This window comes from Lotus japonicus, chromosome 4 (genome assembly GCF_012489685.1).
Source record: "Lotus japonicus ecotype B-129 chromosome 4, LjGifu_v1.2".
Taxonomy (NCBI): domain Eukaryota; kingdom Viridiplantae; phylum Streptophyta; class Magnoliopsida; order Fabales; family Fabaceae; genus Lotus; species Lotus japonicus.
In genome coordinates this window covers 42,957,528-43,101,391 of record NC_080044.1, presented here as the reverse complement: position 1 = coordinate 43,101,391, position 143,864 = coordinate 42,957,528, and the positions used below count along the sequence as shown (strand labels likewise).

General features: G+C 37.9%; 10 protein-coding genes and 1 long non-coding RNA gene across 12 annotated transcripts; 5 read left to right on the top strand and 6 right to left on the bottom strand.

The window, feature by feature from the left end:
* Positions 1–50,061: 50,061 nt before the first annotated feature.
* LOC130711281 (uncharacterized) lies at positions 50,062–53,834 on the top strand. Of its 2 annotated transcripts, XM_057560831.1 has the most exons (8): positions 50,062–50,506; positions 50,729–50,861; positions 51,006–51,082; positions 51,171–51,249; positions 51,508–51,617; positions 52,129–52,193; positions 53,341–53,421; positions 53,513–53,834. In XM_057560831.1, exons 1-8 carry the CDS (start codon positions 50,399–50,401, stop codon positions 53,604–53,606), a joined length of 747 nt encoding a protein of 248 aa, XP_057416814.1. In that variant the 5' UTR covers positions 50,062–50,398; the 3' UTR covers positions 53,607–53,834. The 2 variants fall into 2 exon arrangements, with proteins under 2 accessions (XP_057416814.1, XP_057416815.1); XM_057560832.1 differs by lacking the exon at positions 53,341–53,421 and having other exon boundaries at positions 50,328–50,506.
* Positions 53,835–59,304: 5,470 nt separating this feature from the next.
* LOC130714706 (uncharacterized) lies at positions 59,305–60,685 on the top strand. Its single transcript, XR_009011384.1, has 3 exons — positions 59,305–59,745; positions 59,871–59,983; positions 60,463–60,685. It is a non-coding gene; the product is annotated as an uncharacterized LOC130714706 (long non-coding RNA).
* A 17,042-nt stretch (positions 60,686–77,727) lies between these two features.
* LOC130711890 (protein phosphatase 2C 29) lies at positions 77,728–84,205 on the top strand. Its single transcript, XM_057561663.1, has 4 exons — positions 77,728–79,861; positions 81,166–81,279; positions 82,165–82,429; positions 83,528–84,205. The coding sequence occupies exons 1-4, from the start codon at positions 78,059–78,061 to the stop codon at positions 83,650–83,652; spliced, it is 2,307 nt and encodes a 768-aa protein (XP_057417646.1). The 5' UTR covers positions 77,728–78,058; the 3' UTR covers positions 83,653–84,205.
* Positions 84,206–84,692: 487 nt separating this feature from the next.
* On the bottom strand, positions 84,693–87,215 carry LOC130711892 (pentatricopeptide repeat-containing protein At5g46580, chloroplastic). Its single transcript, XM_057561664.1, has one exon. It carries the CDS (start codon positions 87,157–87,159, stop codon positions 85,018–85,020), a length of 2,142 nt encoding a protein of 713 aa, XP_057417647.1. The 5' UTR covers positions 87,160–87,215; the 3' UTR covers positions 84,693–85,017.
* Positions 87,216–92,840: 5,625 nt separating this feature from the next.
* LOC130711893 (NAC domain-containing protein 71-like) lies at positions 92,841–96,035 on the top strand. The gene is made up of 4 exons (XM_057561665.1): positions 92,841–93,607; positions 94,150–94,442; positions 94,752–95,045; positions 95,281–96,035. Exons 1-4 carry the CDS (start codon positions 93,451–93,453, stop codon positions 95,566–95,568), a joined length of 1,032 nt encoding a protein of 343 aa, XP_057417648.1. The 5' UTR covers positions 92,841–93,450; the 3' UTR covers positions 95,569–96,035.
* Positions 96,036–97,425: 1,390 nt separating this feature from the next.
* Positions 97,426–98,459, bottom strand: LOC130716086 (uncharacterized). The gene is made up of 2 exons (XM_057566274.1): positions 98,165–98,459; positions 97,426–98,068 (listed from the first exon to the last, which is right to left on the bottom strand). Exons 1-2 carry the CDS (start codon positions 98,337–98,339, stop codon positions 97,551–97,553), a joined length of 693 nt encoding a protein of 230 aa, XP_057422257.1. The 5' UTR covers positions 98,340–98,459; the 3' UTR covers positions 97,426–97,550.
* A 3,336-nt stretch (positions 98,460–101,795) lies between these two features.
* LOC130709992 (aluminum-activated malate transporter 12-like) lies at positions 101,796–105,170 on the bottom strand. Its single transcript, XM_057559146.1, has 6 exons — positions 104,710–105,170; positions 104,343–104,483; positions 103,696–103,968; positions 103,413–103,534; positions 102,807–102,950; positions 101,796–102,508 (listed from the first exon to the last, which is right to left on the bottom strand). The coding sequence occupies exons 1-6, from the start codon at positions 105,017–105,019 to the stop codon at positions 101,885–101,887; spliced, it is 1,614 nt and encodes a 537-aa protein (XP_057415129.1). The 5' UTR covers positions 105,020–105,170; the 3' UTR covers positions 101,796–101,884.
* A 2,748-nt stretch (positions 105,171–107,918) lies between these two features.
* On the bottom strand, positions 107,919–114,101 carry LOC130715247 (MND1-interacting protein 1-like). The gene is made up of 3 exons (XM_057565325.1): positions 113,942–114,101; positions 112,184–113,848; positions 107,919–108,668 (listed from the first exon to the last, which is right to left on the bottom strand). The coding sequence occupies exons 2-3, from the start codon at positions 113,828–113,830 to the stop codon at positions 108,159–108,161; spliced, it is 2,157 nt and encodes a 718-aa protein (XP_057421308.1). The 5' UTR covers positions 113,831–113,848; positions 113,942–114,101; the 3' UTR covers positions 107,919–108,158.
* Positions 114,102–114,121: 20 nt separating this feature from the next.
* On the top strand, positions 114,122–117,330 carry LOC130715249 (protein MAIN-LIKE 2-like). Its single transcript, XM_057565326.1, has 4 exons — positions 114,122–114,403; positions 114,936–115,946; positions 116,032–116,792; positions 116,881–117,330. Exons 2-4 carry the CDS (start codon positions 114,941–114,943, stop codon positions 117,220–117,222), a joined length of 2,109 nt encoding a protein of 702 aa, XP_057421309.1. The 5' UTR covers positions 114,122–114,403; positions 114,936–114,940; the 3' UTR covers positions 117,223–117,330.
* A 976-nt stretch (positions 117,331–118,306) lies between these two features.
* Positions 118,307–119,345, bottom strand: LOC130709924 (uncharacterized). The gene is made up of 2 exons (XM_057559053.1): positions 118,984–119,345; positions 118,307–118,889 (listed from the first exon to the last, which is right to left on the bottom strand). Exons 1-2 carry the CDS (start codon positions 119,227–119,229, stop codon positions 118,695–118,697), a joined length of 441 nt encoding a protein of 146 aa, XP_057415036.1. The 5' UTR covers positions 119,230–119,345; the 3' UTR covers positions 118,307–118,694.
* A 510-nt stretch (positions 119,346–119,855) lies between these two features.
* On the bottom strand, positions 119,856–121,271 carry LOC130709923 (protein FAR-RED IMPAIRED RESPONSE 1-like). The gene is made up of 2 exons (XM_057559052.1): positions 120,319–121,271; positions 119,856–120,232 (listed from the first exon to the last, which is right to left on the bottom strand). Exons 1-2 carry the CDS (start codon positions 121,230–121,232, stop codon positions 119,878–119,880), a joined length of 1,269 nt encoding a protein of 422 aa, XP_057415035.1. The 5' UTR covers positions 121,233–121,271; the 3' UTR covers positions 119,856–119,877.
* Positions 121,272–143,864: the final 22,593 nt, after the last annotated feature.

The window sequence follows — 143,864 nt, the reverse complement described above, 5'->3', positions numbered from 1 at the left end:
TCTTGAATGTTGTTCCTTTGGTCATGATTGTCTACATTTTAGCTAAGGTGGGTTTTCTGTAACATGATGTGGGACCAGATGTTCGAGCATCTTGGATGCAACATTTGTCCTTGTGAGCCTGTTGTGTGTTAATTGATTTATTATGGAAGCTTTGGATTGTTTGCGTGGTCAACAAGCTAGGGTTGTTGAAGAAGCTTTTCTGTGCTAATAAGAGAATATATCAAGTGTGATCAAATCAGTTATAAAGGATTTGATTTGGGTTTAATGTGTGGAAGTTTTATCTTTTATTGAAATCTTACTCATGAAGATTTGTTGCTGATTTTAGAAGATTCACTTCTTGGTTTTGCTGTTGACTCTTTGTTCGTTCAAGCTCATGGAAGACAAGGCCTGAAGAACTGCTATTTATGAAGATCTAAACCTAGTTGCTAGGTGTGCGTTTTGTTGAGAGATTAGGGTTTTATTATTCTGAGTTCACAATGTGTTTTGTAACTCTCTTAGTCGTTCCATTTGTAATCCTTTGGCTGAGAGTTGTTTGATCGTTTGTGTTTGATTGTGAGATCTATCTCTGTTCTTGTTGTAAGGGATCAATCACTATGACAATGATTGTGAGAGGGACTCTCATACTTAGGGGGGTGACTAAGTACAAAACATTGGGTAATATTAGGTGACATGGGTATTAAGCAAGGTTTGATTCTGTAAAACCATCGAACCAATACACTAATAGTGGATTTGCTTTCTCGGGTGAAAACTGTAACATCCCGACTTTCGGGTAGTCACAATAATAACCGATTCTAAACTATGTGCGAAAAATGCAAGTATTTTTTTTCATTTTAAAACAAGACGTGTTCAAACGAGGACTCAATAAATATAAATATATATATATATAGAACCTATGATTATAATTACATAATTATATATATAATTAGATATATACCTTTCCTGAACCTATGATTATAATTAGATATGTATCTAATTTAAGCCCCTGCAAGGTGGCCTCCTACTTCTATTAATCCTCTTCTTTTCCCTTCCGTTCTGCTTCCGAACCCCTCTTGGTATCAGAGCCTGATGGGGAAGTAGGAACATGTTAATTAAGTTAGATATAAGTTGTTTATCTGCTTTGTTCTTACATAATTAAGCAATATGGAAACGGATCTAGATTGGTAGTACACAACCCAACTAAACTAAAATGAAAACCTTTATGAAGATCTTATAGGATTAATATTATTCGGACTTATGATCATATCTGCAGCGGAGGCATAAGGCAGTAAGTCCCTGAGTGGCAGTAAGTCTATATTTTGGGCCATACTACAGATATGGTAGGTTATTTCTGAATAATTTTAATGTCCTTGTTTAGTTCCTCTTTTGTGGTGGCTTAAGTCTGATCCAGATCTACACTGCTCAACTATTAAGAACAACCCAGAACATAACTTATATTTCTAATTTATTTATCTGTTTCTATAGAACCAGGTGATGGCGATGATGCTTACGGGTAAGGAAGGTTTGTTATTCCGGATGCTTCGCTATTTTTCCTCCAAGCTTTCTTTCAAATCTTCCCAACCCTCTTCTTCTTCAATCGATCATCATCATCATCAATCCAATCAATTAAAATCAAAAAATGTTTTCAAAGAAGAAATTCATTTTGAAGACATCAATCAAGATCTCGATAATTGGGAAATTCCTAAAATTTCTCATACTGAGATCTATAAACCAAATGGATCTTTCTTCAAAAGATCCGATTTCATAATCAAAACGGTTGAACAAACTTATAAACTCAGAACAGATGATGAAGAAATTCACTTTCTTTCTAAAAAATCCATCAGAGATCATATCAATAAGAATTTCAACTACCTACATATTGGTAGTGTTCAAGTAGGTCTGAAACCCATGACTAGGAAGTCTCTTGATATTGCTGTACTTCTTTGTCTTAGGGATGTTAGACATAATCGTTTCCATGACTCCCTCTTAGGCACGGTTGAAACCAGCCTGAGCAATGGACCAATCTTTTTCAATTGTTTCCCTGACCTAACGGTTAGTTTGGATGATAAAAACATCCTTGACGTTCTCTTCCTAAATATCAAGCTTCACGGCCTTGATATGAAGGATGACTCTGTCCCTATCTCTTTAATCTATAGAGTCCAATACAAAGTAATGAACTCTATCAAATCTTATTTCTTGCGAAGAAATTGCGAGAAATCTGGAGAAACCACTCTTTTCCTTACAGATTATGATAAGGCCAATGTTATTGTTCCTAAAACTATCCAATGGAGCGATATCACCCTTCCTGAAAAATGGTCTTTGGAAAAGGTTAATCCTGCCCAACCTGTTGAAACCCCTGAGTTTCGACAAATCATCCAACACCAATCTGGCCAAGTTGATCTTATCTTTGATAGAAGAAATTCTTTCTCTATCCCTAGATCTGTTAGGACATCTTCTAATGATTTCCAATCAGCCATGTCTAGAAGATCCTTGTCTATGTCTAGAACTACTTCAATCAGAAGAGACCAACCCGAGTCTAGTGCTCGACCTTCACTCTCGCATGATGGATCAACTATTCATCTTGCAGAATATGTTAATTCTACTCCTGTCAAGACTACCTATGACAAGGATGAAGAACATCAATCCACTTTATCTCCAACGTATTCTTCTCTAGAAACTACTGGAGAAACTTCTGATTTCATCGGAGCAATTACTGCTGAATTTGTCATTGACAAAGAAGGCATCCGAGCTGACTTCTACTCTGATCGTTGGACCCAGCAAAGAGAATGGTTCTTTGCAAATTACCAAGGTAAGAGGAGAAAGAAAATCCAAGATAAATTTTATGGGTTCCTTGAACTCGCCCAACAAAACATCTTCTTCTTTGACTGGTTTCATGCGTATACCATTAAGAAGAAAATCCCTTACCCTTACCAAGTCGACGTTCTTAGTTGGCAGCTTAAGGATGGCAAAGAAACCCTCTCAAATCTTCCTCCTAAAACTCCTTTCTTCCTTAAAGGAGCTCAATCTGCACCTGTTTTGGCTTCTCCCTTCAAAACCAGAGAAGGAGAAGGTGATGTCACCAGCAAAGACATCAAAGACCTCATGGAACAAGCCAATTATACCAACAAGTATCTTCAGACTCTTGGAGAATCTCAAACGAAAGATTCTTCTAGGAAAGAAAAAGGAAAGGTCAAGATTGAACCGTCCTCTCCTCCTAATATCCCTAAAGGATGTCAACTGGAAAATCCTCTATTCAAGCCTTTCCAAATCAGTAGCCGTTCTAGGCACTCGGCTCAATCTCTTCGTGCCAAAAATGAATCTGACAATGAACTTCTCCAAAAGGTTGTAGAGCAACTTAAGCTTCTCAATCAAGTGGTTCCTGAATCTCCTGCTACTACCCCAGTAGCAGTCTCTGCTCCTGCTCCTCCAACAGCAGCTCCTGAACCTGTAATCCGTAGAAGTTCTACGCGTAATGCCTCTGCTTCTTCGTTGAACAACATCGAAGAAGGAGAATCCGATGATCGATCTGTCAGGAGTATTCCTGTAGTCAACCCAGTCATTCACAATTCTAGGAATCAGTGGAGGAAGGAAACCAAACTCTATTACCCTAGAGCCACCGCTCCTGATCTCCTATTAGAAGAAAAGGATTCTTCTAATTTCAAAAGCTTTAGCGCCAACAATGTTTATGAATGGAACATTGATGGTGAAAACGAGTATGGCATCACCAAAATCCTCCAAAACATGACAATGGTTGCCACTGCTTATGAAACCTCCAACAATTGTCCTGAATCCCTTATTGTCGAAATCTTGGTTGCTGGTTTCTATGGCCAACTCAAAGGATGGTGGGATAATTATCTCACTGAAGATGAAAAGAATCAAATCTTGACTGCAGTCAAGACTGATGAAGAAGGAAATCCCATCATTGAAGATGGCAAGTTCATCTCTGATGTAGGGGTGAGCAAAAAAACCGGCCCGACCCAAAACCGACGAAACCGAACAAAAAAACATGCTATCGATCGGGTCGGGTTGGTCGTTCGGGTAAGGAAAAGCACTGAAACAGTTTGGGACGGGTGAATTCGGTCGGGTGCGGGTTGGGAATTTAAAACCCATCGGTACCCGACCCCACCCGACATTATCTTTCTGCCCAAAATTTCCTCGATTTGTGCACTTTCAAACTTTTAATATATATTTAATTATACTTTTGTCATGTAACTCTGTCACCTAATACTAGTAGCACTGCAGGAACACAGCTAGTCAGCTACTATTTCCAATCCATCACGCAATGTCACATTATGTCTACTTTTTTTTATCTTTTTTAATTAATGTAAAACTTTAAACTTTAAAGGGAAAGGAGAACAACTAAAGTTACTGAAGCATAAATTGGTGGTCAGGAACATCCATACTTGAAACTTCCAAAGAAATATCCTAAACTTGCAGGTCTAAGCATCACCTTTGCTGCACCACGGTGGCTCATAATCTCCATCAAATCCTAAACTTGCAGGAACATTTAGCTATGTTATTTTGCATGCTCATAATCTCCATCAGATCATTTCCAGAAAGGGTAAAAGTATCCCACGGTGGCTTCCTTCCATCTTCATCTACTGCACCTTCAACCTTCCATTACACTAGCTTCTTCCTTCATATCAACAACTCTTCCCCTCCACACTCTCGTTTCTCTCATTCTCTCAAGCCTCCCTTTTACATTTCTTCTCCTGCATGTTACAACTTACAAGTCGCCTCACCATTTCTCTCTTGAATTGAAGGTTGTCTCCATCGCCGCTCCTCTGTTTTTTTTTTTCTGGTTAACCACCCGCCCCAACCCACCCGAACCGCCCGCTAACCCGTGCCACCCGAACCCGACGTAACCGATCAATCCCACGGTCGGAATCGGTTCTGAAAAATTGAGATTTTCACCCGCTCAAACCCGCCACTGTTCACCCGAACCCGAACCGACCCACCCGATGCTCACCCCTACTCTGATGCTGTCAATTCTCTAATCTTTACCATAGCCCAACATTTCGTTGGTGATCCTTCCCTCATCAAAGATAGATCTGGTGATCTTCTGTCTAACCTCAAGTGCAAATCTCTAGGTGATTTCAGATGGTATAAAGATACCTTCTTGACCAGAGTCTACACCCGAGAAGACAGTCAACAAGCCTTCTGGAAAGAGAAATTCCTGGCAGGTCTTCCTAAATCTTTTGGCGACAAAGTTCGTGAAAAACTTAGAAGCCAAAATCCTGGGGGAGAAATCCCTTATCAAACTCTTAGTTATGGCCAGCTCATAGCTATCATTCAAAGAGTTGCTCTCAAAATCTGTCAAGATGACAAAATCCAACAGCAACTCACAAAGGAGAAATCTCAGAATCGCAGGGATTTGGGTACCTTCTGCGAACAGTTTGGTATTCAGGGTTGCCCTAAGAAACCCAAACCTAAAAGGCAAGATCCTCCTAAACAACAGTGGAGAAGGAGATCTAGCAAAAATCATGATCATAGGAAACCCAAACCTAGATCTAAAACCCATCCTACGCAAGCTACAAAAATCCCTCCTGAGAATAGACCCTCTCAAGGAAAAGATGTCACCTGCTATAACTGTGGCAAGCCAGGCCATATTAGCAGGTATTGCAGACTCAAAAGAAGAATCTCTGAGCTTCATCTTGAACCTGAGATTGAAGACAAGATCAATAATCTTCTCATTCAAACTTATGATGAAGAAGAATCTGTCCCCTCGGACTCTGAGGTCTCTGAAGACCTAAATCAAATCCAGAATGATGATGATCAATCATCATCTTCTATCAATGTCTTGACCAATGAGCAAAACTTACTCTTCAGGGCCATCAATTCTATCCCTGATCCTGATGAGAAGAAAATCTACTTGGAACGTCTCAAGTTTACTCTTGAAGATAGACCTCCCAAAAGTCCCATTACTACCAATAAATTCAACCTCAAGGATACCTTCAAACGTCTTGAAAAATCTACTGTCAAACCTGTTACTATTCAAGACCTTCAATCTGAAGTCCATACCCTTAAGGCTGAGGTTAAAAGCTTTAAACAAATCCAAACCAGTCAGCAACTTATCTTAGAAAAACTGACTGAAGAAAATTCTGATGGAGACAGTTCTTCAAGTTCTTCATCAAATTCCAATCGTGATTCTAACAACAATGTTGGAGATTTTCTAGAAATCATTAACTATGTTACCATCCAGAAATTCTATATCAACATCACAATCATTATAGGAGATTTTATTTTAGAAACTCCAGCACTTTTTGATACTGGTGCTGATTCCAGTTGTATTTCTGAAGGACTCATTCCTAACAGACATTTTGAAAAAACAACTGAGAAACTCAGTGCTGCTGAAGGTTCTAAACTAATAATCAAATATAAGATCCCCTCAGCTATTATCAAAAATAATAGTCTTGAAATTGAAACTCCCTTTCTGTTAGTCAGAAATTTAACCCATAAGGTTATTATTGGGATGCCTTTCATAAAAAAGCTCTTCCCTTACAACACTGATGAGAAAGGCATCACTGTCCAACATCTGGGAAAGCCTATTCTTTTTAAATTCTCTAAGCCTCCCTTTAGTAAGACTCTGAATATTATATCTTACAAAGAGAAGCAAATCAATTTCCTCAAGGAAGAAATCTCTTACAAGAATATTGATGTTCAATTACAACAATCCTCTATCAAATCAAGGATTGATAATATTCTTGAAAACATTCAATCCAGCATCTGTTCTGATCTACCTAATGCTTTTTGGGAAAGGAAGAGCCATATGGTGGAACTTCCTTATGAAAAGGATTTCTCTGATAAACAAATCCCAACTAAAGCTAGGCCAATCCAGATGAATGAAGATCTTCTTCAATTTTGCCAAAAAGAAATCAATGATCTTCTGCAGAAAGGATTGATTCGCAGAAGTAAGAGTCCCTGGTCTTGTGCAGCCTTTTATGTCAACAAACAGGCTGAGATAGAACGAGGAACCCCCAGGCTTGTCATCAACTACAGGCCTCTCAATCAAGCTCTTTGTTGGATTAGGTATCCTATCCCCAACAAAAAAGATCTCCTAGCCAGATTACATGACGCTAAGATTTTTTCAAAATTTGACATGAAATCTGGATTCTGGCAAATCCAATTACAGGAAAAGGATAGGTATAAAACTGCTTTTACTGTCCCCTTCGGACAATATGAGTGGAATGTTATGCCATTCGGTTTAAAAAATGCCCCTTCTGAATTTCAAAGAATCATGAATGAAATCTTCAATCCGTACTCTAAATTCACAATTGTTTATATTGATGATGTTCTGATCTTTTCTCAATCCATTGATCAACATTTCAAACACCTCAAAACATTCATTTCCATCATCAAGAAAAATGGACTGGCAGTGTCCAAAACAAAAGTCAGTCTGTTTCAAACCAAAATCTGATTCCTTGGTCACAATATCCATCAAGGAACAATTACCCCCATCCATAGAGCTATTGAGTTCACTGATAAATTTCCAGATCAAATCATAGACAAAACCCAATTACAAAGGTTCTTGGGATGTCTCAAGTATGTTGCTGATTTCTGTCCGCAACTCAGTACTATAATCAAACCCCTTCATGATAGACTCAAGAAGGATCCCCCACCTTGGTCTGATATTCATACCAATGTGGTCAAGCAGATCAAACTACGAATCAAAAATCTTTGTCTTTATCTCCCAAATCCTCAAGCTTTTAAAATTGTTGAAACTGATGCCTCAGATATTGGTTTCGGCGGTGTTTTAAAAAACAGAATCTCTGACAAAGAACAAATCATAGCTTTTACTTCAAAACATTGGAACCCTGCTCAGCAGAATTATTCTACTGTTAAAAAAGAAGTTTTAGCAATTGTTTTATCTATTTCAAAATTTCAATCAGATTTGATCAATCAAAAATTCCTAGTTCGTGTGGACTGCAAATCTGCTAAAGATATTTTACAAAAGGATGTCAAAAACCTAGCTTCAAAACATATCTTTGCCAGATGGCAAGCTATTTTAAGCGTTTTTGACTTTGAAATTGAATATATAAAAGGATCTTCAAATTCACTTCCTGATTTCCTTACTCGTGAGTATTTGCAGGGAAGATCTTAGAATGGCCTCCAGAGGCTCTTCCTCATCACGGGGAAGAGGCAAGAGTTCAAGCAAAAACAAAGGTATCGTAATTTCTGATTCCTTAATCTTATCTGGGCCCACTGCCCATCAATCTGGACCCACTGTCCAAAAATCTGAGCCTACTGCTCAAATCCAATCTCCTCACCCAAAACAAACCAAAGCAGATTATGCTTTACCCATCCAAACACTTCTTGCCCTCAAACAATCAGGCTTAGATGAAATACCTCAAGGCCTTATCAAACTTCCAAATAAAACCTGGGCCAGCATCGCAGATGAAGATGATGACCAAGATCTCCAATCTCTCCAAACTATCATTGATAAAACCAAAAACTTAGCAACTCATTGCGGGACAAAACCTGTTGTTGCTACTCAATCCAGTCAGCCTAACCAGAGTACCGGTTACCTGACCAAATCAATTTCCAAATTCCAAACTCTCATTGAACCAGAATGGTGGGACAACTCCGGAGGAATTAACCTTACCATCTTGACCCCATTCACCCAAACAAAACCCAAAGATTCTACGAGTTCATCCTTGTAGACACAAACAGCGTAGAAATCAAGCATTTTAGGGATAATTCTGATGACTCCCTAATTACTCATTCTACACTCCAAATTCTTCGTGTCCTTCGTCCCACTGACTTTGGACCTAATCCAAACAGTTACAAAAAATTCTCCCAAAACTTCGACCCAGTAGGTTTTAACTATTGGGATTATATTAAAGCTTGGGATAATACAATCCTAGGTTTGCAGAACAAAAATTCCAAACATTCTTGGCTCATTTATTTCAAATGGACCAACAAATACTCTTTTCCAAATTGGTTTCATTCTTGGTGGAATTTCTTTGGACCTACAATTGATATCTTTCCCTCTGAAGTTCTTGAGGGTTACAATCACTTCCTAAAACATTGGAATAAAGAATTAAACAATTATCCTGATTGTTTAAATTTTTATACAATCTTTTCCCTCTCATGGGTATTTTCCTGGCGTTATGGTCTCAAGACTAGAACCCAACCAATTCTCTTTAAACAAGCCCTTATCAAATGGTGGAAGATCTTTGATGCTTCCAAGGCTCACAAAGAGAATGTAAATCAGTGGTTCAAGTCCAACCAAAAGTGCCTCAAGCATGCCAGTTCGCTCCTGAACCTGTAAAGGGCGTATCTAATTATAATCATAGGTTCAAGAAAATATATATCTAATTATATATATATATAATTATGTAAGAACAAAGCAGATAAACAACTTATATCTAACTTAACTAACATGTTCCTACTTCCCAAGAAATCAGCAACATAATTTAGACATCCCAAGAACCTTTGTAATTGGGTTTTGTCTATGATTTGATCTGGAAATTTGTGTGTGAATTCAATAGCACGATTAATGGGGATAATTGTTCCTTGATGAATATTGTGGCTAAGGAACCTGATTTTGGTCTGAAACAAACTTACTTTTGTTTTGGATACAGCCAGTCCATTCTTCTTGATGACAGAAATGAAAGTATTGAGGTGTTTGAAATGTTGATCTATAGATTGAGAAAAGATCAGAACATCATCAATATAAACAATTGTGAATTTAGAATAAGGATTGAATATTTCATTCATGATTCTCTGAAATTCAGAAGGGGCATTTTTTAAGCCAAAAGGCATAGCATTCCACTCATACTGTCCGAAAGGGACAGTAAAAGCAGTTTTATACCTATCCTTTTCCTGCAATTGGATTTGCCAGAATCTAGATTTCATGTCAAATTTTGAGAAGACCTTAGCGTCATGTAATCTGGCTAAGAGATCTTTCTTGTTGGAGATAGGATACCTAATCCAACAAAGAGCTTGATTGAGAGGTTTGTAGTTGATGACAAGCCTGGGGGTTCCTCGTTCTATCTCAGCCTGTTTGTTGACATAAAAGGCTGCACAGGACCAGGGACTCTTACTTCTGTGAATCAATCCTTTCTGCAGAAGATCGTTGATTTCTTTTTGGCAAAACTGAAGAAGTTCTTCATTCATCTGGATTGGCCTAGCTTTAGTTGGGATTTGTTTATCAGAAAAATCCTTTTCATAAGGAAGTTCCACCATATGGCTCTTCCTTTCCCAAAAAGCATTAGGTAGATCTGAACAAATGCTGGATTGAATGTTTTCAAGAATATTGTCAATCCTTGATTTGACAGAGGATTGTTGTAATTGAACATCAATATTCTTGTAAGAGATTTCTTCCTTGAGGAAATTGATTTGCTTCTCTTTGTAAGATATAATATTCAGAGTCTTACTAAAGGGATGTTTAGAGAATTTGAAAAGAATAGGCTTTCCCAGATGTTGGACAGTGATGCCTTTCTCATCAGTGTTGTAAGGGAAGAGCTTTTTTATGAAAGGCGTCCCTATAATGACTTTGTGGGTTAAATTCCTGACTAACAGGAAGAGAGTTTCTATCTCAAGACTACCATTTTTAATAATAGCCGAGGGGATCTTATATTTGATTATAAGTTTAGAACCTTCAGCAGCACTGAGTTTCTCAGTTGTTTTTTCAAAATATCTGGTGGGAATAAGTCCCTCAGAAATACAACTGGAATCAGCACCAGTGTCAAAAAGAGCTGGGGTTTCTAGGATAAAATCACCTATAATGATTTTGATATTGATATAGAATTTCTGGATGATAACATTGTTAATAATTTCTAGGAAATCACCAACATTGTTGTTAGAAGCGGAATTCGGAGTTGATGAAGAACTTGAGGAACTATTTCCATCAGAATTTTCTTCAGTCAGTTTTTCTAAGATAAGTTGCTGACTGGTTTGGATTTGTTTAAGGCTTTTAACCTCAGCCTTAAGGGTATGGACTTCAGATTGAAGGTCTTGAATAGTAACAGGTTTGACAGTAGATTTTTCAAGACGTTTGAAGGTATCTTTGAGGTTGAATTTATTGGTAGTGATGGGACTTTTGGGAGGTCTATCTTCAAGAGTAAACTTGAGACGTTCCAAATAGATTTTCTTTTCGTCAGGAATAGGGATAAAATTGATGGCCCTGAAAAGTAAGTCTTGCTCATTGGTCAAGACATTGATAGAAGATGATGATTGATCATCATCATTATGGATTTGATTTAGGTCCTCTGAGACCTCAGAGTCCGAGGGGACGGATTCTTCTTCATCAGAAGTTTGAATGAGAAGATTATTGATCTTGTCTTCAATCTCAGGTTCAAGATGAAGCTCAGAGATTCTTCTTTTGAGTCTGCAATACCTGCTAATATGGCCTAGCTTGCCACAGTTATAGCAGGTGACATCTTTTCCTTGAGAGGGTCTATTCTCAGGAGGGATTTTTGTAGCTTGTGTAGGATGGGTTTTAGATCTAGGTTTGGGTTTCCTATGATCATGATTTTTGCTAGATCTCCTTCTCCACTGTTGTTTAGGAGGATCTTGCCTTTTAGGTTTGGGTTTCTTAGGGAAACCCTGAATACCAAACTGTTCGCAGAAGGTACCCAAATCCCTGCGATTCTGAGATTTCTCCTTTGTGAGTTGCTGTTGGATTTTGTCATCTTGACAGATTTTGAGAGCAACTCTTTGAATGATAGCTATGAGCTGGCCATAACTAAGAGTTTGATAAGGGATTTCTCCCCCAGGATTTTGGCTTCTAAGTTTTTCACGAACTTTGTCGCCAAAAGATTTAGGAAGACCTGCCAGGAATTTCTCTTTCCAGAAGGCTTGTTGACTGTCTTCTCGGGTGTAGACTCTGGTCAAGAAGGTATCTTTATACCATCTGAAATCACCTAGAGATTTGCACTTGAGGTTAGACAGAAGATCACCAGATCTATCTTTGATGAGGGAAGGATCACCAACGAAATGCTGGGCTATGGCAAAGATTAGAGAATTGACAGCATCAGAGATGAACTTGCCATCTTCAATGATGGGATTTCCTTCTTCATCAGTCTTGACTGCAGTCAAGATTTGATTCTTTTCATCTTCAGTGAGATAATTATCCCACCACCCTTTGAGTTGGCCACAGAAACCAGCAACCAAGATTTCGACAATAAGCAATTCAGGACAATTGTTGGAGGTTTCATAAGCAGTGGCAACCATGGTCATGTTTTGGAGGATTTTGGTGATGCCATACTCGTTTTCACCATCAATGTTCCATTCATAAACATTGTTGGCGCTAAAGCTTTTGAAATTAGAAGAATCCTTTTCTTCTAATAGGAGATCAGGAGCGGTGGCTCTAGGGTAATAGAGTTTGGTTTCCTTCCTCCACTGATTCCTAGAATTGTGAATGACTAGGTTGACTAGAGGAATACTCCTGACAGATCGATCATCGGATTCTCCTTCTTCGATGTTGTTCAACAAAGAAGCAGAGGCATTACGCGTAGAACTTCTACGGATTACAGGTTCAGGAGCTGCTGTTGGAGGAGCAGGAGCAGAGACTGCTACTGGGGTAGTAGCAGGAGATTCAGGAACCACTTGATTGTAAGAGGATTAAGAGCGAAGGTACTTTTTTTCTTTCCTGACCTGCAAGATGAATAGTTGATCTATCATGCGAGAGTGAAGGTCGAGCACTAGACTCGGGTTGGTCTCTTCTGATTGAAGTGGTTCTAGACATAGACAAGGATCTTCTCGACATGGCTGATTGGAAATCATTAGAAGATGTCCTAATAGATCTAGGGATAGAGAAAGAATTTCTTCTATCAAAGATAAGATCAACTTGGCCAGATTGGTGTTGGATGATTTCTCGAAACTCAGGGGTTTCAACAGGTTGGGCAGGAGCAGCCTTTTCCAAAGACCATTTTTCAGGAAGGGTGATATCGCTCCATTGGATAGTTTTAGGAACAATAACATTGGCCTTATCATAATCTGTAAGGAAAATGGTGGTTTCTCCAGATTTATCGCAATTTGTTCGCAAGAAATAAGATTTGATAGAGTTCATTACTTTGTATTGGACTCTATAGATTAAAGAGATAGGGACAGAGTCATCCTTCATATCAAGGCCGTGAAGCTTGATATTTAGGAAGAGAACGTCAAGGATGTTTTTATCATCCAAACTAACCGTTAGGTCAGGGAAACAATTGAAAAAGATTGGTCCATTGCTCAGGCTGGTTTCAACCGTGCCTAAGAGGGAGTCATGGAAACGATTATGTCTAACATCCCTAAGACAAAGAAGTACAGCAATATCAAGAGACTTCCTAGTCATGGGTTTCAGACCTACTTGAACACTACCAATATGTAGGTAGTTGAAATTCTTATTGATATGATCTCTGATGGATTTTTCAGAAAGAAGGTGAATTTCTTCATCATCTGTTCTGAGTTTATAAGTTTGTTCAACCGTTTTGATTATGAAATCGGATCTTTTGAAGAAAGATCCATTTGGTTTATAGATCTCAGTATGAGAAATTTTAGGAATTTCCCAATTATCGAGATCTTGATTGATGTCTTCAAAATGAATTTCTTCTTTGAAAACATTTTTTGATTTTAATTGATTGGATTGATGATGATGGTGATGATCGATTGAAGAAGAAGAGGGTTGGGAAGAGTTGAAAGAAAGCTTGGAGGAAAAAGAGCGAAGCATCCGGAATAACAAACCTTCCTTACCCGTAAGCATCATCGCCATCACCTGGTTCTATAGAAACAGATAAATAAATTAGAAATATAAGTTATGTTCTGGGTTGTTCTTAATAGTTGAGCAGTGTAGATCTGGATCAGACTTAAGCCACCACAAAAGAGGAACTAAACAAGGACATTAAAATTATTCAGAAATAACCTACCATATCTAAAGTATGGCCCAAAATATAGACTTACTGCCACTCAGGGACTTACTGCCTTATGCCTCCGTTGCAGATATGATCATAAGTCCGAATAATATTAATCCTGTAAGATCTTCATAAAGGTTTTCATTTTAGTTTAGTTGGGTTGTGTACTACCAGTCTAGATCCGTTTCCATATTGCTTAATTATGTAAGAACAAAGCAGATAAACAACTTATTTCTAACTTAATTAACATGTTCCTACTTCCCCATCAGGCTCTGATACCAAGAGGGGTTCGGAAGCAGAACGGAAGGGAAAAGAAGAGGATTAAGAGAAGTAGGAGGCCACCTTGCAGGGGCTTAACAGAAAATAAAAGTGCAGAACGATAAATAAGTAAATAGGAGGCTCAGCCTTCCATGAACAGAAAAATAAAAACTTTGAATTATATAAATAATATAAAAGATTATAGAAGGAAAGCTTTTAAAGAAAGATTGAAAGAAAGAAAAACAGAGAAAGAAGAAGCTTACAGACGCTCAGCTCTCTCAGTGTTTCTCTATCTTGGTGTATCTAAACTCTCTATCTAAACTCTGCCTTACAAAGATCAGAGCAAGCCTATTTAAAGGAAAAATTGAGCACTGTTTAAATAGTTCCGGTTCAATAGTTCCGGTGGCCGGTACTATTTGACGGGTACTATTTGCTACAGTAAAAAGTATACTGTTGCTACAGTGAATTACAATGATTGAGATTGAATTATTACAAAACCAAATGATTATAAGACGACAAAACTTCAGCAGAGGTCATCATCACTTGATTCTGGAGTCTCCAGAACAAAATCTGACCCGAAGGAAGATTGTGAAGAGATTTTTTGTGGGGGGCCTTTGAGGATGAGGCCTGCTCCTTTGGCTCTTTCTCTTTTAATAATTGAAGGTGAGTTAAATATTACAAAGATTTTTAATAATTGAAGGTGCGTCCCTATAATGACTTTGTGGGTTAAATTCCTGACTAACAGGAAGGGAGTTTCTATCTCAAGACTACCATTTTTAATAATAGCCGAGGGGATCTTATATTTGATTATAAGTTTAGAACCTTCAGCAGCACTGAGTTTCTCAGTTGTTTTTTCAAAATATCTAGTAGGAATAAGTCCCTCAGAAATACAACTGGAATCAGCACCAGTGTCAAAAAGAGCTGGGGTTTCTAGGATAAAATCACCTATAATGATTTTGATATTGATATAGAATTTCTGGATGATAACATTGTTAATAATTTCTTGGAAATCACCAACATTGTTGTTAGAAACGGAATTCGGAGTTGATGAAGAACTTGAGGAACTATCTCCATCAGAATTTTCTTCAGGCAGTTTTTCTAAGATAAGTTGCTGACTGGTTTGGATTTGTTTAAGGCTATTAACCTCAGCCTTAAGGGTATGGACTTCAGATTGAAGGTCTTGAATAGTAACAGGTTTGACAGTAGATTTTTCAAGACGTTTGAAGGTATCTTTGAGGTTGAATTTATTGGTAGTGATGGGACTTTTGGGAGGTCTATCTTCAAGAGTAAACTTGAGACGTTCCAAATAGATTTTCTTTTCGTCAGGATCAGGGATAGAATTGATAGCCCTGAAAAGTAAGTCTTGCTCATTGGTCAAGACATTGATAGAAGATGATGATTGATCATCATCATTCTGGATTTGATTTAGGTCCTCTGAGACCTCAGAGTCCGAGGGGACGGATTCTTCTTCATCAGAAGTTTGAATGAGAAGATTATTGATCTTGTCTTCAATCTCAGGTTCAAGATTAAGCTCAGAGATTCTTCTTTTGAGTCTGCAATACCTGCTAATATGGCCTAGCTTGCCACAGTTATAGCAGGTGACATCTTTTCCTTGAGAGGGTCTATTCTCAGGAGGGATTTTTGTAGCTTGCGTAGGATGGGTTTTAGATCTAGGTTTGGGTTTCCTATGATCATGATTTTTGCTAGATCTCCTTCTCCACTGTTGTTTAGGAGGATCTTGCCTTTTAGGTTTGGGTTTCTTAGGGCAACCCTGAATACCAAACTGTTCGCAGAAAGTACCCAAATCCCTACGATTCTGAGATTTCTCCTTTGTGAGTTGCTGTTGGATTTTGTCATCTTGACAGAATTTGAGAGCAACTCTTTGAATGATAGCTATGAGCTAGCCATAACTAAGAGTTTGATAAGGGATTTCTCCCCCAGGATTTTGGCTTCTAAGTTTTTCACGAACTTTGTCGCCAAAAGATTTAGGAAGACCTGCCAGGAATTTCTCTTTCCAGAAGGCTTGTTGACTGTCTTCTCGGGTGTAGACTCTGGTCAAGAAGGTATCTTTATACCATCTGAAATCACCTAGAGATTTGCACTTGAGGTTAGACAGAAGATCACCAGATCTATCTTTGATGAGGGAAGGATCACCAACGAAATGCTGGGCTATGGCAAAGATTAGAGAATTGACAGCATCAGAGATGAACTTGCCATCTTCAATGATGGGATTTCCTTCTTCATCAGTCTTGACTGCAGTCAAGATTTGATTCTTTTCATCTTCAGTGAGATAATTATCCCACCACCCTTTGAGTTGGCCACAGAAACCAGCAACCAAGATTTCGACAATAAGGGATTCAGGACAATTGTTGGAGGTTTCATAAGCAGTGGCAACCATGGTCATGTTTTGGAGGATTTTGGTGATGCCATACTCGTTTTCACCATCAATGTTCCATTCATAAACATTGTTGGCGCTAAAGCTTTTGAAATTAGAAGAATCCTTTTCTTCTAATAGGAGATCAGGAGCGGTGGCTCTAGGGTAATAGAGTTTGGTTTCCTTCCTCCACTGATTCCTAGAATTGTGAATGACTAGGTTGACTACAGGAATACTCCTGACAGATCGATCATCGGATTCTCCTTCTTCGATGTTGTTCAACGAAGAAGCAGAGGCATTACGCGTAGAACTTCTACGGATTACAGGTTCAGGAGCTGCTGTTGGAGGAGCAGGAGCAGAGACTGCTACTGGGGTAGTCGCAGGAGATTCAGGAACCACTTGATTGTAAGAGGATTAAGAGCGAAGGTACTTTTTTTCTTTCCTGACCTGCAAGATGAATAGTTGATCCATCATGCGAGAGTGAAGGTCGAGCACTAGACTCGGGTTGGTCTCTTCTGATTGAAGTAGTTCTAAACATAGACAAGGATCTTCTAGACATGGCTGATTGGAAATCATTAGAAGATGTCCTAACAGATCTAGGGATAGAGAAAGAATTTCTTCTATCAAAGATAAGATCAACTTGGTCTGATTGGTGTTGGATGATTTCTAAAAACTCAGGGGTTTCAACAGGTTGGGCAGGAGCAGCCTTTTCCAAAGACCATTTTTCAGGAAGGGTGATATCGCTCCATTGGATAGTTTTAGGAACAATAACATTGGCCTTATCATAATCTGTAAGGAAAATGGTGGTTTCTCCAGATTTCTCGCAATTTGTTCGCAAGAAATAAGATTTGATAGAGTTCATTACTTTGTATTGGACTCTATAGATTAAAGAGATAGGGACAGAGTCATCCTTCATATCAAGGCCGTGAAGCTTGATATTTAGGAAGAGAACGTCAAGGATGTTTTTATCATCCAAACTAACCGTTAGGTCAGGGAAACAATTGAAAAAGATTGGTCCATTGCTCAGGCTGGTTTCAACCGTGCCTAAGAGGGAGTCATGGAAACGATTATGTCTAACATCCCTAAGACAAAGAAGTACAGCAATATCAAGAGACTTCCTAGTCATGGGTTTCAGACCTACTTGAACACTACCAATATGTAGGTAGTTGAAATTCTTATTGATATGATCTCTGATGGATTTTTCAGAAAGAAGGTGAATTTCTTCATCATCTGTTCTGAGTTTATAAGTTTGTTCAACCGTTTTGATTATGAAATCGGATCTTTTGAAGAAAGATCCATTTGGTTTATAGATCTCAGTATGAGAAATTTTAGGAATTTCCCAATTATCGAGATCTTGATTGATGTCTTCAAAATGAATTTCTTCTTTGAAAACATTTTTTGATTTTAATTGATTGGATTGATGATGATGATGATGATCGATTGAAGAAGAAGAGGGTTGGGAAGATTTGAAAGAAAGCTTGGAGGAAAAAGAGCGAAGCATCCGGAATAACAAACCTTCCTTACCCGTAAGCATCATCGTCATCACCTGGTTCTATAGAAACAGATAAATAAATTAGAAATATAAGTTATGTTCTGGGTTGTTCTTAATAGTTGAGCAGTGTAGATCTGGATCAGACTTAAGCCACCACAAAAGAGGAACTAAACAAGGACATTAAAATTATTCAGAAATAACCTACCATATCTGTAGTATGGCCCAAATTATAGACTTACTGCCACTCAGGGACTTACTGCCTTATGCCTCCGCTGCAGATATGATCATAAGTCCGAATAATATTAATCCTGTAAGATCTTCATAAAGGTTTTCATTTTAGTTTAGTTGGGTTGTGTACTACCAGTCTAGATCCGTTTCCATATTGCTTAATTATGTAAGAACAAAGCAGATAAACAACTTATTTCTAACTTAATTAACATGTTCCTACTTCCCCATCAGGCTCTGATACCAAGAGGGGTTCGGAAGCAGAACGGAAGGGAAAAGAAGAGGATTAAGAGAAGTAGGAGGCCACCTTGCAGGGGCTTAACAGAAAATAAAAGTGCAGAACGATAAATAAGTAAATAGGAGGCTCAGCCTTCCATGAACAGAAAAATAAAAACTTTGAATTATATAAATAATATAAAAGATTACAGAAGGAAAGCTTTTAAAGAAAGATTGAAAGAAAGAAAAACAGAGAAAGAAGAAGCTTACAAACGCTCAGCTCTCTCAGTGTTTCTCTATCTTGGTGTATCTAAACTCTCTATCTAAACTCTGCCTTACAAAGATCAGAGCAAGCCTATTTAAAGGAAAAATTGAGCACTGTTTAAATAGTTCCGGTTCAATAGTTCCGGTGGCCGGTACTATTTGACGGGTACTATTTGCTACAGTAAAAAGTCTACTGTTGCTACAGTGAATTACAATGATTGAGATTGAATTATTACAAAACCAAATGATTATAAGATGACAAAACTTCAGCAGAGGTCATCATCACTTGATTCTGGATTCTCCAGGACAAAATCTGACCCGAAGGAAGATTGTGAAGAGATTTTTTGTTGGGGGGGCTTTGAGGATGAGGCCTGCTCCTTTGGCTCTTTCTCTTTTAATAATGGAAGGTGAGTTAAATATTACAAAGATTTTTAATAATTGAAGGTGCGTCCCTATAATGACTTTGTGGGTTAAATTTCTGACTAACAGGAAGGGAGTTTCTATCTCAAGACTACCATTTTTAATAATAGCCGAGGGGATCTTATATTTGATTATAAGTTTAGAACCTTCAGCAGCAATGAGTTTCTCAGTTGTTTTTTCAAAATATCTGGTGGGAATAAGTCCCTCAGAAATACAACTGGAATCAGCACCAGTGTCAAAAAGAGCTGGGGTTTCTAGGATAAAATCACCTATAATGATTTTGATATTGATATAGAATTTCTGGATGATAACATTGTTAATAATTTCTTGGAAATCACCAACATTGTTGTTAGAAGCGGAATTCGGAGTTGATGAAGAACTTGAGGAACTATCTCCATCAGAATTTTCTTCAGTCAGTTTTTCTAAGATAAGTTGCTGACTGGTTTGGATTTGTTTAAGGCTTTTAACCTCAGCCTTAAGGGTATGGACTTCAGATTGAAGGTCTTGAATAGTAACAGGTTTGACAGTAGATTTTTCAAGACGTTTGAAGGTATCTTTGAGGTTGAATTTATTGGTAGTGATGGGACTTTTGGGAGGTCTATCTTCAAGAGTAAACTTGAGACGTTCCAAATAGATTTTCTTTTCGTCAGGATCAGGGATAGAATTGATAGCCCTGAAAAGTAAGTCTTGCTCATTGGTCAAGACATTGATAGAAGATGATGATTGATCATCATCATTCTGGATTTGATTTAGGTCCTCTGAGACCTCAGAGTCCGAGGGGACGGATTCTTCTTCATCAGAAGTTTGAATGAGAAGATTATTGATCTTGTCTTCAATCTCAGGTTCAAGATTAAGCTCAGAGATTCTTCTTTTGAGTCTGCAATACCTGCTAATATGGCCTAGCTTGCCACAGTTATAGCAGGTGACATCTTTTCCTTGAGAGGGTCTATTCTCAGGAGGGATTTTTGTAGCTTGCGTAGGATGGGTTTTAGATCTAGGTTTGGGTTTCCTATGATCATGATTTTTGCTAGATCTCCTTCTCCACTGTTGTTTAGGAGGATCTTGCCTTTTAGGTTTGGGTTTCTTAGGGCAACCCTGAATACCAAACTGTTCGCAGAAAGTACCCAAATCCCTGCGATTCTGAGATTTCTCCTTTGTGAGTTGCTGTTGGATTTTGTCATCTTGACAGAATTTGAGAGCAACTCTTTGAATGATAGCTATGAGCTGGCCATAACTAAGAGTTTGATAAGGGATTTCTCCCCCAGGATTTTGGCTTCTAAGTTTTTCACGAACTTTGTCGCCAAAAGATTTAGGAAGACCTGCCAGGAATTTCTCTTTCCAGAAGGCTTGTTGACTGTCTTCTCGGGTGTAGACTCTGGTCAAGAAGGTATCTTTATACCATCTGAAATCACCTAGAGATTTGCACTTGAGGTTAGACAGAAGATCACCAGATCTATCTTTGATGAGGGAAGGATCACCAACGAAATGCTGGGCTATGGCAAAGATTAGAGAATTGACAGCATCAGAGATGAACTTGCCATCTTCAATGATGGGATTTCCTTCTTCATCAGTCTTGACTGCAGTCAAGATTTGATTCTTTTCATCTTCAGTGAGATAATTATCCCACCACCCTTTGAGTTGGCCACAGAAACCAGCAACCAAGATTTCGACAATAAGGGATTCAGGACAATTGTTGGAGGTTTCATAAGCAGTGGCAACCATGGTCATGTTTTGGAGGATTTTGGTGATGCCATACTCGTTTTCACCATCAATGTTCCATTCATAAACATTGTTGGCGCTAAAGCTTTTGAAATTAGAAGAATCCTTTTCTTCTAATAGGAGATCAGGAGCGGTGGCTCTAGGGTAATAGAGTTTGGTTTCCTTCCTCCACTGATTCCTAGAATTGTGAATGACTAGGTTGACTACAGGAATACTCCTGACAGATCGATCATCGGATTCTCCTTCTTCGATGTTGTTCAACGAAGAAGCAGAGGCATTACGCGTAGAACTTCTACGGATTACAGGTTCAGGAGCTGCTGTTGGAGGAGCAGGAGCAGAGACTGCTACTGGGGTAGTAGCAGGAGATTCAGGAACCACTTGATTGTAAGAGGATTAAGAGCGAAGGTACTTTTTTTCTTTCCTGACCTGCAAGATGAATAGTTGATCCATCATGCGAGAGTGAAGGTCGAGCACTAGACTCGGGTTGGTCTCTTCTGATTGAAGTAGTTCTAAACATAGACAAGGATCTTCTAGACATGGCTGATTGGAAATCATTAGAAGATGTCCTAACAGATCTAGGGATAGAGAAAGAATTTCTTCTATCAAAGATAAGATCAACTTGGTCTGATTGGTGTTGGATGATTTCTCAAAACTCAGGGGTTTCAACAGGTTGGGCAGGAGCAGCCTTTTCCAAAGACCATTTTTCAGGAAGGGTGATATCGCTCCATTGGATAGTTTTAGGAACAATAACATTGGCCTTATCATAATCTGTAAGGAAAATGGTGGTTTCTCCAGATTTCTCGCAATTTGTTCGCAAGAAATAAGATTTGATAGAGTTCATTACTTTGTATTGGACTCTATAGATTAAAGAGATAGGGACAGAGTCATCCTTCATATCAAGGCCGTGAAGCTTGATATTTAGGAAGAGAACGTCAAGGATGTTTTTATCATCCAAACTAACCGTTAGGTCAGGGAAACAATTGAAAAAGATTGGTCCATTGCTCAGGCTGGTTTCAACCGTGCCTAAGAGGGAGTCATGGAAACGATTATGTCTAACATCCCTAAGACAAAGAAGTACAGCAATATCAAGAGACTTCCTAGTCATGGGTTTCAGACCTACTTGAACACTACCAATATGTAGGTAGTTGAAATTCTTATTGATATGATCTCTGATGGATTTTTCAGAAAGAAGGTGAATTTCTTCATCATCTATTCTGAGTTTATAAGTTTGTTCAACCGTTTTGATTATGACATCGGATCTTTTGAAGAAAGATCCATTTGGTTTATAGATCTCAGTATGAGAAATTTTAGGAATTTCCCAATTATCGAGATCTTGATTGATGTCTTCAAAATGAATTTCTTCTTTGAAAACATTTTTTGATTTTAATTGATTGGATTGATGATGATGATGATGATGATGATCGATTGAAGAAGAAGAGGGTTGGGAAGATTTGAAAGAAAGCTTGGAGGAAAAAGAGCGAAGCATCCGGAATAACAAACCTTCCTTACCCGTAAGCATCATCGCCATCACCTGGTTCTATAGAAACAGATAAATAAATTAGAAATATAAGTTATGTTCTGGGTTGTTCTTAATAGTTGAGCAGTGTAGATCTGGATCAGACTTAAGCCACCACAAAAGAGGAACTAAACAAGGACATTAAAATTATTCAGAAATAACCTACCATATCTGTAGTATGGCCCAAATTATAGACTTACTGCCACTCAGGGACTTACTGCCTTATGCCTCCGCTGCAGATATGATCATAAGTCCGAATAATATTAATCGTGTAAGATCTTCATAAAGGTTTTAATTTATTTTAGTTGGGTTGTGTACTACCAGTCTAGATCCGTTTCCATATTGCTTAATTATGTAAGAACAAAGCAGATAAACAACTTATATCTAACTTAATTAACATGTTCCTACTTCCCCATCAGGCTCTGATACCAAGAGGGGTTCGGAAGCAGAACGGAAGGGAAAAGAAGAGGATTAAGAGAAGTAGGAGGCCACCTTGCAGGGGCTTAACAGAAAATAAAAGTGCAGAACGATAAATAAGTAAATAGGAGGCTCAGCCTTCCATGAACAGAAAAATAAAAACTTTGAATTATATAAATAATATAAAAGATTACAGAAGGAAAGCTTTTAAAGAAAGATTGAAAGAAAGAAAAACAGAGAAAGAAGAAGCTTACAGACGCTCAGCTCTCTCAGTGTTTCTCTATCTTGGTGTATCTAAACTCTCTATCTAAACTCTGCCTTACAAAGATCAGAGCAAGCCTATTTAAAGGAAAAATTGAGCACTGTTTAAATAGTTTCGGTTCAATAGTTCCGGTGGCCGGTACTATTTGACGGGTACTATTTGCTACAGTAAAAAGTCTACTGTTGCTACAGTGAATTACAATGATTGAGATTGAATTATTACAAAACCAAATGATTATAAGACGACAAAACTTCAGCAGAGGTCATCATCACTTGATTCTGGAGTCTCCAGGACAAAATCTGACCCGAAGGAAGATTGTGAAGAGATTTTTTGTTGGGGGGGCTTTGAGGATGAGGCCTGCTCCTTTGGCTCTTTCTCTTTTAATAATTGAAGGTGAGTTAAATATTACAAAGATTTTTAATAATTGAAGGTGCGTCCCTATAATGACTTTGTGGGTTAAATTCCTGACTAACAGGAAGGGAGTTTCTATCTCAAGACTACCATTTTTAATAATAGCCGAGGGGATCTTATATTTGATTATAAGTTTAGAACCTTCAGCAGCACTGAGTTTCTCAGTTGTTTTTTCAAAATATCTGGTGGGAATAAGTCCCTCAGAAATACAACTGGAATCAGCACCAGTGTCAAAAAGAGCTGGGGTTTCTAGGATAAAATCACCTATAATGATTTTGATATTGATATAGAATTTCTGGATGATAACATTGTTAATAATTTCTTGGAAATCACCAACATTGTTGTTAGAAGCGGAATTCGGAGTTGATGAAGAACTTGAGGAACTATCTCCATCAGAATTTTCTTCAGTCAGTTTTTCTAAGATAAGTTGCTGACTGGTTTGGATTTGTTTAAGGCTTTTAACCTCAGCCTTAAGGGTATGGACTTCAGATTGAAGGTCTTGAATAGTAACAGGTTTGACAGTAGATTTTTCAAGACGTTTGAAGGTATCTTTGAGGTTGAATTTATTGGTAGTGATGGGACTTTTGGGAGGTCTATCTTCAAGAGTATACTTGAGACGTTCCAAATAGATTTTCTTTTCGTCAGGATCAGGGATAGAATTGATGGCCCTGAAAAGTAAGTCTTGCTCATTGGTCAAGACATTGATAGAAGATGATGATTGATCATCATCATTCTGGATTTGATTTAGGTCCTATGAGACCTCAGAGTCCGAGGGGACAGATTCTTCTTCTTCTTCATCAGAAGTTTGGATGAGAAGGTTATTGATTTTGTCTTCAATCTCAGGTTCAAGATGAAGCTCAGAGATTCTTCTTTTGAGTCTGCAATACCTGCTAATATGGCCTGGCTTTCCACAGTTATAGCAGGTGACATCTTTTCCTTGAGAGGGCCTGCTCTCAGGGGGAGGTTTTGCAGCTTGTGCAGAATGGGTTTTAGATCTAGGTTTTGGTTTCCTATGATCATTTCTGCTAGATTTCCTTCTCCACTGTTGTTTAGGAGGAGGATCTTGCTTTCTGGGTGTAAGACCCAAGTTTTTAAACTTATGCCGAGTAAATAAAATCCTATTCACGATTAGGGTTGATGTATCGTGAAGAGAAACCTGAACAAGAGTTTACCAAATGAAATAAATTTATGAAGGAGAAAGTTCAGGAAAAGTCTAAGGATTGTACCAGAATCGATAAAAGGTATAGCACGATCGTTTTACGCTTAAACCTAGGTCAGAAACCCTAGTATATAGCTAGTTTACGCTTAAAGTCACGATGGAAACTAATTCCAAAATTCTTCAGAGAAATGTTAGAATTTCTCTTATTCCATATATAACAATCGTTTCAAGGCAAAACTCTAGGATCTACGAACGTCCGATTCCAATCGTCGGAAGTTTGCCGAAACCAAAACCCTGATAGTTCAAAAAACCCTAGAATCAACCGACAATGAAGACTTTCTCTATTCAGAGCTTCAAATGAAGATTCTACACGCGTACACCCATTTCTCTTGATGTTCTCAATCTTTCTTCAGAAGGAAGTTTTCTATTCCGACATTCGATGCAAAAAGCAACTTATCGGGTAAAATAGTTTTACACCGACTTTGCATTAGTCGCCAAAAATACAAGGAAACCTCTTTTTAGTTTTGGAATTCTTTCGCCAAAACATATCCTAGAATTCACGGAGAATGACGCCGGAAAAATCAGATTCGCGAAACTTTCATTTTACCGCGTTTTGCCAACCTCTATATATAGCAAGAAAAGGAGAAAAAATGGCAAAACTTCACCATTTTCTCTCCAAAACCCGCGAGCTCACCAAGAGGAAGAGGAAGAAGAGTTTTTGTTCATTTCTTGCTTGATCGTTGATCCAACAGTTGCTACTTCAAGGTACCGAGGTATAGTCGCTAATCCTTACCTCTGATCGTCTTTTCCATAGCTTTTCTCTAGACTTTTCTGAGTCCAAAGTTTTGAGGTTTTTGGAAAATTGTCCAAATAGCTTGATTTCTCTGTCTAAACATCTTCCCTACGTGCCCAAGAGCACTTCTGTCGGATTAGTTTTTCTGTAATGTCGCCGAAATTCCGCCGGAATCAATTTTTGCATCAAATACCCATTTTGGGGCAAAGCTTCGTCCTTTGGGCTGAAAACTATCGCCTTAGCTTAGTGCTAATAGGATTATTTGCCATAAACGTCGTTGGTGACGTCCCCATCCAATTTGCTTTTCGAAATTTCAGTTTTGAATTTCTGAGCTAAAAATAATGACCAAATTACCCCTGCGACAGTTTTTGATCCGATAATTTTTTCGAGTTTAGAATACCCTTAGTTACGGCTAATGATAGCATAGGAACCAAGTTTGATCGAAGAAAAATCGAGCCACCTAATTACCTAAAGTGGCCGAGCACCCTAGGGGGAGGGAGGAAAATTCCTTTTTCGAAAACTTGTCCTTTCGCGCTAGATTATCGTACCTCGGAGTATGTACTACTTCGTGTAACCTTAGTGAGTATTAATAGCTTAGTTTCCGATAGATTTTGATAGAATTCTGTGGTTTTACTTTAAAGGTTCATTTGAAGAGTTTCCCGAGGAACAAGGCTTTACTTGTGAAGAGGAGTTAGAAAATCACCCTAGAGAATCTTCAGGTGAGGGCTACTCACTGAATCTCTAGTTAATTCTTAGGGTCGATGCTTTCGACATTGATTTACTGTTTATGCACTTGTTTGTGTTTGATTGGAAAAATGTTTTCTGAGGCTTCGGCTGACAATGTAGATGATTCATCTACTGACTGTTTTTGAGATTGACTTACATGCTATGTGCTATGTGGGTAATCTAGGATGTGTGGTGCATGCTTTATATGCTAAGTGCTACGTGGTTATTTTAGAATATGTTGATATATGACATGTTGGTTGGTTGTGCTGGTTTAATTATGCCTTTTCAATGATATCTGTGATTCTGAGTAGTGAGGATAGCGGGCAGGTCATGCCGATTTTATTTTGAGAGTTTTGAGAAAGTTTGATAGGACGAATGAGATTCGGGCCTTGTTATGGTGTTTCATGGATCGAGACATTCTCTGGAGTCATTTGGGGATTTGGAGATCCCGAGAACTTATAAGTATTGCGATAAGATTAAAAGGATATTATTTTGTAAAGAAAATTCATAAGACATTAAACAACCTCTAAATCTTCAAATAATGATAATAAACTCGAAAGGGAGCTTTGGATGCAAATCTTAGTTTTGGAAAGCGAGAAGTGTCGTCGGATCCAAGTGTTGAGAAAATTGTGAGTTCTGAGTATGTTGATACTCCTTCGCTCTTTGAGCAGTTGTTTAGCCATCCAAGGGATGTGCCGAGAAGCTTCACTGAGGCGTGAGACCTTGTGAAAGCGTGAATCTTCACTGAGGCGTGAGACCCCGTGGAAAGCAGGGATCTTCACTGAGGCGTGAGACCTCGTGAACAGCATGAGACTTCACTGAAGCGTGAGACTTCGTGCAAGTGTGTAAATTCACTGGGGCGTGAGACGCCGTGAAAGCATAAAACTTCACTGAAGCGTGAGACTTTGTGAATGTGTGAGACTCCACTTAAGCGTGAGACTTCGTGAGAGCATTGATGACTCGAAGAGTTATCGTGAGTGGTTGCACTCATTTTACGATTAATTGTATTTTGTCGCAGAATCGACTTTTACCTTAGGGTATTCTTTATAGAGACATTAAGTTAGCTAGAACACGTGGCGACGTGTCTAGTGAGGTCGGAGACGTTGTTTGGCTAATCACATTGCATTCATGCACACATAGGAGGTTAATACACGGCGTGATTACCGGACCTCGGTGGATTCCAAAATGGTCATAAGACCCGGATTTCCGCGAAAGAGCGTTTGTAGACGACTCTTAGTAGCAGACCGAAATGGCAGACCTTCGGGTTTACTGCTGATCTGACTACCGTTGTTGTTGGAGTAAGAGGCACGCAGGCAGAAATGGTCCCACCGTTGTGTAACACCCCGATTTCGGTGGCGTCACTTTAGTAACTCAAGAATAAAATAAAGTGGAAAAGCAGGTATTTTTTTTTGTTTTGTTTAAATAAAAAGACTTGTCGATATAAAAACTCATCCCAATCGCGATTAACAGCGATTAATATACAATACAAGCACACCCTTGTTGTAACTAAAAACATCGTCACGAGTGTCCTCAAGTGACGGAAAGTAACATCAAGTAACTAAAAGTATTTCCCAACGGCAAACAACTGCGACTCATAAATAGAGTCATAAATTTTATAAATACAGTCCTCCGAAAAGTAAGTCAGCCCAAAACGGCTTCCAAAAAGACTTCTTACGTCCGACTACTCCATGCGATTCCCATCTACGGAGAACCACACCGAAAGCAACCTATCAGAAACTACCCTGTCCCAAAAGTACAAATGAAAATCAGAGCTACGACATTAACACCCAACCTTAGTAGGCTCTAAAACACCCATACTCTATACTTCCATCATCGACCCTCATCTCGTCGAAACTTCAGTAATGGTCATTACGCTCCTGGTCCTTCTCGAGTGACGAGTCATCACGAATCGACTGACGGACGCCTGGCAGCAGGCCGACCACCCAAACACAAACATACAAACAAAGCCAAGGCTCTAGGGTCAACTCACAGAATATAATAAATAGTACAAGCAACATGTGAAGAATAAAGGGGTATATATATATATGTTGTATATATACATGTAATTTATGTATTGCCTACCCTAAGGTATATACATAACATGTTATCAAGGCTCTAATAAACAATTCGATATCTGCTATCTCAACAGTTCAATAAACAATGGCTCAATAAATTAGTAGGGTTGCATGTATGCATGCAATGTCAACTCAGAAGATTATCCCAACAATTAGGCATGTCGAGTCGATCCAACCCATCGGGTTGAACATACGGACTCGCACACGCAACAAGTGACAACGCCAAGTCGGTTCACTCAAAAGAGTCAAATATACAGACGCTGCGCGTGTCCAAAGAGTATCGCCGAATCGATCCAATCCATCGGATTGAACATACGGATCCGCGCGAGTCGAAATATTATCGTTGAATCGATCCAATCCCTCGGATTGAACATACAGATTCACGCGAGTTAAAATGGCAATCGCTGAATCGATCCAATCCATCGGATTGAACATACGGATTCACGCGAGCCTGAGTGACTACCGCCGAATCGATCCAATCCATCGGATTGAGTATACGGATCCGCGTGTGTCAACAATTATTGCCGAATCGGCCCAACCCGTCGGGTGTGAACATACGGATTCGCGCCGCAAAGTCGAAGTTACACTCTTGGTGTTCTTCGTGAAGGCCCAGTCTTCTGACCGTCCCAAACCCCAAACATATGTATAATGCAATATGGTTAACAAAACATCGAATCGTCCTCACACGTACGAGTTTAACCACAAATCTCAATTTAAAAGGACCCGAAGATCAAAGTCGTCTTGCGACTAGGCTGTGAAAAGCCGGAGTACATATTGCACTCAGTGACATTTGCATGGTCACTATGGTTCATCCCCGTGACGACCATCAAATCATCTCAAGTTCAAGGCTTTTTGACTATTTCCCGTCTTTCACAATCATTTCCAACTCTTAAATTTTCCTAAAGGTCTCGTTAATTAATCAAAGCATTTCAAGTGGAGTTAATCAAGTTATGAGGTTTATTATCGAAATCCAAGTTCCATAAGTTCTCAAGTTCCAATTTCCAACTATTCAAAGCTTCCCAAATTCCCCAAATATAATCCCCGGGAAAAGTCTAAGTATTTCAAAAGGGCTAGATCTCAGACCTCAGGTCAGGACCTGTTCCTCTCAACCCGAAAGATCAACAAAATCAATTCAAATGACCTACGCTCCGCAATCGCGTCAACACGCACGATTCGATATCTATTTCACAATATTCAGCTATAAAGAGCGATGCAATAATAATATGGTGCGGAAATCATAAGACAGAAACCAGTAAACGGCCGAAGCCTCTCAGAAAACGGAGACACACGTCTCATATAAGTTCACTCGGTCGTAGCCTCCAGAAAACATTTTCCAATTTCAAACGATAAACAATACCCAAGCAATATTCAATAACAAGCAATATTCAATATCAAGCAATATTCAAGTCGAATTTATCGACGCCTATAAATCAGTAGCTAGTAAGTAAGTTGCCCTAACCTCGAGTTGTTCCAGTCTCGCGGTGTAGGTCTCGCTCACAAGCTTGTTCAATCAATCCCAAAGTTTCCACAATCGAACCTTTGAGCAAACAAGCAATAATGAATCAACACAAGTCAATACAGTCGAAACAATCCTAACTAATGTTCGACAAAGCTCAAAAAGCTTCACAGTACAACATCTAGGCACGAATGGAAGGGCTTCCCCCGAATGGATGAGTTTTGACTCGATTCAAGTTTTGTACAAAAACACTTTATTCGCTAAAACGTGCATAACTCGAGCTACAGAACTCGGAATGTCACGAAACCGGCGCCAAAATTTCGACAATTGAAAGAGCTACGCAATGGCTCAGGTCATAGAGACCCAAAAATTATATTTGGACATGGTACCCAAGCAAATAGGTTTCGGCCACTATGGAAAATAGGGTTTTCGAACTTTTTCTTCGATCTAAATCAATTCCTAGGTATTCTTAGGCGATATCTAGGCCAGGGAAACTCTCAGAAAAATTAGCGGGTCGAAAACTGTCGCAGGGGTATTTTGGTAAATATTTTTAGCTCGGAAACTCAAAATCAGAATTTCGAAAAACAAATTGGATGGGGTCGATCCTAACGACATTTATAACAACTAATCCTACTAAAACTAAGCTCAGTCGTGAATTTTCAGCTTAAAGAATGGAACTTTACCTAGAAATGGGTTTTTCCAACAGAAATTGATCCCGGCGGCATTTAGCAAAAAACAACCGGATATTCACGCTCTAGAGCATGTAGGCAATAAGTTTAGACACTGAAATCAACTTATTTGGACAGTTTTACAAAAAGCTCAAAACTTTGAGCACAGAAAGACATAGCAAAAAGCGACAGAATTTACGATCAGAGGTAGGGAAAAGCATCAGTACCTCGAGGTCTACGCGTAGCAACGAATGGAACGACGATCGGTCAAGAATTGGAAAAAAATCACTTTTCCTCCTTCCCCCTTGGAAGCCCTCGGCCGTGTGTGTGTGTTTTGTGATTTTTTTTTTCTTTCATATACTATATATAGGAAATGGAAAATGCGGAAAAATGAGAATTTCGCGATTCCGATTTTTCCTACTGATTCCAACGTATTTTAGACACGATATTCTTCCCGCTGAATCTTCTAATTCTCCAAAGAAATATCAGTATGATTTTTGGTTTTCGAGGCTTGTTTTTAATGTTTACCGGCTTAAAATGCACTTTATGCACTTTATGATTTTGACCTCGGATGCAGAAACTTCCTTCTGAAGAAAGATCTGGAACGTCGATTAGAGTGGGCGAACGCGGATGAAATCTTTATTTGATGCTCCGAATAGAAAAAGTCTTCATTGTCCGTTGATTTTAGGGTTTCTGAACTATCAGTGATTCGGTTTCGGCAAACTTCCGAGTATTGGAATTCGACGTTCTTACATTCTAGGGTTTCGTATCGAAACGCTTGTTATGGAAAGGAATAAGAGAAAGTCTTATATTCCTCTAGAAGTTTTTGGAATTTATTCCTATAGTGTTCCAAGGGCGGAACATAGTTTTCTTTCCTAAGGTTCTTGTCCTAGGTTTAATGCGAATACTAACCGTGCTATAACCTTTATCGACTTGGATACCATCCTTAGCTTTTTCCTGAACTTTCTCCTTCACAAATTTATTCCATTCAATAGACACTTGTTCAGGTTTTCCTTCACGTTACATCAAATTAATCGTGAAAAGGAATTTTACTAATTTATTCCAAGCTTAAAAACTTGGGTCTCACATTACTACCCTCCAAAAAGAAAGTTTCATCCTCGAAACTTAGGGTTCAGCAAAAACTCCGAATATTATTCCTTGGTCCCTTCATCTCACTCCCATATAGCATCATGAAATCAATCTTCTACTTAGTCACCCTTCAAATTAAACCTCGACTTGAGCCTTAATACCTAGTGCATCACTAGACTCATACCCTTTAACATCAACTTATCAACAACTTATAAGCTAATCTTCATCTTAATATCTAACAACCCATTATTGACATCTCTTTCTTCAAAACTTTCCTTACTCAAACCAATATACACTTATTGAAATCCCTAACACTTCACACAAATAAGGACTCATCCCCTAGAAAATCAACTTATAACTATACCCCAAGGGACTTAACTAGTCGTTTTATCATCCGATCCTTCAACCTTCCGAGTTTTAACCGTTTCCGTAACCGCTAACACCACTAAATTCCTTTCTGTAACTCGATCGCCATCTTGTCAATCAACTTCTTAATCACTCAATCAAATTCTGACAAACTTTGAGTCCTACGTACCTTAGACAGAGATTCATAGATTTAAAACCTAAACCTTCTCCAAGTTTAGACCTCTAATGGCCTTTAATTCTTCGATACTTCTTAAATGAATGTCCATTTCTTAAAACTATAACTCCTTTGCTTACATAAACGACCTGACCAGTGTCGTCATGCTTTCACATTCACATCTTGATCCTGATATTCACAATCATAACTTATTATGCTAACATCATTCGAATCTTATCACATGGCTCATCATGTCAGCAACCCCATAATCAACATCAATCGATCCCCAACTTATAACCAACCTTAACACTCTACACAACTCAGAATTCCTTTACTTCAAGATCTCTCTTATACTATACCTCAATGGTCTTTACCCGAAACTCATCTTCAGATCTTCAATTTTCTAAGATTCAACTCCTATTGTCACAACTACAACCATAAATCTCTTTCTCGTACGTGATTCTCAACTCACCAGGTCAATCTTAACCCTAAGATTTCAATCCATCTTAGTAAATCTCACTTAGTAACCTTAGCATGTTTCTCTGAAATCCATATCAACAATCTCAAGTATTCAACTTATACTAAAACTTTCTTTTTCTAACTTAATCATTAATTCAACACTTTTCAAGTGAAAATTCATCTCTTAAGACTATAATGTCTCCACATATTAATCAAACGCTTAGCAAAACTTATTCCTCGAACTCGACTATAACAATCTAGTTCAGAGTTAATTCTTCTCAATCTTGCTACCATCAAGCTATCATCTAAAACCTGATATTAAATCCAACCTATTTAGTCTCTAACAATTCCACCCATAAATCACATAACCTATGACTTCATAACTTCCGAGAAAATACTTAATATTTTTCCAACATCAAATCTCTTGACTTAGTCTACCTCTACTTGGAGTAATCACCCTAACTAAACAATTAATTTCTATACGACAATCATCAACTTCCAAAGATTTAAATCTTAATCTTTTACAATCAAGTGCTTAACACGAACTTTCCTCCCAAATCCGACTAAACCTCGATCAATTCAAATTCATCTTACACACCCTCCTATCAAAGTCCATTACCAGTTGTGATTTCGAATATCACCCCCTCAATATTTAGTTGATCAGGCCTAATACATCGAAGGTGGAAATTTAGAAAAAACCCACTGGAACAGTCAATGAGTTCCTATCATCCAGTAGTCACAATTATCCCGTCATCCAATCCTTAACGGTCCCGCTCCGGAACTACGCACCCTCAACATAACGCGTATACTACCCATAAGGAATCTCTCTAAGATTCGTTCCCCAGCTACTAGCTTCCTTATAATCGCATTGGTGGAAGACTACTTTCTAGACTTAGTGTGTTATTCTAAACCTCGTGTACTCCTATAGTTTAAAACACGAGCAACAGGAAAATAAAGTATTATTAGGCGTAATAACTATAAAGTCAAAGCTCGATAGTAAAGGCAAGTTAGGTGTGTTGCACGTTCTACGAGAGTAATAAAGCATGTTATCCTAGAATGAGAAGGAATATTTAGAAGGTTACCATCGTTCGTGCGCTCTCCTCTGCCTAGTCTACCAGCTCCCTCTCCGCACGAGACATAGACTCCTCCCCGTGCAGCAGGATGTCTTCCTCTCACCGTAGGCACCGATGGCTCAACCTTGGTTACATTGCAATCCTTGGCTTGATGCCCCGGGCGGATGCAATTGAAACATAGAGGTCCCCCGTCTGGACACTTGTTAGAGTAGTGCCCCACCTTCTTGCACCTGTAACACGTCACTCCTTGACCCGAAGTCTTGTTTCCTGTTCCTCCGGTAGCATTTATGGGCTTATACTGCCCCGAGGTAAAACCTTCCCCCAAAGGACGTTGATACGGCTTCTCCTGTCGGAATCTCTCTTTCCCTTGATTATTTTGAAAGTTCGACCTCATTGGTCCCCCAGTGCCTGTTCTATTAATCCTCTTGTTCTTCATAAGTTCAACTTATGTTGCCTTCTCAACCAAAGGTTGAAATCGCACAATCCCTAGCGGCCTCACCGAATCTTCGATGTCTGCTCGTAGTCCGTTAATAAACCTCTTGCACATATAGCGCTCGTCCACATGGTCATTGAAAAATTGGAAGTGCTTTGCCAATGATTCCAGTTTAGAAGCATACTCAGGTATGGTCATGCTCCCTTGACAAAGAGTCAGAAATTGCGCTTCCCTCTCATCTCGGGCACTAGTCGGAAAGTACTTATCTAGGAACGCAACTCGAAACGAGTTCCAGTTCACTTCCTCGTGATTGGCCTCCATCATCCCTCTGGCGCCCCTCCACCAGTACTCAGCATCTCCTAGTAGTAGGTAAGATGCCAGGCCCACCTTAGCCCCTTCGGCGGTATGCAGTACCCCAAAAATCTTCTCAATCTCTTGGATCCATAGATCCGCTTTGTCTGGGTCAGTCCCACCCGTGAACTTGGGCGGATCCTGTCGCCTGAAATCAGTCAGCCCCCTATTCTGGTCTAGGGCTACCTCCCTTTCACGCTTATGTCGCTCACGTTCAGCCTTGTCAGCACGCCACTGAGCGTTCTCCGCAGTTTGATTTGTCATTGCCTGGGCCATAGCAGTCATTGCCCCAGCGAGTTGGTTCATGTTCACCATGTTCTGTTTAGTTAAACAAACAGTTAGTACTCATCATAAGATGGCATCTAACATAACTATACAATATGATTAAGCACTAACTTCAATCAATTCTAAGCGAAAAATCGCTTGCAGACAATCAATTTTTACTCTTTGCAGAGTCACACAACCTAGCACAGAAGACCTATTCCCCAAAGACTCCCGAAAGGCTCGACAAGCTCTGATACCACAATGTAACACCCCGATTTCGGTGGCGTCACTTTAGTAACTCAAGAATAAAATAAAGCGGAAAAGCAGGTATTTTTTTTTGTTTTGTTTAAATAAAAAGACTTGTCGATATAAAAACTCATCCCAATCGCGATTAACAGCGATTAATATACAATACAAGCACACCCTTGTTGTAACTAAAAACATCGTCACGAGTGTCCTCAAGTGACGGAAAGTAACATCAAGTAACTAAAAGTATTGCCCAACGGCAAACAAGTGCGACTCATAAATAGAGTCATAAATTTTATAAATACAGTCCTCCGAAAAGTAAGTCAGCCCAAAACGGCTTCCAAAAAGACTTCTTACGTCCAACTACTCCATGCGATTCCCATCTACGGAGAACCACACCGAAAGCAACCTGTCGGAAACTACCCTGTCCCAAAAGTACAAATGAAAATCAGAGCTACGACATTAACACCCAACCTTAGTAGGCTCTAAAACACCCATACTCTATACTTCCATCATCGACCCTCATCTCGTCGAAACTTCAGTAATGGTCATTACGCTCCTGGTCCTTCTCGAGTGACGAGTCATCACGAATTGACTGACGGACGCCTGGCAGCAGGCCGACCGCTTAAACACAAACATACAAACAAAGCCAAGGCACTAGGGTCAACTCACAGAATATAATAAATAGTACAAGCAACATGTGAAGAATAAGGGGGTATATATATATATATATATATGTTGTATATATACATGTAATTTATGTATTGCCTACCCTAAGGTATATACATAACATGTTATCAAGGCTCTAATAAACAATTCGATATCTGCTATCTCAACAGTTCAATAAACAATGGCTCAATAAATCTGTAGGGGTGCAAGTATGCATGCAATGTCAACTCAGAAGATTATCCCAACAATTAGGCATGTCGAGTCGATCCAACCCATCGGATTGAACATACGGACTCGCACACGCAACAAGTGACAACGCCAAGTCGGTTCACTCAAAAGAGTAAAACATACGGACGCTGCGCGTGTCCAAAGACTATCGCCGAATCGATCCAATCCATCGGATTGAACATACGGATCCGCGCGAGTCGAAATATTATCGCTGAATCGATCCAATCCCTCGGATTGAACATATGGATTCACGCGAGTTAAAATGGCAATCGCTGAATCGATCCAATCCATCGGATTGAACATACGGATTCACGCGAGCCTGAGTGACTACCGCCGAATCGATCCAATCCATCAGATTGAATATACGGATCCGCGTGTGTCAACAATTATTGCCGAATCGGCCCCACCCGTCGGGTGTGAACATACGGATTCGCGCCGCAAAGTCGAAGTTACACTCTTGGTGTTCTTCGTGAAGGCCCAGTCTTCTAACCGTCCCAAACCCCAAACATATGCATAATGCAATATGGTTAACAAAACATCGAATCGTCCTCACACGTACGAGTTTAACCACAAATCTCAATTTAAAAGGACCCGAAGATCAAAGTCGTCTTGCAACTAGGCTGTGAAAAGCCGGAGTACATATTGCACTCAGTGACATTTCCATGGTCACTATGGTTCATCCCCGTGACGACCATCAAATCATCTCAAGTTCAAGGCTTTTCGACTATTTCCCGTCTTTCACAATCATTTCCAACTCTTAAATTTTCCTAAAGGTCTCGTTAATTAATCAAAGCATTTCAAGTGGAGTTAATCAAGTTATGAGGTTTATTATCGAAATCCAAGTTCCATAAGTTCTCAAGTTCCAATTTCCAACTATTCAAAGCTTCCCAAATTCCCCAAATATAATCCCCGGGAAAAGTCTAAGTATTTCAAAAGGGCTAGATCTCAGACCTCAGGTCAGGACCTGCCTAGGGTTTCCTCTCAACCCGAAAGATCAACAAAATCAACTCAAATGACTTACGCTCCGCAATCGCGTCAACACGCACGATTCGATATCTATTTCACAATATTCAGCTCTAAAGAGCGATGCAATAATAATATGGTGCGGAAATCATAAGACAGAAACCAGTAAACGGCCGAAGCCTCTCAGAAAACGGAGACACACGTCTCATATAAGTTCACTCGGCTGTAGCCTCCAGAAAACGTTTTTTCCAGTCAAACACAAACAAGTGCATAAACAATAAATCAAGTCGAATTCGTCGACACCTAAATCGTTATCTAGTATTCAGTGAGTACGTTGCTGGTGCTAGGATTGATCCGTTTGATGCCCATCCGTTCCGGAATGCATTTGGTTAACTGGGTTAACCGTCATATCATTTCATGCAACATGCATACTGACTTAGTTGTTGAGTGTGATTGATAATTGATAATCCTATTTGATGCATGTTATTTGTTATTACTATCTTTTATATTGATTATGGAATATGCAACCCTAGAATGTTATCCCTAGCTATAAGCCTAAGTGGCTATCTCTTATCTGTACCTATTGGGTTTTATTATTTACATAATTCTTTGGAGTTAACCCTCGCGTCTTCTGTGTGTGCTTTGGCGGACTACGCCCTTTGTCAGATGTATTTGGCGGGCTGGTTCACGACGGTTCACCCTTCGGGGGGAACTAGGGTTGAGATGCTGGAACAAGAACGCATCGCGGTCGCGAGAGGAGGACGGATCGTATTCTCCTTCTTCGATGTTGTTTAACGAAGAAGCAGAGGCATTACACGTAGAACTTCTACGGATTACAGGTTCAGGAGCTGTGTTGGAGGAGCAGGAGCAGAGACTGCTACTGGGGTAGTAGCAGGAGATTCAGGAACCACTTGATTGAGAAGCTTAAGTTGCTCTACAACCTTTTGGAGAAGTTCATTGTCAGATTCATTTTTGGCACGAAGAGATTGAGCCGAGTGCCTAGAACGGCTACTGATTTGGAAAGGCTTGAATAGAGGCTTTTCCAGTTGACATCCTTTAGGGATATTAGGAGGAGAGGACGGTTCAATCTTGACCTTTCCTTTTTCTTTCCTAGAAGAATCATTCGTTTGAGATTCTCCAAGAGTCTGAAGATACTTGTTGGTATAATTGGCTTGTTCCATGAGGTCTTTGATGTCTTTGCTGGTGACATCACCTTCTCCTTCTCTGGTTTTGAAGGGAGAAGCCAAAACAGGTGCAGATTGAGCTCCTTTAAGGAAGAAAGGAGTTTTAGGAGGAAGATTTGAGAGGGTTTCTTTGCCATCCTTAAGCTGCCAACTAAGAACGTCGACTTGGTAAGGGTAAGGGATTTTCTTCTTAATGGTATACGCATGAAACCAATCAAAGAAGAAGATGTTTTGTTAGGCGAGTTCAAGGAACCCATAAAATTTATCTTGGATTTTCTTTCTCCTCTTACCTTGGTAATTTGCAAAGAACCATTCTCTTTGCTGGGTCCAACGATCAGAGTAGAAGTCAGCTCGGATGCCTTCTTTGTCAATGACAAATTCAGCAGTAATTGCTCCGATGAAATCAGAAGTTTCTCCAGTAGTTTCTAGAGAAGAATACGTTGGAGATAAAGTGGATTGATGTTCTTCATCCTTGTCATAGGTAGTCTTGACAGGAGTAGAATTACCATATCCTGCAAGATGAATAGTTGATCCATCATGCGAGAGTGAAGGTCGAGCACTAGACTCGGGTTGGTTTCTTCTGATTGAAGTAGTTCTAGACATAGACAAGGATCTTCTAGACATGGCTGATTGGAAATCATTAGAAGATGTCCTACAGATCTAGGGATAGAGAAAGAATTTATTCTATCAAAGATAAGATCAACTTGGCCAGATTGGTGTTGGATGATTTCTCAAAACTCAGGGGTTTCAACAGGTTGGGCAGCAGCAGCCTTTTCCAAAGACCATTTTTCAGGAAGGGTGATATCACTCCATTGGATAGTTTTAGGAACAATAACATTGGCCTTATCATAATCTGTAAGGAAAAGGGTGGTTTCTCCAGATTTCTCGCAATTTATTCGCAAGAAATAAGATTTGATAAAGTTCATTACTTTGTATTGGACTCTATAGATTAAAGAGATAGGGACAGAGTCATCCTTCATATCAAGGCCGTGAAGCTTGATATTTAGGAAGAGAACGTCAAGGATGTTTTTATCATCCAAACTAACCGTTAGGTCAGGGAAACAATTGAAAAAGATTGGTCCATTGCTCAGGCTGGTTTCAACCGTGCCTAAGAGGGAGTCATGGAAACGATTATGTCTAACATCCCTAAGACAAAGAAGTACAGCAATATCAAGAGACTTCCTAGTCATGGGTTTCAGACCTACTTGAACACTACCAATATGTAGGTAGTTGAAATTCTTATTGATATTATCTCTGATGGATTTTTCAGAAAGAAGGTGAATTTCTTCATCATCTGTTCTGAGTTTATAAGTTTGTTCAACCGTTTTGATTATGAAATCGGATCTTTTGAAGAAATATCCATTTGGTTTATAGATCTCAGTATGAGAAATTTTAGGAATTTCCCAATTATCGAGATCTTGATTGATGTCTTCAAAATGAATTTCTTCTTTGAAAACATTTTTTGATTTTAATTGATTGGATTGATGATGATGATGATCAATTGAAGAAGAAGAGGGTTGGGAAGATTTGAAAGAAAGCTTGGAGGAAAAAGAGCGAAGCATCCGGAATAACAAACCTTCCTTACCCGTAAGCATCATCGCCATCACCTGGTTCTATAGAAACAGATAAATAAATTAGAAATATAAGTTATGTTCTGGGCTGTTCTTAATAGTTGAGCAGTGTAGATCTGGATCAGACTTAAGCCACCACAAAAGAGGAACTAAACAAGGACATTAAAATTATTCAGAAATAACCTACCATATCTGTAGTATGGCCCAAAATATAGACTTACTGCCACTCATGGACTTACTGCCTTATGCCTCCGCTGCAGATATGATCATAAGTCCGAATAATATTAATCCTGTAAGATCTTCATAAAGGTTTTCATTTTAGTTTAGTTGGGTTGTGTACTACCAGTCTAGATCCGTTTCCATATTGCTTAATTATGTAAGAACAAAGCAGATAAACAACTTATATCTAACTTAATTAACATGTTCCTACTTCCCCATCAGGCTCTGATACCAAGAGGGGTTCGGAAGCAGAACGGAAGGGAAAAGAAGAGGATTAAGAGAAGTAGGAGGCCACCTTGCAGGGGCTTAACAGAAAATAAAAGTGCAGAACGATAAATAAGTAAATAGGAGGCTCAGCCTTCCATGAACAGAAAAATAAAAACTTTGAATTATATAAATAATATAAAAGATTACAGAAGGAAAGCTTTTAAAGAAAGATTGAAAGAAAGAAAAACAGAGAAAGAAGAAGCTTACAGACGCTCAGCTCTCTCAGTGTTTCTCTATCTTGGTGTATCTAAACTCTCTATCTAAACTCTGCCTTACAAAGATCAGAGCAAGCCTATTTAAAGGAAAAATTGAGCACTGTTTAAATAGTTCCGGTTGAATAGTTCCGGTGGCCGGTACTATTTGACGGGTACTATTTGCTACAGTAAAAAGTCTACTGTTGCTACAGTGAATTACAATGATTAAGATTGAATTATTACAAAACCAAATGATTATAAGACGACAAAACTTCAGCAGAGGTCATCATCACTTGATTCTGGAGTCTCCAGGACAAAATCTGACCCGAAGGAAGATTGTGAAGAGATTTTTTGCTGGGGGGCCTTTGAGGATGAGGCCTGCTCCTTTGGCTCTTTCTCTTTTAATAATTGAAGAGCTGTTTGGAGATTTTTCAGCAAGTCTTCTTCTGTTGAAGCTCCTGCAAGGGCCGCTGTGATGTGGGCCTTTTGATTGAGCAAGAGACTGGATTGCGGACTGGCATGCTTGAGGCACTTTTGGTTGGACTTGAACCACTGATTTACATTCTCTTTGTGAGCCTTGGAAGCATCAAAGATCTTCCACCATTTGATAAGGGCTTGTTTAAAGAGAATTGGCTGGGTTCTAGTCTTGAGACCATAACGCCAGGAAAATACCCATGAGAGGGAAAAGATTGTATAAAAATTTAAACAATCAGGATAATTGTTTAATTCTTTATTCCAATGTTTTAGGAAGTGATTGTAACCCTCAAGAACTTCAGAGGGAAAGATATCAATTGTAGGTCCAAAGAAATTCCACCAAGAATGAAACCAATTTGGAAAAGAGTATTTGTTGGTCCATTTGAAATAAATGAGCCAAGAATGTTTGAAATTTTTGTTCTGCAAACCTAGGATTGTATTATCCCAAGCTTTAATATAATCCCAATAGTTAAAACCTACTGGGTCGAAGTTTTGGGAGAATTTTTTGTAACTATTTGGATTAGGTCCAAAGTCAGTGGGACGAATGACACGAAAAATTTGGAGTGTAGAATGAGTAATTAGGGAGTCATCAGATTTATCCCTAAAATGCTTGATTTCTACGCTGTTTGTGTCTACAAGGATGAACTCGTAGAATCTTTGGGTTTTGTTTGGGTGAATGGGGTCAAGATGGTTAGGGAAGAGTTTAATACCAATCTTATTGGCAAGGTTAATTCCTCCGGAGTTGTCCCACCATTCTGGTTCAATGAGAGTTTGGAATTTGGAAATTGATTTGGTCAGGTAACCGGTACTCTGGTTAGGCTGACTAGATTGAGTAGCAACAACAGGTTTTGTCCCGCAATGAGTTGCTAAGTTTTTGGTTTTATCAATGATAGTTTGGAGAGATTGGAGATCTTGGTCATCATCTTCATCTGCGATGCTGGCCCAGGTTTTATTTGGAAGTTTGATAAGGCCTTGAGGTATTTCATCTAAGCCTGATTGTTTGAGGGCAAGAAGTGTTTGGATGGGTAAAGCATAATCTGCTTTGGTTTGTTTTGGGTGAGGAGATTAGATTTGAGCAGTAGGCTCAGATTTTTGGATAGTGGGTCCAGATTGATGGGCAGTGGGCCCAGATAAGATTAAGGAATCAGAAATTACGATACCTTTGTTTTTGCTTGAACTCTTGTCTCTTCCCCGTGATGAGGAAGAGCCTCTCAGGCCATTCTAAGATCTTCCCTGCAAATACTCACGAGTAAGGAAATCAGGAAGTGAATTTGAAGATCCTTTTATATATTCAATTTCAAAGTCAAAAACGCTTAAAATAGCTTGCCATCTAGCGAAGATATGTTTAGAAGCTAGATTTTTGACATCTTTTTGTAAAATATCTTTAGCAGATTTGCAGTCCACCCGGACCAAGAATTTTTGATTGATTAAATCATATTGGAATTTTGAGATAGATAAAACAATAGCTAAAACTTCTTTTTTAACAGTAGAATAATTCTGCTGAGGAGGGTTCCAATGTTTTGAAGTAAAAGCTATGATTTGCTCTCTGTCAAGGATTTTTTGTTTTAAAACACCGCCGAAACCAATATCTGAAGCATCAGTTTCAACAATTTTAAAGGCTTGAGGATTAGGGAGATAAAGACAAGGGAGATTTTTGATTCGTAGTTTGATCTGCTTGACCACGTTGGTATGAGTATCAGACCAAGGTGGGGATCCTTCTTGAGTCTATCATGAAGGGGTTTGATTATAGTACTGAGCTGTGGACAGAAATCAGCAACATAATTTAGACATCCCAAGAACTTTTGTAATTGGGTTTTGTCTATGATTTGATCTGGAAATTTGTCTGTGAATTCAATAGCACGATTAATGGGGATAATTGTTCCTTGATGAATATTTTGGCCAAGGAACCTGATTTTGGTTTGAAACAAACTGACTTTTGTTTTGGATACAGCCAGTCCATTCTTCTTGATGACAGAAATGAAAGTATTGAGGTGTTTGAAATGTTGATCTATAGATTGAGAAAAGATCAGAACATCATCAATATAAACAATTGTGAATTTAGAATAAGGATTGAAGATTTCATTCATGATTCTCTGAAATTCAGAAGGGGCATTTTTTAAGCCAAAAGGCATAACATTCCACTCATACTGTCCGAAAGGGACAGTAAAAGCAGTTTTATACCTATCCTTTTCCTGCAATAGGATTTGCCAGAATCCAGATTTCATGTCAAATTTTGAGAAGACCTTAGCGTCATGTAATCTGGCTAAGAGATCTTTTTTGTTGGGGATAGGATACCTAATCCAACAAAGAGCTTGATTGAGAGGTTTGTACACTACAAAAAAAGCGGAATTTAGCGGCGGTTTTTTAGCGGCGGTTGGGGTAGCCGCCGCTAACGCACCAAGTTAACTTAAAGGTTTGTTTTTTAGCGGCGGTTTAAACCGCCGCTATTTTTTAATATTAGAATTTTCTCAAAATTTCGCTCCAAGCAGCGGTCACGATTTTAAATCCCCGCCATCCTCAAATGAACAATTGAAACCCTATTCCCCCAAATTTCCCAATCCACGTTCCCTATTTCCTTGAAACCGCTCCACCGCTTCACATATCATTGTTGACGAGCAGGAGGAGGAACCACCAGCTTCACCGCGTCCCCAGTTCCTCCACAGCTTCGTCGAGTCTTCATCGCTTCAAAGCCTCCTCAGTTCCTCATCGCTACCCTCGGATCTCTTCCTTCATCGATGTCCTCGAGCTCCATCTTTGTTCGTCGTTCCAGCTCGCTTTCTACTCGCCAAAAATCTCCATTTGCACTGGGTTTTCTTCCTCAGGTAATAACACTTCTGGACCTTGACTTTGTTCAATTTTAGTTGCTGTTGTTTGGCACGCCGTTTAGAAATTGATCTCTCTATTTTGCGTTTTGGTTTTGACCATTAAGGTAATACTTAGAAACAAAGTGACTTTCAGGGAAGGGGATCTTGATTTCTCGACGGCTCTGGACTTGATTCAATACCGATCTTGGATTTGGCTTAAGGCAAAGGTTAAAGGGCCTTTCTTCTCGCTGTTGAATGGTAAAAAAACCCACCTTATGTTTGGGTTCTTTGTAAATTTAGTCAGCTATGGTGCCCTCTCTGTTAATTACAAAGTCTGGAATGTTGGGGTTGTGCTGTTTTGCTTCTGAAGAGAGACTCGTGGTGTTGTTATCCTATTTTTTCTTGTGGATCTTTTGCTGGTTTTCCCCTTGTGCTGTAAAGATTGGTACCTTTTTAGCATTGGTCTTGTTAAGGCCTCTTAATGATTAACGAGATTCTGGAATGTTTTTTGGCTTTTGAGGCTGTGTTGCTGGTGTTTATATGTTTGCAAGGGCTCTTAATCTTACTGGTCTCCTGGGTATGTGGGGTTTTTTTTTGAAAGGGATGGTGTTTTGCTTGGTTTGATTGGAATGGCTTTGTTGCCTCATTTTTGTAGGTAGCAATAGGAAGCAAAAAGCTCCTCTTTTCTTTGCGTTGCTAGGTTCTGGACCTCTGGTAGTTCTTAGTTTTTTGTTCTGTTTGAGTATCAGATTCTGTTTGAGTATCAGATTATTGATTATTTACTGGTTTAGAATTAGAGCAGCACATTTCAACAAAGGTCCCTCATGGTGTAAGACAAGGAATTAAAGCATGAATTGAAGTCAGTGATATATGTTGACGCCTTTTGATCTCACATTCTTTTTGAATCTCTTTAAGTATGAGTGGCCTCGTTTTTGTTTTTTATGACACAGGGTTATTACTTGAATAACATTATGCTTCAACAAGTGACTCTTTTGATACAGGAGGTATGTGAAGGGAAGGGTTAGGTATCTCTAAGAGAACCTTAAGAAGTAAAGGCTTGGTAAAACAAATTTTTGTTACCTTATTTCTCACCAGGATGTAAAATGGCTTTTGTGGAAGTCTGATGGTATTTTGTTTGGTCATTTCTAGGATTTCTGCAAAGGCAGTTGCATGTTGCATGGAAATTGATAATATCACGTACAGAAGGTGAACCGTACTTCTTTACATTTGGAAAATCAGAGGTAGTTAATCCATATATATGTAGATATGCTTCCTGTTTAATGAAAACTAATGAAAGAAGTAGCAATTGCTTCTCATGCTGAACAACTATCAAATGCAAAGGGCCTCTTTTTTTTAATATTTTCAGTTTGTTTCTTTTTCTCATAAGGGGGACTCACTCCTTGCTGCTCTTCCAATGACAGTTTCTCTTTTATGTTCTTAATTTTCTGATGTTGGAAAGGCTTATATGAGCAAATTGGCATGACAGGTTAGCTATAAGAATCTCTTTGGTTTCTCATGCTACAATTTTAAAAACATGTATGAAGTCACTTTGTGAAAATTGATCTATCAATATCTAAGACTGGCTAATTTTCAGGTTTTTGGTGCTCTTATCATTGAAAAGCTTCTTTCTGTTCCTACCATGCCCATGTACCAGTGTAAGTTACTATTTACTCAAATTTTGTGAGAATAACATGAAATTTCTGTTTGAGTCAAAGTCACTATTTACTCAAATTTTGCTCTTATTTCCAGAGTATAGAACATTTGAGCCAAAGTCTATGAGGTCTCATCACCAATTTCTATATGTTTTCTTTTGTTTATATCGATGTTGATTCTCACCTCTTCATCATCCTCATCCTCTCAAGCATTCAAATTAATTGTTGGAGGTAAAGATGGCTAGGTGGTGAAGCTTTCAGAAGAATACATGCTTTGGGCTCAAAAAATTCTGTTTCAATTCAATTACACCCTCTGTGAGTCCAATTAAAGTCTCCTGTAGAAACAACGTCTTTTTACTTTTATGAACCTTGTGCATTTCAGTTTTTCTTTTGATCTACTCCATGTCAGAATCATATGTAACAATTACAAGTAGTCTTGTTTACAATAAAAATTCATCTTTGATTGTTTTACCAAATTCATTACATAACGGAACGTAGTCTGCAACCTTTTCTTTGATGTTCATCTTTGATGGTTTCCTTTACTTGACATAGGCACATAGCTATATATATATATATAGGGAGAGTGAGAGGTATGATTAGATTGAAAATGAATTTTTTTATCAGGTACTGGCAACAGTGCTTAAATGATACCTATATATATATATATATATATATATGTTGCCATATAAATTTAATTTACAATTAAAAAGTGTTGTCTTATTTACAATTTTATCATATATGATGTCTATAAATATTTGATTTTTTATGTACTGGTAGAAAAAGAAATCAGATAAAAAAAAAACGTGCCTAAAATCCGCAAAAAAAAGGTAGGCTTTAGTGGCGCTTCCAACAGCCACTAAATGACGAAAATAAAAAAGCACTACTCTATATATAGCGGCGGTTGTAACCGACGCCAAAACACAACGTAAAATATAGCGGCGGTTTTAGGCGACGCTATCACAACCGCCACCAAATATTTAGTGTCGCCAAATTTAACGTTGCTTTTTTAGCCGACGCTAAGTGTTTTAAGTGAGATTTAGCGGCGATTAGAACCGCCGCTAAAGACAAAAATAACCGCCGCTAAAACCCGGATTTTTTCTAGTGGTAGTTGATGACAAGCCTGGGGGTTCCTCGTTCTATCTCAGCCTGTTTGTTGACATAAAAGGCTGCACAGGACCAGGGACTCTTACTTCTGCGAATCAATCCTTTCTGCAGAAGATCGTTGATTTCTTTTTGGCAAAACTGAAGAAGTTCTTCATTCATCTGGATTGGCCTAACTTTAGATGGGATTTGTTTATCAGAAAAATCCTTTTCATAATGAAGTTCCACCATATGGCTCTTCCTTTCCCAAAAAGCATTAGGTAGATCAGAACAAATGCTGGATTGAATGTTTTCAAGAATATTGTCAATCCTTGATTTGACAGAGGATTGTTGTAATTCAACATCAATATTCTTGTAAGAGATTTCTTCCTTGAGGAAATTGATTTGCTTCTCTTTGTAAGATATAATATTCAGAGTCTTACTAAAGGGAGGTTTAGAGAATTTGAAAAGAATAGGCTTTCCCAGATGTTGGACAGTGATGCCTTTCTCATCAGTGTTGTAAGGGAAGAGCTTTTTTATGAAAGGCGTCCCTATAATGACTTTGTGGGTTAAATTCCTGACTAACAGGAAGGGAGTTTCTATCTCAAGACTACCATTTTTAAAAATAGCCGAGGGGATCTTATATTTGATTATAAGTTTAGAACCTTCAGCAGCACTGAATTTCTCAGTTGTTTTTTCAAAATATCTGGTGGGAATAAGTCCCTCAGAAATACAACTGGAATCAGCACCAGTGTCAAAAAGAGCTGGGGTTTCTAGGATAAAATCACCTATAATGATTTTGATATTGATATAGAATTTCTGGATGATAACATTGTTAATAATTTCTAGGAAATCACCAACATTGTTGTTAGAAGCGGAATTCGGAGTTGATGAAGAACTTGAGGAACTATCTCCATCAGAATTTTCTTCAGTGAGTTTTTCTAAGATAAGTTGCTGACTGGTTTGGATTTGTTTAAGGCTTTTAACCTCAGCCTTAAGGGTATGGACTTCAGATTGAAGGTCTTGAATAGTAACAGTTTTGACAATAGATTTTTCAAGACGTTTGAAGGTATCTTTGAGGTTGAATTTATTGGTAGTGATGGGACTTTTGGGAGGTCTATCTTCAAGAGTAAACTTGAGACGTTCCAAATAGATTTTCTTTTCGTCAGGATCAGGGATAGAATTGATGGCCCTGAAGAGTAAGTCTTGCTCATTGGTCAAGATATTGATAGAAGATGATGATTGATCATCATCATTCTGGATTTGATTTAGGTCTTCAGAGACCTCAGAGTCCGAGGGGACAGATTCTTCTTCATCAGAAGTTTGAATGAGAAGATTATTGATCTTGTCTTCAATCTCAGGTTCAAGATGAAGCTCAGAGATTCTTCTTTTGAGTCTGCAATACCTGCTAATATGGCCTGGCTTGCCACAGTTATAGCAGGTGACATCTTTTCCTTGAGAGGGTCTATTCTCAGGAGGGATTTTTGTAGCTTGCGTAGGATGGGTTTTAGATCTAGGTTTGGGTTTCCTATGATCATGATTTTTGCTAGATCTCCTTCTCCACTATTGTTTAGGAGGATCTTGCCTTTTAGGTTTGGGTTTCTTAGGGCAACCCTGAATACCAAACTGTTCGCATAAGGTACCCAAATCTCTGCGATTCTGAGATTTCTCCTTAGTGAGTTGCTGTTGGATTTTGTCATCTTGACAGATTTTGAGAGCAACTCTTTGGATGATAGCTATGAGCTGGCCATAACTAAGAGTTTGATAAGGGATTTCTCCCCCAGGATTTTGGCTTCTAAGTTTTTCACAAACTTTGTCGCCAAAAGATTTAGGAAGTCCTGCCAGAAATTTCTCTTTCCAGAAGGCTTGTTGACTGTCTTCTCGGGTGTAGACTCTGGTTAAGAAGGTATCTTTATACCATCTAAAATCACCTAGAGATTTGCATTTGAGATTAGACAGAAGATCTCCAGATCTATCTTTGATGAGGGTAGGATCTCCAACAAAATGTTGGGCTATGGTAAAGATTAAGGAATTTACGCCATCAGAAATGAATTTGTCATCTTCCATAATGGGGTTACCTTCTTCATCAGCCTTGACAGCATTCAAGATCTGATTCTTCTCATCTTCAGTGAGATAATTATCCAACCATCCTTTAAGTTGGTTGCAGAAACCAGCGACCAAGATTTCAACAATAAGAGATTCAGGACAATTGTTGGAGGTTTCATATGCAGTGGCGACGGATCAGAGATCATATCAATAAGATTTGTCTCTTCTGATGCTTCTCTCTTTTTCCTCCACTGTTGGAGGTTTCATATATATATATATATATATATATATAAAAGTGCCACAAGTACCTGCAAGTAGCAGAAGTACGCCCGAAGGTAAAATATACACATCCATTGATCCAAGAGTAAGAGTTATAAATACAATCCTTCAAAGTGTGGGAGAGTCAACCCAAAACAACCTCCTCAAGACCTTCTATCGTCCGACTACTCCCTGTGATTCCTATACAGAGAACCACACAAAAAGCAAAATGTCGGGAACCTACCATGTCCCAAAATGTACAACTAACGAATCAGGGCTACGACTATATACACCTAACCCAGTCACTCGAAGAAGCGAGTCTCCCAACCCTCCTCCTCCTCACTAGTGTAGTCATCCTCGGTGTCGGAATCCATAGTGATCACGTTGACATCCGAATCCAGAACCTCTCTCCTCACTGTCCTATGCACCACCCTAGTCAAGCCTGTCTCCAAGTCAACCACGTCGGTGGCAATGTCCTCCTCCATCACATAAACCAAAGGTTGCATGCGATATCCACAAGAAGAAGTGGACGCACCCAAACGAGTGGAAGGTGTGGCAACTGGCTCCTTCTTTGGCTCCACGAGCCTCGAAGAAAACGCAATGTCTGTAGGGTCAATGGAAGCAGGAGGTGTCGGTCTATGGAGTGCTCTTGTAGCAGCGTCAATCTCAGACGGATCCTCCTCCTCAGACGACGACGGTGGTGAAGGTGGTCGCATCCCACAACCAGGTCCAAAGTGAACCATCGGTGAAAAGTCAAAGACCAATGTATACTTCTGCAGTACTCCCTTTGTCAGGTCTCCATGCTCGTCAATCCTATCCTCCATCAGTCTCCCCTTGTAAGTCGCGCGGTGATTGGCGTGATCCATCACCCATGCGGTAGGGTCAATCTGATCAATCATCTCGTAGCGAAACCCCCCCCCCCCCGAAGGGTGAACCGTCGAGAACCACTCTCCCATAGACATCTGGCAGTTTGCCGACCGTCCAAACACAAACAATAAACACAAGGCAAGGCGCGAGGGTCAACTCACAGAATAAAGTATGTAATACAAACATCAGATAAAGCATAAGGGGATAGATACTTAGGTTCGATAGATCATGGAAAAATAAATGTTTATGTTTGTATTTTTAAGAAAAATTAAATTAAATAAAAAATGTTTTAAAAATCAAGAAATGAGAGGGCTCCAATTGTTTAAAATTGCTTATTGCATATGTGGCATGAAATGGGGTACACAAAATTTGATGCCGCAACTCCACATCTCGTGTTTCAAACTTAATCTAATAATGATCCAGATCACACTTGACTTTTTCTTCCATTCAATTTTGCTTGTTATTCTTGAAATGAGACTGCTCAAATCTCTCTGCTTTCGGTGGTGGCGTGGGACCTTGACAGTCCTTGGTTGTGCGGCGGAACTATGTTGACCCGACGGATGTGTACTTGTACGCTTTGATGCTCAAGTCAGTGAGAAAATAAACTGAGAATAGAATCTAAGAATTTTGCTTTATGAACTAGAAATGTGTGTAAACAAACGACTTTACCTATATTTATCGGCTTGGAGACTGTCATATGTGTCTTTGCATGTCTTTAGAAAGCGTTGTAGAAGGTATTCCGAGATCCTGATTGCCCTTGGGCAACCTTGCTTGATTCATTAATAAGTGGGTCGTTGTGCAATCGGTTGACCTTTGGAAATTCTGTTTCGAATAATTGAACCCAATTATAGGTGCATTTAATATACATTTCTCTTTTCTCATCTCTAAAATCTTAGCTGGGACGAGTCATTCCTTATCTAAGTCATCTCATCCGCTCATACGGTACTCACTTAGTCGTGCCTTTGGGTCAGCTGAGATGCTTCTCATACTCGACCTTCTGGCCTTTTAAGCCGACCGAAATCCACTATGTTTTATTTAATTTCAAAAAAAAAAAAGATGGGTCTTTTCCATACATTTTCAACCCAAAACGATCTTTTACAAGATGGGCCTTATCAAGTTTAATTTTTGGGCTGTATGTCGTCGTATCAAGTTATTCTCTCTTTTTTCTTTCTCTTTGGTTTACTTTTGTTGTGTTTGTGTTGTTTGTTTGGAGTGAGGAATCGCCATGGAAGACATTGTGCAGGAACATGAATCAGAGAAGAAGGTGGAGATCATCCTCAAAACCATTGGTCCAGCTCGACCTTCTCGCCTCCTCGTTCCCTCTTCCATCAAGGTTTCTTCTCTCCCCATCTTAAACTGTACACACTCCATTTCCTCATTTCCATTCAATTCCCAATTTTTTAGGGTTTTTTTTCTTCTGGGTCATTGGGAAAATTAAAATCAGAAACCAAGTAGTAGATTATAGTTTCATTTGATTTGTTAGTTCGATGATCATTCATTCCTGTTAATTATTACAGCTTGGTTGCCACTTTTGTTTCTTCTAAATCACATATAGGTGCGTGATTTGAGAAGATTAATTGCTAGCAATGATCATTTACCCATTGACAACTTGAGTCTTATTCTACGTGGAACTGCATTATGTGATGAGAAAAATGGAGAGGATATACGTGTAGAGCTAAATGATGGAGGTGAAGTTCTAGTCTTAGTTTCATTATTTGATAAATTTGTTATATTATCTATGTTATGAGTTGTGACCTTCTATGAAATGATCAGATAACTAATAGTATGGTTCACTTTTCTTACAAAAATGTGATTTTTTGCATTTATTTTAGATTGCTTGATCATTGCTGTTAAACCAAAGCCGCCGGTGAAGGCTGGATTTGACAATGATGATGATGATGAAGATTTGGTAAAATCAATTTACTAACATCTAATGAAGTGACCACAATGTTAATCTTGATCTCAATCTCAAATTTTCTTGATTTCTAATACTGCAGAAGTTTCAGCTTCCCCGTACATCAAGTCGGTGGAAAAAGAGGCTATACTCTTTTCTACGTGACAACTTGAAGCTTCCAGGTAATACATTATTGGATTAATATATGGATCCTTCAGAGCTGTAGTCATTGACCAAGTTATATTTATTTGGCCCTTAAAGCATCTTTGGTATTTCTTTGAAAGATATGTGATATGTGACAAAATTGATGGAAATTTAAACTAGAATTGGTTGGTTAACTTATGCATTATTCAAGGAATCATTTTGAATGTGGATCCCTTATGGGAAATAATAAGACCCTTTCAGATGAACAAGCTTCTTAATATGCTATCCATTGACAGATATCCTTTTGATGGCAATTTTCACTCTGAGCCTGAGAGCATGGATTTTCATAATTATGTGGTTTATCCTCGCTCCTGTTGCTCATAGATGGGATCTCGGACCTTTATATGTACGTCTTCTTCCATCCTTTCTTTTCTTTGTTCTTTTTAGGGGGTGGTTAGTCTTCTATCTACCTTGCCGACACATAGCTGAACTTTTGTTACTGGACCATACAATTGCACTATGTTACTTTGTAATTATTTGTGACCTATATTAGTCCATTGACTCTATTCAAGTCAACCCGGCTACACTCAGGACAGCCTTTTGAATATGTCTTGATTCTGATTTTTGTCCACTTCTGGAAGACATAAGAAAGAAAATAGTCTTGATTTTCAAAAACAATAATCATGATTATGAGCATAAGGGTGAAAATTCAATGGAAAATTTCACTTATTTCTTGTGAATCATGAGGTTTGACATTCATCTTAGGTGCTCATCTGCACCAGGATGGCCCTTGAGGCTCAAACCATAAACATCATCATAGAAATTGTATTAAGATGTCTTAAGGGGGTTCATACTTCATATTATAGTTTCTAGTAATTTGCATATGATAAAATTTCTGTTTCAAAACTTTCATGTAGATACTTGCAACTGGATTCTGTCTCATTCTCTTCAATCTTGGAAAGCGCCAAGCTGGTGACGTCAGGTACATACAGACATTAATTGTTGCATGCTTTTCTACATAGCTCCAAAGTGTAGTGCAAGGTGAAAGTTAAATCTGAAAATTCAAATAAGACTTGTGTTAGGGACCTTTACTATTTTAAAGAAGTAAAAGAAAAAGAAAAAAGGTTGGGAGGGAAGAGTAAATGGGGTAGATATTAGATAAAAGATTTGGACATGTAAGTCACATTATAATAATATAATGTATCAGATTATCGGGACAGTTTTTCTTGCTGAAATGAAGTAAAAATGATTTTTCTCATATCAAAAGAAGGAAAGACAGGAGCATATTGACAATCAGGCTATTGCTATATTGTATTCCTCATCTCTTATGTCGTTTACATGCTTACAAATTTCATGGTTACATGTCTATTTTATATTTGTGGGATGCATTTTGACAAGTAGTCAAAATTGCGTGTTTGACTGAAGGGTCACGCTCTTTCACCAGTTTTTCTTGCTGCTAAAAAACACAATTTGGTATATGATCTTCTTGAATCTTTGGCATTGATCATGAGAATGGACAGATCCATCGTGCTGGCCAAGCCACCCATTTCTCCATCACAAGACCTGCAAACACTTGTATCTTTTATTCCACCCTCCCAACTACCAGTTTTCCCCTCCTTGAGCTTCTATCTGTGGGTTGTGTGAGTTTAATCGGTGGCTGCTATTGGCTGTGGCTTGTGGGTGGCAATTGGGAGTGTAGGTGGTGGATTAGGTTGAGTGAGAGAGATGGTGAGTGGTGGTTTGTCCTCTTCATTGCTTCCCGTTTCTGATTTGATATTCCTCTTCTTCTGGTTTGCTATTTACCTCTGTGCTCTGTTTTCTTCTAAGGGACAATGTTTTTTAGGCTCTGTTTTGTGTCTCTGACAATGATATGCCCATATTTACTTTGGTCCTTTTCTTGTAATGTTTTAGTTTAATATACTATTAAAATTTTGTCTATTATTATATGAATTGTAGCTAAAACTTAAATTTTGGCTTGTAACCTTCTTATGCATTTGTAATTAGAGTTTAATTAAATGTTAGTCTTGATTTCAAGTGTATTGTTTTTATTATTTTGAATTTGTCTGTGTGTAGATAGAATTGTATATTTCAAGTAGGATCTTCTAAGTACCTGTTTGGATTTGTGTCAGGGGCAATGTAAAACGCATTCTCCCAATCCAACAAGTGTATTATCCGTCGGGTGAATGTGCATTGAAATTCACAATGATAATGTCGAACAACATTTCAATGCATCTCTATAGAAAAACAAACACACTTATTGTCAGTAGTTTTTAAACTTTTTTATCTCTTCATCGCATGCAGTGCATACTCTATCTTCAATGAAGACTTCAGAGAGCTACCTGGGACGCTGAATGCAGATAGACTTGACAGAGATATAAGAGCAGGACAGTTTTGAGCCATCATCTTGTACTCCTTACAAGCATCCAAACACATGATGTATATCCCTCCAATCACTAGGAGATGTCACTATCATTTCTGCAATGTATGTAGCATAACCCGGTTATCAATGAAATGGCAAGTTCTCTGTTCTAGTTTTTGACCCTCCTGCAAGAGCTATATTCGTTCTGTGTATATACAATGTATTGATATGTTGTTATAGATGAATAGGTTTCCACGTGTACAACTCTTTCTCTGGTACCGAGGTTTCTGTTTTTGAGTTTCAGGGTTTCCTCTGACATGTCACATGTATACATAGTCTTGTCTGGATTCCAAAGTCAAGGGGTTTTCACGAGCCTAGTATATGTAACTCAGTCATGATAAAATTACAAGGCTTCTATTAAAAAATTGCATGGTTATGAACAAAGTTATACTCCCTCCGTCCCTAATTATAAGCTAAAGTTGTAAAAATCACACTTATTAAGAAAGCCTTAATTGATGCATTGGTTTTCAAAAAAAATGTACAACTTTCTATGTTTACCCCTATTTATGATAACACTTTTTCATCATTGTACTACTAATGGTGGTGCTCCACTACCAATAAATGCAAGGGTGAATATGGAAAGAAATATTAAGTTTTGCAAGGTTAGCTTATAATTAGGGAGGGAGTAGTATGATAATTGCATGATTCAGTGAATGATATTTAACATGGCAAAATATTTATTGCAGATTCACGTGCCTAGTAATGTGAACCTGTGCTACCATTGGTCATTGTCCTGTGGTAACTGCTTCATTTCCTTCCTCTATAATGTCAAAACATAGCAGAACATTTGGCACTAAATTAGATTTGCGTTTGTACAAACGTCAAACTAAACCTACACATATTTAGTCCATGTTCTGAAAATCCTTACAATTGATTTTTGAGCTAAAATTAATTCTGACAATAGACTTTTATAAGTAGCTATTAGATGTCAGAATTAGCTATAAGGAAGAGAGAAAAAACTGATCCAAATATGCCATAAAAATGTATGAAGTACTTTTATACACCTTCACCAAATATGGTAGGAGATATAGTGACAAATTTTGACGTGTAACATCAATCAATCAATAATACTATTAAAAGAGCAAAGGTTCAAAGGACCAAATGCTGATGTGTCGCAACCACAAGCATTCTGCTCTCTCAATAAATCTTAGACTTAGTGGAATTCCACATGGCATTCTACAAGCTCTTATCTCCTTTTTATTGTACACGTGGCATTTCCTTCTTTTTTCTGTTTTTTTATCATGCTCCACTCACCATTCTCTCTCCCACTATCTTCCTTCATTATTAAGAACTCATTCTCTCTATCTCATTCTTATTTTTCTCTCTCCCACCCAAAGCCTCATTAAATCCATCCATCCTCTAAGGTTATTCCATCTTCTGCTATGCGCACGTTCCACGAGTTTTTTTACAACAATTGTAGCCAATCAAATGATTTCATACCCACTATCACTTCTAAAGCATGTGTGAAAATACCAATCTTCCTATTTCTTTCTCCAAGACCAATTAATAATCTGCAATACCTAGAATTTCAATTACTAATGCCTACCTACTTTTCTTTTCAAATTTCTTATTTGAAATACAAAATTAAGACCCTCTTTTTTTTAAACTTCATTTAATGATTTACTAAACCAATTGAAAATTCCCAATGCATCTTCTCACCTATTCAGAAGCAAATTTTCTGACCCTCTTTAATTTTAGAAATTTTAAATCCAGTTCTCTCCCCTCATCCCCATGTATCCAATTAATTATATTTTTCCAATTTCAAATTCTAGAATTTATCCATTGCCGTGTCTATCACGAAGTGTTCCAATCTCATGAGTTGCACCTCAGTTACCAATGCCACTTACTTTTGTTTTGAATTTGAAAATTCAAAAATTTCAAATGCAATTGTTATCAATCCCTTTCTCATAAATGCCAACCCTTTGGAATAACCCAGGATTTCGACCATCTTCTTTTTCTATTCAAGTCCATTTGCTGTTGTTCTCTAATCATGAACAACCCCTACACGACACCACCACAGCCGCTTCAAATCCTATGCAACCCGCTTCCAAAACCCCTCCTTCAGGGCCTTTTTATCGGTTGAGAAGATTTCAGAGTTCTTTCCACACCAATTTTTCCCCCATCTGAGCCCAACGATCTCTTCCTCTTCTCTGCCTAGAAACCCCATTGATTTTCGTTCTAACGCATGCTGAAGAACTCGAAATCCTTCCCAGGACTGGGTTCTGGTGAGACCCATAACCTGACCTTGGTCGCCACAAATCTGGCACAAAGGTTCGCAACCCCCCTCTCTGATAAACCAAATCTTTAATTTGTATTTATTGATTTCTTCTAGCTTCCATTCATGTCTTCTTTCTATTTGGATTGTGTACTGGCTTAGCTTATATAATCATAAGAATTTGGAAGAGAAGCATATGTATTGAATATTATAGATTATGATGTTGAAAGTTTTGGTTTTGTTCTGATGAAGCCTGACTTTGAGTGCAGAATCCAGAACCTACAGTTGATTTCTACACAGTGGCAAATGTGAAGCATCAACATGAAGTTAATGTTCGTAATATTCTACATAATTGTTCTTATAGTGAATCTAGATTCTTTAACATTGATATATCGGTCCAAATAGTATTTCCCACCTTTCTATCTCTTCACTCAGCATGCACGTTGATGATATGTTTTCATTCATTATGCTAATGTCTTTAGTTATTGTACAGGTTGTTGGAAACCTTTTAATGGAGTCATTGAAAAGAGGAAGGCATACTCCATAGATCAATGTAAGAATACAGTTTCAATTTTGTGTAGAGAAGTTGTGGAGCATATTTGTTTCCTCAAATCCTGTGTTAGAAGCATCATGAACTCAAATAGAGCTAGATTTTCTAGAGACTTTATGAACTTTTCTAAGTACTCATTTCATGCACACTGCTGCTGTAATTCAAACTAAAATATCTGCATTTTCCCTAGCCTTATTGCTGATTAGTTTTGGGACTTATATCTATCTTTTTTATTTGTAGGACTTTCTAAGTCAACTTTCTGGTGCAGATAATGATGAGTTTGATGGAGAAAATTAGAATGCTTCTGACTTCCTTCTACATGTTTCATTTTCCTCTAATGCTTGCTTCTCTATCCTGATTTAATCTATGGGTGCCTATATAGGTTGCGTTAGAAAATATAATTTTCTCTTTTATCATTGATCTTCAAGTTAATTCTTTATCTGACTATATTATCATTCTAATTTTAACTACAGTGGTATTAAGTTTTAAAGTGTATCAATGCCTGTTGGTTGGTTGCAGAAGACCCTAAAGTCATCCCAACCCCAAAATCCATTTGTTCTGCATTCTTATTCTCATTATCTTATTCAATTCTATGTAATATAGTGAGTAGGTTAAACGAGTGGATTTTTTTTCTTCATCATTTCAATTCACTCTTGGAACTCGAGGGAGGAATAGCTAAGTGTACCTTTTTTTTATTTATTCTCTTAAACTTTGCTTCTTTCTCTTCAATCCTCTTCTTTTCTTGGCATTTTGGTGAACATATGGTGAGCCAATTTAGTTAAAGTTTACAAATATTAATGAATAGGTTTCAATTCTAATAAGAAGTGTTGCAGTGACCTTCTCCAACAACTTGAAAGCGTGTAACTATTTACATTTAGTTTATGAAAACATTTGTCAGAGGTCTTTGTGAATTTTGGTGATGAGTGATTCACAAGCAGGCTTTAAAAAGTAATGAATGAAGGATATGTCTGCAAACGTAAGTCTGAATCTATTAGTATATATCTCTTAAGTTTGAAAAATTCATTAGAATGTTATGTATTTTCACTTTGGTACTTTCCATGACCAAGTCATTTTCTATGCAATGCTTGAGCTATTATTCTAATTGTACTTTAACATTTTATATCAGAATTCGAATGATGATAATCATGTTTAATTTATTGTTTAGGTTGTCACTGGAAAGAGGCATGCTTAGTCCATAGAGCAATGTAAGAAGCTTGGGAATTGGTCGTCGAATGCCATACTTTCCGGCTTTTCAAGGAAGAGATGTTACAACATTACATCCAAATATGCAAGAACATTAGCTCTACAAGAAAAATAGACTCATTCTTTAAAAAAAACAATAGACTCATTATGTTAAGTGAAATTAGTCAATGAAGTTTATCAAGAATGTTAGCTGCCACTGAAATGGACTGAGAAGATTAAGAACTATCATAGATACTAATGCGATAAACAATTCTTTGAGGCAGATTATTGACGTGACACTTTTATATGATGAATTATTCACCCCATGTTAGGAACATGGTAAAGGTTGAATGTTGAAGTGTAGTATCTCTTTTTTACAGTTTGGTGCTTCCTTTTCTTTTACTGTGTCTGTCAGTGATGCTATTAAGTTTTCTGATTTTAACTCAATTGGGGAGCTGAAAAAGATTTTTTATGTAATTAGGTTTATTTTAATTTTCGTAAATTTTAAAATAACTTTTGGAGTAAAACATGTGTGTATTATATGAAAATTTTATAGTAAATGTTTAGTTTCTTTCACTCTTTTTTTTTTTCAAATTACAGGTAAAAAACTCCCACGGGAGGTACATTGAACCTGAAAATACTTTTAAGTTTAAATGAATAGAAAAATACATTTTCATATAATTAAAGTTCTTTTTATCGTAATTTTTAAAATAATTTTTAGAGTTAATATCAATATATAAAAGTATGAAAATTTTATAGTAAAATATGTCATATTGGAACTAGAAAATATTAATATACATAATTTCGAATTTCATATGTTCAATACACGAACATGAATAGTTTAATTACATGTAGTGTAAATAATTTTATATTGAAACTAATATAAAAATTAATTTACAGAGTAACAAATGAATTAGTACGTATATAGTCTATAATTTTTTATAGCAAAAGTAATATATATATGTATGTATATATATATATATATAATTACAGAGTTATTTACGTATATAGTCTATATTTATTTATGTTTAAATTACAGAGTTACAAGTTACTACAAGGAGGACCGGGCATGGAAATACTTTCATGTAGAAATCTCTCAGGGAATAACACAATAGTAGCAGAAGTGGTTTTTTCGTTGAGGCAACTGTTTAAATATTTTGGTCAATTGGTGTAAATTTATGTCTTTTTAAAAGTTGTCGTCATATTATTGTGCTGATTTATACTTATTTATTTGTTTATAAAGTATGAATTAATTGATATATGCTCCCCGTGCAATGCACGGGTGAAAAATCTAGTAATACTATTAAAAGAGCAAAGGTTCAAAGAGCCAAATGCTGAGGTGTCAGCTCCTCATGCATTCTGCTCTCTCATACATTCTTAGAATAAGTGGACGTGGCTTTTTCACATGTCAAACTAACATCCTTCCTCACATCTTCCCAGTACACGTGGCTTTTTCATAACTTTGTTGATTTTTTTTAAACGTCCCCTCTCCCCCACTATCTTCCCTGTACACGTGGCATGAATTTCTTTCTCCTCCTTCTTTATTTCTCTTTCTTGAAACAAGCGTGCCCCAACCACCTTTTTGCTGCATCCATTTCCCAAAGTCTCTAATTTCAAATTTAAAATTGAACTTTAATTATTGTTCTATTTGAGAGAAAAACAAAAAACAAAACGTCAACAAATAGTTGGCTTACATTTATGTTCCCATCTATCTATTATAATATAGTAATGCTGAAGCGCGGGCTGTGACGTCGCCAACTCACTCTCTTTCCATTCCTAAGGTTTGCCACATCATATTATAGTCCCACGTGTCAACTTCTATTACTCCAACATTGTTACTGGGCTGTAGCTATTCTCCACTTTCTCATTTTCATCTCCTAATTGATCAGCCCACCCATGAAATTTTTACGTTATTTTTCCCACTCTTAATTTACACAACTTTTTGTTTTTCAATTCAATTTTCACCTAAAGCATTTATTTTGAAACTGTCAATCAATATCCTCTTCACAAACTAGCAGCAGTTTGCATCACAATGAATTGCAAATTTCAGATCACATTCACAGAGTACCATTGAATGATAACGCTTTTGCATCCCCACTCCTTCTTCAAGAACCAACGCCCTCCCTTTCCCTTTTCTTCCTCCTCTCCACCGCCTCCTTCTCCCAAAGGTAAAATTGCAGAAAAATGCCCATCCATTTCTCTCTTTTCACCAATTTCGCTTCTCACAATTTATATATATAAAAAAGTACATTGCTTGACATTGTTTTTTCCATTTTTTATTTTGCACTAGCAGGGACTTAAGGAACAAACATGAATCTGAGTTGCGGTTTTCAGGACACTCTATTTATTTTTCTAACAGAGTTGATCCCTCACGTGTTGTCCAAATCTCTTGGCAACCAAGGTCAGGTACTTCCTAGAACTTCCCCTTAGCCATTAAGTTATGCAGATCCTATGTTTTTTCTTTTTGAAATGGATCTTATATTTTTTCACTTATACTAGCAGTTTTTTACTCACGTTGCTTTTAATTTTTCAATATTTGATGTTGTTTTGTCCCTGTTGTTGTACGGCCTTTCTCTACAAAGGTTTTTTTTTTTTTCAGACAAGGAGTGTGACTACCTTATTTCTTTGGTATGATACTGCTTATTTGATTTTGGGAATACAATGTCACTTTTATTTTCAATAATGATTATAAAACTGGACATCCCTTTGCTATGTGTCTAATTTTGAAATTATAAAATATGCTATCCTGTAGTTAATATTTCTGATACACAAATACTCTACATTTTTCATTGTAAATTTGTTTTTTTTTTTTCCTTTGGGGGTTATCTTACTTGCATTTTGTTTGTTTGATTGATATTATGGAATTTGCTCGTGATGGTGAAAAGTCTGTGGCACAACTAATGGGCACTAGGAGGTATCATCATATTGTCAAATTTTGTTGATTATGAATTTTAAAGGCATATGCTCTTTCTTCTTCTACACTCCCTCCACTAATAAAAGGAGCTTTTTTGCATACTTTTCTTTATCGTGTATAAACTGCAAGCTAATATGCCAAAAGCAATGGCCACATAAAAATTGTTTTTCTCACCGCGCAACACGCGGGTCTAAGTCTAGTTTAACCTGAAAGCATAGATGGTAGATAATTTGGATCACGTAACTTGACGGGAGAGGAAGTCAACCATGTGTGAATGTGATGGTTAGGAAGAAAGGAGCAAATCAAGCAAGCAGTGAGCATTGATTCATGTTCACCTACTCAATTCCCGAAACATAAATGTGCAAAGCTAGCTGGTTTTGGTTATCTGAAAGACGTTTGCTTGCTTCCCATACTCCAACAATTTCAATATATATGAAATGGGTTTGGTTTGGTGATCTCTTCATCCCTATTGGTTCTGGTTAGTTTGAGCTGCTTAGAAAATCGATCAACTCTATTTGCCGTGTTAGCTCCACTAGCTAGGGACTATCTAATTTCTTACTCCCTCATATGAGTGCTGAATAAAACTTGTGTTAAGCAAATAGCTTTTTATTACTACTAGTATTTTAAGTTTAAGAAAACTTTGACCATATGAATAACTATTACTCTAACTATTAACTAACTATTCATAAAAGATGTATTGTTATTTCAAGCGAAGAAATGTGTACTAAAAATAATTCTAGACTTTTCCTGGCATTCGAAGGGAAAAGAAAAAAAAAGATGAAAACATATAATTCATTTCTTATAATCAGTTTTAAGGTTGAGAAAAAAAAATCAAGTATTTAATTCATATACCACGGTGGAAAGAATTTTTTTTAAGAATTACCAGAAAAAACAGGAATTATCGACTATCGTATATAGCATGGTGGAAAAAATATCAAGCACTTTTCATGTGGGAGTGTTACGGGGCTAATTAGTTTTGGGACGAAATATGTCATGTGTGTATCATGTAATAAACTCTATTAAAATTTAACAGAAATATAAATAAAAGAATTATTTTGCTCACTTTAAAAACTTTAAGAACTTAAAAAAAAATTAAGGACTTAAATGTATTTTTTTACATCACTTCTTGTTTTCTTGCTATTCTAAGTTGTAGAATATATATGACATCATATACTGTTAAAATATAATATAAACAACTTAAGCTTTTGGGATTAAGTGGTTATTTGACATGGTATCAGAGTTTCTATGGCCGAGAGGTCTAGAGTTCGATCCTTGTTCCCCTCACTTTCTAATTAAAAGTGGGATTTAATTAAGCACATGGTAGACGCACCTGTGCATTTATCCATGCTTTAAGTCCAAAGAGCTCTTGCGTGAGGGGGCGTGTTAAAATATAATATAAAACCATTAAAGTGGCTCTTACCCAACAACTTAAGTTTTTGGGATTAAGTGGTTATTTGACATATACAGTTTCACTTTTCCCCTTGATTTTGTTTGTTGCATTTTGCTATTCTAAATCGTTGAATTTGAATACATACACAATTGACAATTCCATTCTGTTCATAAATTATTTTGACTTACTAGTTTGAAATTTGTTCTTTTTTTCTTGTTTTTGTCAAGTATACCCAGTTCTTTGACTGGAGGTTGAATTACTCATTTGGTGATTCAACATTTTAAATTTGACATTTTAAATTTTGTCAATGCCAATCTCTCATTCTCCTACCCGAGTTGTACACGTATGTAAATGCATTCTTAATTTTAATGCTTAAATTTACCATTTCAAACTTCTCAGTTTATTGTTGAACCGTTCAATTTAAGTTTAATTATTTAATTTTAAAGGAAAATGACAATTATTAAAACCATGGGATGCCTTTTGGCACCAAGAGATTAATCATTCAGCAAGATGATTTATAAATCCATTTCTTAACAGAGTCAACTTAAATCTCATATACATGCAACTACCATCATATCACCACACTGTACTTATTGTTGATTTTGGGGAACGCTCTTCAATATTTTAAGTTTACAAATATTGTCAATGTACTGCATAATCGTGTTCTGCGCCATGATTAATTGTCTAAACCTCTAATTCATGTACACTGAAAATTTTAGGAAACTAAAATCACTTGCGGTTTGTGACGGTTTTTAACCTCTACAAACTGCAGACTAAAAAGGCTTAATAGTTTATAGTGATTAAAAACTGTCACGATGCTACCGGTGTTTCAAAATTTTTGATGTACACAAATTCTTTCAAATTATCTATAGCCGTCGACGTAGGGAAGGTTGCAATTGTATTCAATAAATCACAGAAAAAGACTAACCAGTTTTGAAAAATGAGTAAGGTCCAAAAACAAGGTCATAAAAACAATTAAATAAGATAATAATAGTCAATTTAATTATTTTATGAATTCAACACGTCAGATAGAGACAAACTTGTTCTGTATATATTGACACGCCAGAGGTAGTCAAAACCATATTCAGTCGACTCCCCCTTTCACATGTTTGAAATTCAATAGGAGACTTCAGCTTCAACAAATCCCTAGGACAAACTTTCTGTGTATATATTGGCTCGGCCCTTGTAGGAGATTATGAGTTTATGTTTAATCTAGATAATGCTTTGTCCAGGCCATGTCAAATAAATAAATAAGGTTTAGAATTTTGTAAAAGAGCTAGGTCTAAGTCATTTAAAAAGTCTCATAAGCTTTAACAGACTAGACTAATGTATTTTAATTTATTTATTTTTATATTATCATTGCTATTGTTATATGTTAGAATTATATTATAATAGCTCGACCAGTTAATTGATATTATATATTAATTGACATATTTATAGATTTAAACATGTTAGATAATATATAATAATTTAAGAATATTGGTCTATTCATAAATAGACTTGCGACATATGTAAATACCTTAATGTGAAGTAATATTTTCATATAGACTTTTGGGGTTTAGGAAACCCACCATAATTTAGCTTGTTTCCATCTCTACTTATTAACACCTTAACCTGTTAGCCTATAATTTGCTTACTTAATAAGGTGTGTTGGCTTATGTAAATATTTTAATTTGAAATAGTCCTTTAATTATGCTATTGGGGAATAACAAGCTTTCAAAATATTCTTCAATAATGAATTTGGAGTGCTCCTCTTGTCGTGCTTGGTGACGGTGATTAGTTGTAACTTGGCCTGAGACAACGATGGCGTTGTCCTTGAGTGGAGGGAGGATTACCTGCAGATACCCCCTTTGACGCTTAAGTCAGTGAGAGAGTAAAGAGAGACTTCATGAGTCTAAGAAGAACTCAGAAATGCTAAAAAGGAATAGCATGTTATGTAAATGAATGATAGAAATTGTATTTATTGGTCAAACATGTATGTTTAGTGTCTTTGCAAGAGAGTAGAAAATCCTTTAAGTGGAGCTTTAGAGCGCACGGTTGGCTTGATGTCATCGTGCCTAGATATTTGTCTTAGCCCTTTGCCAGGCCAGTCTCGCTGGGGTGTCCCGTTCTGGACCAACTCATTTCGGCTGTCCGTACGGTGTATGTTTAAGAGCATTACCTATAGAGCCGGTCGCAACTCCTTCATGCCATATGACTTTTAGAGCCGATTGGCACACAAAAACACTAAGCCATGCCTGAAAAAAATCCTCTAATAGGTACTAGTCGGGTTTAGGTTCCAAAATTTTTTAAGTATATATGTATCAAATTCTAGTATAACCTAACCTATTTCGACCCTTAAGGGTGGAGTACGCATGCACTGGAAAACACAAAACACTAGATATAATACTTGTGCGTTGCACGAGTTTATTTACTATATTTTTTTACATTATATAAATATTATTATAATTTATAGGAATATTAATTATAATTTTTAATTATAAGAATTATAAAAATTGTAAGACCCAAGTTTTTAAGTTTAGAATAAGTGAATAAAATCCTATTCACGATTAGGGCTGAGGTACCGTGAAGGGAAACCTGAACAAGAGTTTACCAAATGAAATAAATTTATGAAGGAGGAAGTTCAGGAAAAGTCTAAGGATTGTATCAAAGTCGATAAAAGGTATAGCACGATCGATATACGCTTAAACCTAGGGCAGAAACCCTGGTGAATAGCTAGTTTACACTTAAAGTCACGATGGAAACTTATTCCAAAAATCTTCCACCCTTGGAACACTATGGGAATAAATTCCAAAAATCTTCAAGAGGAATATAAGACTTTCTCTTATTCCTTTCCATAACAATCGTTTCAAGGCGAAACTCTAGAATGTACGAACGTCTGATTCCAATCATCGGAAGTTTGCCGAAACTAAAAGCCTGATAGTTCAAGAACCCTAGAATCAACCGTCAATGAAGACTTTTTCTATTCGGAGCTTCAAATGAAGATTCCACACGCGTACACCCATTTCTCTTGATGTTTTCAATCTTTCTTCAGAAGGAAGTTTTCTATTCCGACATCCACTGCAAAAAGTAACTTATCGGGTAAAATAGTTTTTACACCGACTTTGTATTAGTCACCTAAAATACAAGGAAACCTCTTTTGAGTTTTGGAATTATGTCGCCAAAACCTATCTTAGAATTCACGGAGAATGAAGCCGGAAAAATCAGAATCGCGAAACTTTCATTTTCCCGCGTTTTTCCATCCTCTATATATAGCAAGAAAGATGAGAAAAATCACAAAACTCCACCATTTTCTTCTCAAGAGGCCGCGAGTTTGCTAGAGGAGGGAGAAGAGAAGATTTTCTTCATTTCTTGCTTGATCGTTGATTAAACAGTTGCTACTTCAAGGTATCGAGGTATAGTCGCTAATCCTTACCTCTGATCGTCTTTTCCGTAGCTTTTCACTATGTCTTTCTGTGCTCATAGTTTTGAAGTTTTTGCAAAACTATCCTGATAACTTCATTTTTCTATCTAAACATCTTCCCTACGTTCTCCTAAGTATGTTTAGCTAATAATACTGCGCGGATTCTCGAAAAACTACCGTCGAGTTTCAATTCTGCTTAAAATACCCATTTTGGGGCAAAGCTTCGTCCTTTGGGCTGAAAACTATCGCCTTAGCTTAGTGCTAGTAGGATTAGTTGTCATAAACGTCGTTGGTGACGTGCCCATCCAATTTGCTTTTCGAAATTTCAGTTTTGAATTTCCGAGCTAAAAATAATGACCAAAATACCCCTGCGACAGTTTTCGATCCGATAATTTTTCCGAGTTTAGAATCCTCTTAGTTACGACTAATGATAACCTAGGAACCAAGTTTGATCGAAGAAAAATCGACCCACCTAATTACCTATAGTGGCCGAGACTACCCTAGGAGGAGGAAGAAAATTCTTTTTCGAAAACTTGTCCTTTCGCGCTAGATTATCGTACCTCGGAGTATATACTACTTCGTGAAACCTTAGTGAGTATTGATAGCTTAGTTTCCGATAGATTTTGATGGAATTCTGTGGTTTTACTCTAAAGGTTCTTTTGAAGAATTTCCTGAAGAACTAGGAGCTGATTGTGAAGGAACTTTCGAAGAGAATCCTGGAGAATCTACAGGTGAGGGCTACTCACTGAATCCTTAGTTAATGCTTAGGTGTCGATACTTTCGACTTGATTTACTGTTTATGCACTTGTTTGTGTTTGACTGGAAAAATGTTTTCTGAGGCTTCGGCTAACAATGTAGATGATTCATCTACTGACTGCTTTTGAGATTGACTTACATGCTATGTGCTAAGTGGGTAATCTAGGATGTGTGATGTATGCTTTATATGCTAAGTGCTACGTGGTTATTCTAGGATGTGTTGATATATGACATGTTTGTTGACTGTGCTGATTTATTTATGTCTTTTTACATATATCTGTGGTTCTGAGGAGTGAGAATAACGGGCAAGTCATGCCGATTTTATTTTGAGAGTTTTGAGAAAGTTTAACGGGACAAACGAAGTTCGGGCCTTGTTCTTGTTGTAGTGGATCGAGACATTCTCTAGGAGTTATTTGGGGGTTATGGGATATTGAAAACTCATAAGATTTGCGATAAGATTAAATGAAACTATTTTATAAGGAAAATTCATAAGACATTAAACAACCTCTAAATCTTTAAATAATGATAACAATCTCGAAGGAAAGCTTAGGATGCAAATCTTAGTTTTGGGAAAATGAGAAGTGTCGTCGAGTCCAAGAGTTGAGAAAACTGTAAGTTCTGAGTATGTCGATACTCCTTCGCTCTTTGAGCAGTTTGTTTAGCCATCCAAGGGATGAGCCGAGAAGCTTCACTGAGGCGTGAGACCTTGTGAATGCGTGAATCTTCACTGAGGCGTGAGACCTCGTGAAAAGCATGGATCTTCACTGAGGCGTGAGACCTCGTGAACAACATGAAACTTCATTGAAGCGTGAGACATCGTGCAAGTGTGTAAATTCACTGAGGCGTGAGACCTCGTGAAAGCATAAAACTTCACTGAAGCGTGAGACTTCGTGATTGTATAAGACTCCACTGAAGCGTGAGACTTCGTGAGAGCATTGATGACTCGAAGAGTTATCATGAGTGTTTGCACTCATTTTACGATTAATTGTATTTTGTCGCAGAATCGACTTTTACCTTAGGGTATGCTTTTAGAGACAATAAGTTAGCTAGAACACGTGGCGACGTGTCGAGTGAGGTCGAAGACGTTGTTTGGCTAATCACTTTGCATTCATGCACTCATTTTGAGGTATTAACACGGGACGTACTCCGGACCTCGGTGGATTCCAAAATGGTCATAAAATCTCAACCTCCTCTATTGAATAGCCAGAATCAAGCAAATCACGTATCTGCACTCCTTGTTGATCGCCTGATTTCATGCTCTCCACGTTTAAATCACGAAACTGCCTACCTCCTTCACCGTCAGAATCATACGAACGACATAACTGTTCTCCTTCATCTTCGCCTGAAACTTTCACTTCTCCATGAATTCTCGTCAAAACCTTCTCCCTGGTTTGCGCTGCTAAATTATTTTCATCCATCAAGACCGTGTTCTGCTCCCTGAATTTCGTCCCAGAATTAACTGTTGTTACCTTTGAATTTGAAAAACACGCTCCTCCCTTATCTGCGACCAAGATCTGCTCCTTGACTTGCTCTCCTGATTTAATGGAGTCGACCAGGCCCTTGAATGGCTCCTTGAATTGCGTTCTTGACGGTGCAATTTTTGAATTTGAAACCAACACATATCCATTGTCTCTCACCGGCGACTCCGAACCCAATTCTGCCGCCCCCAACCCCACCGCCATGCCACCACACAACACCTCCTCAGTTGCCTCGGTCTGTAAAAAAGCCAGGCCTTCCATCTTGTCATCCTATAGATTTCATCTTCCTCCTCAGAGTTCGCATCAACTGCAGACTCATAGTCCTTTTCATGAGCAGCTTCTGGGGTTGTGGCAATCCCATCGTTCATGGACTCATCATCAGAACTCTCATCTGACACATATTCTTTTACTGGTGTTGACGGCATAACTTCGACACGCCCATAATCATAAGTAGCGGCGTCCTTCTCAACCAACACAATGCAGGACGTCCCTTCGACATCAACAGACATAGTGAAACAATTCAAAAGCTGATGATTCATTCGAACTAATATGTGTGCATAATCAACTCGATGTCGTAGCGTGGTTGCATCATCAGACATCACATATGTCCCGAGCCTATTTCCAACAGCTGAGAAGAAAGGCTGAGTCCACAACCCCTGGGGAACTTGCCATAAACGAATCCAAACAAGCTGAGACGCACCAAACGTGAAAACAGTACACAGCGTGACATCAGTTACATAATGCTCTAAAAAATATCTGCACTCCGTGATTATGCTCTGCATCTCCTCCTGAGTCTCAAATTCAAGCAAAACTTCCTTCGCTCCTAAAGGGATGAGACGAAAGTTGTAGAGTCCAATGCTGCTAAACGACTCTTGCAAAATGTCGACACTCATGGATCCAATTGTATGCGCCTGTGCGCACCTTTGCACCCAAGCCTCATTCAGGTCTGACAAATTAAAGCTTAAAAGAGATCCCTCCTGTTGTGGACGCTCCTCCTGCTGAACATGCTGCTTGTTATGAGGTAAAGCTACCCCTTCTTCACGCACCATAGGTTGCACCTTTGGTCGCCACACCTTTCCTTGAACTTCATACCGATACCTACCCAATGACGACATCTTTGACACCCTACCTGGCTTCTGAAATCTTGCTTTCTGTACCACAATAAAACTCCCTTCCAATCATAATCCATTAAACCTTCTAATTGCTCCCCATGCTTCCTCATCACTGGAAAACCGAACAAACCCAAAGCGAAAGCGACGTGTAAACTTCTTCTTTTGCTGTATAAAAACGTCCCTCAATCTACCCACTTTACCAGAGATAGCCTGAAGTTTGGCCACTGTAATTCGGTCTCCTAACCCATCAACGAACACAGAGAAAGATATCTGAGACTGGTCTACATTTCGAACAAATCTTCCCCTCGCACGTTGGTTGCCATTGCTGCGCTGATTTGGTTGATTCACTGCTTCTTGGTTATACCTGGCGTTACGTTGAAATTCACTGGTATTAGACCTGTACTGGCGTTGATCTCCTCCATGCTCATAACTTCTCCTTCTTCGTGGCTGAGAGCGTCGCCATTGATGATCTTTCCACCCTCCCGATCGCTCACTTCTCCACTGCTGTCGCTGGTTCCATGGCCGGAACCACCGCGCCTGAGACTCTCTTGCAGAGTCTCTCTCTCTAGCCTCTCTCATGTATTACTTTTACCAAATTAATTTTGAACGACAGTTATAATAATAACATAATTTGTGTGCTTTTTATCAGCACAAAAGTAATTTTAAATTTTAAAGTTATAATAAATTGTAACTTTTATAACTCTTTCAAAAACAACTTAAATAACGTAAAATATTATTTTTTAAATTTAAATTTAACTTATTTATTTTTTTAATTATTTTCCTCCTTCTCAAGTCATTTTCACTAATATATAATAGATAAAAAAGTATATAATCTTTTTCCAAATAATACACAAATACCTTATTGAAAATTTTAATTTTAAAATTATTGTTTCCAAATTATTTATTAATAATTTATATTTTATTATTAATTAATTTTAACTCTTAATATTTGTTCATATATGAAAACATTACCTAATTTCATTTTATGAGTGTCTAATTTGTTTATATAGACAAATTTGGATTTTTATCTTGAAGGATAGTGAGTAAGTAATATGAAAAATGAAAAGTCATGAGTTTAATGTTTTTTTTTTCAAGGAGATAAATAAGGAGTCTTCATTTCTACTATTGTATTTAATGTTATGGTTCAAGTCTCGTTTACATATGTATATAGATAGATATAGATTAATTGACTGACAGCCAAGCGGTTTTAATGGAGCCTCTGATACTAGCACCAACATGACATGGATGTAATCAAATTAACGTGTGTTGCTGACTAAGACTAAGAGACCAATTTTTGACTAACATTTGTTGTGCCATTATTGTGAACTGATGTAAGCCAGCATTAGAGAGGGCATAACTCATTTGATACGCGCAAGTTATTGCACCATTATTATGTTGTGTCAGAGACCAGAGTACGTTTATGTCTGAATACATTGTTTATCATATTTTGGATGATAACAATTTTCAAGAGCATACGTGAATTGGTTAAATATTTAATGCAAATTATATTTCAGAAAAATAACATAATAACATTTTTGCTTCCCCATCGTCTGATGATAAAGTACAAGACAATGCCAAAAGACGTGCTAGACATATACTAGAGAGGTCAAAGCAAGAAGACGCACAATGCAGACTATACAAGCCAAGAAAGTCAAACCAACAAGATCGTTCGACAAGAGAAGAGAAGACAAATCAATATGGAAGACAGTTCGTACAAGACAAGAGAAGTCAATGAGTCAGGATCACTATACAAGTATAGTCAAAGCTTCAGGACAAACTATGCAAGAACAGTACAAGCAAATTGATCGTTCGTCAATAGAGAATACCACACTCATGAAGACATTCACTGTTTATCTCGAAAGCTTACCAATGGAAGTAATGTCTAGAGAAAGAGCGGTGATGAAAGGATATTGGATGAAGAGGTTTTCCTCTACTAAAACTACTATCAAATATCTTTCAAGACTCAATCGTAGTATAGTATCGTGTTTTGTCGTCTCCTCAGGGATTGTGTTGCTACATGTTGGATGAGCGGTTTAAAAAGTGAAATATGAGTTTATTTAAATAAAGGAAAACAATAACTAAAATGATAAAAGAAGTTCACAGAGGAAAATAAAGAAGAAAATGTATTTGAAAAATGAGTTCACTTGATTTACAATTTATTCTCAACCAATATACTTTTATAAGATAAAATTAACATTTAAGATACCGATAAGAGCTATTCACCTACTAATTCCTTAGCTAAGTAAATCTACCAATTAAGAACCTAGCCTTAATTTCTTAAGCCCTAGTGATCATAAAAGGAGCATTATACCACATACCTACTCGATAAGACATTCGCAAGCTTTGTTCCTAACCCAAGAAGTTCATATCCTAGTTGATAGAATCTCTGACTGTCACTCAAGAAATCCTAATAGTTCCTACTAAATAATCCTATGATAAAGAGGTGAGTGTCCCGACTTGCCACTCGGTTTAGACCTCATTCCCAACTCATGATATTCATACCTAAGAGTTAATGTCTCCTATTGTCACCTAGAAAACCTCAACCCAACCTAAGACAATCATTTATTAAGATGATTGATTCAAGGGTGGTTCCTCTCATTAACTAAATTCACACCAACTTCTCAATTGTCATGCAAATCCTAAAAAATATTATATTGACAAAAGATACATGAACGCGCAAAGAGATTCAACAAGCTACGACATAGAAGTTTTCCCCCTTTATGAACTAAGCATATGTTAACTCATATCAATTTCTCAATCTATTTATGAATTAATATAAAATCTTAAAATCATCAATTGGCCAATAAAAGCATTAAGCATATAGAGAAACACCAAATAAAGCAAATTCACAAATTGTAATTGCATAAAGATGTATCAAATAAGAGTAAAATCAAGGTATATGATCACAAATACTAAAATATAGTCTATAGAAGACAAAAAGTGGTAAAGAGAAAAGTGAAACCCAAGATAGAACAGAGTCATGGACGTCCGAAGAAGTTGTCACCTTCCTCCATGCCCCTGACGGCGGCCCTCAAGAGCCTAGCCTTCCTCTCCGCCAAGCAATCGCCTCCACGAATCTCCCAAAAGTGTTTTTTTAGGTTTATAATAAGAGAAAGATGTAAGGATCCTAAAAAAAAAGGTCAAAAACAGATTATATAGTGATTTTTCGTAATCTGGTGCGTTTTTTGTTTTTTCTGCTACAGAAAATGATCCTGTGTAGTCAAGCGCACCGTAACACGATGCACCCTCACAAATCAGGACGTTTGATCACAGGGGCTGCTACGCGATCGCAAGCGCTGGTACATGATAAGCATATAAACGTGCGGCACACTGGAACAAACCCTTTTCTTTTCTTTTTTCTTTTTTCTTTTTTTTTTCTTCTGGTTTTCTATCTCTTCTTAAATCTTCTCCTAAGACTATGTACAATGGTTTTGTTTTTCAACACCCTCCTTTTTCACTTTTTACACTCCACATCATCTTCTCTCTCTTCCATCTAATAATTCAACACACATTCAACTTTTACTCACTATAATGGTTTTGTTTAATAAAATTCAACACCCTGCCCCACCACTTTTATTTCATATTCTTATTTTCTTTTATGTTTTTGTTTTTATAGTTATATATTAATAACAATTATCGATTGAAATTAAATTAAAATAATTAAGAGTTAATTTTTTTCTTTCTAGTTTAATAATTTATTTGAATTCTGTAGTTGTTAGGATTTGAGTAGTTGAAAGAGAATAATTGGTAGAATTTTGGGTGTTTAAAGCGTTATTGTTGTGATCTATTTCACTAAAAAGATGTTTAGAGCTACAAACAAGAGTTTATTGGAGGCTAAATAGTCTTACTAGACGGAAAAATGTCGTTTTTTTTTTTCTGTGTCCAAATCAAATGAACAAAGTCTCAATTTATAGACAAAAAAAATGAATTTTGAATTTTGGTGAAAACAAAAATAAAAATATAATTAATTTACTACGAAATAATTTACCCCAAATAATTAGAATGGGATAAAAATCTGGAAATCATAACAACCAATGAGATTTTGCCAAGTGTATTAAGTGACTCCAACTTACAATTCATTCAACCAGCTAAAAAAATTCAACTAGCTGAATGTTCAATAGGGGATTCAACGCCCCATTGTAAGGCTCCAACTGTTGAATAATTTATTCAACAGCCCCATTGTAAACGGTCTAAAAACAACAATAAAAATAAAAATAAAAATAAAATAAAAAAATAAGATAGCAACTTAAAATAAACTTATGTAATCCTAAATTAAAGTAAGTAAATCCTAATAATATCTAGAAAATAATATAAAATGTAGAAAAATACTAAAACTAATTAAAAACATTAAAATGCATGAACTAAGCCTAAATTGACCTAAAATGACCAAAATATCATAAATAATATATTAAAATGCATGTAATTAACTAGAAAAATACTCTCGGTCATCAAGCGGCGTATTCAAATTGAAAGCTCTCTGACATTGTTGAGGAGAAAGTCAAGTGCAAAGAGTCACGTGATATTTCACAAAGCACATTGGACAAGGAAACAAGTACAACGTTGTCACCATCAAAGTTTCTTTTTTCTCTCCCTAAAGGGCTGGAACGCTGCTGCTCATGCTACCAACCAACTGACAAGATACACTTTGTAGCATTTTTCCTCAAAAAGGACACATTTCATTTAATGCACCTGACAAGAAGACTGTTTGATCTAACGGCTAGTACTCAAGATGCTCTACACGCTCCAACAACTCTCAATAAACCCTAGAAGCTCTTGAAGTGTAAAATGAGGACTTGAAGATTTTGAGATGCAAGAAATTGAGTTAGAATATTCATCTAAGTCGAAAGTCTTCTTCAAGCAAGCAAGAGAGAAAAAGCCACCTTCTTCTGAGAGGAATAACTAAAAGTCAAATCTTTATATCCGAACTCTCTAGATCAAGAACACAAAGTATTCGCTAGAGTCAAATTCACTCAAACACTTTGTAGTTCTCGTGCTTTGTAATTTCTACTATCCCTCTTGTGAGAAGAGAACCTTGTAGAGCCAAACAATCTTAAAAAAAGATTTTAGGAGAAGTCTTGAACAATACTTGAAGTTGGGAGAAGTCCTGTCTAATACTTCTTAAGAGAAGTCCTATCTAATACTTGTTAGAAGAAGTCATGTAGAATACTTGTTTGGGAGGGGTCCTGTCGAATACTTGTTGTAGGAGAAGTCCTTGAAACTTGTTTAGTGAAATCTTGGTGAAGCCAAAGACTGGACGTAGCCCCATCGTTTGTGGGTGAACCAAGATATATTTTCGTGTGTTATCGTCTACTCTCTTACTTTTATATCCGTTGCACCAAACGATTGCGAAAATATTTCATAAACTTATAATCATTTGAAAAACTCAAATTTTATTCGAACACAATTCAAATTCCTCATTTCTTGTGTTACTTTTTATTATATCAGTTTATACCCTAGATGACGCTTTCTTAACCACCACCATCCTTACACTTGTTTAATGCGCTCAACCTCTCTCCTAATCACTTATCCATGTGGAAAAAAATATCACTACTTTTGTTAATTGTATTTCTATTTTAATTTTATTAGTAAAATATTTTTTAGTATGGTTTTGAAAACCCTTTAGTTTCCTTTTAACAAAGACATATGAATCCTGATGAAAATAAATGAAAAAAAATATTAATATAAAGACAAGAGAAGTTATCATAAGAGCAACTCCAACGCTGGTTTCTTAACCAGGTTGGAGTTGCTAAGAAACCAAGGGCCAGTTTCTTACCCATTGGAGCAGGGTTCCTTAAGGTTCCTTAGCTAAGGAAAAGTGGGCAGAGTTGCTTCTGCAAGCAACTCTGCTTTATCAGTTTCTTAATTAAAATAACATACTTTCTCTCACATTCACTTCCAACAGATTTCAGAGGGAAGAAATAGTAGAAACAGATTGCATGAACTACCTACAATTTTATTCAAACAATAAAAATAGAAAATAATTACAAAGCTTCAGAAGATTAAATTTTTACAAAGAAAAATGAAAAAAAAAAATTACAGAAGCTGAAGGGTGTAAAGGAAAGCTTGATCCGGTTGTTTTTCTCCGATCTGGTGGCGGTGGCGGAGGGTGGAAGGCCTGCATGTCTCCGATCCAGTGCTTGAGGGGCGATTTGGGTCCGGATTGAAGCTTTGATGGCGGCTGGGGTAAGTTTTGGTTGCGGTGGTGGGTGTTTGGTGGCGATGAGGAGACGGTGAGGCGGGTTTGGTGGCGGTGAAGGTTGTTTGGTGGCGGGTGAGTGGCGGTGAGGTGGTTTTGGTTGTGGTTGTGGGTGTTTGGTGGCGGAGAGGTGGGTTTTGTTTGAGGTTGTGGGTGTTTGGTGGCGGTGAGGAGGCGGTGAGGTGGCGGGTCGAAGGAGGTGAGGAGTTGGCTGTGAGGAAGAAGAGAAGAGGAAGAAGAAAAGAAGAGCAGAGGAAGAGCAGAGGAAGAAGAAAAGAAGAGCAGAGGAAGAAGAAAGGGGAAACGGCTAGGGTTAATGAGGGAGGGAGTGATAAGGGAGTATTTATAGTGGATGACCGGGTTAGCCGGTCATCCAACCGTTTGGGACCGGTCCAGACCGGTTTTGACCGGCTGGACCCGGTTTTCTGCCCGTTTGGGCTTTTTTTTTTTTAAATTTTTTTGAATTTACCGGTTTGACCGGTTTTATTAAGTAAATTTAAATTAAATTTGTATAAATATTAATTAAATTATTTTTTAATTGATTTAGTATTAAATTTTAAATCTAAATTGTGTGAAAATAAATATTATTAATTTATGTTGTATGGTGGGACACGGGTGGGACCCTTCAAATAGTAATTTAAGAAACCATGGGTTGGAGCAAAATCTGGTTCAGTTCCTTAGGAGTTTCTTAAGTCTGATGTGGCAGTACGGGCCCACAGGAATAGTGCAGAATAGTGCTGAATAGTGTGTTAAGAAACCAGATAAGGAACCAAGGGTTGGAGTTGCTCTAAGTAGGGGTTAAAGTAAGCTGGGCTAAGATGATATGTGCATGAATAGGTTTAGTTTTCTTAAAAAATTCAATGTTTGAGTCTGACATGTTACTTGTCATAAAAAAATTGATAGGCTTGAGCTAACCTTCTTGAAAGCATAATTGGCTTCTTAGGTTATTTAAATGTTTGTTCTATAATAACAATAGACCAACTAATATATGTGTAAATAGGACAAAAAGTTTAGCTAGTTAATTAAAATACATTAAAAAAAAACTATCTATAAATAGGCTCGCATGACTATATATATAGAGAGATATTAATACGTGGTGTGGTTTATTTTTCGATGAATTAAAAAAAAAGATAATGTGAAAATAAATGAGGTTGTTGGACTTCTTAAAACATGAAAGCTTATTTAAAATTACATCTCACAGCGAGGTACTTAAATATGTTCTCTGTTTTTTATTTTCCTTAATTTGTAATCTGCAATTGCAATGTGGTGATTCTCTACACTATCATGTACACGGGTGAAACACCTCTTGTGCTTTTATTTAATGTTATTGTCTTTGGTTGTTCAAAAAAAAGTTTAAATAATTATATAGGGCAACATGTTTAAATCTACAAATAAGTCAATAAATATATAATCTTAAAGATATGGCCATAAAAGTATAATTTTTTTGGTCTTGATCGAGGTATCCCTAGGGCCGATAGACGTGAGAATAATCCATTGTCCCACAATCAGCCAGTTGAGTGCTATTTCCTTTTGGAGTTCTCTTTTGTATGGGGTTATGTTTTTGTTGCAAGCTGATGCGCTTGAGTCACTTTTTAAGGCCTTAGTTTCTTCTAGCCTTTTTTCTTTGTTGTTGTTATCGAAAAAATATAAAACACTTTTTTTTACCAACAATGTTATAACTGGTAGATAACTAAGCTCCTTACATATTTAATTTAAAAATAATCACTGGACGATGTGAATGAAGAATGATTTGTTGGAAAAAACTTACCCCATTTAATGAAGTCATAGAGCCTGATGAGAGATTAATCTTGTGGTTTCTAGTGGTGGAAATACCTTGGTGAAACCTGAAAATATAAAACACTTTTTTAATCCCTTAGTAAAAAGAGGAAACACTATAAAATTTGGAGAGAAGTTAGCTTAAGCCACGTTGGCATTATGTTATTCCTTATGTCACTTATTATAAGTCAATTTTGAGTTTATTCGTCTTAAAATATAAATCACTTTATAATATTTATAAAATATAATTATTTTTTCCATATTTATCCTTACATCTAATACTTCCTCCGGTCCTATTTATAAGCATGAAAGAGAAGAAAAATCTTGGTCCTTTTTATAAGAACCAAATGAAAGTTTGAGCTATATTAATTATTTTTTTCCAATGATGCCCTTATTAATTCTAACTTGTAAAATGTGTCTCATTAATTATTCTCTCTCTTTCCCACTTTCCAATACTAATAATAAAGGGTAATTTTGGAAGTTTATTTTAATTCAAGACAAATTTAATGCATTTTATCTAGTTTAAATTTGTCTTGAATTAAAATAAACTTCCAAATTTTTTTTATTTATTTTCATTAAAAATAGTGAAACACTATTATGAAAAGTTGACTTTATTATTAAAAAACTACAAATTTACTGCTAGTAATTAATTTTAACTTAGTTAAAAAAATTAATTTTAACTTACTTTTCTTAGTTATAGATATGAAGTACATGCATCTCCAATGACTTGACTTCAATTTATTAAAACCATTCAATATATACAAGTTAAACTCTTAATTACATAATATGACTTACATTACTAATCCTCATCAAATATTTATGATTAATAAATGTTGATGCACCAATCTGGCATTCAAAGCCTCTGGTATTCAATACTTACCATTATGAATTACCAGAAGAATTTATAAGCAGAATTTAATATATATGGTAGTACTATTCAAAGTTCAAACTAGTTTGAAAAAAGAAACTGGCAAAGGCAAAGCAAGCTGGATTCATCAGAGTGCTGAGCTGGAGTCCTACGTGTCAGCCACCTATATATAAGCCTTCAGAACTTGAAAACGTAACCGTCAACTCATAATCAGACCCAACAACTTCACACTCAACAAAGAAAAAAGGAAAAAGCCACACAAACAGACAAATCAAACAACAAATTTTCAACTCTCTCTTTTCTTTCTTCCCTCTCCTCCTCACTTTCCTCGTTTTGTTTTCTTTTCTTTTTCCTCACTCACTCACTTCACTTCACTTCTTTCTTTTCTTTCCTTCCTTTTTCCTTTCCTTTTCCTTTTCTCTCTCATTTTTCTTTTCTTTCTCCCTCTCTCCCTCCCCTAAGTCCCTTTCTCTAGTTTTTGGATTGGACTTTGGGGTTGGGGTCACTCATTTTCCCTCTCAACACCTCGCCGGAAAATCACCTACGATTTTCTCGGCTGCCAAACGGGACAAAACACAAATGTGATTAATGGGTAGTGGACTCTCCAACCTGTGTTCCTGCTTTGAACCGGTGAACCGGGAAAACGGACCGGACCACCACCACGTCGTTGATTTCACGGCCACCGAGCCATTGGACGAAACCCTAGGCCACTCCTTCTGCTACGTCAGATCCTCCGCTCGCTTCATCTCTCCGACCCACTCCGATCGCTTCCTCTCACCTTCCACCTCGCTCCGGTTTTCCCCTTCCCATGACCACCGAGCAACCCGACCCGAATTTCACGAGACCGGGTTCAAATCCATTTCCGGCGCCGCCGTTAGTGCTAACAGCTCTGTTCCCAAGACGGTTATTCAGCTAGAAGAGGACGCCGCCGCGGCGGATACTGTTGCCACCAAGGGTAGTATTGTCAATGGGTTCGAGAGCACGTCGTTGTTCAGCGCTCTCCCGCTTCAGCCCGTGCCGCGAGGGGGGGAGCTTCTCGAGGGCGGTGGCGGGTTCTTCCTCTCCGGGCCAATTGAGAGTGGGGCGCACTCTGGACCGATTCACGGCGGTGCCGGAGGCGACAGCAGCGGTATCTCCGGCGGCGGGGATATTCCATTTTCTGCGCCGCTTGGGGGGATGTACGCGAGGAAGAAGAAGCTGAAGGGTGTGTCGGGGTTCCGGAAGGCGTTTCAACGGAAGGTGCCGGATAAGAAGCGGCCGTGGGTGGTGCCGGTGCTGAACTTCGTTGGGAGGAAGGAGGTTGCGGTGACCGAGGAGAAGCATCCGGCGGCGGTGGAGGCGAGGAGCGAGAGCAATAGCAACGTACAGTGGGCGCTTGGGAAGGCCGGGGAGGATCGGGTTCATGTGGTGGTGTCGGAGGAGCAGGGGTGGTTGTTCGTAGGGATATACGACGGTTTCAACGGCCCCGACGCGCCGGAGTTTCTGATGGGTCATCTCTACCGCGCCGTTCACAACGAGCTTCAGGGTTTGTTCTGGGAAGTCGAAGAAGAAGCAGCTCAGGAGAGCAACCTTGCAGGGCAGAGCGTAGCTGAGGTGAAGAGCAAGGAGGGAGAAGGTGAAGATTCGGGTTCTGCTTCGGCGAAGATGGTAGTGCAGGGAGCTGTAACGGGAACCGAGAGTAGACGGCGTAGATTGTGGGAGCTTCTCGCTGAAGACCCCGAAGATGGACTCGATCTTTCTGGGTCTGACAGGTTTGCGTTTTCTGTTGACGATGCAGTCAGCGTTAGCAATGCCAATGCGGGTTCTGCAGTTAGCAGACGGTGGCTGTTGTTGTCAAAACTGAAACATGGGTTGACAAAGCACAAGGAGGGTCATGGTAAGAAGTTGTTACCGTGGAATTTGGGGACGGAGGAGAAAGAGAAGGTGGAGGTGGAGAGTAATAGGGTGGAAGACCAGCCTAGTGGTGGCGGTGGTGGTGGGAAGAGGCGGAAAGTAGGTCCCGTGGATCATGATCTGGTTTTGAGTGCGCTGTCTCGGGCATTAGAAGTAACGGAGCTTGCATATTTGGATATGACGGATAAGCTTCTCGACACAAATCCGGAACTTGCTTTGATGGGTTCTTGTCTATTGGTTGCTGTTATGAGGGATGAGGATGTCTATGTGATGAATGTTGGGGATAGCCGTGCTATTGTTGCACACTACGAGCCCAAGGAGGTTGCTTCTAATGTGGTGGAATCTGGGAACAAGGGAGATACCGGTTCCAGCACTGAGAGCATTGTTGAGGAGCCCGTAGCTGAAAGTGCAATCAAGTTGGGGAATCAGCGTCGTGCTCAAGAAACGAGGTTGGTTGCATTGCAACTGTCTACTGATCACAGCACCAGCATTGAAGAAGTAAGTTCAACTTTCAAAACAGTCAGTCTTTTGATGAAATGACATGCTTTCTTCCTTCCTTTACTCTTGCAAGTTTGGTTTTTAACTACAAGTCTTACTTTTCCTTACTAATGCTTCCAGTCTGGTTCAACATTTTTCTCTGTTGATTACTGTAATGCTTCAATACCCTTAAAACTAGTGTCTAATGCCTTTACTAGGTTTCTGGTGCAGCCATTTGTTGCTAATGACATTCTTTTCCCCATTATGTTCTTCTATCCATCTAATACAGTATGTAGGTCCATACTCCATACTTGAGTTCATGTGTGCGTGTCATTCTGTAAGTGCATTATATTCCAAGCATAGATTGGATTGTTTCTTTCGCTTACAGATTGTCTGGTTCAAAAGTAGGGAGGGGGGGGGGTGGATAATCCTCTCCTTATTTGGTATCTAATGAGAGGGAGAGAAAATAAAACTCCCAAGGAGTGAGCTTCCGAATGCGAACGAACGGGGCAGGTAAAACACTAACACCGCAGGGAGCTAGAGCCATCCTTCTATTGCTATGGCAGATTGGAACGGCTTAACTCTCTATATACAAGCTTTTAGTTGCTTCTCGACAATTTTGTAGTAAATAATTCTAAATGTCCAATTTTACCAGTCTAATTCTAAGGGTTTTTATCAGCTGGGCTTATTGCTTATTACTCATTCCCATAACGAACAAATTCAAATTATGGTACCATAAATTAAAAGAATATAAAAAAATGAAGAACAGTAAACTCATGCACCAAACTGAGAGAAGGCAATTAAAATTATGCACCTAATGTGTAATAGGGTTGCTAGGGATAGAATACAAAGAGTGCAGTTTTGGATTTCTAAAGTCTAAACATAAGCTTGGACAATTTAATCACTATACTTTACATGTTTTAAATTCATTTCATCTCCCCTCCAAATCCCAAATATCACAGGGGAATCAAATTTGAGAGAGAAGGGATCTTGGATCCTCCCATCCAAAATTTTGAACCATACAAGAAAAGTCTCCCGCACTGAACACTGTTTGTCCAATATTTTTTATTATGCCAAGTGGCAGATGAAGTTTATGATTTAATAACGTGCGTTGTTGAGATTTGAGATTGAGTAGTTTGTGATGATATATTCAAGAGGTTAGATCATTGGCTTCATGATTGTTTGCTGTTATTGTTTTAGTTATGAATATCACAAGTTATACTTTTAGTAGCAGTTGCAGCTGATAGCCTTTGTTTTCTTTTTCTTAAGTTGTGAGTGACCTGCTTATATCAGTTCTCTATTAAATAGTGCTTAATGTTTTACAGGAAATCATTAGAATTAAGAATGAGCATCCTGATGATAACCAATGTATAGTCAATGATAGAGTTAAAGGCCGTCTTAAGGTCACCAGAGCATTTGGGGCAGGATTTTTGAAACAGGTATCTTTGAAAATACTTTGATCTATTATTACGGTTCATTTTCTTAAATTTATAAAATTTTACTTTGTGCTTCTGAGTGACTCTCCTTTCAGGGAGAAAAGAAAATGTTTGTTTCTATAGTTCATGCGATATGGAATAATATTTCAAGTTTTTTTTTGGTTATTGTCCTTATAGATTTGAAATTTATCTTGCTTCGTACCTTTTATTTATTTTAAGTGTGTGCTTGTGTGCATGCATACATGTATTTGTATGTACTCGCGCACACTGTAAATACACATATGCAAATAGATGAGGATTTTAACAGAGGCGTGAAGCAGTGAACAAATTTATATGCATAGGTACACTGATTTTAAGAACATGGAAATCATATTGTTCATGATCATTTTGTATTTTTATAATTAAATTTTGGTATGGCAGATATTTAGTTCATATTAGTTATTGTGTCAAATTGAAATATCTATCAGATTGTAAAACTTTTCTGCGTACTCAGCCAATGGTGAAAGGGTGAAATTACAAAACTTGTCTCTTGAATTTGTATATATTCAAAAGTTTTCTTTGGATGCTGTAATGATATATAGTGAACTATATAGATGTAAGCTAAATAGGGTCCAACCATTTGTCTTCAGTCTCACAATACACATTTGGTTTTAAAACGAGGAGAGGAGTAATAAAGGTCAATTGTTGGGAGAACTTGCTGCATTACATACTGACGCTCAGCCTTGAATAATTTATTTGTCATCAAACTCACTTTTATTGTGTTTATTGAACTGCTTCACATACTGATGCTCGTCTACGCTTGAGAAGCCTGATTGTTTCTGATGTCTCTTAAATATTTAGCCCAGATGTATTCTTACATGATGGTTGAATTGAATTTTTTTTTTGTAGCCAAAGTGGAATGAGGCAGTTCTAGAAATGTTTCGTAATCACTATATTGGCACTGCTCCATATATATCCTGCTGTCCTTCGCTGCGTCACCATAAGTTATGCCCAGAAGATCAGTTCCTGATCCTCTCATCTGATGGTTTATATCAATATCTAAACAACGAAGAAGTGGTTTCTCAAGTTGAGAGCTTCATGGAAAAGTTCCCAGAAGGAGACCCTGCCCAACATTTGATAGAAGAACTGCTCCTCCGTGCCGCCAAGAAGGCTGGTAAATGAATCTTCAGACCTTGTCTATCTTTCTTGTTCTGCAGGCATGTACAATTTGTTGAACATAAGTAGAGGGAATATTAATTAGTAATTCTTTAGATAAGAATGCAAAGCATTTTCCTTGCCCCATATGGTTGTGCAAAATAATTGAAGAATAAACTGATGGTAAATTTTAAGAAATAAACACTAAGGTAGCGTTAGTTAGACATGTTAAAAATGACAGAACATAACATATAGGTTCTATTTTATGTTTTGTCATTAGTGCATCTTAAGAGTATAATAGTATATGTCATGAAGTGAAAAAAAAGAACAAAACAACTTGTTCCGTTCGTTTCATCCCTTGCCGAATGCTACCTAATTTTTGTTACATGTTGAGATTGAAGGATTTGGAATTCTTTTCTACATTTGGTGCTAGGAGCTTTGTAATTATGTTATTAAATTTCTTTTTCCTTACTGCTGTTTAACATGTCCTCTTGTCCATCAGGGCTCTTTTCTATTAAAATGTTGTCCCACAAAGAAACGCATCATCTTTAAGTGGGAATTAGTCTTTAAAAAGTATAAATTTTGCATTCTATTGAGCTTCTGGTCCACTGCTTTGGTTGTCTGTAGCTTTGATGCAGCAGCTACCATATAATCCCTTATTTCAAATGATGACTTCTTTGCATATTCATCCTTTTTTACAGAAAATCCTATCCGTAACTTTGTCCTCTATATGGGTTGTATACAAACTACAAAGTCATTTTCAAAGGATTACTTTAGTTAGTCAATACCCAAGCTTTGCCGTTTTCTATTTATGTATTTGTTCAATTTTCTTTTGATCTAGAATTTGGTTGAGGTAACAGTTTTGCCATCGGGAGGGTTGCTGTGTCTGTTTGCATTTGTTTGTTTGCTTCTCGTATTTGGAGAAAACTTGTTTTAGAAACATCTGATGCGCACTAGTTTTTTGTTTTTCTATAATGAAGAAAATCAGACAAGCGAAGAAAGAATTACTGCATGCAATATGTCGATTCATATTCATTTATAGCTAAATGTGTTTTAGCTTGTCTTCTGTGTTTGTACTACCCAATTAGAGTGGTGACTTTGGACTAAATTGTTTCAGGAATGGACTTTCATGAATTGCTGGATATCCCACAAGGAGATCGGAGGAAGTATCATGATGATGTTACTGTTATGGTGATATCACTTGAAGGGAGAATCTGGAAATCTTCAGGAAAATATCTATAATACATTCAACCTCGAAGATGATGCCAAAGTTTCACAGCTGGATCCATTTTTCATGGATCTGGGTTTTTTTTCCTCTGGTCTTAAAACCAAAAGTGATCAACTGAGGAATCTCAGATTTTAATGGCAGGTGGCCACCTTTAGAGCTCTATCCAGAATTAAAGATGCTGAATGCATTTAGGTATGAGCTATATCAGAATGGACCTTGCTGATGGGCTTTTGGGAATTTTCGTTAGGAGTGGAGAAAAAAGTATAGCCTTTTAAACTGTTTTCTTTTTGTTTCGCGGTTTCCATTCTCCCTCTCCCCCTTTTTTGCCAGTTATAGAGATGAAAAAATGATAGAAATTTTGCATAGCGAAGGCCCTTTCTATTTATTTTTCTTTATTTTTCTGTTTTTTTCTCTGGCAAGTGCCAAGGAAAATGTGGGTGTACATTGGTGGGGATACAAGTGTAGTGATTGAACTCGAGCGGTCCTTAGTCAGAAATGACAATCTGTAACTGAGGGTGGATTTCCACCGTAGCAAATTAACATGATTTAAATTAGAGTTCTCTTAAATCTTAATCAAATGGAATTATAAATTGCAGAACGCAGAGTGAATTAGATGGTTCGTAAACCAAAAACGGAACTGGACATTGATTCGTTAATGTCCTTGTGTTTTAGTTCGAGTTAGAGTATGTGCGTATTTTTAAGCTGAATGTAAATGAAGTGTTAACTTCCTTGCACATATTTTTCTTCGGAAATTGAGATTTATAGTGAAGTGGAAGTTATAAAATGGATTTTTTCTTGTGATTTCCATACACGCTTGCCAGTTCCTTGATGGCAGATTGGTTTGGAAAATCTCTGAACATCAACAGGTCTAATGTTTGAAACTAGCAGAAAGCAAAGGGATTCATACAGTTAGTTTTTTTTACACTGTTAGTATTTATCTTTCCGTTAATTAAGATGTGTGGTTTAAGATTTTAGTTTATTAACGCTGATTCATGTTGAAACCAATGTGCTAAAATTTGCAACTTTTGTGTTAAAATGTGTGTTTGCTGACCCGTTTTGTGAATGTGCTTGAATTTCTAGCATTCCAAAACAATTTGAATACATGTTAACGATCAATTCACAAAAGGCAGCAGCATGATTGCATCTAGCTTTTTACCCAAACTTGAAGATGCAAGACAAAAGTGGACAAGATAAAGGAACACTAAATTTCAGGGGTGTTTACATTCTAATAAATTGAGGGGAATATCACATCCCATCTCCCTTGGCTTCAACTCTCCACTTCTTGACATTTTAAGATAAAATAGACTTGCAAGCATCGTTGTTACGTATTGCCCATAGCCAAAAGAGGTGAATGTCACTGAGCTTCTCTTCTCTACATTCTATGTTGCCGTAGTGGTTGAGAGAAACTTTGATTGTATCCAAGAGACTAAATCCTCTCTAGTTGCAATAAAAGAGCCAACTTTATCCTCACTCTGCCTAAATGGAGCAGCTAGTTTCCTCACATGAGAAGCAAAAGAAAGGTTCAATCCTTGGGCAAACTTATGAGCACCAGTACCTGTCTGGGCTAAGAAATACTCCGGCAGCGCCTCCTCTCGCTGAACAATTTTGGTGAGTGTCCACATCCACTCTTCTAGTGCAGTTAGAGCTGCACCAACTGACAATGATCGAACGTCTAAACACCATTCATACTCTGTCTTGCTGTGCAGACCTGGGTATAATCCATACAAGGTCCCCAAGTAGAGTAGTTCATGAGCTCTCTCTTGGAGATCTTTGCTTCTGCATATGTCAATCAAGCAGTTACAGAAGGGTCTTCTCACCTCAACCGTGGCATTACTTATGATACCCTTGAACTCTCCCTTCACAGTCTCAAAACTAGTTTCCTCATCTACAATCAACTGAATGAAAGCAACCAATTTTGGGTTAGCTTGCTGCAAACAAGCAAGGACCTTTTCCTCATCCTTGCTACCTTGAGATAGAGACAAAACGGATAACAAGCAACCACATAGCCTATCATCTAGTTTAACTCCTCTCTCCACTGAAACATTGAAAACTCGAACCAAATCATCGATTTCCATAGCCTTTCCCAAGCACTGAATCAAACAGGTGCACCCCATCACGTTTAGTTCAATACCCAACTTATTCATCTCTTCAAACAAGTTCATTGCCTTGTCAACATCCCCTTCACTCCCATATATGTTGAGCATTGCTGTGTAACTCCAACTGTCTGGCCTACAATGCTCAGACTGTTTCATGTCCCTGAATAGAGTTTCAGCTTCCTCCACCAACCCGACATCGGCGCACATATTCAACAATGTATTGTACAGAATAAAATCCATAGGCCAGCCATTTTCCTTCATCCGCTGCCACAGTTCTAACGCATCGCGAGACCACCTGGCCTTGCCATATATCTTGATCAATGCTGTTAGAGTCTTCTCGTTCGGCGCTATCCCCGAGTCAATCATTTCTTCAAACAGGCTCCGCGCAAACCCTGGCTTCCCAGCCTTTCCCATTGCCTCCAACAAGGTGTTGTACACAACTAAATTAGGCTGCACACTAAGAGACTTCATCTCTTGCAAAACATACCTAATCCCATCATAATCCCCAGCCTCCCCAAACATCTTCGCCAGCACAGAGAATGTGATAGGGTCAGGTTTCCACCCTGTTGCTCTACCTCTCTCATACAAACTCACCACCTCTTCAAACTTGCCTAACCTTGCATAAACATCTAATATAGCCGAATAAGTTACCTCGTCCGGCATCAAACCGGTCTTGTACATCCTCTCAAACCAGTACACAGCCTTATCAAACAGGTAGCACTTCTTGGCACAGCTGATGATAGTGGAGTAAGTGATGTTATCCAGTTGAATCCCATCATCAATCATCTGGTGTGCAAGTTCTTCAATCAGCTGAAACTGCCTCCCAAACCTCAAAGACTTCATTGTGACATTGTAGAAGATGGTTTCCATGGGTAACGAATCCTGGGTCGTCTTCATCCAGTTCAGAAACATAAGGGTCTTCTGCCATGCCTTCAAGCTGTTGAGCAGCAAAAGCGCGTTTTCCCTGGTAAGCGGAGCGTGTGGGATTTCCTCAAGACAAGCGGTGAAATCAGCGGCGTCACAATCATTCAGCTTCTGAGCAAAGCGCTGGAAATCTCTGAGCTGTGGATTGTATGAAGGAGAAGCACGTTTCTGCCTCTGGTGATTGAGCACAGGGCGCTTGGCCTTGGTGGGGTTGAGCCAGGTGGGTTTTGGTGGCTTTGACAGAACATGGGTTTGTTCTGAAGTGGGTAATGTGGTGTTGGAAAGGGGAGTGAGTTGGTCTGATAATGAAGTGTTCTTGTTCTTGTTCTTGTTGTTGTTGGATGTGTCTGATGTTGGTGAAAGGGGAGCTTCTGTGTTGGAATTGGAAGTGGCAGCACATTTTCTATGAGTCTTTGACCTTGAAGGGGAAGTGATGGTGAACCTTGTTCTTATGGTGTCAGTGAAGTAGATATCTACAATGGTGGAGAGAGGAGCAGCCATTAGAGTTCAGGGGTTTGGTTTGGTTTTCCTACCAAGATGTTTCAAGATATTGTAATTTATGACCTTATCTTTACTTTGAAATCAGATTATTTTTGGGAGATCAAAGATGTGACGATTTCACAAATTTTTTTGGCAAAAAAGGAAAAGGAAAATAAGAGACATATTTTGGGCTTTGGTTTTTGCAGGTTGGAGTTTTATAAGCCATATTTTTGGGTTTGAGAATTGCCTGGGCATCACCCACAATATGGAAATCAGCTTGTGTTTTACATTTTGCCCAATACTACTTTAGATCCCACTTTCTATCAAAAAAAAAAAAAAGAAGACAGCACATCAGCAACAAATTAAAAAGAAAGTATAATTGTTCCCAAGTAGCATATGCAACGAATAAAGATTGATGTACACGAAAAATGGTGTAGACCTCTAGAGAGAGATAAAAAGAGATGAGATAAGTTATGAATGTGATCTATGATATGATGTAATTAAAAGAAAGAAATAGAGAGAAAAAAGAGTGTCCCGAGATGTCTGCATTGTTTGGTAGTCTATGAATGATTGCTGATATGCAATACAACAATTTCACGTAGTAGTTCACCAGCTCGCCCCTTAAGTAAGTAGTTGAAGGTTCGATTTTTAACTCTCGTGAATTGAAAAACTCATTGGGCAGCCTCCGCTTAGTGCGCTGACAATGGAGCAATGAATTAGTCTCACGATTATCGATTGTGGGAATACCTTAACTAACACTGGAAAATAAAAAATCGGAGTTCGAGGAGATTCTCTACCCACACAAGTGGGTGTTTCTCTCTCTCTCCTTAGAAAATCTCAAATGAGGGTTGCTTAATCAAGTTGAAACACTTAAGTAACATTGCTTATTTTGGAGCACCATTGGAATAATATGACATGATAGCTCTTATTACTTAAATTTTAGCATTTAAGCAATGGTTGCTTATTTTCTTCTACTTGCTTTTGCATTAACAAAACATATTTTCTCTATCCTTCATAAAAATTCAAGCTAAAATGGTAATACAAAATATAAATCTATAAAAGACAGTAAGACCCAACCAAAAGTAAAATAAACAATCGTGGTTGCAGTAAAATTGCATGAATTTAGATCTATGATTTTCACTCTCCTATCACGAGGTTTAAGTCATCAAAGTACCTCATGCCCGTAAGGTGTGATCAAGTCTCAACTTTTTGAGATATGGTTTTTTTTTTTGCAACTAGTAATTGAGAAGAAAAGAAAGCTAAGAACAAAATAGAGACTTGATTTTTCGCCTCGGGTTAGAGGCCTGGATCAAAAGCTCTAATGGAGCTTGGGTTTGTTTGTTTGATATTTTTTTTTAAGTTGTGATGTGTTAAAGTTTGAGTGAGCGTGTTTTTTATTGTTAATTGTTAATATTAATCTAAAATTGTAGAATCACTCTATCTATATCATACTTTTCCTTATGTGCAAGTGTTATTTAAATAGTTATCTGTTAAAATTTTGTGTTTATCTTCCTTTTCATATATTGAATAGGTGAGATCATTTAAATATTTACAGAGGAAAAAAAAGTATAATTACTCCCAGGAGCGTAGCCAAGATTTTAATATTGGAGTGGCTAAAGATCAAATAAAAATTAATTTTACTTTCTTTTTTTTATAAACAATATTCATTTTTAGAAATTACTTTTATGTATAATTTCTAAAAACATCATTCATTTTATCAAGTATTATTATATCAAACATAATGTTATCCAACAATGATCTAAGCGACACCACATGTATTTATCAATTAATATAATTGATATTTTTATAAGAAGAAGAAATACATAATTAGTTTGAGTATAAGAGATACGAACGAACTCATAAATTTTTTAAAACTGAAAATGAGAATAAATAAAAAAATCCAAAAATATGTCTCTTTCGGTTGAGTTTGAACCCAAGGCTGGTGGGTTAATTATCCGTGTGCGTACCGCTGTCTTTGCCACAGTGTGCTAAACAATATAAGTTACCTGATAATATAAATTAAGTTTACCATTAGGGCCATAAGAAAAATATGCATAATAACCAATTAAAAATCGAAAAGATGTGGGCGCGACGACACTGGTGAGCCACCCCAGTGCCTCCGCCCCTGATTTCTCCCAAGTACACGCTCATTATCCTGTCATTAATGTTACTTACACACCTCTTTTTGAGGTGGAAGAGGTGGAATGAGGAGAGGGATAGAAATAAAAGAAAAAGTAAGAGAGAGAAAGTATGAGATGTGATAAATGATAAGAGGAGAGAGATAGAAACAAAAATAGGTAGAAATAAGGTGTTTAAAAAATGAGGTGTGTATATATCATTGTTGTTATCATGTAGCTTCAGCTTAGGAAGAAAATTTTGGCACTGCGATACCATTTCTTACAAATTTTCAACAATAATTTTCAATGCTAGCTTATGTAAATGAACGATTAAACTTGTATCTCTAGGTACGATTAAACATGTAACTAAGGCACCAAACCTTAGTGAAGACTTTGTAAATGACTTTCGAGATAATATTACGTTTCAGTTATCTTGCACTTGCAATTGTTCAATAAACATGTCGGCTTTGTTCCGCTCAGCTGACTCTTTGACAAGATGAGTCTTAGTTTGGTCGTCTCACCTTATCAACATGATTTCACCTTATGAAATCTTTGGTCCATCCGAGATGATATTGGATCTTGCGGTCATTTGCACACTACTTTTGAACATTCTTTGAGGCTTTTGATTTGCTCGTTATATCCTCCCAGTCCCACTATGTGAACGCATAACTGCTAGTGTCAAAATAACTATGCGATAGCGAAAGGAACAGTTAATCATGAGCAGTGATACTATATATTGTAATGGGCAAGAATGTGACAATTCCATAATACGTGCAAATCTATGTTGTGTGTGGGATCCATAAAACCAAAGTGTAATGTAACGATACATTAATTATTGGGTTCATTTCTTTTTGCCTTTTTCAGATCTAAAAAGAGTGGCAATTAAGGTACTTCAAGGCCATGCTCCCTTATTGCTACTTTGCCAAAATAAACTTTTTATTCTTAGCCGCTCAAGCTAGGAGAAAAATACACCGTACCTATGATTTAAACATACTACTATTAACGGTTGAGAGGGTTGCGATGGTAATAGATTCAATTTCATAGCAAGTGAAGCTTTAAAGAAAAGTTCATTCTTTAATTACCTTTTCCCCACCCTGAACATAAAAGGCAGAGAGTGAACCCCAACTACCCATTTCATGTTTTCCAAAATTAATTCCACTAAGTAATGGTAGTTAGATTTGAAATTAAGTGATAAGTATACCCCATAAAGGTAAGAATGATCCAACTCAACCAGAATCAGGTGTTAAATAAGGGATAATTAGTTTTCCATTATGGTGATAAACATGCAAGAAGTTCCACTAATAGACCAAGATTATGGTTGGCAAAGAGTCACAGGCTGGTCCTACTAAGACGAATATAGAGGGGGCTTAATGTGAAGATGTAAATGTGAATTGGGAAGGGGGAAACGAGCTTCTTAAAAGATAAAAAATCTGATTAAGCACTTTTGGAGAGTTTCCTTTTTGGAAGGATTGAACCCCACTTGATGACACCATCTCACTTTAAAGTGTTTTGTCCGATTCAAGATGACGTGGAAGAAACTTGACGGTAGAGGCTGCTCCATGGAATCCTCCATCCATGTACATTCAAGATGTTATTTAGTTCAAGTTAAAAAAAAATGGGACCAAAAAAAAAATGTTACTTAGAAGCTTGCTATGAAAGACAAGATGAATTCATTGATCTCCAACTATATATGGTTACTTATGGGAAAGGAGCACTTCAAAACAAATGAGTGTATCGGGTGAAGGAAGACCATAATGGGTCCAAGAGATACAAGGTTCTACTAGTTGTCAAATGATTTTAGCAAAAAGAAGGAATTAACTACACTAAAATCTTTGCTTGTGAAGCTTAGTACTATTAAGTATTGTGAGCAGTGAAGATCGAGCAATTAGACGTGAAGACTTCGCTTCTTCATACACTTAGATGAGGAGATCTACATACACCAACCTGGAGGTTTCTCAGAAGGGAAAAAGAACATGATGTGTATGTTAAAGATGAGCTTGTATGGCCAGAAAAAAGCTCCAAGACAATGGTATAGAAAGTTTGGAAGCTCCATGCACAAGTAAGGTTCCCAAAAGTGCAATGCAAACCACTCATGTTTCTTCAAGAGTTATAAGTCCAGTTATATCATTTTGGTACTTTATGTCGATGATATGTTAGTATCAGATTCATATATGAACAAGATAAAAAACTTGAATATGCAATTGTAAAAATAATTTGACATGAAGGACTTGTGTCAAACAAAGAAGATTATTGGCATGCAAATCACAACATATAAGCAAAAATGAATTTTGTAGTTATCTTAGGTAGAGTACATTAACTGTGTTTCGCAAAGATCGAACATGAGCCATTTTCTAGCCGGTTAGCAGGTCGTTGGCTAGTCATTTTTGCATATCCAAGGATCAATCCCCTCAGGCGGAGAAAGAAAGGCACTTCATGACTAATGATTTCGTATGTTTTAGTCATCAAAAGTTTGATGTACGCTATGGTCTGTACTATGCCATATATTGATCATGTAGTGGGAGTTGTCAACAGGTTTATGGCAAATTCTAGAAAATCTCATTCGAGAACAGTCAAGTGGATTGTGTGGAATCTACAAGGTACCACAAATAAGTGTTTGTACTTTGGAAAAAGATAATTAAAAGTACAAGACTGCGTAGACTCGGGCTTCAAAAGTGGAGTAGATTACCGAAGTAACAAGAACTACAAGATTATGTAGACGCGCACTTCAAAGGTGGAGTAGATTACCAAAGTAACTAGAACTTTCAATGTCAGGAGAGAGAGAGAGAGAATGTAATTAATCAAAAAAAGTCAAAGAAAGGGAGAAATTCTATCAAGAGTGGTTTTAAGACTCGCATGGACAATGACTTTTGCACTTCATGCAGAGAATTCAAATGTGAGTTGAAATCTCACACTATAAGCGAGGTGAAAACTTTATAATAGATGTGACCAATAAACTCAGTGCCTAAAGGTTTTGAATAAAGTTGTGGGTTGGATTCTCTTGGTGGTCTTTGGTGATGGCCCATTAGTACATGATATCATGTTTTGGGCTCTATGTGTCTTCTAAGTTCTAACCCTCCCAACATTTAACCTTAGAATTGAACGGGCCAATGTTGAACATACTAATCAAGACCCTTTGAAAATTGGAATGCACTTTGATGAAATTAGAGGCATATTCCTTAGCTTTTGCTAATGATTTAACGCAAGCTAAAGCATTACTTTAGTGCTAAAATCCATTATTTAAATGAGATGCGGAGGAAGAGACATTGATCAGAGATAACTATGTAAGACCATGTAAAAAGTGGAACAATCTTCACTCAAGAACTAACTTTTGACGTAGAGTTAGGTCAAATCTGAATTCAACGAGAAGAAACTCTTGGCAAGAACATGTTATAGAAGCCACAAATTATTTGAATTGGCGGTAAGTGAACTAAAGTTTGTAGGTGTGAACTGGTTGGAGTGGTGGGCCATTTTGCTTTGGAATTTTGGGTGCACTTATGACAAGTGATCTCAGACTTTCGGTGTGCTCAATTTTGCACTATAGGATCCCTTCCCAAATGCTATAAATAACACACCATCAGTAACCTGTGTTTTTACTCTATCACCATCAGTCCATCACACTAATTTCAAGTGTAGTTCTCAACTTGTTCATTCTAAATTCTGAGCCTTAATTAGCCCCCCTTTGAAAACTTGAGCCAAAATTTATTGAGTTGTTCTCATTTTTTGCTTTGCTCACACTTGGGGTTAAAAGTTGGTAGTTAACTTCTGAGTACTGTTCAGTTCATTTCATTCTTCTTTTTTCTGTTCCAGCTTTTGAATTTTCAGGTTTGAATATTAAGGGGAGGAGGTGAGGTTGGGTGGGATAGCTGCCATAAGACACAGCTACTTTCTTCAGGACCATGATCCCTGCATTCAGCGGATGCACTCTGTGGAAGTTTCACTTGATTCTTGACAGAAAAACTATTCTAGACAAAAGTTTCTATTTTGGATCTTCCACATCTTTAATAGATAAAATTTTGGCACTTAACAATAATTCTCAATATATCAAATTACTTAAAACAGATTCTGGTCTCTACTACTTACTTTTGCTTACTTTTGGGGTTTTATTTTCTTCTGGTGCCTATAGCTTTTGTCATTTCTTTCTTCCTAATCCTCAGCTTCACAACTTTTTGTTGGTCAAGAAGCATAAAAAGTTAATATGGAAGGGGCACCACTGCCACCAGGTTTTCGTTTCCATCCTACTGATGAAGAACTAGTTGGATACTACCTTAAAAGAAAAGTGGAGGGGCTTGAAATTGAGCTTGAAGTTATCCCTGTGATTGATTTTTACAAATTTGATCCATGGGAGTTGCCCGGTAATCTTCACTTTCACATTTTGATCATAAAAGCCATTATATGTAAACATGCACAGATTTTTTTTTCTACATGCATGACTAAGTGTGGCATATCAAGTATAAACCATTGATTGCATGCAAATTGATTCAAAATAAATTGCGGAAAGAATCTCACGGTGGTGGATAGTCACAAAACCTGAGAAACTGCTTCTGTCCACTGTGATTTTCTAGCGTGTATCTAAACATTCAGTGAATAGCTTCTAGGTTTTAAAATTAATCCTAAGGAGAAAAGAAGCTGATACAAACAGGGTATAAGAAATAGAGACTTTATGAATACTAATAGTACTATGCTAGAAAGCAATGTTTTGTTTGTCTTTCTTTTCTACACTTTTTCTTTAACTGTTGATCATTCTCAACAGCATAGCTTTTAGGTTGTAAAAGCCGGTTCAATGGGCTTTCTTTAGTCAAGCTTAGGAAAAAGCAATGACTTTATTTTTAAACAAATATTTTTACTGCATTATTTCTTCTAAGGAAATGTAAGTAGACTAATTTGTGAAATGCAGAGAAATCGTTTCTTCCAAGACGAGATTTGGAGTGGTTTTTCTTCTGTCCAAGGGATCGCAAGTACCCAAATGGATCAAGAACAAATAGAGCTACAAAAGCTGGGTATTGGAAAGCCACTGGAAAAGACAGAAAAGTGATAAGCCAGTGTGATGATGCATCCACTGTCACAGGGTACCGCAAGACACTGGTTTTCTATCTTGGAAGGGCTCCTCTTGGGGATAGAACTCACTGGGTCATGCATGAGTATCGCCTCTGTGATGATGATCCTGGACAAGCCTCACCATGTTTTAAGGTACAATACACATCCAGTTTCGTATCATGGATTTAGCTTTGGATTGGTCTTTATTTGACAGTATCATTAAAAAAGGAATTTGGATTCCCTGCACTTAAGGAATCCTAAATCCACTGAAGTTGGAGACCTAATCGTTAATCTCGACCGGACAACTCTGATTTAAATCGGTTGATTTTATGATCAGAGTTGTCTAATTAAGATCAGACGGTCGCATACCCCTGAGTTCAGTGAATGCAGGATTCTCTGACGGCAGAGAATCCAGGTCCTTGAAAAAGGCTAAAGTTTGTATGTGTGTTGTCACTGTTGTAGGGTGGTTTTGCTTTGTGCCGAGTTACTAAGAAGAATGAGAAGACAAGTTACTCACATGGAGAACAAAAGGGGAAGGAGGGTGCAAGCAGTTCCATCAATGGGAGTGACACCTCTTTAAGATTCTCTGGTGACGGTTCCTCTCAAGCAAGCCACCTGAATAATGAGAGTCATTATTCAAGCCCTGTTACTTCTCCATACAATGTGGCTCCAGTGCCAGATACCAACCAAGCTTTCACAGAAACCAACCCTTCAAACTTCTGGATCTCTTCTAACATGATTCTTGATTCTTCAAAGGTATATTGGTTTTTTTTTTTCATTATATGAGCAAATAAGGAAACTTGAGATTGAATAGCCAAATTCTTTGCATATTCAGATCAGTTTCTCTTTTCTAAGAATCAATACTGAAACTCAATAGCTACTTACAAGACCCTCGCTCCATATTTGATTATAACTTTGAAATCAATTGTAGGAAAATTTTCGCACATGCACTCTAGAGACGTTACTCATGTTTTTGTCACATTAACTGCAGGACTATGCTCAAGTACAAGATGTTGTGTCTGAATATTCTCCTAGGTATGGCTTACCAAGTGCAGTGACACCAAGGCAATCATCAGAACAAGAACAAACAGAAATTTCATCTAGTTTATCTAACTCAAATTTTAATGCAGAAATTGAATTTTCTGATAATCTCAGTCAAATTGGGTGCATGTCACCTTGCACAAGCCATGGGAATTTCATGGACTTTTATGGAAATTTTGATGCTCCCTATGAAGGTTATCATCAAATTAATTCAGTCCCACATCCAGATCCCTTTTAACTACAATCTGAAAACAAAAGGAAGATCATTCTCTCACTTTTCTTATAGTGCATGGTGTCAAATTGGGATCAAATGTCCAATTTGAAGGCAAAGATGAGAATTAGTGATCTGTGGTTGCTGGAAGACATTTTAGTATGGTTGTGATAAAACATTGTGGGGGGGTTAATTAGCTGGAGTTTCACTTGATGTGGCATCTTAAAGTATCTCTGAGACAAAGCTTTTTAATGTATGTCTTAGAGTGTTAAATAATGAGTCCTACCTTAGCTATGTACCAGGCAGAAAATGTTTTCTGCTTGAAGTGCTTTTGGATATTTTTATTATTTAGGGCTGTTATGTAGAATGCCCAGGTGCATCTCTTTTTTCGATTTTGCCCGGAGTTGGTTGTTGTTCTATGAAATAAGATTATGGTCGCGTTTGGAAGAACTTATTTTACAGCATCAACATTTATGCAAGTGTTTTAAACGAGATACCTATAAGTAATTTTGAGCTTGTTTACATAAGTTTTTCCTGGAGTCTACTAGCGATTTAAATACCCTTATTACAGATGCTGCATTGTTTTATATAAACATATATACATACATTGCAATATAATTATAGCAGACCTGAGCTTTATGTGTTATGTTTCTCCTACTGAAACTCTTACAGTAACAATTATGCAGCAGAGGGGTTCCAATAATTAAAAAATGAAGAGCATTGTCCTGTCAAGACCTTTATGTGTTATTTCTATTCCTTTGTCTTATAAAACATCTTTAAGGATGACTTTATTTAAGGATTAAGAAATTTATTTAATATTTTCAATTCTCATCTCACTAATCCTTTCCTAGTCATTATATTTAATGAAGATATCAAAAGAAACAAAGTTGAGATAAAAAAACTCACACTCTTGATTTCACAGTTAAAAAGAAACAAAGTTATGGAGTACTTGATTACACTGCAAATGTACACATGACATCAGATTTACATGCCGTCCAATGTGTGCAAATTATTCTGCCAAATAGATTCTCTCACATCAAAATTTAACATGACTTTATCAGATGAAATGTTTATGACTTCCTCTCTTTTCAAGAAACATTTAAGTGTTTGGAAATTAGTTGTGCCCACAATCCAATGCATGTTTAGATAGAAGCAATAACTTGAAGCTTCAACCGGATATGCACGTCTGCCGTCTTCCAGACATGGTTCTAAACATACAATAAATAGGTAGCATCCTAATAATATCCATTAAGAATTATGAAAAGAGAAATATAAACACAAAAAAATGATAATATGAGAAGGAACTCTCGTAGTCCCCATATATTAGTGAGAATCTCTCCATAGAAGCCTTAGTACTAATCTGATAATGTATGACTTTCATGGATCACTATCTTAAAGGGCCAACAATTCCAAAACTATTTAAATAACACACTATCTAATCTGATAACGCCTATTACAGATTCTCCTGCCCTAATACAACCTCACCACCTACCCAAAGTGCAGTCTAAACGTTTATCTGTGGTTTTTATCTCACTAAGCAAAGTTTTTATATGGTTGTTTAACCAAAACTCCTTCAACTAATATCCTCCACTAGCTGAATTGAAGACGAAATGAGTGAAAAGCATCCTCAACAGAAGTTAATTTAAACATATAATTGTCACTTTACATTTCCTGGTGAATCTTTCAAATGAAAGATGAGACTAAAGGCTTAATTAAGTATCATAGTAGGGGCATGGCCTCTTTATAGATACAGGGAGACACGTTTTAACTAAGCGTTTCTGACAATAAGCACTTATCGCAAAAACGCTTACTCATGAAGCTTATTGAAATAAACTCAAATTATGTGATTGGTATAAGCGCTTATTCACAAGTTAATATGAACAGTTTAGTAAAATGAACTCAAAATAACTTATAGTAGGTCACAAACTATTTACATAATCTCTGTCAAGCAGGGCCATAGACACTAATGATCAAAGGAAGTACGTACCACTTACCTTTTGTACAAAATTCTAGTATAAGCTTGCAATTTTGGGACTGCAAAACACTTCCACTTCTTGCAGAACTGCCCTTGACTCATCACCAAAAATAGACTCCTTACCATCCTCCCTCTTAGCATAAGACAGTCCCAATCTAGACTTAGCTTGTCTCAAGTCACCAATCCCAGAATTGGTATCAGGCCCTGCAAAACCACCCATAACCGGAGCTAATGGAGGCCCAATAAGAAGCCCATCGGCCCCAAACTGCGGCCCGCCGCGAGCATAATCAAACAGGGCTGCACCACTTCCACCAACCTTGGGTAAAACGATGGGTTCAGCTTCAATGTCTGCCCAATAAAATAGAAAGGGATCAAATGTATCATAGTAGTCATCAGTGCTCCTATAACCTTCAGGGTTGAATGCACCAAACTTGAAATTTTTGTTTGTGTAGCCAATTATCACACATGGACCCTTGAAGTCACAGCAATTGTGGAAATCAGCTGCACTGAATCCATCAATTGTAGCTCTGTAGCAGCATTTCAGCTCCTTCCCTGATCACAAATGTGCTAAAAATCAGATATATGATTCAACATTTTTTCATGGGAATTTTGCTATCTTGAAGAGAGATTGAGAGAGGAAATATGTACCTTTTAAGAATGTTTTGTCAACCAGAGAAGTTGAGAAAGTGAGATCAATGTCATGGTAGTTAATCTGAGGTTTGTTGTCAGCAACTCCTTTTCTGCCTATGTTCCAACCGAATAAGCAATTTGGGCTTGTCTTCCTCCCTTGGAAAGATAGAGAGTTTGGGATACAAGATGCCATCCACAGATGACTAACCAAACACTATGTATCCATATTCTGAACTTGCTCCACAAAAACATGTTTCATCACCTTATCCATAATTTGCTCATGAAATATCTTGCATCCCTTTCCGTAAGTTCTTGGAACAAAATGATACATGGGCTCCATTTTCAATAGTGAGGGACCAAAATCACATATCATATACTCTCTCCTTTTCTATTTAACTGTCTAGTTTGAGCGGAGACATACATATAAGGGTGTGATTAATTTTATTTGTTTTTAGAAAAAGTGAGGATTATTTTTCTATTTTACCCTTTAAAGTATGTGTTATTTCTCTTCATTTATTGTACTGATAAAGACATTTATTGTAAAAACATCATTTAATGGTCTCTTGAAATACTAAGTGGACAGTTAAATAGGAACAATTTTTTTTCTTCAAAAGTAGACAGTTAAATAGGAACGGAGGGAGTATAATAGTAGTGAAGGACTAAAAATACAATTAAGCTTAATAAAAAGTTTTGGTGAAATACTCCCTCCAGTCCTATTTATAAGCATGAAAGATAAGAAAAATCTTGGTTCTTTTTATAAGAACCAAATGAAAGTTTGAGCTATATTAATTATTTTTTTCCAATGATGCCCTTATTAATTCTAACTTGTAAAATGTGTCTCATTAATTATTCTCTCTCTTTCTCACTTTCCAACATTAATAACAAAGGGTAATTTTGGAAGTTTATAAATTCAAGACATATTTAATGCATTTTATCTAGTTTAACTATATTTCTTAAACTATGTGAATTTTTTTTTTATTGCTTATATATAGAACCGGAGAGAGTAGTAGATTTGACGAGCTCAATATTGTTGCCCTTTCAATTGGTGCATTGAAATTTTTTTGTCCTTAGGCTTTGTTTGGCCCAACTTATTTTGAACTTAAAAACTACTCCCTCCGTTCCTATTTAATTGTCCGGGAAGAGAAGAAACACACATATTAAGGAGTGCTATTAATTTTGTTGATTTTCATAAAAGTAGTATTTGTTTTTCATTTTTACCCTTTAGATTGCATTTTATCTTTCTTCATATATTGTTCTGATAAGGGTATTAGTTGTAAAAACATCATTTAATGCTCTCTTGAAATGCTAAATTGACAGTTAAATAGGAACAAATTATTTTTCTCAAAGTGGACAGATAAATAGGAACGAAGGAAGTACTTTTAAGTCAAAGTTAAAAACAAGAGCTTTTAAAAAAGTAGAAGCCGTTTGTCCATAGGCTTTGTTTGGCCCAACTTATTTTGGAGTTATTTTCTCCGTTTCACTTATAAAATAATGTCATGTCATTTAAAAGTATCATTTTGAGGTTATAAAATTCATATAAAAGATTTTTTAATTTTTTAACAAATGGAAAGAAAAAGATTTGTTTTACTATTCCCTCCGGTCCTATTTATAAGCAAAAAAAAAAAATTCACATAGTTTAAGAAATGTAGTTAAACTAGATAAACTGCATTAAATATGTCTTGAATCAAAATAAACTTCCAAAATTACCCTTTGTTATTAGTGTTGGAAAGTGAGAAAGAGAGAGAATAATTAATGAGAGTATGAGACACATTTTACAAGTTAGAATGAATAAGGACATCATTGGAAAAAAAATAATTAATATAGCTCAAACTTTCATTTGATTCTTATAAAAAAGACCAAGATTTTTCTTCTCTTTCATGCTTATAAATAGGACTGGAGGTAGTACATCAGAAAACTAAAAATATTTTTTAGAGTAAAGTACACTCACCCCCCTCAAGTTTTGTTAGAATAACACTCCACCCCATTCTTATATAAAATCTACACCCCACCCCATTTTATATAGAGGCAAATTTAGTGACGAAAAATATTCTTCATTACTAATTAGTTATTATTTAAATTGTTAATCAATAATTTCAAAAAATATTTTCAATATAATCCAATAAATATAAAAATAAAAACATCACAGTCCTCCTCATTCTCTCAATCGCGTTCTTCATTCGTAAATTCACAATGCAAATTCTGCAATAGCACACATGACCGGTTGACAAACCATATCTCGAACATAGTGAAACATGCTTGTGTTTTCATATTTGGTAATAATTCAATTTTAATCAAAATAATCTATTTATACCTCCAATTTTTAAAATTGGATTGTAGACCTAAAAAGTAACACAAATGGGTGAAGAAAATAGAGAAACAAAATTAAGAAATATGAAGTGGATCAGAGGTTATTAGAACCCAACGATGCGGTGGAGCACCGTTTTTAACAAAATCCAACAACATCTTATCCAACAAAGCGTTCGCTCACAACTTAAAGGGGTGAAGTTCACAACAAGTAGTTGAACAAGTAGCTTTGAGGATGTGCGATTCACGTTCTGGGGTTCAGGTCGCAACAAAAATTTGAGGCATGGTGGTGCCATGGGGTTTCACATTCTGGGATGGTTGTCGTCGTGTTAAAGGAAGCAAATGTTTGGTGGTGACCGTTTGTGATGAGAAATATGATTTGGAGATAGATGAGACGTGGACTTAACAGACAGAGTGGATGGTATTTTTTAAATTTAATTCAGTAAAATTATTTTCATAAATTGATGTATGATAGTGTATATGCATTTAATTTATTTAAATTTTAACTAATTAGTAATTATTTTTTATTAGTGACGAATTTGTTTTCGTCACTAAATTTTGCCTTTATAAAAAATGGGGTGGAGTGTAGATTTTAAAAAATAATGGGGTGGAGTGTCATTCTTGCAAACCTTGAGGGGGGTGAGTGTATTTTACTCTATTTTTTAATTAACATAACATAATAAATTACTAATAATTCTGAAAAGGATATCAGCACAAAATTTGAATACCAAATTCAACTGAATTCAATTGGGAAAGGCCAAACTCATGAAAACATGGAAGAAATTTGTGATGACTCATAAGTCACTTGCATCCCATTTTCCCATTTCCTATCCCCATATCCCCCTCCAAAATAAAAAATTTCAAACAAAGGGGAACTTGTAATGAAGAAATATAAAAATATTATGTGTCATCACAACCATGATGCATACTAATATAGTAATAGCATGCTTGGATTCAGGTTTATGTTACTCAGAATTTTATGCTCCCTAAAAACTACTAGGAGTACCTTCTTCAAAGTTAATCATTCTTCCAACTTAAAAATTTACCCTGTATTCAACATTCAATAAATATATAAACGTGATAGAAAGAGATAGAAAGAAAAATGTGTGAAAATGAGATAAGAGAGAAAATGAAGTGTGAATGTATCATTACTCAATAAGATAGTAGCATATTTGAATTCATTTATGAGAATTAATACTGTTCTCACAACACTACTTGGAGTAGTTTCTTGAGAATCAATTCTTCTTCCAACTTAAAAATCTAACGTGCATCCAAACATGTATGTAGCCATTTTGTAACCTCAAATATTATGTCATATTCAATTATCAATTTTGAGTAAAAAACATAATGAATACCATACCATCCACATTTATTCATTCAAGTAGTAAAAAATAATCCATATCCATGAAAGAATAATGCACTTCCTAGCCTCTTCTAATCCCCTGCATGAGAAGGTAAATGATTCTCCAACACATCAACTCTTGGTTTCTCACAAACCACAGAAAACTCATCACCATCTCTATACTCCTTGAAGCAACCCAACCTCCCCAACTCTTCAACTTCCTCAATAACAAGATCAAGCTTCGCCACCGTTTCCACAAGCAAAGACGCAAACGCAGCAAAAGGCAAAGCTTCAGAGAATTCAAGGCTCGTGATGGCGAGTTTACTCATCTGCGATCTCAGCACCTTGCGTTCTGCTTCCTTTCCCTGTTCACCCGACATGGAACAACCCCTTTTGGTTTTCCAATCCAGCAATGCAGAGGAATCGGTTTTCACGCTTGAAATCGACCCCTTTGTGTTTGTCTGTGTTGTTGTTGCTGCTGCAATGGCGAGCATGTTGTTGGCTTGGCTGTCGTTGGAGCCTAAGAAGAGGCGCGGTTGTGATTTTAACGCGGTGTTGAGGTCCTGTAAGGCTTCTTGGAGGTGATCGGAGAGAATCTCCGGGGAGCAATGGCGGCGGCTTCTTATGCTGTTGGCGAGTTCTGTAAGTGCTTTTGATACCTCTGCTGCTAGCCTGATGCAAGGGTCCTTGAATAGAACTCGAACAGATTGTGGGGTCTGGAAGAAAATATCAAAGTTTGGATTTTACAGTCAGTTGAATTGCAGAACTGCTCATTGTTTTATGTGTTCTTTCTAGTTTCCAAGTGTTTGTATATGAAGAGTTACTACTATTTTTGTGTTGATAACTTTGTATTGCTATGAAGTGCCATTAAGTGTGCATTTCTAATGCTAGTATGAAGATGAAGTAGTAAGTTACAATGCTGTTTGAAAAGTATGGTTGTTCTTGTATCAAATGAGATGCTAAGGTGTGATCAGTTGCATTGCAGCTCCAAATAAATGGTTAAATTTGTGTTACCTGAATTTCTGTTCTCAAGCAGCCATGTAGGGCTACCACGGTGTACCCGAATTGGCGAAGAACAGTTCCAACTTTTACATACTGCTGCCATGGAAATCTATGACAGTATCTTGAGTGCCTTGGTTCCCAACTTGCATGTAATGCCTGCACAATTCAAAAGAGAACCATCTCAGTATCAAGCGACTCTTTTCTACCTTGTGAGCTAAGTTAAGTACACTAAGAAACTGATCAAATCTTATGTCCCTCAATTGTGTTTTACTTGTGTGTCCCACCTAAATTTGTTTACCATATCACTAAAAATGATCTATGTAAGTTTGTTACCACTTCATTCATGTCTTTTTTTTTACCTTAAATCGCAAAATTTTATTGGTAGAACAAGAAAATGAGACAGAGAATGGGTTAAAAGATTTTCATCCCTAAATGACAACAGATATATGATCATTTTAAAAGCAAAATACTTGTATGACACAGAAGTTTATGCAATAATTTAATATTGACTTTCTGAGTGCAAAAGAATTGTGTGTATCTGGTGTATGCAATAATTCCCTTGAAGATAAGTTTTTTATGCTAGTTCCAAAATGAACCAAAAGCAGATGGATGACATACCAGAGTTTCATCAGTAGATTTGGAATCCAAAACTGCTTTATAACCTTTGTATATGGTATCCTCAGATGAGTTCATATCACCAGAAGCTTCCATTTCTCCATAAAAGTATTCATTGACACAAGCTGCAAGATTTTACCTTTACTACTGTGAGTGCTAATTTACACAGTTAAAAGAGGTTGGTTTTTTGCTTTATATAAAAAGCAAGTGGAATTTCGAGTTTTGAGAAAGGAAATTATGAAAAGCTGTGAATTTGTGAAACTAAATATAAGATGATTTTGCATACCTTCTATAGATTTGGCTAGGCCTTCAAGCTTGAAAGCTGTAGAATGATGGAGGTCTTCCCCTGACCAATTGGGAAATATCAACAGACTCATCAGAAGGCAAACGGCACAGCCTATGGCTATGGTGTAGAAGCGTTCATGTGCAATCTTCAAGACATTCTCAACCCGGTAACTCGAAACCGTTAACAAGTTGAAGGTCAAGAGAAATATAACCACACCATAATCATAATTCTTCTTTATGTATGGAAAGAACCTCATGTAACTGGCTGCAGCACCTGCCAGAACAAAATGACAGAATAACAAAATATTTTTAGATCAAATTTTTTTCTTTTCTTTTGTTAGAATTGAGGCCTGAAGTCTAACTAGGAGATAGTGAAATAAAAAAGGTGAAGTTTGAATGATGACTAATGAGATTTTGTACTTCTTAAACTTAATTAATTCTGAATTTTATTGCCTTGAATTTCTTATGAGCTTGTAATAAATCAAATTTATCTTAGGTATAAAATTATAAGGAATACTATATGCTACGAAGTCTCATTCTGCATCAAATATTCATAAGCCTTCATAAACAATCTTAAATATATACTTATGTTGGTCATTGATGTTTCATTCATCATTCATCATATATACTAAAGTTCAATCCTTATACCTACTATAAAAACTGCAGCTCCAATGAAAACAGCTTGAACAATCTGACTAGATGCATTTGCCACACACTTAATAAGAAAAGCCAATAATCCTGCTATTAGTGTCCCCAATCCTCTGTTGAGCCCTTTGCATAAAGTTGCCCCTGCAATGAAGTTAGAAATCAAGATCATGAGTGTGTTTGGATAAACAGTTTAATTAAACATTACTTGCATAAACACTTATTTATAAACTAATTTGATTAACTTATTGCAAATAACTCAAAATATATAGGCTATAGATAGATATATAGGCTTATGCATAAACAAATATGAAGACCTATTAAAAATAAATTCAAAATTGCTTATAGGTAGATTATAAGCTATTCTGACCTGCGGTAAACTCAAACACCACCACGACCGTCATGACAGCCCAAATAGCATTCTGGCCAATCCCTTTGAAGAGTGGCTCCAACAGATACAACAAAGACACAAGAGTCAGAGACAAACCCACTTTGAATGCATGGATCACCCTTCTTGGGTCATCATGTCCCACCTTCCATGTAGTCTTCCAAGCCAAACTTGGGAACCTTCTCAACTTCTCACAGAAAACATGCACACGTTTCTTCCAATTCCCAATGATTCTTCCACTCTCATTCTCAGCCATTGCCGTTTCAAAACCAGCAAGAACTTTAGGAACCATTGATGCTTCTCAAATAGTGCTTGCTGTTTCAGCCCAAAAGCATGTAGCTCTATCTATAACAGGAAATATCTTTGAAAAAATGGAAAGGGAAAAATATTTTAGTGAGATAATGGGGATCCTAGATGAATGATGCTGAGAAGTGAGAAGTGAGAACCCCAACCTTCTCTAAGAGCCGTGAACTTTATATGGTGTGGTGTATGGAGAAGTTGGTCATGTCATTTCTACTTTCACATGCATCCCATTAAAGTATATTAGGCTATAAAGTAAGTAGCTAGATCCGACTGTACTCGCTCAAAAGGAATTAATCACTGCTGTCGGTGGTGGATACAATTATCTCAACAAAAAACTATATTCCTCAAGTCTTCACTAGATGACGGCAAAGAGTTGAAACCTAATATACCAGTTCTAGCACTAATGAATTTTGTGTTTCTGTTTGCGATGTAATTTCTACATTCACGTGAATTCCGACAGAAACTTTTTTTTTTGTGTCCGCCAGAAACAGGGTTGAGAAAAACATGTCTAGGAAAACATCCGTAAATTATTCATATTGATATGGTATCTCCGTGTATTTCTATGGTTATACATAATTTGTACTTGAGTATGCCACGGACTAGACAAATCAAATCCCATTAATCATGGTGGTTCAAATAATTCTATGCTCTAACTTCATGATTATCAATTTATCAATTTATTTACAAGAAATTGACAACTTATGTTAAAAATATCACTCTGATCGTTCATGTTAAAAAAAAAAAAGTCTTATCGTTGCACAATCCGATTTATTTTAAACTTATAATATGTAATGTAATAATATGACTATATGAGAGATTCATTTTTGCATAGCTGTAATGACTGCATATATCCTTCATGTTGATATGGATCAAGATCTCACATCCTCTAATTGTGTCTCAATTTCACGTTTCATCAATTAATCTTATTGTGTCAATTTATAAAGACATGATGGAGAAAATTAGGAACTTTTTTAACAACAAAATCAATTATAGAGACAGTTACAAAATTACATTATAGTTTTCAATTGACATTCAAAATTTTGTTTGTATGGCAAAGAATGAGGTTGGAAAGAGAATATTTCATTTATGTGGAGATATCACATTTTAGGAAGGAGGAAGCATTTAATCCATTAAAAACTCAATCATGGAAATTTTCCAAAATAAGCATATAAATTTTTCTATATATATTTCTTTGCGTTAAAATATCTCTGAAAATAAAAATTGAAAAGATCATAGTGAACCTTATATATCAAAGTTGTGTATAAAATTCATCATAATCATATTAAAAAAACAGTTAACTTGTTGTTAACTATCGCAAAGGTGTAATGCAATGATGAACTACTTGTTTGATTAAGTTCAACAAACCGGAAGCACAGTCTGTATATACGTATGTCTAAAAGATTTTTATTTAATCCCGATTCATTTAACCATAACAGTAACAATACCCATATATCATTGTTCGGCACACGTTGACGTGTATGTAGTGAGAAGTTGGGTCATGAGGAGGCAACCTCATCATGGTTGACCTAACACATGCAAGCTCATTGTGACTGTCCAATAAGATATCATTGTTTTGCAGACTCACATTTTCAGAAAGCCACAAGTCGGCACTTTGTGCAAGCTTTGCAAGTATTGCATTGCTTAAAGTTTGATTAGCATTGAAATATAAATGTCTACGTAGGGTAGTTCAAAGGTGCCCTTAGGTTCACGGGAAAATGGACATTCGGTATCTACTTAGATAATTGGTAAGAATGTCCCTGCTTAGCATGGAAATAAGGGTAACCACTACTTTTAGACAGATCAATTTAAGCAAATGGGTTTTGTTTACCCTTTTGGCAGGGTTGGTACTTGGTGGCAAACCACAGCAGACCAAGAAAAATAGGCGAAACTGATTAACTAAGAAGTAAGAACTTCTCAGGAAAACAATTCAAATGGAAATTGGAATAACCATAGTTCATAGTTGCTATTAATCCCACTTGAATTGTGAACAAAAGAATAATGAAATCCAAAGATATCATACTGTTCACATTACCAAAAAAACAAAAAGTTAAAAAGAATCGACGGTGGTCTATGAAGATCAGCCTGCAACTGATTCACAAAAAATGAAAAATATAAACTATTTTTAAAAAATTACTATGTAGTTAAAGGCATTAAGCTACTCTGCAATCATCATATATCAATCCACCAAGTAAAAAGGAAAGTGTGTTTGTTTTAATCCACCTCTCCACCTCCATTCACATGAAGCACACTGGAATTTAGCAATTTGGCATTCCAAAGAAACAAAATGTGATTGAATGGTGTCAATGGATGGGAAACTGAAGATGCTATGATCATCAAATGACACCCATTTTGACCCTGTTGGTTTGGGAAACAAGAACAAACCTAGCCCAAATGGCTTTGGTGAGATTGGGTCAATGAAACAGGTCTGGGTCCAGACACCCCCTGCACATGTTTGGTTTCCTGTTGATGCCAATGAAACTCCTTTCTTCATTTCACGTTGGGCATATCGCAACGTGCAATCTCAATTTCCAATGCACCAAATGTGGTTTTCAACAGAAAACTAAACATGCACTAAGTTACCGAGAAAGATGCACACCAAACAAACACAAGTTATCGAGTGAGATATATTCATAAAAGACTAAAATTTATTAATAGGGTTTAGATGGCCACCATACTTGGATAAAAAAAATAAGTGTATCAAAAGAAAAGACAGCAGCCCCGGGAAGCAAAGGTCATCATCATCAAATAGTGTGTAAGCATTGGAGGTGGGCACACAATTCAAAGCACGGCATCTCGAGAAGCTACACTTTGTAGCATCTTCTCAAAAGTGAGTATGAGGCTTCCTACTGCAGAACTAAACACACAAAATAAATTTTCAAGCAACGGCAGGCAGCAAACCAACAAATTTTCATACAATCCAAAGAGACAGCTAACGCCAATACTTATTACTATCTATGTAATAACATTAATTCTTGCCTATGGTCACGATTCACAGCAAGCAGTGTGAATTCAGTTTGACCAATAGCCCCAAAGTTCTGTAGAAATTCATAGGGTATGTAAAAATTCACAGGGTATGTAAAAATTCACAGGGTATACCTGCCCCAAGTACCATTGAAACTTTAAATAAGTCATGAACTTGCCCCAAATACGCGGATCCTCTGTTGGATTTGAACACGGCAGCAAGGACAAGCAGCCTTACCTTTCCTTCCATACTCATCACTGCAACTCGCACACATGACCTGATGTGCACAGGGCAAGAAAACAACAGAGACTTCATCTTTCATGCATATAATGCATTCCCTGTTGCTGCTCACTTCTTTCTCTGACATATCCTCCAGGTTGTCTAGTTCTTGAAGCAGCTTCGCAATTGTGTCTCTTTGGGGCTTTGTACCCTCAGAGCCACTCATAGGTGACTGGTGATGTAACTCAGCAGTTTGAGCAGATGCTTTAAGGCGCGAAAGCTCCTGTTCAAGTCTTTGAAGATCATCCTTATGGCGCTGGAAATCTATCTCTATCTTCAGGCGCAAAGCCTCAAGCTTCCTCTTGTTATTAGACTCTGCTGCTTCCTTAGCGCGGCGTTCCTCCTCAACTAGTGTGAATGCTTCATCTTTAGCCTTCAACTCCTCCGTCAATTTAACCTGTAACAAGTTATTACACAAAATAAATGGTTCTGAAATAACAGTCTCTAATATGGAATAGATTTCTATTGGAATTATTTTCACAGAAACTGCAGTTTTCACAACACTAGATTTAATGATGAGGAAAATGAGCTCGTACAAACATTATGGAGCAGACAATATCATAGCTAACTAAATCACAGGTGTTGAATGGAATCAACAGAGAGAAAATTTAGGCATAACATATAAAAAACACCTAGAGAATATAACTTTGGGATCATCAAGGATTAAAGGAATCAGAGTTTCTTTGTCTGAAAAAAATACTCATGAATATACAGCATGCCGTACCTGATAACTGGAACCAGATAATCTACAGATATTATTAACTCCAGAATATTACTAGCAGCAGCGAATTCATTGATTGAAATAAACTCAATTTCATTTGGTCCCTAACTGATTATAATAAATTAAGAAAACAATTATAACCTATATTTCCACTCATCATATCCCCACAGATGAAAACAGGGACTACAATGTTTCAATTTGATGAGAACAAGAAAGAATAATGACAAACAATGCTAATGAGTCACAGCTAGACTCAAACTGCAGAGATACATCTCATGATATGACAGTGATTTCTTTGATATTAGTTTGTAAGATTAAGAAAAGGTCATGGTACAGTGCCAATAGGAATATAAAGTTGAAAATGACCAGGCACAGAGCAACACACCTAAATATGCAGTAGGTTCACTAGATTAGCCCAAACCAAATAGTTATATTCGTATTTACTAAAATGCCTTAAACATATAATGTAAGATATATTCTAAAGCATGAACTTCTTCGACATGACAAAGATCTATTGTCAAGCTTGCAATAGTGGCCAATATCAACCTCATTTTGTCAAAAGACAATTGTGACACAGTTCCTAAACGCATGTATTATAGCTTCAAAACGCTTCAAGCCACCACCATGGTTAAATAGCAAAATATGAAAACTAGAGTAAATATTGACACGACACATTATTGATTACATAGATTCCTATGGGCCCTACCGGAAACTAAATTTCGAATAAAAACATCTAAAAAGGAATGAAATTAGCATATGTTATGCTACATTATCCTTTTGCCTAAAATGTCATTGAGTCGTTTTCTTTGCTAGGGTTAAATTAAATCTCATTTATCCTGATGTATTTTTTAAGATTCCACTTAAATAAAGATCTAAAGCTGAAAAAGTAATATATTATGCAAAATATCCTAAAACACCATGATATTGGGATCTAATTGCAAAGTATAGGACTTATGTCCAACATGGGAATATGGGGTTGATAAGGCTTTGGACTCTCTAACTACAATGGTTAGCTCTTGTGGTATGGTTCTCCCATGGTTCTTATTAATTAATATTTGAGCCTTCCACCATGTCTGTTGAATGCATACAAGTCACGCAAGCGATGACCTCGGCACGCAGTATTCATCAGGGTCTAGTTAAAGGTTAGTGCATAGCTAGCTTGTGAGGGCGTCAGGCTTACAGAGCGTGGTGGGATGGTAGGATCTAATTGCAAGGTATAAGACTTGAGTTCCATGTCAGAAGTATAGGATTTTGGTGAGGGGTTTATAAGGTCTTGGGCTCTCCAACTACAATGGCTAGCTTTTGAGATACAGTTCTCCCATGGTTCTTATCACGCTCACATGCATTTGTCAAGTTTACAATAGCGGACAAGCCAACCTTTCAAAGGCACTTAAACCACTTATGATGAAGCGTTATAGCTTCAAAACGCTCCAAGTCGCCATCATGGTTAAATAGTGGATTATTACAGGTAGACTGAAATATTTGTTTTGTTGCTTTTTTTAATGAAATCTTTGTTTTAACCTTAATTAAACCCATATGCTTCCACCAGTTTGAAGGAGTTTTTGGCCTCCAACATCCATTGCACCTAGAAACAAATATTAGGGCATTCTCCTTCTGACGACAAAGGAAGTTGCAGGCTTGCAGCTTCTATTCACACAAAATCATGGATTTCACACTAGCTCTCCAGTTTCACCAGCTTCGTGTCAGTCCACCTTCGGTCCATACCATCATTTGTTCGCATGCAACTCATATGTCCAATATTTCCAATGGAAGTTCTCCTCAGCCTATATTTTGTACACAAGTGCTCCTTCTCCAGCCTTTATTTTGTTCACAGGTCCTCGTCTAGCCACTGAATTTTGAGTATTAAATGATAATGTGTCTTAAGTTTTAAGAACTTTAGGTTTTGCCAATCAATTGTACATAGTGAATTTATCAACTTGCATCTCCTATCTTTGGCGTAGAAACTACTGTGCAATCTGTTAAGCAGCAGTAGATTTTTTGGAGTGGCTGCTTCACGCTGTGTTCTGTCATTAACTTGCATCTCCTATCTTTGGCGTAGAAACTACTGTGCAATCTGTTAAGCAGCAGTAGATTTTTTGGAGTGGCTGCTTCACGCTGTGTTCTGTCATTAACTACTTCAGTGTGTGCATATATAAATACATACTAACAAATAACAAGTATAGACAAACATGGATGCAGCCAATTTAAAGCATCCATTAGAATTTAAGTGTCTGATAGGAACTCAAAGTTAGGGGTTAGTTAGTTAGTTAGTTATACTTAGTGAGTTAGTTAGAATGTTATTGAGGCATGTAGCCTATAAATAACAGAAATTAGAGAGTTAGGGGTATCTTTGTATTCTGTTAGGAATTGGGTTTAGAGAGAGAAGTGGTTCTCTTTCTAGGGTTAGAGAGGGTGTTTGGCATCTCTCTCATGTATCTTTCCCCTAATCCCCAATTGGGAATTAGGGTTCTATCAATAAACTACTGCTAATTTTCCGGGTTCTAACAGTGTCCTGTCATGTACTCATGTCCAACGAAAATATCAATTGTGTACTTTCCAACACAAGCACAGTTCCTTTATTAAGTCTTCATGCTTCATAGCATACATGGTACAATGATACATGTGCAACATGTATGAAATGCAAGAAGAAGAAAATACAACATTTCATCTTTGTCAAGTCACAAATATAAAGTTTTGAAATCCCCAAGTTATACAAGTATTCAATTACTCAGATTAAAAATAAACAAAATTCATCTTGCAGCAACTAACAATTTGAATGTGACAATAGCAGATTGGGTCTCACACCAGTCTAGCCATATTGAGATATGATTTTCAAACATGTTACTTTCTTTTGTTAAAGATCATGAGGAGTCTCCACCTATTCTGATAGTGAGAGTAATCCCCACCAGCCCCACCAGGGCGTCGGCTTGGCCCTGACCACATTGTCCTTCCAATGGGTTACACCGTTACAAGCCCTAACTAAACCTAAAGTCCAATCACATGGAGCTCAATTTGCAAACTGAGCCAAACATTATGGTTGAAACATGTTACTTTCATCCTCACATGAGAGATGCAAGTCCAGTCAGTAAAATTGCCCTATGCAAAATAACCATATTTTCTTTCTTTCTTTTTTGGTAGTCTACGTGTAACATGGTCAGTGAATAAATAAATAATGAGGGATAAAGAAAAACCTCAGCTTCTTTTTGACACTGTCTAATCTGAGCCAATACTTCTTCTGCCTGCGATATCTTCTCTTTTTCATCGGAAATCTCCTGCTGTAGCTTCGCTTTCTGTTTTTCCCAAGCAAGAAGTTTCTTTAAGCATTTCTTCTCCCTTTTTGCAACTTCTAAGCACGCTGACACCGACTCTGATGCACTTAATTTGGAAGCCTCCATCTCTGCTTTGATTTCTGCATTCTCTGTCTCTAGTCTTCTTACAGCAGCATTTGCACGGTCTACTTGACCACTAGCCTTTCTCAAAGCATTCTCCATCTCTGAGAGTCTCTTCATGGTTGTGTCCTCAAGTGCCTGTTTCCCTTTCTTCAATTTTTGAGTCTCTTCTCTTTCCATCCGCAGCATTTTCAGCTCAGTCAGATCATTGCTTAGCTTTCTTGCTGCTTGCATTGCCTTCTTATGAGCCCACTCTTTTACCTCCTTGACCTGTTTCTCAAGATCCTTAATCTGATGAAATAAAGTGACTATCACCTCATCTTTCTGATCATCTGCCACAAGCTCCATATTCTCATCAAGATTTAAATCACGAAATTTACTCAGCACCGAGTTCACAACATCTTGGTTAACGAGATTCTGAGAATCTCCGGACTGATCAACCGGGACTTCCGTCCCGGAAACAGCTGAAGAATCCACATTAGACACTGTATCACGGCCAGGAAAGGCCTTGGCCTGTGTCTGCAAATGTTTAGAGTTGGCCCTAAAACCAGCAGCGAACATAGCGACATTCTTCTTCAATAAGGACTTCATCGAAGGAGAAAGGTTAAACCTCTTTGGAAATTCAATATCTCTTTGCAACTGCAAGTTCATCTCTGCTGCACCACAAGAGAATGTCCCACTCGCCGGAGCATCCAAGCCTCCCCCACTTCCAAACCCCCAACCCCCATGAAACCTGCACAGAGCTGGAGCCGTAACACCAACCGAATTTCCACCCGCCTCGACCGCAGCAGGAGCAGGGCTAACAGTGCCCGCCGGAACCTCCACCGTGCTGGCCCTTCCCACATGAAGATCACTCGTGAGCAAACACCACATGGCATCAGCTTTACTCATATTAGGCTTCACCTGTTGCAACAAACACACCATACCCGCCAGAGAGTACTCCTCCAACTGCCTCAAGTCAGAAAAAACCGGCTCCGACTCATCCGAATTCCCATCACTATTCCCACCACCACCACCACCATTGCTGCTATTCAAATACGCTAAGGAGTTGTGCAAAATGTTTGTGAGCACATCCATGCCACCATAGCAATGCCCATTTCGCAAAATGGCGTTAACAGCAACATCCTCATCGTATCCCAAAGCAACAAGCTTTGACACAGCTTCATTGTACACAACCTCCAGGTTTTTCAACAGGACATCTTCCAGCTGCTCCTCGGTGGGGATGAAGCGACCCAATCCAGCTTCGTCAATACTAGGGTTCGAATTGGGGCTAGGATTAGGGTTCTGAGATGAAGAATCGTAAAGACCCAGATTGTACTTCAAGGGTTTGAGACCAGATTCCGCTATGGATTTCGATATGGCATCCTTGTCGCATGAATCCGGATCAGGTTTCACCGAACGAGGTCTTCGATTTGCCCTGATATGTTTATCCCTCATCGTACAACCCATACAATTTTGCGAATGATTCTGGATGATGTTTATGGAGGGATTAATAAAAGGGGCAATTGGGTATCGAGAATGAAGATCAAAATCGAAGCTTGATGAAGAGATGATACTTACAGAGATGGATGAAGAGCCGAAGGAGGAGGAGGAAGAAGAAGAAGAAACAATGAAATGTTGGTGTTGGAATTTTTGGATATGGGGGAGTTCAGTAGTGAGAATCAGAAGCTCTAATTCCGCGGCGCAGGTTAGTTGGTTAGGGGAGTTGGGTTTGGCCCCCCCTATGGGGCTCCCCGCCCCACTTAAAGTGGGGAAATTACTGGAACGCCCCCCTTTAATAGAATACGGAAGACACATTTCCGTATTGAATACGGAAGTTTAATATCCGTATTATATTAGTATGTAAACCGGCAAGGGTTTATTCAAACCCATTTCAAACCCATTTCCGTATTTTGCCAAGCTCTTCTCCCCTCTTCAACCTTCGATCTCTGTCGCTCCCCTTGCTTGAACCGTGTACTTGAAAGGTTCCATCATCTCCATCAAAGCTCTTCACAACCCCATTCTCAGAATTGAAACCTAGAGGTAAGGATTTTTGGATTTTCCCCATTTAACTTGAAATTATGTTAATCATTGAACCCTAGGGTAGTCGATTGTTGCTTGTGTAGAGGTATTGTTGGCTGAAATGTCTTGAATGTGGTTTGGGTTTAGGGCCGATAGCTCATTGTCGTTAATGGCGTTTCTGGGTAAATACGGATCACAGGTTTCCGTATTGAATATGGAAAATGGTTTTCCGTATTCAGTATGGAACATGGTTTTCCGTATTGAATACGGAAAAACGTTTTCCGTATTCATCTCAGAACCAAACCCAACACTTATAATTGATTCTGGGTTCAGAATCAATTATAGAAGGTTTCCAAAGCATTTGTGAGTAGTTTCTAGATGCCATAATTGATTATTAGGAAAATAAAAGTTGATCCAAGCATGCATAATCCACAGAAGATCCGATTATCATCTATGTACTTATAAAATTCTAGGAATTTTCCATTTGCTTGCATCATGTTTCTGTCTATGGCTGAAATGGTATATATAGTGAATGTTTGCTCTGAATATATAGTGAGAATGAAGAACAGAAAGAGGTCTCATGCTTCTAGTGAGGATGTCGGGGCTACTGAGGATAGACACCGGCGGTTACATGCTTCTAGCCGGCGCGGCGATCATGCTGCAACCTCTCAGGCGGTGGAGGCTTCAGCTCCAGTTGTTTCTCCGCCGTCTCCCATGATTGAGGTTCCTCTGGTTGATTATCCGCCGTCTCCCACGGTTGAGATACCTACAGTTGTTTCTCCGCCCTCTCCCATGGTTGAGTCATCAGGCGAGGAGTCCTCAGGCGAGGAGTCCTCAGGCGAGGAGTCCTCAGGCGAGGAGTCTTCCGGCGAGGAGTCATCAGGCGAGGCCTCATCCGGCATGGGAGGATCTGACGAGGATAGTATTCCTCCGCCTACTGTTGATGCTGATGTCCTGCCGCCAGAGCAGGGGGAGCAGGGGGCACAGGGTGGCGAGGAGGACCTGATCCAGAGGTTGCCGCCGTTTCCGGGGGGGCCTGTTGAGCTATCGCTCCTCACCCATTATGCTGATCACAAGGCTCCCTGGGCGTGGCATGCACTCCTACGCACAGACGAGCGGTATGTGGACCGTCGACAGTTGAAGGTGGCCACAGCTGGGGGGAAGGTTTGGAACCTTGCTTGTGATGGTGATTCAGACAGTCACAGGCGGGTTCGAGAGTTGATTGAGCAGACGGGTCTTCATCAGCTACCATATTGCAGCTACCCGGTGACAGATGCAGGCCTTATTTTGGCCCTTGTGGAGCGATGGCATGAGGAGACTAGTAGCTTCCACATGCCGTTCGGGGAGATGACTATCACCTTGGACGACGTGTCGGCTCTTCTCCATCTCCCCATGGGGTCGAGGTTCTATACGCCTGGGAGGGGGGAGAGGGACGAGTGTGCAGCGCTCTGTGCTCAGTTGATGGGAGGATCTGTTGGTATTTATGAGGCTGAGTTTGATACGAATAGGTCCCAGACTATTCGCTTTGGGGTCTTGCAGACCCGGTATGAGGCTGCGTTGGCGGGTATGTCTTAATTATTATTGTATTGTCTTTGTATCTATTATTATTGTATTGTTATAAACTATTAACTTAATTCACTTCATTGTAGAGCACCGATATGAGGACGCTGCACGGATTTGGCTGGTGAACCAGCTAGGCGCCACGCTCTTTGCTAGCAAGAGCGGAGGCTACCATACGACCGTCTACTGGATAGGGATGTTGGAGGATCTTGGTCGAGTGTGCGAGTACGCGTGGGGCGCGATTGCGCTCGCTACGCTATACGACCAGCTTAGTCGAGCGTCCAGGAGGGGGACGGCCCAGATGGGAGGTTTTACCTCGCTCCTGCTAGGATGGGTCTACGAGTACCTTTCTGACCGCGTCATTATCCGTAGGGCGGATCCGGAGTACTCGCAGGACCAGCCTAGGGCGCGGCGGTGGGCTATGTCCCGGGTCGGGCATGCAGGCCTTGATGAGAGGCGAGTCATGCTCGATGAGCTGACGGTGGATGACGTTATATGGACCCCATTTGAGGACCATCGGGCTCATCGACCACGGGATCCGAGGGCCATGTATTCTGGCTACATCCGGTCGCCATTTGGCCGTGTTGTTCGACGGCATCTACCAGAGAGGGTTCTGCGCCAGTTTGGCTTCATACAGGATGTCCCTCGACACCCCTCTGAGATCCAGACGTCTGGGTCCCTTGCTGAGACCGCAGATGCTGCCTTTGCTGAGTTTGCGCCGCACCTCCGCCCTCAGGGGATCCCCGCTACATATCCGGGAGAGGCTGTGGAGGATTACATGAGGTGGTACAGCGCTGTGTCCCATCGGTTCATCATCCCTGATGATAGGAGGGAGGAGTTCAGTGCAGTGGTAAGTTTGAATTTTATTTTCCATTCAATTGTGATTTTTTGTTCATGATATTTTATTTGTATCTAATGTATCTACATTATTTTTGCAGACTGTTATGCGTCGGGCCGTGGACTTGTTGGAGCAGTCACTCGAGGTGCCAGATGCTCCTGCAGAGGGCACGCATTCCCGATCCCTCACTGAGAGGGCACTGGATCTTATTAGATCCAATGCCTTCATTGGTACCCAGGGGGTAGCCTTTGCTGCTGTCCGAGGAGCTAGAGCTGCAGGAGGCAGAGGTCGTGGAGACAGAGCGCGTGGAGGCAGAGGCCGTGGAGGCAGAGCCCGTGGAGAGGGTGCTCCTGCAGAGGGTGCGCGTGGAGGCAGAGGCCGTGGAGGCAGAGCCCGTGGACCTAGAGGTCGTAGAGGGGCCGGTAGGGGTCGGGGCGAGTGATTGACTATATATTTGTATATTTTTTTTGTATTTTTATATTATGACATGTGACTCTTTGTATTAGGACTCTCTTTATATTAATCATGCTTTCTATTTTCACTCATTATATGCCGACTCTTTGTATTAGGACTCTCTTGAAAAAAACCCGTATAACTACACCGTAAATAATCAAAGGCAGGATAAGTAACATAAATAATTCATGGCAAACAGTTTAAAGGGTACACGAAATTATTCAGAAGCAACACGAAAACAAAATTAATCCTCAGTGATATCGATGAAGTCGTGGGGTCCGCTATCCTGTGGAAATACTTTGACTATGTTGGGCAACGTTATATTCAGATAACGAACAGATTTACTCGGTGCAAACACAGCAACCTGCAAGTAAATTGCAAATTTAAAAGATTAATGCGTACTTGTTCAAAGGAAGCAAGATTAATGTTTAAGGTAATAGACCTTTTGGAGAACAAGAACAGATCCAACAGTTATGACATTCCTAAATTCCCCGTCAGTGAAGGCCTTGCGATGGACGCTAGCGTCAACGGTGCCCGTAGGGTCCTAAATCAATGCAATCGTGAGAGAAAATGAGACAACAAATTGACGGTTAAAGAAGCTGGACAAAAGCGAGCAAATACCTTGAGGGTAACTTTGGCATCTCCGAAACCATTGGGAGTGCATGATTTAATAACAGCAACAACACTCTCTACTCTCTCAACATTCGTTGTGATTGTGCCCAGCGGAGTGGCAGATTCCACCAATTGCAGGGCTGTAAGCCAAGCATTTGAATTGAAATCAGGATCGGTTTCGGTTGATCTGTCTTCGAGAGCATGCCTCACAAATTCTTGGGTCGGAATGAGTAGTGTGTTAGGGTTGGATCTACGCCCATACATGGCAGCCTGGACGGCGCCAGCTGGCCCAAGAATGAGAGGACGAGAGCTGCTAGAAGTGCTGCCTTGACGTTTGCAACGGCGGACTAATGCATCCCAGTCTTGTTCCATTGTTTTTTTTATCTTCGAAAGCAAGACATGAAGAAAAGGATGAAGAAGAATAAAGAACCCAGAGAGATTTATAGCAGAATGGTCAAAAGATTTATGGTGTTTGGTGGATAATACAAGTGTGGTTGGGGTTGGTTGGTGGTAGATAGTAATGTCAGGTTTCAAGTTCGTCATTTAGTGGATGAAAATGACAAGACTCTGATGATGGGGTGGTTGGAAATGACAGGACTCTGATGATGGGGTGGTTGTAAATGACAGGACTCTGATGATGGGGTGGATGAAAATGACAGGACTCTGATGACAGAGTGGTTGTCTATGTTAATTATCCCTGATGCTGATTCAAAATAATAAGGCCCATCAATATAACAATGACCATCAAATTAATATTATTAAAAGCAACAAATGAACATCATAAAGGCAAGGCCCATCAGATTAATATTACAGAGCGTTTACAAATGAATATCACACAAAAGTGTGGTGTCAATCTGAGGTGATGTCTACATAGCTTTGGTGAATAAGAGGAACACCAAAAGTAACAAGCCAAGCTTCATATTCTGATGTGAATCTTCCTAAACGTGTACCATATGGGGCGCACCAGCTTACTGATGTAGGATCAACATACCGTTCCCACTGGAGAGCAATTGGCGGCATAGAATGTCCAGGAGTTAGATGGAGCTACATTATAGAGAATAACAATAAAATTAGATAACTTGCAAATACAACAAATCAATTCACCAATTGGATATTAGTGTACTCAATCAAAAAATACCTGTACAAAGTGATTAATCACATGACCAACAGCTATAACAGGATGTACATCCGGTGGACCTTCTCCTCTTAGTGGAAGGTATGACCAACAACCCGTAGAGGAGATGGATATGAAAACCACTTGGAACCTGGTTGCTACAAGGTATCCCATCTCTGGCAGTTGCATCCATTTATCCTCGGTAGCCGGATCACCAGGAGGAAGAGTGAGTCGGGAATGTAAGGCATTAACCACATGTCTGGACCACATTTCATCATACAACCCTCTGTGTCGTTCAAGTTCTTCTATCAACGCTGCCCTAACCCATGACCAACTTTCCTCACCTGATGGTAGTCCGAGTAATGCAGCAACGGCTCTATAGCCACAGTTACTATCATCCTCAACATTCTGAACTGTTTGTATATATGGGTGGAAAAAGGCTGGAAAATGACCCATGAAATAGCTTGTATCAGACTTCTTCACACGCTTCTTCTTCTTTGGTGGTTGTGAAACCTTCTTTGCCTCTCTGATCTCCCTATCAACATGTTCAAAACCTGAAAGATCACGAGTCAAGGATCCTATTGCTTTATTCTTAGGTGGTATTTTCTCATTCGCCTTAAGAGTGCGCTTGGACCTTATCTTAACCGCAGGAGTACAAAGTGAACTGCTTTCAGGACAATAGATCGCTTGAAGCTTCCTCCTTACCATACTCTGCCCTCCAGTATCCAAAGAACTGAAATAATGTGTCAATGCCTCAACTTCTGGTTGCATATCTCCATGGTTCATGCCGCAAATATGGTTGCTGGTAGTATCTGCAACAGGTTCAGGTACATGCTCCCAACTCAGTCTCTTCCAGAATGGATGAATTGACTCATATGAAATTCTTTCATAACCTGCAAGTTCACAAAAGTGTCACTTTCAATAACAAATAGAATTAATTGACAAGAGAGTGGTTGACCGGTGACCTGCAAGTTCACAACCGCAAGGTAGTCCATGAGTCTCTCTCAACAAGCAATCGCATCCGCCGTAGGACTTCATTCTTATATGTTCATCGTCGATGAGCTGCAGGCATTTGTTTGACACAAATCCTCTAATATTTGTGTAAAATGGGAACATGAAAATGTGATCAATTCTGTGAATACTGCGCTCAAACGATGCTAATATTTCAGTATGTCGATTACATGTCAAACTATGCGACGCATCCCATGAAGTGGCCAGGTCACCCTTGCAATCCCGTAACATCTTCTTCAAACTGGCATGTGCACCCTCAGCCCTGCAAACAACAAATAGATATCTTATTAACAACAATCTATCAAATGAACAAACAACGCATAAATTAAGCTCATGTAATTTTTTTACCTGTTACTTGTTGTTGTTCCAAAGTGCATCACATGATTTGTCCATGCCTTGGCGAATTTCTCCTTGTGAACCAACCATGTAGTAGAACAATAGGAGGTAAAGTTGCTGTATTTTGCCTTGCACATATTAAACAATTGCATCCATTTCACTTCAAATTCTTCAACTGTTGCAGCATCCACCACCTCTGCCCACTTCATCATAACCAACTCAGCAAAATCATCTGTGCCAACATAGAGTTTGCACTTTGCCAAAACACACTTGTTGATGTGCCACAAGCATAATAAATGTGTAGTGTTAGGAAGGCTTTGCTTAGCAGCACTCAATAAGGCAAGATCCCTGTCAGTAACAATCACCTTAGGCAACATGGCTTGATCAGCTAATAGAGACTTCATACACTCCAGTGCCCAAACGTAGTCATCTGTGCCCTCATTAACAATGTAGCAAAAGGCTATGGAGTATGTCTTATCTGTGGAAGTCAGTCCAACAATCTCAAGCAAGGGAATTGCATATTTGTTTGTCTTGTATGTGCAATCCATAATCACTACATATGGAAATGTGTTGAACAGTTTGATAGCATTTGGATGAGCCCAAAATACATCCCTAATGACTTCCGATCCAGGCTCATGTCTTTCAAAGTGGACATACTTGTCACCGTCCAACTTCTTCAACAAGTGTTGCATTTCTGTCAATCCCCCGCGGAGGGATTTTCTTAACCTCTTGCAAACACCATAAATCTGAGATATGGTAGTCAAGTTTGAAGGATTGTTTTCCTTCAAAGTCAACAACATCTTTCTCGGTGGAACCCAACTCCTTGTCATTTTTCCCACTTGCTCCTTCTCTCCGGGTTTTAGACGACCAACAAAATTGTGCCCAAGTAGTGACCTAGCTGGTTCATGGTTGTGTATACCTTCCATCACCTTTAGCCGCCAATCTCTATCTATGCCATTTTTCCTAGGTCGTCCTTTTAGTCTAAAAGGACAACCTGTCTTTTGTGATCTCGTCCCTTCAACAAGGTCAGGGTCTCTATAAGGAACATATTTACCATGCTTCTCGCACCCCAACATGACATAAGCTTTTCTGCTTCCATTCCCACCATAATCTGACTTTGTGATCAACGTAACATATCCATTTTCAATCGCAATTCCATGAACCCAATTGATAAGATCATCACGGGTAGGGAAAATCTGTTATAATAATAAGAATTGATTACAAGGGTGATCAAGACATAATAAGAATTGATATATTACACTCTCAAAACAATGCAAAAATATGTTCAAAGAATACCTGATCAGTTGCAAATAAATGCGAGACATCTATACTTATACACGGGGGCACAAATGCTGGTGGTGGCACCTCTGTAGTGGCCTCTTCAGGTTGACCATTGTGAAATCCAGCTTCAATCAATTGTGACTCACCAAAGAAAAATGAATCTGTCATCCCTGGAAGAGAATACGGAAAGTTACATTCCATACTCAATACGGAAATATACTTTCCATACCGAATACGGATTGTTACTTTCCATACTGAATACGGAAAGTACCTTTCCATATTCAATACGGAAGATAACAATCCGTATTATATCACGACTCAGAATTCAAAAACCCATCCTTCTAACTACTTAAACTACTTAATCTAACTACTTAAACTACTTAATCTAACTACTTCCACTACTTAATCCTACAAAATAACAACAAATAAACACATAGACTTACCTCTACTACAACACTTGTTGTAGTGGTGGAGAGCTTGGGAAATGAAGGAGTGGATGGTGGTGGAGAGCTTGGGAATGAAAGTGAGGTAGGAGAGGGTGAGAGAGAGGGTGGTCTGGAGGCATTGAGGAGGTTCAGGGGGGCTGGTGAGGGGTTGGTGAAAGTTGGTGAGGGAGGAGTAATGGTGGAAAAAGGGGGAATCCTGTCAGAGTTAAATACAGAAAATACCTTTCCGTATTCATCAAAATATAATACGGAAAATACCTTTCCGTATTCAGTTAAATTGAATACGGAAAGTACCTTTCCGTAGGGCACTTTTGGGTTTAAAAAAAAAAGGTGGGGCGCGCAGCCCCATAGGGGAGGCCCCAAACCCAACTCCCGTTGGTTAGGGGCATCAGCACTTGTTCTAAAAGTTGATTCATGAGCATAAACATGTGCCTTTAATTTTATTTTAAATTGGGCCATATTTTTTTTTTACAATATATTTTTTTCTCTCTCGATACATCGGAAAACTAAACAAAGCAACGAAAACTAAGTAACCCCAAGAGAATCCCTTAACAAGAGCACTTCTAGCCCATGATAGAGAACTCAAAGGCCCAAGGCCACACAAGCTGATTTTGCCAACATGTCTGCAACTCTGTTACTGTCTCTATGGACACCTCTCAAAGTGACCTTCCATTGCTAATGAAACATCCCCTGAATATGAGCAATTTCTATAACACATATCCCTAAGTCTTTGACATTCACTGCCTTCACCAAGTCTATGTTATCAACCTCACACTCCAGCCATCGAACACCCTTATCCCATGCCACCGCGAGCCCATCACGTAGCGCCAATGCCTCTACCATCCAAGCTCCTGAAATCCGAACAACCAGTGTCCCTGAGCATCTGACAAACACCACCCGCACCTAGTCTCAAGCTATCTGGCCGATAATTGTCATTGGTATTGAGAGGCACCCACCCCTGAGGAGGAGGAGGCAACCACCGCAGGCTCAGCCAATCGCCGCTCTCAGCGCCCAGATTATCACCCGACACCCTGCGAAACTCATTTATCTCATGGTCGATTCTCCTCCAAGCTTCCTCCACCCACCATGGCGGAGCTTCAAACACCATATTGTTCCTCCATTTCCAAATCCCCCAAAGAGCTCCAAGAAATTCGATTCCATGTGTTCCTCTTGCCAGATCATGAACCCAACTTTCCACACATCATCTTGACGGAAGTTCCTCCAAGCCAACGCTCCCAATCGGGACCAAATCTCCCTAGAATGAGGACAATCCCTGAAATCAAAGCACACCCTACATAAAAAGGGAGACAAAAGCAGACAAACCCAATTAAAAATGGGGTAAAGAACAAAAGGCCACAACCCACCGATACAACATTAACTACAAATCGCTAAAACTCGACATAACGATGATGCACAAAAAGAAAGCCAAAAAAAGACTCAACATCGCACACCTATGAGAAAAAAAGTGACCACCAGCAATGAAGATCTCAAAAACACCAACCATCTTGTAACTCAGCCTGATCACTTGGGCTGCGTGGTTGAAAAATGCTTCACTAAGTTTGAAACTGCATCGTCATCAGTCCCTTCATAAACCATGTTAAGCTTTTTTGCTTGAAGCCAATCATGTCTAGCTCTCGTCAGAACGCCTATAGAGCCTTGGGCCTCTGAAAATACCAACGAAATAGGATTAACCTCCATCGACATTAGCACTATCAATCCCGAACTCTTGACCTCCTTTACAGCCAACCCCTTCATTTTTGGCCCTCTAACATGTGATGTATATAATTATATGAATTTGTTTACTGTTTAATATATATATATATATATATATATATATATATATATATATATAAATAACTATTTAATACTTGTCAAAATTTACCATTGACACAAATAATGAAGGTAATGAACAATTAGAATTCTACAGTTGGATAGATTGATAAAAATGTTTTATCTAAAGTTATTAATTGTGTACAATTGCTTGTATAGGAGGTGGGTGGAAGATGCTCTCTTCTCAATATTTTTTTATAAAGCAAAAGAAATGATATATTATTCAAAGTTAAGAAACAAGCCCTCTCGACAACAGGTGATACAACGGAAGCACGGAAAAGACGAAAACAAACGAAAACCAAAGTAACTGCCACAAACTATCATCGACCAAAACAACCAATTTATTAGAAAAAAATTGTGCCCCCACTACGAAACCAAAGCTTTACCAGCAAAAATTAGGCCCTACCCACCACCGTATCTCTCAAGATGAGTCGCCTTAAGATGATTAACACAAGTCTCAATAGCCTCCTAGTTAGTATCTGAGAAAACCAGGGCACAAGATTTACCAATCTTCCAGACATTAGTCGCTCGCGTGCGCACAGACTCAACCCTACCCACATGCGCATCCCCCTCTTCTCAATATATATGTTTGTTATTTGTTTTATTTGACGGATGATCTCACTCGTTCGGTGAACTGTAGTATTTCGTTCCAACAAGGAAACAAATATCTTTTTTCTACGATTTATCACCCTTACGGGTGAATCTTGCTTACTACTAGACAAATACATTGTTGGTTATGTGTGGTTTTTTTCTTAGACAAATGTCGCTACCTTTTTGGAAAACAATTGTATGTCCATTCCAACAAAAAATTTCCCGGGATTTAAACTTCTACTCTCATCCTTACGGAGTCTAGATTGGTTATCACTAGACCAACATGAAAAAATTATATAGAACAATAACAAAAGTCTTATCTCACTAAGTGAGGTCGGCTATGAGAAAAATATATAAATTTATCAAATGATAAAGAAAAATTAATCATAAAAATAAAGATAAAAGTAAAAGTCATATAACTACATAATAATATGAATTACGAATTAATATAGTCATGTGGAGTGTTGTCAAACTTGCGAGTATACTCACTGACTCGGTAGACTCGCGAGTCTAGGTGTGAAAAACGGGTTGACTCGACATCAGACTCGTTTCTGGCTCGGACTCGCTCAGACTCGGTGGACTCGCGAGTTAATGACTGAGTCAGCGAGTCACGTTTTTAAAAAAAACTTAAAATCCCTAATTTTGTTAAAACATCATGAATTATGAACTTTGCTTTTTGGTTATTTATGTACATTGCTTTAATGCTTATGTTGTGGTACTTGGAGTATGTACTTTGTTTTGGTACTTACAACTTATGGTGTGGTACTTTGTTAAACTTTGTTTAATTGCTTTATTATGAAGATGGATTTTGAGTTTATTTGATTAAATAACTATATGTTTATATTTGTTCTTCATGTGACAGGGGTCTACCTACCCAAAATGAGTCTGCTTAGGCTCACGAGTCTGACAACCTTGATCATGTGTACATTTTACAAAAAAAATAACAGTCATGTTTAGATGAATGATATTAAGTGTGTGGTCTTGTTTTAACTTTTGTTAATTAAAAAAACATTTTTTTCAAATTTTTAGATGTTTGTTTATATTTTTTATTATCTTATTGAGAGAAACTGTTGTCAGAGATGAAATAAATTGGAAGACTAATGTTGTTTCTTACTACAAAACAAAATGTAAGAATTTATTTCATATTATCTCTCTTGTTTTATGCCAAAGTCTTAACTATTTTATTTTCTATCAAAGACCATTAATTTGCAACATAGTCATTCTTACATTTTCTAAATTTGTTCACCATATTTAGTTTAATGGATATGTACCGTCACTGTAAAATTGTTTTACATTGTCATCCATTCACATTAGGTCACATAGAATGACATTAATTTTTAATTTCAATTCAAATAAAAATATATTTCATGACTTGACAAAATCAATTAGTTGTCTGTCTCAACAAATTTTACACTACATAATCACTTAATTCATACTAAGTAGCACCATTAAAATTAGAATCGAAGTAAAAACGTTATTTACTAATTCACTAATATAAATAAACACGGTGCATGCTTGGGTGACCATAAATTCAGATGAGTGTAGGCTATAGTAGTGACGTGGACCCGTAATGTATGTACACCTAATATGACATGGATAAGTAAGTGCTAATTGGATGCTATTTTACCCTATTTACGTTATTACCCCATCTGAATTTTACTTTACTAAATATGTCATCCCCATTTTTAATAATTATCTCTGCTAAACTATGTTTTACCATAGCTAATACGAATTACCATGTATTGCAACTTCAATTCGAATGGTTTGGTGAATTGGGTAAACTTGCTTCCATCAAAATCGTTGCACTTCAAATATGAGGCAAACAAGTGTTGTTCTTCACCGTCCCATCTTCTACTTTTTATCATTGTTGTGCAATCGTCGTCTTCCTTTTAAGTTCGTGTTGAATCTGTTAGCTGCCATGAAACCCTCGTCTCGCTTTAGTGATTGTTGTCTACAAGTATGTATTGAATCTACTCGTCTTCGTTTTTGGTAACATTTGACTATCTCATGAGCCATTTTGAGGAGAATTTCTACTCTCGGTTCCATTATTATATTGAATTCGTGGAAAACTGAAAACTGTATTGTGAATTTCAACTAATGTTTGGGGTATTTTGTAACCCTAATTTTGAATCTGTGGAAAATCGAGAACTGTATTGTGAATTAGGGTAAATGATAAACCCTAGTTTTTTTATGAAAGTCGTTAAAGACATGTTTTGGATTAAACTCGAAACCCTAATTTTTGTAATTTGAGGAAAATCTGATACGTAGGCGGGTTTGGGATTGTTGTATAGAAATTGTTCCTCCTATTGTTATAATTTTGGGGAAATATAAACCATAATTTAGTTGATATTGTGTTAATCAGAATCAATGGAGAAGCATCATGACCCTGTGACAGTCACAACAAAAATTATGATGTTTATGTCATTATGTCGCTTCCTTGTCTTGCATTTTGTCCTTACATTCTTTCCTTGCATGATGTCCTTGTGCGTTATTGTTTATGTTGTAATGTTCTCCTTTTCTGTTGTTGTGTTGTATGTTACTTTGTTGTTCTAGTTTTTCAAGGGGACTTGTTGTCTTTTGTACGACCTTTACATTTAGTTGGGGAAATTTTCTACAAGTTTAGTATATTTAATGGTTGCTTATGAACGCATTTCTGCCAACCTGAATTAACAAGAGATTGTCTCCCACAATATGAAAGAATATCATGGTATCTCAATCATATAGTTCCCCAAGTCGTGAAAATCAAAGAATCTACAAATGTGATCATGTTGCATTATTGAGAACTTCTTGGTCAAAAGAAAATTATGAATGCAGATACTATAATTGTAGTTTTAAGGTAAAGTATTTTTGGTTATTCATGTGAACACATAATGTTGATAAATATATGTAATTTTTCTATTTTCTATATGCACATGTATGTGATTATTTTGACTGGGTTGAAAGACCTATACCCAATCAGTATAATAGTCTTAACCAATCAAAGATTCAAGGTAATAGAAGTTATGCTGGGATGAATGGTGATGATCGAAGTAATATGACAACAGACCTACCATTAATTTAGGAGAAAACATGTGCAAAAATTAAAACAATATTTCTCCATCCATTGAGCAACAACCCATATACCACAGTCATTGCTAAAATAATCTCAAAAATTGAGGCTACCAATTATACATGTCCAATTATGGTTAGAAATTTTATACGTCAAATGTTAAAAAAAATTAAAAATTACCTGTCATCATTTTGCAAGCCTACACCATCTAGAACCACAATTTTGAACTCTGAAACTTTTGGTTGTGTGGTTGTTTCATACTCATACCAAGACTGGTAAGGAAACATCAGTTCTAGATAAACAATCTAGGTCACAACATGAGTAGAATGATATGTCATGGTAGTGGTAGGGTTTAATGAACAAATTTCCTATGATTATAGTTACCATAACTTATGTCTGCAAAACCCTCATATCAATTATGTCAGGTGCTGTAAACGAATCCATGAAAACCAGTTCTTTCTTCACAAGGTCAACCACAAGAAGGTACTAGTACGTATTATTATCATTTACTCGAAAAAAAATCTACAAAACATGGTTAATAAATTATTATGAGATATACGTTCAAGCAGATTAATTTTGAAAGTATACATGGAAATCAATTCTTCATAGTTGATGTTACCTTGGTAGTGAAGTCAAGTTTCCTCATATAAGCATCTTGATAATTCTATTTCAGAACAGTTGAAGGTGCATTCCAGGATAGTGCATATTGATGTGAAGACATGTTAGAAAACGATTTTATAATTTGTCAAGTTAAAGAAAATATGGAGCTCTCAATAAATTCAGAAATTTGAACTTACAACAGAGGTTATTGGTAGAAACCAATCAACTGGGTAATTTGAGTTCAAACGCACATTGTAAAACCCAGGATTTTAGAATTTAATAAATAATTAATTTCCAACTCATGCATAGGATTTTGTGTTAGCGTGAGAGGAACTTGACTTGTGGTTGATGTTTGGATTAGTATTATGAAGGAGAAAGTTCAGGAAATGACTAAGAATAGTACTATAGTCGCTATAGGTTTATTCACTTCCGCCTTAGGGCGAAAGCGTTAGTAAAAGGCTAATCCGCTCTTAAAGCACTGTAGAAGCGGAATTCAAAAATATTCAGAGAATTATAAGAATTTCTCTTATTCCTTTCCTTGACGAGTTTCGACACGAAACTCTAGAATGTACGAGCGATCAATTTCGATTCTCGGAAGTTTGTCGAAACTGAATCCCTGATAGCTCAAGAACCTTAAAGTAAACTGTCGATGAAGACTTTTTCTATTCGGAGCTTCAAATGAAGATTTCACACGCATGCACCCATTTCTTGTGATATTTTCGACCTTTCTACAGAAGAAAGTTTCTTCATCCGACATCAACTGCAAAAAGTAGTTTTTCGGGTTAAATCGATTCATACCGACATTGGATCGTTTACTTTAATTCCAAGAAACCTGTTTTGAGTTCTGGAATTCTGTCGCCAGAATCTCTCTTAGAATTCACGGAGGAATGCGCAGGAAAAATCGGAATCGCGAAATTTTTATTTTCCCGCGTTTTCCATCTCTTATAAATAGGAGAAAAATTCAAAAATCCTCACCATTCACCCATGGTGGTCGCGAGTTCAAGGGAGGAGAGGGAGAGGAAGATTTTCGCCGTTTCTTGCCTGATCGTCGCACTGAAAGTTGCTATACGTAGGCCTCGAGGTTTGGAACGAGTTGAGCTGAGGAAAGAGACTTTGGAGCAATTGGTGAGGTTTCACAACTGAGGAGGGCGCCCGGGGAACTTGCTGGGTTCGAGAGCTTTATCTTGGATTGGACTGGGATGTTGAGCTTGGATGGAGAAATTGGCTAAGGTAAGGGTAACTCAGTTTTAGCGCGTCTTTGAGTCTTGCATGCTTTTATCGCACTGCCTGCGTTTGAGATGAAGATGTTTATATTGATTGACATTGGATTATGATTATTGTGCTGAACTGGAAAAATGTTTTCTGGAGGCTTCGGCCGAGTGAACTTATTGAGACGTGTGTCTCCGTTTTCTGAGAGGCTTCGGCCGTTTACTGGTTTCTGTCATTACTGCTTTCTAATGGATATGACACGGTTATGTTTTACAGCACTGAATTATTATTTCATCGCTAAGTAGAGCTTGATGTGTTTGTGTGAATGTTGTGATTATGAATAACATGTGGTTACTCTGAATTAACTATTGGATTGGGAGTTGTTGTCTGACTTGGCATATAAGGCTTAAGGTGAAAGTGGCGATGAGGAGGTGTGGTCCTATCATTGTCCCGTCCATTGTGACGCTAAGTGGCGATCAGGAGGTGTGGTCCTATGATTGTCCTGTCTTGTGAGACGTTATAAGAGGCGATGATGAGGTGTGGTCCTATCATTGTCCCGTCTTGTGAGACGCTAAGTGGTGATCAGGAGGTGTGGTCCTATGATTGTCCCATCTTGTGAGACATTATAAGAGGCGATGAGGAGGTGTGGTCCTATCATTGTCCCGTCTTGTGAGACGCTAAGTGGCGATCAGGAGGTGTGGTCCTATGGTTGTCCCGTCTTGTGAGACGCTATAAGTGGCGATCAGGAGGTGTAATCCTATGATTGTCCCGTCTTGTGAGACGCTAAGTGGCGATCAGGAGGTGTGGTCCTATGATTGTCCTGTCTGTGTGATGATGTGAAAGTGGCGATGAGGAGGTGTGGTCCTATCATTGTCCCGTCTTTTGAGACGTTATTGATTGACTCATATTGTTGGTTTTATTGTCATCTCATATGTTAAGTGGTTGATAGTTGAGTTAATCTATATTGCTGAGGTTGTTGGTATCTGATTTGATGCGATATTGTTGAGGTTGTCGATATCTGATTTGACGTTATATTGATGAGGTTGTTGGTATCTGATTTGATGCAATATTGTTGAGGTTGTCGATATCTCATTTGACGTTATATTGATGAGGTTACTGATATCTGATTTGATGTTATATTGTTGAGGTCATTGATATATGGTTTGATGTGATATTGTTGGGGTTGTTGATATTTGATTTGATGTTATATTGTTAAGGTCGTTGATATATGATTTGATGTGATATTGTTGGGGTTGTTGATATTTGATTTGATGTTATATTGTTGAGATTGTTGACATCTGATTTGATTTTATGTCGTTGGATATATGTTGTCTTCTATCCTGAATTAAATTAGTAGTTTACTTACCACGGCATGTATTAGATTTGAATAACATGTTTTTCTCTTTTATATGTGGTAGTTGTATGGAGTTAACCCTTTTTGTTTGCTACTTGTTGTTTGGGCGCTTAACGCTATTAGGTGATGGAAGGACTTTTGATGAAGCTTGACCTTGGTGCGAGTTAGAGATGACAACTTGAAGAATAGTGGAAGACACGAGGAGTAGAGTCTGGTGTAAGGCTAGAGCCTTGGGTTAGAGAGCTTACCATTATCGGTTAAAGCTCGCATAGAGGTTTTATGAATTTATGTTTGAGGTTTCGGGTAGGTTCCGATACGTTGCTTTCCTGCGTTTCCCTGATGTGAAAATCGTAGGGAGTATGTCGGATTCGTGGTGTCCTTGCATAATAGATTATGTTTGAATTTGATTCTTGTTAGGTTTCGTAGGTTGTGTGCTTTCATTTTTACCCTCGGGTACTTGCCTTATTCAAGGCTCGATATAAATTTATTTACAGTTGGGAGTATGCATGACATATTTTGGAAATCCTTTGAGAAGAAAAAAATAATACTCGCTTTTATAAATCATTTTGGAAGACATTGCATATTTATTTTAGCAGGCTACTAAGGTGACCCCCGAAAGTCGGGGCGTTACACACATCGTATGTCAACTTGCACACTAATAAATTAAGAATCTACATGCAAACATTTTTATAAATCATAAATTTATATGCTTCAAATTATTTATAGATCTCACCTCTTGGTTTTAAGCACATCATTATCTTTCGAGTAGCAAAAGAATTGTCGCTGACCGGTCTGATCAATGTCTCAATCCTACAAAATATTAGAAATAATTGAAATCAAAAAACAATAAAAATATTTTGTATAGTGTTTTCTCTTAATAATTGACTTACGTGTCAAAATTATCAATGTTTGGTTTCTTGAATATGTATAACGCTACAAATGCTTCGGTAGAGTTTAGAGCGAAAACATGCCTTGGTCCAAACATTGTGGTTAACCACTACAAAAAATAATAGGGAGCTCATGTATACAGGTTAGAGAATATAGGCAACAATAAACATACTAGAATAATTCAGATTGAAATTAATACATATTGAAGGAGCCCAAAATGAGTCTTCGGGTGCTATTTCAGGAGGAGTGAATAGTTTCTTAGCCAGTCTTTGAGCTTTTTTCAATGTTAGATCATCATTCCCAGTAAATGCTCTTGCTTGATCACTCCCAGTTCATAAACTTCTTAAGAATAGATTTAGTTTCAACCATCCTTTCATTGTATAAAGTAAGGTTCAATGTGGTAAAAGTATGGCTTATGTGGATATTTTCATATATAGGTGTGTCATATTGAGTATTTTGGTGAGAACTGCTTAACCAAGCTTCACTCAACACAACAACAGCAAACATGACCTTTTCCATGTTAGAATTCAAAACACTGAATTGATTCGTAACCTCCTGAGGATCCAGAACAAGAGACTTGCATTCTAGTATAACTAAATGCTAGGGTTCATCGATCGATTTGGGGGACCTAATTAACCTATTGATATTCACAATCTTACCAAAGCTTAACAGAAAGATCCTACTGAATATATATTTGTGGAAACTCTTAAGATTTTACATATATTAGCAGAGTTTCAAAATTATCAAAACCAATCATTTTTGAATTCAAAGTGAAGGTCAACAAATTTTTAACAAAACAATAATAATGTGGGTCATGAAACAAATTTATATGAAATCAATGGAAAATAAAAGTATCAAACAAAAATTTAAAAATAATCTAACCTTTACATTCAGTGGGGTTTCCAGCAGTTGATTCTCTACACTCATTTCAATAGGGTTCCCATGGTTCAAGTGTGTATCATGCTTTCTGTAACAAGAAGGATTACTAATTCAGACATTTTTTTGCTTCTAAAGGAAAACGAGAACGAAGCAAACATCAAAAATTTACGTTGAAGAGATGACTACAACTGAAGGTTGCTTCGTTTTTCATCGATTGTTAAGGGCACGTTTTCCGCCATCTTATTTGTTATCAGGAGATGTAAATGACTCATAGTCCCTCTCATATGGTCGTTTTCTTAGACCAGCCCTTCTTTTGGATTTTCCTTTCCCAACCATAGAAATTGAGGAAGAAAAAGATGAATAGGTTTATGTTACAGACAAAGAAAAAATTGTGGGTCAAGTACAGGAATGACATCGACTAGTAGGATAATTACACTAGGATTTATTGTTAAATAATATTGTGGACTTCTTGAAACACTAAATCAACTCAATATGTCTATTTTAATTATAAACTAACCTCTGAACTTTGTGTGTTAATAATTTAGTCCTTATCCAAGGTGAAAAAATATGGACATCAAATGAGGTGAATTTTTTCAGATAATCTTTCACCTTCTTTCACATATGTTCATTCTCTTCTTCATTTTTGAATTCGTTTAGGGTTCTTCGCATTTCACTTGTACCATAGCAGCGAATTGTGATCAATAAGTTTCTATTTTTCTCGGCATTCTACGCCATAGCAACGTTTTCGTCGATTGAGGCTCCAAGGAAGGTGTGTCATTTCATTATCTTCGGCTAGGGTTCGAAGAATTTGGGTTCGAGGAATTTCAAATAGATGTCCTAGTGCATCGATCTGTTGTTTCGATAGTCTCTTCTATTGCATCGATTTATTCGATTAGGGTTCCATACAAGCTCTGTCATTGCATTTTCGCTGGTTAGGGATCGAAGATTTTGGATAAGCTGTGGATTTTCTATTCATCGCTTTGTTGTCATTGCAAGATTTCGTTTGAGGAAATTGTGTCGTTGCATCGATTCGTTTTGGGTTTGTTTGGACAAGTCGTATCATCAATCTGAGGTTCTTTTCCTTTTGTTTTGTAAGATAATCGATTCCTTTGCAGTTTATTTTGAATCCATTGCATTTCTTGTGTGTTAAGGAAACGATTTTTCTGTGTTTTATCAATGGCAGGATAGAAGAAACTGGAATCTAACCACCAACTCTCCTTTCAGACATTCATTACCTTAGTAAAGGTAAATATTTTCTAGTATTATACAGTTATTAGACATTTAGTTCTTATTTGTAATCCAATTTAAAGTTCCAGATTTGGATTAATGGCTAATTCGAGTGAAGAAGTGTGTGTGAACCTTTCTGATGATGTGAATGATTTAGTTAATGATAATGAAATTAATGAAGAGGAGAATCCACATGAGCACGATGCAAAATCTGATTCAGAAGGTGAATGCTTTAAAAAGATAAACGAGTTGATTGCAGATGTTATCAAGGGTCTGGAATTTAGTACAAAGGAAGAAGCATGTTTGTTTTATCATAAATCCAATATCGGGGTTTTTCTTCAAGAAAAGATGATGTTTATAAAGATATAAACGGAAATATTGGTACACGTCAATTAGTGTGTAATAAAGCTGGTCGGAGGCATGGGAAGCATTTTCAGAATAATGACCATGTTAAACAACTGAATCCAATCAGTAGAGTTGGTTGTCCAGCCAGATTACAAATTCGATATGATCATAAGACGTTTAAGTGGAAAGTTTCTTTCTTTGAAGAGAAGCACAATCATGAATTAGCCCCAGCTGAACATGTGCACTTGATTTCGTCATATCGGGGATTGACTGATGGAGACAAAGCTCAAGGTGATAATCTAAAGCTATATGGAGTTAAGAATTGCAACATTATGGGGTGATGTTGGGTCAAAAGGGTGGGCATGAGTCAGTAGACTTTACTAAAGGGGACTTGTCCAACCACATAGATAAGGAAATGAGGCAAATAGTGCACAATGGTGATTCTGTTGCATGATTATCTTACTTACAGGCTAAGGCTGACAATGACCCTCTTTATTACTTCAAGTTTTCCAAAATAGATGAAGGTAATCTGAAAGATTTGTTTTGGTGTGATGGGGTAAGTCGTCTTGATTATAATGTTATGGGTACGCGATTGTGTTTGACAGTACTTATAGAAAGAACGAGTACAACAAGCCTCTAGTAATCTTTTGTGGGTATAACCATCATAAGGAAACAACAATTTTCGCTACTGTACTTGGTTCAAATGAGTCATCTGAGACATATGTTTGGGTCTTGAATAATTTCTGTCAAGCAATGGTTAACAAACATCCCAAAGCGGTGGTTGCGGACGGTGATCTTGCGATGACACAAGCTATTAAGGTTGTATTTCCCAATACGACCCATAGACTTAGTGCTTGGCATATTCAACAAAATTTCGTGGAGCATGTGAAGGACCCATAGACTTTATGCTACTTTGACCCCATAAAGGTTTGATGAGAAGTGGAAGATATTTATTAACAAATATGGTCTTACAGACAATGGGTGAACAAAGATAATGTATAAGATGAAGAGTTATTAGGAAAGTTCTTTAATGAAAAACAATTTTTTTGTTGGTATTAGAATACTTCAATGTGTGAAGGTATTAATTCTCTCACAAAGAGGTTTTTGCAGTGTAAATCTAGCCTGTTTGATTTTTTGCTCAATTTTGAAAGGGCTATCAAGGAATATAGGCACAATGAGTTGTGTCCTGATTTTAAATCCACATATACTGAGCATGTCATAACTACAGCTCTTTGTGGCATTGAGCATGAGGCTGCCAAAATTTTGACAAGGAAAGTGTTTATGGAAGTGAAATATGAGATTTAGGATGCATTGGGTATAAACATGGTACAACGTTGAGAGGTGTCTGATATTGTCATGCTGAGAATGAAAAAAAATTGCAATACCAAAAAAGAATATGTTGTTGTTTATGATAAAAGTCAGAAAAGATTTGTATGTTACTGTGGCGTCTTTGAGTATTGTGGCATTCCTTGTCGTCACATAGTAACTGCAATGAAAAGTGAGGATGTATGTGAATGAATTTCCAACTAGTCCCGTATGAAACAGGTGGCTAATGTCAGCTAAGGCTGATCATGTTTACTCAATTACAGAAGTGGATCTTGATTCTAAGAAGCTAGCAATGTTGCGTAGAGATTCTATGTTAGCTGCATGCAATATTTTGACTGAACTTTCTTGTGACAATGAGGATGATTTTATAACTTTTACTGAAGAAATTAACAAGCTGGTATCCAAAATCCAGAAATGTCGTAATCCTACTTCAACTGAAAATAGTATTGTGTTTAAGGTGGGTGACCCAAAAGTTGTGAAGACTAGAGGTCCTTCGCAGAAGAACAAGCCTGGTAAGAAGAAAAGACATTGTTATAAAGTGAGTTAGGCACACTATTAGGTAGTTTCCAAGACTATTTGATAAGAATCGAGTGCCTGATATCGATGCAGGTGGATCATCAGTTGAAGTTGATGAAGACACGAGACATGATGAGGTAATACACAAAAAATCGTGGCTGTAACCTTCGACCACAGTTTTGCCACGGATTCCTGTCCGTGGAGTATGCGCCCGTGTCCTATGCTAATATGGCCACGGTTTGCAACATTAGACCACGATTTCTTAATAATTGTCTCCACTATAGACCACGATTTAATCACGTTGGTTAAGGCCACAATTGATGTACATGCCGCAGTTCATAGCCATTGTATTATTCAGCCACTTCTGTAACACCCCGATTTCCGGGTGTCACTTTAGTAACCAAAAATAAACTTTACGCGGAAAAAGGTAATTTTTTTTTTCGTTTGATTCCTTTTAAATAAAGCGATAGAAAATAAAGACATAACCCAACCCTAACTAACCAATATACAAATATATACACATGTACAGCCTCAGCTGCACTCCCACGTCACACGCACTCGCAGTGACTCCAAAGTAGTGTGCCCGTAGGCAAATATATACAGAACCAGCAGTGTGAGTGAGAAAGTTATAATTACAATCCACTAGGAGAAAGTCGGCCTCAAAATGGCCTAAGCAAAACCTCTACAGTCCAACTGACTCACTGTGATCCCTCAGTAAGAGAACCACACTAAAAGTCTTGCGTCGGGAACCTACCCTGTCCCAAAAGCAAAACGAATCAGAGCTCTACACAAAACATGACACCTGCCTAAACCTACCCTCCCAGTACCAAGTCCACAGCGAACTGAAGTTGGCAAGTTGAAGCTCAACTCCATGCGTCGTAGAACTCCTTTCGTCAGATGTCCACGCTCGTCAGTCCGGTCCTCCATGACCCTTCCCCGGTACGTCGCTCGATGACCCACAACATCGATCACCCAAGCGGTGGGGGCATGTCGATCCACCAACTCAAACCTGGTCCCCCCCGAGGGAGAGACCGTCGAAACCCAATCCACCGTCGACATCTGGCAGCAGGCCGACCGCCCAAACACAAACATGAAACCAAAGCCAAGGCGCTAGGGTCAACTCACGGAATAAAGTAGATATACAACCAACATGTGATAAGGGGATATATGTATATGTCATTATATATATATGAATAATCCTAGCATGTTATTGGCTCTAACAATGCATCAATAAATCAAACAGCACACAATTCCAGTCAGAATGAATGTATGCGTGAAATGCAATTATGATCCGGATTGTGACGCGTTCCCGTTCACCACAAGTGAAGCATTCCCGTTCTTCACTATGGATGAACCATTCCCGTTATTCATCCTTGGTGAACCATTCCCGTTATTCACCGTATGATGAACCATTCCTGTTATTCATCATTAATGCATTGGTGAACCATTCCCGTTATTCACCATGAGATGCACAGGTGAACCATTCCTGTTATTCACCCGATTGATGCAATATGGTTAGCCAAACATCGAATCGTCCTCACCACACAAGCATTTAGCTCAAACCCAATCTCAAAACAAACCCAAGAGTTAGTGTCGGTCAATACAACACAACTCGGAGTAAGTGTCGGTCAATACAACACAACTCCAACAACCAAAACCCAAGAGTTAGTGTCGGTCAATACAACACAACTCGAATAACAAACCCCAAGAGTTAGTGTCGGTCAATACAACACAACTCAAACAACAAGAGTACTAAAGTACTCGGGAGTTTAGTGTCAGTCAATACAACACAACTCGAATAACAAGAGTACTAGAGTACTCGGTGACTTTCAATCATCACCGTAGCTCACCTCAGTGGCTTTCCCCAAATCCAAAACCCACAACAGAAGTCGACTTTTCCCCGTCTTTCACAATCATTTTCCCCTTTAGGTTCCCTATATTTATTCGTTTAGTAAAAACGTTTCGAATTGGATTAGTCAAGTTATGAGTTTATTTCTCAAAGTCTAAGTCTCCCAAAGTCTCTAGTTTCGAAATTCTAATCATTCTAATTTTCCAAAAACAAACCACCCACAAGAAATTTCCGGGGAAAGTCTAAGTATACGAACAAATGGCTAAGTCTCAAAACTCAAGTTTGAACTTGCCTAGGGTTGTTTATCCAACCCGAAATATCAAAGATCACCAGATCAATGAATCCCCACTCCGAAGTCGCGTCAAAACGCACAATTCAACAATATCTCAACTTCAACAGTTATGGAAAACATCATAACATCAGTTCATCAACATAAGCAACATCAAAGTAAAGCATAAGTCGAATTTATCAACGCCTATCATGCAATCATAGCTAATAGTAAGTTGCCCTAACCTCGAGCTGCTCCAGCCTCGTAATCAAAGGTTCCTTCAATCAAATGCTCTGAAGATCCCAAAGTTCCGTCAACTGAACCTTGGAGAAAAACAAAGCAGAATCCAAACAAAATCGATTAGTTCGATCGCAATACAACTCATAAACGATAGACAAAGCATTAAAGCTTCAGAATACAACAATCGGATACGAAAAGACAAGTTTTCGAAAACGAAAACTCCCCCCCCTCACAACATAGCTCTCGGCCAAAAAGGAAAAAGAGCTCCGGCTCTTTTTCTTCGATCAAATCTGTTTACAAGGTAGTTTTAGGGTAAAACTAAGGCAAAGAAACTGTCGGAACAATTTTCGGACGATCGGATCAAAATACGGCTGTTCAGGGGCGTTTTGGTCCAAAATAAAAGCTCAAAACCTCAAAGTTATCAGTTCGGAAAACAAATTCGACAGCAATGATCCTAACGACATCCGTGACAACAAATCCTAAAGGCACGAAGTCAGATTATGACTTTTCGACAATAAAGTTTCGAAATATGCGACAAAAGAGTTTTGAATCAGTTTTTCAGATCCTGGACAACTCGATCACAATCGGCGAATACTGACGGAGGTTTTAGGCTCTTGGGCATGTTGGAAAGATAACCCAATAGAGAAATCAGGAAAAACGGACAGTTTTACAAAATGCTCGAAACTTTGAGCACAGAAACGACTACAGAAAAGCAGTAGAAACGATGATCAAAGGTAAGAATCAAGCTAGTTACCTCGGTACCTTGAAGTAGGAACGAACTGCGCGAAGATCGGTCGAGTTTCGGCGAAAATCTCCTCTCCCTCTCCTATCCCTAACTCGCGGCCTCTTTGGAGCAAATGAGGAGATATTTTGCTTTTTCGACTATTTATAGGCAGGTGAAATCGCGGAAAAATGAAAATTTCGCGATTCCGATTTTTGCAGCACGTTCACCGATGAATTCTAAGAGAGATTCTGGCGACAGAATTCCAGAACTCAAAACAAATCTCAGACATTTGGGAAAAGCGATATCTAAAATCCCAAAAGCGGTGTAAGTTAATCTGTCCCGAAAAACTACTTTTTGCTGTGATGGTCAGATGACAAAACTTCCTTCTGAAGAAAGATTGGAAATGTCGAAACAAATCTGGCAACACGGACGGAAACTTCGTTAGAAGTCCCGAATAGAAAAAGTCTTCATCCATCGCTCGAATCTAGGGTTTCGAAGCAAAGAAATTAGCGTTGTCGGACTTCCGAAAAGTGAATACTATCGTGCGTACAGTCCAGAGTTCCGAAATGAAATGCTGGTCGAAGGAAAAATAAAGAGAACCTTTAAATTTTCCAAGGATTCGAAATCTCACTTAATACGTTGCTCTAAAAGCGAAATTAGCCTATTCTGGACACGCTCGCCATAAGGCAGGTGTGCAGACGACTCGCACTAATTCCTACAGCGACTACGCAACATTCCTCAAGCAATTCCTGAACTTTCTTCTTCATTAATCTTTCTCAAACAGCAAACTCCTGTCACGCTTACACTGATTCTACGCGTGAGTCGGAAATTAACTTGCTCTGTAAATCCAGGTCTTACAATACTCCCCTCCAAAAAGAAAGTTTCATCCTCGAAACTCAGATTTTTGTGAAAAGTCCGGAATACAGTTCCTTGATCTTGTCTTCCAATTCCCATGTAGCGTCTCCCGTATCGTGGTTCCATATCACTTTCACTAGAGCAATCTGCTTTCCGTTTGATTGTTTCAGTCTTCTATCCTCAATGCTGACCTGCGGCATCTCAAAAGACATATCATCCTTCAGCTCTATGTTGTCCGGGTCGACCACTTGTGTCGGGTCTCCGTTTGAAATAATACTAGTTGGCACTCCGTGCAGTCGCACAATCTTAACCACTTGCTTCTTTACCTTCGGTCGTCCGAAATTCTTTTTAAACTCGGTACATCTCTGCCATTTCAAAGTGAATGTTCAACCTATCCTCCTGATCTTCACTCATGATCCAAAACTCAACTTGATCGCTTGATAACTCCTAGACGAATCATCCCCTTGGAAACCGCTAGTCCATTAAAACATCCCCAACTTCGTAATTATCTTTACACACATCAAGAAATCAAACTTCTACTTAGTCACTATTCGAATTAAAACTCGACTTATGTCCTTATTTCTTGTCCTTCACTAATCTTATCCCCTTCAACATCAATTTATCGACAGCTTATAAACTAATCTTCATCTTAATATCTAACAATCTATTATTATTGTCTTCGTCCTCAAAACTTCCTCACTCCAACCAATTTACACTTACTGAAATCCCTAACACTTCGCATAAATCGAGACTTATCCTCTAGAAGATCAAATCATAACAATACCTCAAGGGTCTTAACTAGTCATTTTATCATCCGATCCTTCAACCTTCTGAGATTTAACTTCTATCGTAACCTGCCAACACCACTAAATCTCTTGTTCGTACATGATTTTCAACTCTCGAAGTCAATCTTTGTAACACCCCGATTTCGGTGGCGTCACTTTAGTAACCAAAAGTAAACTTTGAAGGTATGAAAAACGGTAGAAAGGGGGGGTTTGAATAACGTTTTCAGAACAAAACTTCCACCTTAAAGATTTAGACAAATCTTTCGAGAACTTAAGTGCAAAAGATAAGAGATAGAGAAGCACACAAGGATTTTATCCTGGTTCACTTGATAAATCACTCAAGCTACTCCAGTCCACCCGTTAAGGTGATTTCTTCCTTCTTAGAATGAAGGCAATCCACTAATCAGGTAAGAGTTACAACTGCACTTGAAACCTACAAGTGACTAACAATTACACTGACTTAGCTCACACTAAGATTCACTCTCTTAGTCTTCTCTAGGATCCGATCAACCTTGATCTCCTAAAGGAACTAAACAAACTGTTTATCAAAGAAATGTTTACAAGAGATTTGCTTCTAAAAAGCTAATAGTAAACTCAATGAATTTCAGATGAAAGAAAGCTTAGAATATTTTGAATATAGCTTGCGCGTGTGTATTGCTTCTTCTTGTTTTCTTAGCCGCTTCTTTCAATCTTCAGCCTCTATATATACTCCAAGGATTAGGGTTGAGCGTTGCATGGGAAATGCTACCGTTGGAGGGCAGTTCTGGAAAATCCAGCTTCTGCTGTGGCTGAGAACGTTAGGTAGGTCGTCAGGAAGGTACACTTGCTTTTGTACTTGGATAGCGACTTGACCTTTTAACCTAGGAGACTTCTGATCAGGGGAATACTTCATATTGGAACTTGTGAAGCCGGTTGATCAGAGTCAGAGGGAAAGCACAGATCCTCTGACCAATGTATCTTCTGATTCTGAACTCAGACGGAAGAACATGGCCTTCAGAGTTTCTTGCTTCTGGACTTCAGAGTTTCCACTATTCAGCTTCTGGATCTTCAGAGTCTTCTACACCATCAGAACATCTGAACCTTCAGTGTTTCTTGGTTATCAGAGCTTCTGGATCTTCAGAGCTTCTAGCGACTGAGTCGACATCAGAGTTTGTATAACTTCAGAACTTCTGAAGCTTTTCCACTGTTCATACTGAACATGGTGAATGCGAAAGCGTTGCTTGGGTTACCCTTTATACATAGTGCTTCTGATTTCTGTGAGATTGAGTTGAGGTCAGAGCCTGTAAATAGCACACTCAGAAAAACATGTTAGAGTACCACAATTGTTCATATCAAAAGGTTAACTTGTAATCATCAAAACATAGAGTTGTACTACTAGATCAAAACTTGATCTTACAATCTCCCCCTTTTTGATGATGACAAAACTAAGATTTTTGATGAACAATTCTTAAACATTAAACTGAATTCACTCAGAGTTTAGAGATATAGAATAAGACTTATCCTGATGTGAATAGTTTATCTTGCTCATTCTGAATACAAGTCACTGCTTGATTCTGAGCTTAGCTCCCCCTGAATCTAATACTTGATGAAAACGTTAGTAAAGTCTAGATTCTGAGCTAAATGATGTAAGAGTTCAGAGTGAAAAACTTATGACATAGATGAAAAACGAATAATCAGAGCGCATAAGTGATCAGAGTCATGGACAAGGTATCAGAGTCTTGGGTATCAGAGTCAACTTATAATCACTTCAGAAGAAGTGAAATGTATTCCTTGTATTTGCCCAGTGCACATCTATGGTCATGAAGGTGGAACTCTTAAAATCTCCAAAAGAAAAATAAATCACACTAACACATCTTACACATCAAAAACTGGGTGTACTCCCCCTTTTTGTCATAAGCAAAAAGCTTGGGGTGTGAAAAACTTAGCTTGAAGTACAAGGTACTCCCCCTTAGAGAAGGTCTAAGTTTAAAAGAAAGAAAACGATGTAAGAATCAGAGTTAGGCGAAATAAATAGAAGAGTTAATGCAAGGAAGAACGTTTACCACCGGTCAAGGGAGTAAATAGAGGGGTCAGTTACCAAGAACTTAACCTCGAGAAACTGTAAGAGCATTAACTTTCAGAGAGAAAGTGAAGCCTATAAAAAGCGTTGGAGAGAAAGGTAAGCTTCACACCTCGAACAAGTTTCATAAAAAAAAAGAATGGTAGCATACAGCATAGCACTAGAAGAGCTGAGGAAGAAGGCCTTTAAAGAGGACTTGTTCCTGAACATCAGGCATCCAGAGGGTACAACGACCATCTCGGAGCTAACACGGACACTGCTGGAAGAGGACCTGCGTCCAGAGTTGGAGAGAGACCTGAAGGAATTTCTTGCCTTCGTGGAGGAGGTGCAAGAACTCAGCCGGCTTGAACTCAAGCTGCTGGAAGAGAAGGAGTGTTTGGAAGAGAAGCTCAGGACTTCAGAAGAGATTCTGGAGAGGGATGAGCTAAAGGTCAGACTCAGCAGCATCCAGCATGTACTGGATCGTCTGGAGAAAGATAGGTCAGAGCAGCGCCAGGAGTGCAGAAGAATGAGGAGAGATCCTCCATTCTAGACTTTGTATGATGTAAACATAAAAAGATTATGAATAAAACGAGTTTAGCAAACATATGTGACACAAGTAAATATAGATATGCATATATAAGCACAAACGAACAAATTAGCATAAATAAGTAAAAAGAAACAGAGTTTAATAAAACAACGTTAAATGAAAAGAAAGAATAAGAAGAGATCCTAAAACTAAGGTTTGTCAGTGCGTCGCAGAAGTTCCATCATCATGTGCTTCATCTCAATCAGCATGGATTCATGAGTGTCAAGACGTTGTTCCATGATGTCGAGTCTGGATGAGCTTGTCTGAGTAGAACTGGAAGGAACATTCTGAGCAGCTTGAGGATCTGGAATGGAAGCAGAAGCAGCAGGAGTAAACACAACTGGTGCAAGCGCTTGGCATCTAAGAGCGTCAGCCTCAGCTTCAAGACGCTCGGCCGCAAGTCTGGCCTGTTCAGCTTGAGCTGCTGCTTGACGTGCAGCTTCTTCTGCTTGTTCTTTCTTTCTCTTGGCTTCTTCAATAGCTTCAAGAAGCTTATTTCTCTGTTCTAGTTCATGAAGAGCCACCCTTCTAGCAAACCTTTGCTTTGCAGCCTCAATGCTCTGACCTCCCTCTGCATGCAGGAGCTGCATCATAATTGGAACTTGAGCCACTAGCCAAGTGCTCAGATTGTTCCACTCATCAGCCACACTATCAGCATTCTCACTGAGG

Bases quoted from the DNA above. Each gene is read 5' to 3' on its own strand.
- LOC130711281 (XM_057560831.1), top strand. From the start codon at position 50,399: ATGGAAGACATTGTGCAGGAACATGAATCAGAGAAGAAGGTGGAGATC. The intron at 51,250-51,507 runs GTAATACATTAT...ATCCATTGACAG, and splicing joins TGACAACTTGAAGCTTCCAG to ATATCCTTTTGATGGCAATT. The intron at 51,618-52,128 runs GTACGTCTTCTT...ACTTTCATGTAG, and splicing joins GGGATCTCGGACCTTTATAT to ATACTTGCAACTGGATTCTG.
- LOC130711890 (XM_057561663.1), top strand. From the start codon at position 78,059: ATGGGTAGTGGACTCTCCAACCTGTGTTCCTGCTTTGAACCGGTGAAC. The intron at 79,862-81,165 runs GTAAGTTCAACT...AATGTTTTACAG, and splicing joins ACAGCACCAGCATTGAAGAA to GAAATCATTAGAATTAAGAA. The intron at 82,430-83,527 runs GTAAATGAATCT...AAATTGTTTCAG, and splicing joins CCGTGCCGCCAAGAAGGCTG to GAATGGACTTTCATGAATTG.
- LOC130711892 (XM_057561664.1), bottom strand. From the start codon at position 87,159: ATGGCTGCTCCTCTCTCCACCATTGTAGATATCTACTTCACTGACACC.
- LOC130711893 (XM_057561665.1), top strand. From the start codon at position 93,451: ATGGAAGGGGCACCACTGCCACCAGGTTTTCGTTTCCATCCTACTGAT. The intron at 93,608-94,149 runs GTAATCTTCACT...TGTGAAATGCAG, and splicing joins TGATCCATGGGAGTTGCCCG to AGAAATCGTTTCTTCCAAGA. The intron at 94,443-94,751 runs GTACAATACACA...TCACTGTTGTAG, and splicing joins AAGCCTCACCATGTTTTAAG to GGTGGTTTTGCTTTGTGCCG.
- LOC130716086 (XM_057566274.1), bottom strand. From the start codon at position 98,339: ATGGCATCTTGTATCCCAAACTCTCTATCTTTCCAAGGGAGGAAGACA. The intron at 98,069-98,164 runs GTACATATTTCC...ATTTGTGATCAG, and splicing joins TGACAAAACATTCTTAAAAG to GGAAGGAGCTGAAATGCTGC.
- LOC130709992 (XM_057559146.1), bottom strand. From the start codon at position 105,019: ATGGTTCCTAAAGTTCTTGCTGGTTTTGAAACGGCAATGGCTGAGAAT. The intron at 103,535-103,695 runs GTATGCAAAATC...AAAATCTTGCAG, and splicing joins CCTAGCCAAATCTATAGAAG to CTTGTGTCAATGAATACTTT. The intron at 102,509-102,806 runs GTAACACAAATT...ATTTTCTTCCAG, and splicing joins GCTTGAGAACAGAAATTCAG to ACCCCACAATCTGTTCGAGT.
- LOC130715247 (XM_057565325.1), bottom strand. From the start codon at position 113,830: ATGGGTTGTACGATGAGGGATAAACATATCAGGGCAAATCGAAGACCT. The intron at 108,669-112,183 runs GTTTTTCTTTAT...AACTTGTTACAG, and splicing joins AGTGTCAAAAAGAAGCTGAG to GTTAAATTGACGGAGGAGTT.
- LOC130715249 (XM_057565326.1), top strand. From the start codon at position 114,941: ATGAAGAACAGAAAGAGGTCTCATGCTTCTAGTGAGGATGTCGGGGCT. The intron at 115,947-116,031 runs GTATGTCTTAAT...ACTTCATTGTAG, and splicing joins GTATGAGGCTGCGTTGGCGG to AGCACCGATATGAGGACGCT. The intron at 116,793-116,880 runs GTAAGTTTGAAT...TTATTTTTGCAG, and splicing joins GGGAGGAGTTCAGTGCAGTG to ACTGTTATGCGTCGGGCCGT.
- LOC130709924 (XM_057559053.1), bottom strand. From the start codon at position 119,229: ATGTGGTCCAGACATGTGGTTAATGCCTTACATTCCCGACTCACTCTT. The intron at 118,890-118,983 runs GTATTTTTTGAT...TCTATAATGTAG, and splicing joins TGATTAATCACTTTGTACAG to CTCCATCTAACTCCTGGACA.
- LOC130709923 (XM_057559052.1), bottom strand. From the start codon at position 121,232: ATGGAAGGTATACACAACCATGAACCAGCTAGGTCACTACTTGGGCAC. The intron at 120,233-120,318 runs GTAAAAAAATTA...TGTTGTTTGCAG, and splicing joins GGAACAACAACAAGTAACAG to GGCTGAGGGTGCACATGCCA.